Source organism: Balearica regulorum, chromosome 16, assembly GCF_011004875.1.
Source record: "Balearica regulorum gibbericeps isolate bBalReg1 chromosome 16, bBalReg1.pri, whole genome shotgun sequence".
Taxonomy (NCBI): domain Eukaryota; kingdom Metazoa; phylum Chordata; class Aves; order Gruiformes; family Gruidae; genus Balearica; species Balearica regulorum.
The window spans coordinates 1,172,122-1,311,363 of record NC_046199.1 but is presented as its reverse complement, the minus strand read 5'-3'; the positions used below and the strand labels follow the sequence as shown (position 1 = coordinate 1,311,363).

At 55.2% G+C, this 139,242-nt stretch overlaps 2 protein-coding genes across 19 annotated transcripts; both read left to right on the top strand.

Moving 5' to 3' along the window:
• The first annotated feature begins 60,744 nt into the window (after nt 1-60,744).
• Nucleotides 60,745-129,902, top strand: EPB41L1 (erythrocyte membrane protein band 4.1 like 1). 17 transcript variants are annotated; one of them, XM_075768228.1, is made up of 24 exons: nt 60,753-60,925; nt 70,230-70,279; nt 98,668-98,863; nt 99,589-99,753; nt 102,591-102,695; nt 102,773-102,815; nt 103,497-103,572; nt 103,865-104,083; nt 104,189-104,276; nt 104,583-104,735; nt 105,526-105,623; nt 105,757-105,932; nt 106,382-106,530; nt 107,118-107,153; nt 109,114-109,305; nt 110,643-110,741; nt 120,025-120,423; nt 121,816-121,926; nt 122,318-122,398; nt 122,595-122,657; nt 123,602-123,697; nt 124,508-124,588; nt 125,515-125,631; nt 126,841-129,902. In XM_075768228.1, the coding sequence occupies exons 3-24, from the start codon at nt 98,687-98,689 to the stop codon at nt 126,847-126,849; spliced, it is 2,733 nt and encodes a 910-aa protein (XP_075624343.1). In that variant the 5' UTR covers nt 60,753-60,925; nt 70,230-70,279; nt 98,668-98,686; the 3' UTR covers nt 126,850-129,902. The 17 variants fall into 17 exon arrangements, with proteins under 17 accessions (XP_075624341.1, XP_075624340.1, XP_075624339.1 ...); XM_075768231.1 differs by lacking the exon at nt 122,318-122,398; XM_075768230.1 differs by lacking the exon at nt 122,595-122,657.
• Nucleotides 129,903-131,137: 1,235 nt separating this feature from the next.
• AAR2 (AAR2 splicing factor) lies at nt 131,138-138,271 on the top strand. 2 transcript variants are annotated; one of them, XM_075768477.1, is made up of 3 exons: nt 131,138-132,069; nt 133,829-134,076; nt 137,143-138,271. In XM_075768477.1, the coding sequence occupies exons 1-3, from the start codon at nt 131,319-131,321 to the stop codon at nt 137,158-137,160; spliced, it is 1,017 nt and encodes a 338-aa protein (XP_075624592.1). In that variant the 5' UTR covers nt 131,138-131,318; the 3' UTR covers nt 137,161-138,271. The 2 variants fall into 2 exon arrangements, with proteins under 2 accessions (XP_075624592.1, XP_010304393.2); XM_010306091.2 differs by having other exon boundaries at nt 131,142-132,069; nt 133,829-134,058; nt 137,126-138,271.
• The last annotated feature ends 971 nt before the right edge of the window (nt 138,272-139,242 follow it).

The window sequence follows — 139,242 nt, the reverse complement described above, 5'->3', positions numbered from 1 at the left end:
AATGTCTCTGAGCGAGCCGAGGCACAGGAGATCTTAACAGCTCCCAGGAGCTGTTGTTGAAGCAGCTCATTCATCTGCTGTGCCTCAGCAGCTCCTTCGGAGCCACCACGCTAGGTCAGCCCAGCCACGGACTCAGTCAGTCTGGGCTTGGGACCAAAATGGGACGCACGTGTAGGGAACTGCTGAACTGACCGTGAGTGTTTCTGTGCATTAGGGGCCAGGATGTGACTTTTTCAACTGCTTTTTTTGCAATATGTGAGTGGGCATAGTCTTTGCAGCACTCAGTTCGGGAGAGCAGCCAAGCGCAAATGCACATGGGCTTTAGTGGCTCTGTCTCTTGCTCGCTCTTCTGCAAATGGGTTTCGTTCTCCCATGGACCCTCTGTCTGAGCAGGGGCACCCAGCATGAGTCTGAATGGGTGCGTATACAGCTAGGACTTACACAGAGGGAGCAATGGATATCATTGGGCTGTGAAAGCGTTCTTCTCCCCAGTAGCGCTGGCTGATGTTGTGTGGACTGTTGCATCTCCTACATGGTCGTAGACTCCAGCAAAATTCCCTCTCCGCTCTGGGTCGAGGTCCCACCTGCCCCTGAGGGATTCCTCACAGGAGGAACACTATCCATTCTGTGCCCAGACAAAGCACTAATTACACTCAGAACCCAAATTTCTTGTGTTATTCAATTTGGGGCCTGCATATAAAGGCCTGTCATTTCAGCTCATCCTATGTATATTTATACAAGAGCACTTGATCTATCGATATGAAGGGCCTAGATATAGCTGGCACACTGCTGGGTTAATAACATGTTGTGCTGGTTTGGGCTGGGATGGAGTTAATTTTCTTCCCAGTAGCTGGTGTGGGGCTACGTTTTGGATTTGTGCAGAAAACTTCGATACCACAGGGATGTTTTAGTTCCTGCTGAGCAGTGCTTACACAGAGTCGAGGCCTTTCCTGCTCCTCACCCCACCCCACCAGCGAGTACCTGGGGAGCACAAGGAGTTGGAGGGGGGACAGCCAGGACAGCTGACCCCGATGACCAAAGAGATATCCCATATCATATGACGTCATGCTCAGCGCATAAAGCTGGGGGAAGAAGAAGGAAGGTGGGGAGATGTTTGGAGTGATGGCATTTGTCTTCCCAAGTCAACGTTACACCTGACGGAGCCCTGCTTTCCTGGGGATGGCTGAACACCTGCCTGCCATGGGCAGTGCGGAATGAATTCCTTGCTTTGCTTTGCTTGCACGCGCGGTTTTTGCTTTACCTATTAAACTGTCTTTATCTCAACCCACGAGTTTTCTCACTTTTACCTTTCCAATTCTCTCCCCCATCCCACCGCGGGGAGTGAGTGAGCGGCTGCGTGGGGCTTGGTTACCGGCTGGGGTTAAACCATGATGCACGTGTCACAGAAAGCATGTGAAACCCTTGCCTGAGCTTAGACTAAAACCCCTCTGATCTGGGATGCCACCAAGCCTGAATCCCTGACCTGTGCTGCCTTACAAGAATATAAAAGATGAGTGATATTTTTATTTTTTTTATATGCCTCCTATCCAGGGCAAGGATTCCCAGCTTATTTTTCTTTCAGTGATTCTCCTGATGTAAATCTCTGATTTGGTCCTGTCCCCCCAGGCACAACCAGGCCAGGGGATGCTAGCACAAACTCTGGTTTGGCTGGATGTAGCACCCGTGGAGATCTTCCGCATTGGGAAATTTTGATGAAGTTCTTTTTCTTTCACCGGCATTTTGATTTTAAAAACATGTTGGGTTTTTTTTTTTTTTTTTAATCTTTCCAGCCAGTCCACCGCTGCGATTCTCTGCCACATTATTTGGCAATTGTACTGACTGCCCAGCAGAGGGATGTAGAAACCAATATACAGACAATACACAGCTCCCATCTCCCCCATTTTCCCATCCTGCTCTCTGGCAGGCAGCTCCTGCCCTCATCTCAGGGTCATGAGCTGTGGCAGCCTCAGGGCTGAGGACCACGGAGTCGCAGGACCCTGGGGGACTCCACTGAGCCACGGTGCTGGAAAGCGTGGGGGTGGCAGGAAAAGAGAGAAGGCAGGGAAGGGAGGGTGATGGAGAAGATGAGAAGCACCCTACCAAGCCACACAGGAGCTTGTGGCGCTGTGGCCCAGCATCACTGACCTGCTCAGGGCATGGTGCCAGGGATGTGCCTTGCCCATCACACCCATGCCTTGCCCATCGCTCCCATGCCTTGCCCATCACACCCATGCCTTGCCCATCGCTCCTATGCCTTGCCCATCGCTCCCATGCCTTGCCCATCACACCCATGCCTCGACCATCACTCCCATGCCACAGACGGTGCACAGACAAGGCACCAGCCCGGCGTCTGCCAGCACAAGGGTTTCTGGCCAAGAGCATGAGGTGAAGGAAACCCCCGGGCATGCTCTGCTGCTGCCTGGGGTCAAGGCAGGCTGTTTCAGGGGCTGACGGAGGTCCCAGCCTTCCCTGGTGTTATTTGCTCGGAGTGGTGTGGGCTGAATGCCTTCAAGAGCTGACAAAAGCTGCCCTCTCTGTCCACGCCTGGGCAGGCCAGCAAGCTTGAGGCAAGGTGCATGGTATCTCTCAGGAGCTCTGGCTGTCTTTTGACCCCACTGGTGACAGGAACGGGTCGTGACTTGCTCATGAGTGGTAGCAGTGCTTTGCATCCTCTTGCATCCTCTCCTCTCCACCTTTGCATTCATGGCTGGCTGCAGGCTGCTCTGCCGCTCGGACAGCTGTCTGTGATGTGTGTTTTCCTAACGAGACAATTCGGGGCCTTCAAATTATGTCCGAATTTCCTTCTCTCCATCTGCTTTCCAGCCTCTGTCCATCTGCTCTCAGTTTGCGTCAGGCCTGGCTGAAATTTGTCACCGTGGGATGGCTCTTCAGAGGTGCAGCACAAGGAGCCTGCTGGGACGCCCCGATGAGTGCTCGCCTGCCGGTCCCCGACACCGCTGGTGCCGCCTGCCAGATCTGTGCCCAGGATGACCATCGCTGCCTGGCCACCACCGCGCAGGCAGGGTCTGCCCGCACCCAGCCCTGCCTATCCCTGCGGGCAGCCCTGGTGTCCCTGTCCCGGGGGGCGCAGGTAGCACCGCAGCCCGGTGGGATGGCTCCTGCCCTGCTCCCCCGGCCCTCCTCGTCTGTGACAGAGGTAAGGATGCTGGCCGCCGGCATGGAGACAGCTTGGGAAGAGCTCGCTGTAGGCATAGGTTTGCAGGTGGGTGGGGATGGGGCTCCAAAACCTCAAGTCTGGTGTGAGAATGGTGATTTCCTGAGTTCCTTTGCATGCCATCCTGGGGGACCTTGATCCCCTTCTCCAGCTATCCTCCTCCTACCCCTGGGGTTCAGCACTTTTTATTCTGAATAAAAAGCAGAAATTCTCTGGACTCCAGGAGCTGAACAAGTGGAGGGACTTTGCAGCATTGTGGCAGAAGTGTTGACTCATTAAACTGACGTCACAGGAAATGCTCTTTGCATTAAGGAGATTAATCACAGCTCTTTAAAAAAAAAAAAACCCAAACCAAAAAAAACCCGAAAAACCAAAAACCAAAAAAACCCAACACGCTAAAAAAACACCAACTCTTCAACTTCTGTGAATCCTTCCTGTGAATCCTTCTCTATGCTGCCCATGATACTTGGCCTCCTTCTCTCAGGCTGAAACTTATTTAGCATTAAAAATCCCTCTCCCAACAGTATTAATAAAACCTAAACCCTTCTGGTCTGGAAATTCAGAGAGATGATGTCTCTAGGAGAAGCAACCTGTCAGAGCTCCTTCCAAACCACGGGGAAGGAGCAGGGTTTGCAACAGGGGGAGCATGAATAAAAATATTTCCGGAAAGAAGTGGAGGGTTGAGGTTTGACAGCAAAACGCCTGACGTACGAGTGCAGCTGCCGTGGAACTGGTGGCACGTGGCGGTTACGCACATGCCCTTCGGTCTGCTGAGCTGCCCTGGCCTGGTGGGTGGGAGGCTCTCCTTGGCACGCCAGCAGGGATTTCAGCTGGAGCACCATGACGAAGCCAAGGAGAAGAGTGGGATCCTGCTGTCAGAGGCTCTGGAGAAGTACAGAGGAGCCCCAGCTCCAGGAGATCTAGTGAGCAGAGCAGAGGTGTTGGGGAAGAGCAGGCAGGAAACCTGATGGTGGTGGATGAGGTGATGCCACCCCTCCGGGACAGGGCTGGTGGGCAGACGGAGGCATCCTGGCACAGGGGAGCAGCGCTGGGCTTGGCAATGGCTTTTAAGCAATGGCCCTGTACTGTCCAGGGAGGGGAAAAGTAATTCCTTCACTCTGGTAGGACCTCAGAGCGTTTCTCTTGAGTCAAGAGACCAGCAGCCAGTGCTCATCTGCTTATCCTGAAAGCCAAACATCTAATGAATGATAGAAGACTATCACACATGTTGCAAGGATGAACATTATCAAATAATTTATTCTTAGATCTTTATACATGAGCAGAGATAGAGATTTATTCTCAGCAGTGCAAACTACTTTCCATGAAGGTTATATCTTTAGGGTTTGAATTAAGATGTCCTGAGTTTATTTTTCTCTGCCACAGCTTTACGTGATCAGACTTCAGAATTAACATGGTAAATCCAGCAAAATATCTGTGGGCTATGCCATGTGTGTGAGAGGAGAGATATTTAATGCCACACGTAACTAAATGCAAGAATGAATCCGGTGCAGGTACCTGCCTGCACAACTGGGCAGTCTTTTGTGATGTGCTTACAGATCCCGGGGTGGAAGGTGCTATTGAAATGTGAACTTTTTTGTATCTTTTAAGTGACACAGAGCAGAACATCAGTGTGTTTGTGGATTTTTCAAGGGTAACTTCTGTAAGAATAGTTCATTAATTTGCCTCTCCCTAGATTTTGTTGAGTTTTTTAGTTTACTTCCATTTTAAAGGCATTACAGATTTTCATATAAAAAAAAGATTTTCATTCATGGCTTAATTTTTCCCTTTTCCCACAACTTGCTGGTTTGCTGACAAGTGGTTTATAAGAATGGTTTAGTTTTCACCTTGGTAGAAGATTGTTTGGGAGCCATTTAATAAGCTAAATCTTTTTTATTTTTTCATTTCAGTAAAACTTAAAATGCATCCGTTGTTCCAGAAAAATAAAACCTCAGTTATCAACCATGCCTGTAGCATTTGCCACATGGCATGAAGATATTGGGGCTGGCTACACTCCTGGTACTTGACCTGGGTCCATGGGCATTGGCGATCACCACGAGAGCCCCGGGAAAGTCCTGATTACCAGGGGCAGAGACACAACCTTTTTAAAGAAGTTGATATCTTTATCAGGGAATCGACCCACCAACCACTTCTGAAAGCTTCTTGAATGGCTTGTTTTCCTCCTCTGCGTAATAGTCCTTGGGAATGAAGCCTTGAGCAGCTAATAAGAGGTTTAGGTGCAACTTGGCCAGCTGAATCTGAGCCTTCAAGTCCTTACAGCAAATTCAACCTCGCGGGATGCACTTAAAGTTGCCCTGGGCCGGGCCTTAATGCAGTCCTGGCTTATAGTCCCTGTATGAAACATGCTGCAGAGGTGGATACAGCCAGGCAGATACAGGGAGGTAGAATTCCAGAATCCCAGACTGGTTTGGGTTGGAAGGGACCTCCCAGCCCATCCAGTCCCACCCCCTGCCATGGGCAGGGACAACCTCCACTAGCCCAGGTTGCCCAAAGCCAAAGGTAAGGAGAGAAGGAGAGTGTGCAGGGTGAGAAGGGATGGCAGTAGAGCTGAAGACACACTGATCTGTCTGTAGGGACTGCGGGAAAGAAAAGCTGATTTTGTTTGGGCAATACAGGCATCGGAGTGGAGTGGCGGCATTTCAGCCCTGCGCTCCCATGTTTGCATGGGGAGAGCTGTGGGAAGGCACGTCAGAAACTGGCCCGGACCCCGCGTGTCACGTGCGCTCTCCAGGCTGGGCAATCCCTGAGGTGTCTGTAAGGGTAAAGCTCAGCCCGGAGGGTGACACTTCACAAGCGAAATGGCTCACTCGGTGACATGAAAAAGCAATCAGCCTGTCTCACGTGTGATTACCAGTGACCTTCCTTTGCAGCTCCTCTGGTCTTGTTTATCAATCTGGAGCCATCAGCACCTTCTAATAATGCTGGAGCTGCTGGGAGGGGATGGAACATAGACCATTTGATCTGACACTGCCCCATTTGCAACTATTTTGCCTCCTGCCCCGAGTCCTCCTGCAGGCGCAAGGGAACTGGGCCAGCGGTGACCGAAACCTGTGCTGCTCCTGGCACGTTGGGCAAAAGAATTCGCACTTGCAAATCTTGTCTGCACTCCCTCTGGGTTCCCTGGATGCCGGCAGCATGCTGGAAGACCAGGCATGGGCTGGGACTTTGTAGACTGCAGTGCTATAGAACCACAGAACAAAAAAGGTGTTTGCTGTACGAGCTAAGTAGAAGAAACCTGACAGTCAGTTGGCAAACATGAGCGCTCTCCTCCCAGGGATAATATAAGGGCTTTCTTCAAATCCCTTTGCCAGCAAAAAGTTTTCTCTGTCTGGGACTGCGGCCTTTGTATTAGAGGGTTTGGGCTCTTCCCAAACTCTCTTTGGAGTTCTCTTTGGAGTTCTGCTGTCCAAATAATTGTTGGTTGCTGAATTGGCCTCTGACATGGGTTTTTCTCTTTCCGTCCCCACTGCTCTCTCTTGCAATGGGCTTGGAGCAGGAGCCACAGCGTTATCTCTGAAGCAATTTGCATCTCTTAGATTCTCCAAGAGCATCTCCCCAAGGGCACGGTTTGCTGACAGCGAACAGCATTGATTTCCCCAGGTGACTGAAAAAAGCAGCAAGACCAGAGTAGCTCCAGCGCTCACGTCCTCGGTACCAAGCAGATCGGACTGTTAGAAGAGCCTGTGATCCCTCCAGCCACCAGCCAGCTAGTGCTGACCCCACAACATGTCAAAGTCTTTGAAAAGGTAGCAGCACATGCTGACAGAGGCATGTTTCTCACAAGTAAAAAGAAAGCAAGACAGGGTAACAGCCAGAAGAGGTGACGATCTAGAAGGTCTCCTGTTCAGGATTCATGGATCGCCAGGCTTGTGACCTCCTGAGCATCTTTCCTACTTCTTTGCATCCTGAGGTGTGTGCTGTGCAGAGGAGATGTTGGAAAGTCTGCTGGTGAGCATGATGGGCACAGAAGGCCACCGCCATGCAGAGCTTCCCACTCTGTAGCATCCCAAAACCCCATGGGGCTGGAGCTCCAGCAAGGAGAAGGGCTGAGCACCAGACACAAATACAAAGGGCACAAAGGAGGGATTTGCCTTTTCCACAAACCAGGCAGGAGAATGAGAACCAGGGACATAAAAACTTTCCACTTATCCAGGAAAAAGGATAAAACTTGATGCATTTATGCCTGCCATGTGCTTTAGGAACCTTTGATGGCATATCCCCATGAGTGGGGTTTGCTCTTGCTCTGAAGGTCTGCAGGTTGAAGAGAGAAGGAGAGAGTGAGCTGTACGTGGTGGGAGAGAAGGTCGGTGGCATGTGGGCACTGTGTGGCATCTGGTGGGACGGGATCAGCCAAGCACACGCTCCTGATCTCACCCCAGACACTCACTGCCAACTCAACTCCAGGTGATGCAGAAGGTCCTGTTGGGTCTCTGCTGGGGTCACTGAGAGGGAGCCAGAGGGAGAGAGAAGTTCAGACACCACAGCAAGACCCCAGGTTCTCACTTGGGTGTCAGAAAAATCTAGTGCTAATGATCCCTTTGCCTTCCTGCAGCAGAGGTGGACACGGCCCGCTCAGTGCTGGCAGTGGGTGGTGGAGCATGCACCAGAAGGGTCTGAGCACAGCGCCCTGGGTCTTGTGCCTCCATGCACATGTGTGTAAGTGCCTGACCTGCTGCAGAGGGCAGGTCTAGGAACCCTTCTTGTCCTGGATGTGTCAGCCTCCCTCTATGGGCATCCTCAGGATGAGGTTGGTCAGACAGCAGGTGTGGGGTAGGGTAGGGCTCTGATACCCTACCTGGAACTGCTGGTCAGCCATGACTGCTGCAGTCACCACTCTTCTCCTTAGCATTGCACAAAATGCCCAAAACTTCTGTGCTGTTGCCGGCAGGGCTCAGGGACTGGTTCAGGACCAGTTTCCCAGCAGTGGGAATGGAAGCTGTCCTCCTCTCTGAAGTGGCTCCATCCCCAGCAGGTGGAACAAAGCCCGTGGTGTGCTCCAGACACACTTACCCATGCCAGCTGGCTGCCGGAGAGAAGCAAGCAGACTCCCAGGCAATGCAGGGATGGAGATAAGCCCAGTACACCCCGCATGCTCTCAAGGGCTGCAGGGTGTTCCCATTCCCCTGGGAGGCTGCACCCCAGTGCTGCCTGAGCTGTCACTTGCCTTTGCACCCTGGACCAGTCGCAAGCCTGAGTGCTCATGGCTGAATGCAACCCCTCTCCCATTGCAATGGCTCAATAAAGCTCTTCACTGGGGGATGAGCGCCCACGTAACGCTGCTGCCAAGTGCAGTGCTGGGCAGCAGGGAGGTCCCCGTGGGGACTGCACAGGGTGAGAGTCCCCAGGGAAGGAACATCCCCGTGGTGGTGGCCCAGGGTCCTGTGGGTACTGGAAGGAGCAGGCTGCCTTTGCAGCCAAGTGGATGGGCCAAGGAGAGAGGGGTGCTGGGGCAGGAGGTGCTCCCAGGGAAGGTGAAAGGGTGGCGTAGCACTGCTCCTAGCCTTCAGAAATGTCGGTATCAATTCCCTGCTCCAGTGATTGCCAAATAGACAAAGCAGGAAGAATTAATTGCTGTGTTGTTATTTGAGCTGCAGTAAACTTTCACTGTGTAGAGAAAAAGAAGAGAAATAAACCAACAGCCTGTCCCATCCCATTGACACATTCAGTCCTCGCTGTCATAGCCTGCAGATCCAGCCTCACACTGGCTGATCACAATCCAGGAGATTTCCCTGGGTTTATTCTTGTGGATTGATCACTGGAGACGTCAACTTCTTTGGGAGTGATTTGAGATCAGGTTAGTTTTTCCAGTCTGCTTTGTACCTGTTCCTTTCCACACCAAAGAGCTTGTCTGGGTGCTAATATTAGCCTGGCTCTGTATAATCAGCTCTTACCGGAGACCCAGAAGTGCTCATCTGACATCTCCCATTCAGCAACACTTGAGAAGACAGCGAGGCTATCATCTGGGAGCATCCTCAGATGAGCCCCTTCTCGTCACGCAGAGGTACGAGGACATGCCCTGCTCAGGCTCCCCTTTGCCTCTCACCCCCAGATCCATCTAAACCTGCTTCCACAAACCTGGCTATGACTTGATTCAAAGAACGATTTCCACCGAGCTTGCTGTAAAGGGCAGCAGGTCAACCATTTCGCACGTCAGACCCGCAGCCCCAAGTGAGGTGTGGGCGAAGCCGGCAAGAGCCAGGCGGCACGTGGTGCGCGTCGGGTGGCTCGCCTGGTGTCCTGGCACTGCGGGGCCAGCTGCCAGCGTGCCATCAGACATCTTGAGAGAGCCTGATTTGGAAGTTTAATCATATCTCATTAATGCAAAGCCTCAGATAAACGTTGGTATATTGCAAATTATGGTGAATTTTTTGAAGACCAACTGCCCAGGAGTTGCTGAGGCATAGGACATGTCTGGCATGGGATACAGCAGAGTCTGGCCCGGCAGAATCAGAGCTGTCGTTGCTGCAGACGGTAATTGCTAGTTGTGATGCCAAACAGAGAGATGCTCACGGGGCCGCTGCTACACACTTCTTTTGCTCTCACCACATGAGGACTTGTTATTTCGGCGTGTAGCGAGAGGCGATGTTTTCACTTCCTGCCTGGCACAAAAGAGGAGGGTTTCCAGTCTCACTAAGTGAGGGTTGCTCAGCCTGGAGTGCACTAGCTCTGGTGGGTTCCCAAGGAGGTGTCCCCCAAGGAGTCCCCATGTCACTGCACTGGGGTGCTGCCCCCTCCCAGCCCTGGTGCAATGACTTTGTCAGCGCCGTAACGCCGGGACTCTGCTGAGCCTTTCTTTCGGGTTTGCTCAGCGGTTCAGGCACGGATGCTGCGAGTTGCTGGACGCTTCCTGCCTCCAGCTGATGTCCTCTGGTCCTCCTGCAGAGAGGGACTGGATAGCGGTTAGTGCTCCAGCATCTACCTGTTGGGTTTCTGCTTCATGCAAAGTTAGCACGAAATGATCAAAACAGCCAGTCAAAACTCTTTACTTTTCCCTACAGATTATTGGTGGCAGAGATTTTGATCACTTTCAAGGGAAGAGCTAATTAGCAACTAACTGAATTAAGTAGACAGTGCAGCATATGAACTGACTTTTTGCTGCTTTTGTGGCTGTCGTGAAGATTACTCATACCAATGAAATAATTGTTTCCATAGCAACTAATGTACTTAGTAGGGGAAGAATTGGAGACACAAATAACAAAGACAAAGGCCAAATGTATAATGCTAAGAGGCGTACGCAAACAGAATAAACCACAGTGCAGCGCATTGCGATGGCTTCAGCATGTGCCGCATCTGACACTATATGGGATGGCGTGGAATTCCACAGGCAGAGGAGTGTGGGGAAGAAATCGGGCAGGGCACAGGGCTGTGTGGCTTGGTGCAAGGGCCATAATCTCTTCCAGTAGGTTCAGGAGGTTGTTACTGCAGGATTTCTTGCTCAGCAACTACCAGAGCTCCCCTTAAAAGCATGGTGATTTTAAAGCTAGCCCAGTACGTGTAGAAACAGCAGAGCATTTGCAAGATAAGCAGGAATTAAACCTTCCCTTCAGCTCTGCGTGGGATCGTACCCGACTTTATCCAGGTGAGTGATCCACCAGTCTTTTGCTTTATTCTGGCTGCTAATCCTGGTTTTGTAGCCCTGAGATTCAGTGATCCTACACACAAGAGCAAACTGCAGCCACCTGCCAGCACCACCCTCCCTGTTTACTAAATTATAGGGACTGCAGAGGAATCTGCCCATGAGCAGCCTGGCCCCAGCCTGCGGATCCCAGCTCATGACCCTTGGGCATTACTGGAGGTTCACAGACTCATAGAATCCCAGACTGGTTTGGGTGGGAAGGGACCTCCCAGCCCATCCAGTCCCACCCCCTGCCATGGGCAGGGACACCCTCCACTAGCCCAGGTTGCCCAAAGCCCCATCCAACCTGGCCTTGAACACTGCCAGGGAGCCAGGAGCAGCCACAGCTTCTCTGGGCAACCTGTGCCAGGGCCTCAGCACCCTCACAGGGAAGGATTTCTGCCTCACATCTCATCTCCATCTCCCCTCTTTCCATTTAAACCCATTACCCCCTGTCCAGTCTTGCCAAAGGGCCTTCTGGAGTCCATTAAGTACAAGGGTCTGAAGAATAGGTTGAACGAGCAGCCACGAAGGCTGGCTTAGATATATTTATCCTTTGTCAGTGCAGAGGGGGGATGCTCTGACCTCTGAGGCATCCACACTCCTGTAACAACCCATTATGCAGCCACTGCTCAAGGTGAAGTGCTTCTTGCTTTCTGCACTACATTTCTGTCTTTATCTTTGCCAAGAGCAGAGTAAATCTGGCCAGGGAAGAGGATTTACCTGTGCAGCAGTCCAGCACAAGGTCTTATTTAGTTGTCAACATTTGCTTGAAATGCACAAGCACAAGGTCTCAGCTCAGCAGGAGCCCAGTTTGCTGTCATGACTTGGTCTCAGCACCAGAGTGTCACCATGGAAGGAGACAAAGCAAACAAGAGCTAGGGAGGCATCTTTGCAACCCCTCGGTACAAATGCAAAACCAGGTACAGAAGGATTGCAGGTCCAGTTTCCAAAGCTCCCAGCATTGCTCAGTATCTCCCTGGTAAGAGTCCTGGGCCAGCCTGATGCCAAAGTGTCTGAGATTCTTGCTGGTTTGGCTGGAATAAGGTCAGACAAGAGGCCTACACACATGAAACTGAGACTGATCCCAGGTGACCCAAGTGCTGGAACCTATAAACATCCTATAGCCAATCTGGCCAGTCCTATAACCATGAAATACTCCTGCTCCACCACCCCCAGATCTGAAGCCCTAGGACGTACCTAGAGCTTCTTCCAGGCTTTCTGTACCAGAGTCAGCTGAAACATGGCAAAGGTTTTCTACTAGTTGTTTAACAAACCAGACAGGCCAGCAAGCTGTTTTCCTGAAGTCCCACAGCCATAGCTGCAGATGCGTTTGTGGCTAGCACAGACACCACAGGGTTCTTCTTGCTGGGAAGATGCCTCTAACCCAGCAGCCGTGGTGCCTCCTGGAGTGTGTGGGAAGTTTGGTGGCTGGGATGGCTTAGGGAAGGGACGAGGAAGGAGACTTTGTGCTGAATGAGCAAGCAAGAAGAGTTGGTACTGATGATTCCCTTCTGGCTCTGGACCCCAAGTACCACGAGCTGTGGACAAAAGGTCCTGTCAGGTATGGGACGGACCCTGAGGTTTCAGGGCTGTGCCAGCCCTCTGTGCTCCTGTTCGCAGACACTGCCCTCTCAGAGGCAGTCTGTTTAAGTACAAGATGGCAAGGAGAATGCCATCCCTTGTTCTTTGGTCTTTTCTCTGGGGAAAAGGCCCTGAAAGTGCCATCACAGCTCTGGGACTGCAGTGTTCGCTCTTTGCAGCAGCTCCCTTCCTGCACCCCCAGCCTGCCTGCAGGAACATATGCCGTGTTGCAAAACACACCTCCTGCACGCTCAAATGCCTTTGCCTGTTGCAAATATCCCTGAGGTCTCTTACATAAGCCAGCGCTGGTTTGCTGAGGCAGAAGAGCATTTGCAAGAAATATGAGAAATTGCATTGTTCCTTCCCGAGGTAAACCCAAACCTCAGCTTTTTGGGCAGGAGGAAGAAGGAAGGGCAAATTAGGACTGATAAGTCTTAATGATAAGCCCCCCTGCCAGAGCCCTGGTCCAGCTGCTCTATCCTCCCTCTCCTCACCCATACCTGCCTGCTCCCCCAGCCCCCCAAACTCCCTCTACAGCCCCACTCCTGACTGCGCTTGCTGGCCTCGGCGAGCCTGGCTCTCCTGGGTCCCTTTTGCCCAGGAGACAGGACTTGCGGGTGCCCACACCTGGGTCAGGCTGATGCTCCTCAGCCTCCCACCGCACTTCTGCAGGTCGTGCTGGGGCTCATGCGGGAGGAGCTGGTGCCAAGCCGGCTGAGGTGGTGCCAGGGTGGACTCTCTGCGGGTGGTGGTCTCGCAGGAGCGAGAAGCCTGTGGAGCTCCCTGGCTGTCAGCTCTTGTTGAAGAGCAGCTCTGCAGAGATGCCATGCCAAAGCAGCAGGGAAGATGATGCTTTTCCATCAGCCATCTCCCATATCAGAGTACTGCAGCTAACAGCGATCCACCAAGCAAAGTGCTGAGTTGTATCCAGAGCGTTAGAGGGACTCAGAGACTGATGACCACAGCCTGGTTGCTCTTATCCTCACTTCTTTTTTTTAAACTGGATATATCGCTTTCCTCTGTAGAAAAAGCCTTTTCAAGAGAAAAAATACACACTGTTTCTTGTGGGCACCTCTCCTACCCTCCAGCATCCTTCACTTGATACAACCCCAGTGTGTGATTCTCCTGTGTCCAGAGCATACATCAAGCCTGGAGGGCAAGGGGGACATGTGAGCTGGAGCTCAATTACTTCACGTGCTGGTCTTCTCCAGGCTGTTGTGCAGAGCATCTGCCATCTGCTGAGGACTGAGGGCAAATACAGCACAGCACATGATTTTTGAGCAGACAGATGGTTCAGATATGATTCCTCTCAAATCTTCCTTACCTTTGTCCACCTCAGAGGTATCTGGGCACAGCAAGGTAGACCAGGATTTTCAAAAGCAGCCACTGGTGCAAGGTAGCTCAACATTTAAATAATCTCCTACAAGACCTATGAGACTCTGGGATGTAAGGTGAGAGCGGGTGCTCCCAGGCTGTGACCCAGGGTCCCTCAGCTGGAGATGCCAGCCTCCCGCATGCTCCCCATCCCCTCTGCTGGGCATCGCTGCCCTGAAACGGAGTTGGTTCTTTGTGGAGACAAGGGAAGCAGCACCCTTCTACGGAACGTCAGAGTAATTTGGTGTTTACAAATGATACAGGCAGTCATAATGGCATGGTGGGCTGGTGGTGAGGGCTCATGCACAAAGGAGTTTATAAGCTTATTGGACCGGCCAACGGGGCAATTAGTGCTCAGGAGTTTTTGAAGTTAAAAACTTGATGGACTTTTCCTTCAGGAGCCAAACGTGCCTGCTGATGGGACAGGCTCGATGGCTGGGCCCTCCAGCGGTACAACTGGATGAGCCTTTTAGCCCTGCCGTGGAGTGACAGACCAGTATGGGGCCAGGCTGCGACAGCGTGCACGGGGGCCTCCCCAGCCACCCGGCAGGCACAGCAGCCCTGGGGGAGTATCCACTGGTGCACGCTGGCTGTGTTTGCCAGCACGTTGCAAAACAGGGACTTCAAGGATGTGCAATGCCATCGTCCCAGATCTTGTGATGCTGCTTTTACCACTGAAAAGTCTTTAATCACAGGCTAGCAATTTCCCCCTAGGTCTTTCTGGGGACTGGGACATATTCAAGCAATTACTTTCTTTTAGAAACCTGTGGGGATTTGTCTATGAAAGGTGAGATCATTACTGCTGAGAAGAGGCCTCTCCTAGAGCAAAGTGCACTTTGGCAGCACTGCAGCCACATGTCTGGGCTCTCTGCGAGGCTTTTTGTGCTGGAGCTATGGAATGGGTAGGGTATGGCATGGCATGGCATGGTGCGGCATGGCATGGGTATGGGTATGGTATGTGCTGTCCTGCACCGGGACACTTCTCTCTGCCAGACGCTGAGAGCAGCACCGTGGCCCCAGGAGATCAGTATCCAGGCAGTTTAGTCCCCAGCCCTGTACCGTGTTGTTGCCCGAGTTTGGCCCTCCCAACGCAGCCGGCTCCACAGGGGCCTGCTGGATTTGACGTGAAGCAGGATCTGGTCCCCCATAACCACTGTCCATGCCCAAGAGCCACATGTGTGGCCAGGTCCAGCCATTCCTCTGCTGGGTTGGTGGCCTCAGGTTGCGCCTTCAACATGGGGCCAAACCAGAGTGCCCACCCCCTTGGTCAACTGGAACACAAAGCTGTGCTAGCACACCTGGTGACAAAAGGCTTTTGGCTTTCACAGCTCCCAGCACCTCTGAATTTGATAGTGATGTGGCAGTCCCTCGGCACTCTTCATGAAGCGTGAAGAGTGAACAACCTCCAGCTGCTACCACGGGGCTCACTCAGACATCAGCTTGTTGCCATGTCATTTCCATTTTCTTTGATTTCCTCATGTTGATGGTCTCTCCCTCCCCAATCGCCTCTGATAAGAGAAAGAAATGAACTATTGATTCATATGCAGCACTCGGCATTTCAGAGGGCAAGCACTCTCCTGTCCTTACTGCAAGTGGGAATAATCAAGCTTAAATGTTGTGGCTGATTCTGCATCTGGGGCTGGTTTGGACCTGAGCAGGGGATTCAGGCTCTCATCTGGGCTCTCCATCCCTGGGGACCCTTTGCCCAGACAAGAACCTGATCCTTGCCCACCCTGCAGAGAGCCTGTAGCACCCATCCGTGGGGAAGCTCTGCTCTCAGACCTTGCGTGGTCTCTCGCCCTGCAGAGCATGCCAGCTGTGGTTCAGGCAGAAAGAGGACGTGGGAGAAGTGGGTTTTGCCCTGAGTGGGGACTGCACTCAAGGGTTGCTGGCCTCGGTGGGTGAGTGACTCATTCTGCTGCTCGGCAATGCATTTCCCCCGACTGCCAGAGACAGCCCATGATTTTGACCTGTAGGACTTCTCTGGAGTATTGCAGAGCTTCAGTTCACCAGGATGCACAAGGTGCTTGGAGTGCCAGAGGAGGAAGGTACTTGAGGAGCAGCCAATTAGCTCAATATAATGAGTCTTAAATACTTTCCTTGTCATCCCCCTTATAGCTGCCTGCATCTTTGTGCTCAGGCATGCATTCAGGTTTCTATAGGCATTCACACCCATTTCTTTGCTTGTGTGATTACTTATAATTCCTGTTTAAATTCTTCTCATTTTCACAGTGTAATTAGGCAGAGGAGCAGCTTTTGTTCTGCAGTCAAAAAGCAATTAGCTGTGCTTTTTGCTTCATGGTTGTTTTTTAATTAGGACTTTGTTGATGGCTTTTGTCCTCAGCAGAAAATAAGGGACGAGGTTTCTGGGCTGCAGCTGCTACCCAGGGCAAGAGGAGCTGCCCTGCTTGCCTGCCTGGCGAGATGGAGATGGCAGGACCTGGCGTCACTCCTGTCCCCCAGCGACGTTCCCTCTGCTCCCTGCTGCCTTCCCATCCTCTGCCCACTGTGACCAGGGGCCTTTCACTTGGAACTTGCAAAAGTTTTACACAGGTGGGGATTTGCCAACTTTTCCTTCTTTAGGATGCCGGTCTTTGACTGTAAGTGTTGCCCAGTGCTTTCCTATGGGGCTGAGGCATCTGCTCCATCACCAGCAAGTCCTGTCCCTTACTGCCAGCAGTTGTGGCCCTGTTCCCGCTATTGAGTTCCTGTCCCAAGGTGGTTGCACACAGGTTGCGTTGTGCAGTTGGTGCCAGCACGGCCGAGGATGGAGACCTGTGCAGGAACGCATGCTGGTATGAGGCAGCTCCCTAGGACTGAGAAGATATGCTGGGAAATCCAATTGCTTCCAAAGCCGCTTGTTATTCTGTAAGCGATAGCAACATCCACGTGGGAGTGTGAAGGAAATGAGTACGGGTCTGGCACTTAAATCCCCTGGAGCAAGAGATGTGGAGCTGCCTCTGTCCTTTGCAATTCAGGGGAAGCCAGGTCCCCTGCGTCCTGTAAAGAGAAAGCTTCAAGTGAAGGATTCTCATTTCAAATGAGAAATAGTAAAAGGGTCCCCACTCGTGGCTGGGGTAACGTAGCCAGGCTGATACACTGGGGAGGAGAGGAGCAGCTCCACGCAGCGGGCTCAGGCAGCAAGGCACCATGGCAGAGCCGTGCTGAGCACCTGACAGTCTCTTCTCCTCTGTTGAGTTTCCAGGAAGGGATGGATGCAAAGAAGTGGGGCATGTCTCTGGCTGGCTGCTCGGAGAAGCACCTCTCTGGAAGGCACAGCCTGGGTATCTTCCTCAAATGAATCTTTTTATGGAGCACACCAGGACCCTGCTGACAAGGGGACAAACCTGGAGCAGAGAGGCTGAACTCCTGAGCGAGTGGCGGGGCAGAGCTGCGATGACCGCGCTGGGCACAGCACGTGCCTGCAGGTTGCAGGCTGGGGTTGCTCCTGCAGACACTGCTGATGGCAGTTTGCACGATGGTCGTGTGGTGGGGAACGCGTGCTGCTCCACTGCACCTCCTCTCCTCACCTGCCCAGGGTCTCCTGGCCATCTCTCACTCGACATCTGCTGAGTATAAATGTTCCCCAGGAGACCTCGAGAGTTTTCCAGGCTTAAAGCTTCTGTGTCCTGCCAGCACGTTAACTTGTGTTCCTGTGTTTGCTGCTCAGTAGCTCCTGGAGCTGCCCCCAGCCAGTCTCGGGGCTGGACTGCTCCCTGCCAGTAAAAATCACAGGTTTTCGCATGCAAGTTCAGGCCATTCTTGATCTATGCAGAGGAGACCAATATCCTGCCTGTCTCCCTCTGCGGACCTCATTTCTACCCTGTGACCTGCATCTCCTGACCGTAGTTTCCATCCTTTATCTTCTGCGATCGGTTTAATTCCAGCTTCTCTAGGCCTTCTTCATCCTGGAGGCAGGATGTTTGCTCTGTGTTTAGAGCCCTTCCAGCTGGTCAAGGTTTAAAAGTAGCCCAGCGGCTTTCCTTACCGTGGAGGTTGCTTCAAAAAAGAAAACTGGGGCACTCCCCAGTCCCGTCTCTTTGTTTCTGCGGAACGGACAGCCCCTTCTCCTATCAGAGCTCAGAAAGTTGCGAGATGAATGCGAGACAAAGACACTGCATCTCATCTCACCATGTCTTTTGGGATTGCATGTAAATCACAGCAAATATTCCTGTGGACAGATTCCTCACCAGCAACCAGATGTATTTTTAATACATGATACCAACCAATTAATGAGGTTAACCCCACTGCTTTAGGCCCTTTCTTTGTTGCACCCTTCACCTTTCCTTAAACTCTGCCTTCCTAATGGCTTTTAGGAATGGCCCCGTGCCCCCGTGCCCCATCCATCACTGCGTGGCCAGGCAGCCCTGTGCTCCAAGTATTCAGGCGGACCCCGAGGTGACTGTTACGACAGCTTGCTCGATGCTGTGGATCCACACAGCCCCTGGGACTGCCATAGCATCCCTACCCTGGCCCTCCGGTTCCTTCCTGCCAGCTCTGCGGCGTTTTGTTCCTGTGCGCAGGGTGCACCGGAGAGGAGCTCTGCACCCCTGCCCCGCGTCCCTGCCTCCAGCTCCCCGCAGTCCCGCAGAGAGCGGAGAAGAGCTGATGGAGGGGGCAGTGCTGCCTGGGTGGGCTGGCATCGGGCTCGCACAGCGGGACACGGAGGACGGGGTCTGGCGGCTGCTGGCAGCCCTGGGCAGCGGTAAAGGAAGCAGTGGCTGCGGCGGGGGAAATGCTGTTGTGGGAAGCAGGGGGCTCAGCCCACTCCACATCCCAGAGCGGGGTCCTGGGCTGCTCCCAGCACCTGGGGACTGCTTTGTGGGGACACCACACCACGTCCCTCGGAGGAGCTGCCTTGCAGCTGGGCTGCCTGTGCCTGGAGATCAGAGTGGGTTATATATTTAGTGATAGGACAAGAGGGGAGATGGAGATGAGATGTGAGGCAGAAATCCTTCCCTGTGAGGGTGCTGAGGCCCTGGCACAGGGTGCCCAGAGAAGCTGTGGCTGCCCCTGGCTCCCTGGCAGTGTTCAAGGCCAGGCTGGATGGGGCTTTGGGCAACCTGGGCTAGTGGAGGGTGTCCCTGCCCATGGCAGGGGTGGGACTGGATGGGCTGGGAGGTCCCTTCCCACCCAAACCAGTCTGGGATTCTGTGATACCCAGGAGGAGGTTGGCAGCAGGCTGTCCTGGCTGATGGTCGGTTCCCGGGGCACCAGTGCCCAGTCTGCCCCCGCCACCCTCCCTGCACCCGTCCAGAGCCGAGGGTGCCTCAGGGTGCCCAGCAGCAGGAGGGGTACTTGCAGCGTAGGTGTGTGCACCTATACGGTGTTTGGCAGCTGTATCTCAAAGTGTTTGCTGAAGAAAAAATCAAGGGTGCCCAGAGCCCTCGATGGGAAGTGCAGTGTGTGCCAGGGGTGTGTCCCCAGCACGGCACAAGGCCACCCGGTGCACGTGTCCCCTCCTGAGCCCTGGCACGCTCCTCGGGCAGCCCTGGCACACGTGCCCAGCTCTCGCTTCCTCGCTGGTGTGGCTGGTGGTGATGGCCAGCTTTGGCTTTTCACAAGGCAGCTGGACGGTGGGAGCTGCTTCGCCTGTCAACATCAGCACCCCCCCGCTGCTAAACCTGCTCTCCTGGGTGGGGATTAACTCAATAGTTCCCCTTAAGGAGCACTGTCAGCGCTGTTAGGCAAGACAAAAAAATATGAGATGTCATGCCTATAGTGATTTGTTTACTGCACGCTGAATGCTAAGTCAGGCACTTTTGGGGCGGATTCGGTTGAGGATGCAAGAGCATTACATGTCTGAAATCCTTTCTGGGGAGCTTGGCACGAGGCAGCTGTCACGGCGGGTTGGGAGGACGGCCGGAGCAAGCCCGGCTTCTGATGCAGCTCCAAGACGAGGTGCTGACAGTCGCCCTTGCGGCTGGGCGCCGGGGGTCTCGGCCGACCCGCAGGCAGTGCCTCAGCACCTCGTGGTGCTGCCTGCAGCCGCCGAGGCCAGGCAGGGATGCTTCCATGGCAAACCATCCTCCTGCCCTCTGGCTGGTTTTTTGTTGGGTTTTTTTTTTCCTTCTTCTTTTTAAGGTTTGTCAGATGATGGATGCAATTGTTAGTTGAATGTTAGATTCAATGTTATGAGCAGTAGGTACTTTCAGATGATTATTTGCATGTAATAACACAAAGATTCATCTGTAGACTGGCTCTCCTGGTGTATAATGACATCTTTTGCTGTGCAGGGAGCCAGGACAAAGCCCACTCCCTGTTTGTAATCCCCTGGAAGCCACTAAATAGCACTTGAGGAGGGTGTAAGCAGGGCAGGGCTGTGTGCCAGACCTCTCCCTGCAGCGGAGGACGTTATCCCAGATGCATTATTCAACAAAAGGTGTCAGTCCAGCTTTTTGCACTAGCTGAAAGCAAAATCACAGCCATTTGAAGCAGGCTTTTTGGAAACTAAAATTATCTTCACATCATATTTTTTTTCTCCAGTAACGCCAGCATTAAATTTTCTCAAATTCTGAGTCAGACGTCAGGAAAAAAGAGTAAAAATGTAATTGGCTCAAATATCATAAAATTTAGAAAAGGATCACAGTGTCAGGCAGATTTTCTCCTTTCTGCTGTCTCTAAGCCTTTAAGACACTCTGGTGCCGGGGGTTTGGGGGGGGGGGGGGGTGTTTGCAAGGAGCTATAGAAATTTCCTGTTCCTTTCTGTTTTAAAAGGCCAGCGCTTACCTGCTTCTGCACCTACGGTCATTGTCTGGCCAGCAGTGCGCTCGCTGACACTGCTGTGTGGTCAGGCTGGGGGCATGCACGTGAACCCCTTCGTTCCCCATTTCTTAATGAATTTCCTCTAATGACATGTAGGAGCCACAAGCCCTTCGCATTGTAACTAGCAGCTGAATGTAAAATGAGGAGAAACAAGCCTGCCCGTTCCCTGATGCTGGCGCTGGCGAGAGAAGCACCAGCCATTTGTGCAGGGTGGGAGTTTTCCCCTCCTGGGGGCTTTTGCTGGGAGGCAGCCTGTTGTCCTCTCTCCCCTCCGGGTGCTGGAGCGGCGGGTGCGGTTGGTGCTGGCCCCGGTGGGGATGCGGCACAGAGATGCTCCCTTCTCCTGCTCCCCCCCCGCCGCCCATAGCCAGGACCACTTCCACCACCCTGCCCCCAGTTTGCCAGGGGGGCTGGCTCCTCAGGCTCGGAATCTTATGGAAACACCTGACCATCTGCCCCGTGCTGCTCCCACCCGGTCCGGGATCTCCCCGAACCTCTGCCCTCACTCCTGCAGCAAGCCAGCCCCCGCCAGCCCTGACGGACGAGACAGCGTGCATCCACTCTGGGCATCTCCCCTGGCAAGGTGTTCCTGCCAACACACGTGGGAAGGTTCCTCTTTGTCCAACACCCAATTTCCTACCTTTCCTAGGTCAGCTGTCTTCCAAAATGCCACTCTGCTTGGGCACCTAACCCAACCTCTGCCGAAAGCAGTGGGAATGCTGTCGCTCGGAGCCAGTGCACCTGGGGCCAGCGTCCTTCCCTGTGTTTTCATGGTTTCTAGCACAGCAGGGGGTGAGAGGACAAGTGGTCCCACACTGCTGCCTCACCTGGCATCACGAACTCTTTGAGAAGGTGCTGAGGACCTTTCTTCCCAGGCAGTTACGGGGGCTGTGCTGCCGCAGGCTGCTCTCGGGTCAAGCGTAGCCGTGTGTTCAGCACATCCATAAACCAGATTTCCAAATCCGATCCTGGAAAAATAGGTCTGGGAGGGATTTCAAGATGTTGAATCCTCGACTGTTCACCAAAGCGAGAAAAGCCCAGGCACCGTTTCATCCCATCGATCTGTGAGCGGGAGGTGGAGGTTCCCTGCGCCGCAGAGGCTGCACCGATGGGGCTGTTTCCCTCCGGTTGTGCCAGGGCGAGGCAGCAAAATCTATCATCGGACATGCAAACGCAGAGCAGCCGGCACAGCGTCGTGCTGCCAGGGCCCTGCCTGCTGCCCACAGCTCCGAGCAGAGCCTGGGGCACCGTCCTGCACCTGCCTGCAGCTGGGCGGCCCTGCGTTGTGCGAGAAAAACCCCCGACCAATTTGCTTTTCAATCAGCCAAATGTTGGAGCTCACAAAAGATCGAACCTGCTTCTTTATCTGTGTGAAGACACGGCAGAAATTATGTCACTGTCTTTTCCAGAGCTGGTGTGCTGAACGTACCATCAGCTTTGGAAGCTCGCACAGGGTGGTCTCTCGACCCATGTACGCTGCAATAGCAACGCAGGTATGCTATTTATAAGACACATAACACCATTTGATCAGCTCCAGCATATCTGGCTCAGCTTGCAAATGGCAAGTCATGCTAGGGTGTTTTTTTGGGGTTGGTTTTTGGTTTTTTTTTTTTTTCCTGTTAAAAATGAAAAGGAAGATGATGTGATTGGAAATGTCAGGCTTTGTGTGGCGTGGGCGGGATGCCTGTAATTTCTCAGCCAGAGTAAAACTGTGTTATTGAGAAGCTCTCTAAAGGCAGACAAGCTGAAAACATGGGGTTTTTAAACAACACACAAGAGGTTTACAATCTGTCACATGCGTCTAATTGACTTTCATTATATGTGCATGCTGATAGCCTCCAAATATGTGCCCAGTCATTCATCGCCTGCTGCTGTGCCTACTGCGTCACCTCCCGTGGCTGCACTGCCCTGCTGCTGCTGCCGCTGCTGCCGCTGCTGCCGCTGCTGCTGCTGCTGCTGCTGCTGATGATGATGATGATGATGCCACTGCCAGCTGGCCCATGACATCTGGTGTGCCTTTGCCCCAAACTGCCTCCCTGCCCCTTTCACCGCCCCCCCTTTGACACGGAGACCCCTTTTCACTGGTGTTTGTCATATCGCAATAATACTGAAAGGCCCCTTGCGTGCGGTGCAGGAAGAGAAATGGCCGTTTCTGGGAGAACATTGACATTAGGAGAAATGAACGAATGGTCAGAGGAGCGATGTGAAGCCGTCAGCTGCTGATTGTTGGGTACTACACCAAGGGAAGGATCATCTGGGAGGTGCCAGAGAGCACCTCCGAGCCAGCAACACTCAGTGCAACCCCCCCCTGTGGCTGTAACCCCCTTTGCTTACCCACATCTGCATGCCACAGCTGCACAAAGCAAGGTGCAGACCCCCTCCTGCCTAACCTCTCACTCGGGGGCCAGGAGAGCCCCCCCCAAGCCACCTAATGGGCTGAGATAACCCAGGTCGTGAATATTTTCCTCCACGACATTTCTCTGGAAGCTGTTTCCCTGAAATCAGACTTTCTGTATGAATTGTTGATATCAGTGACTTCTGGTTTTGAAAAAAGTTCTTAAAAAAATCCTTCCTTTAAAGCACATTTTATTCCAAGAGCATATTTTATATGGTGAATTATATTATAATCATAGAATCTTTAAGGGTGGAAAAGACTGCTAAGATCATCAAGTCCAACCATCAAATGCAACATTTTAAAGTATCATCTTTGTTGAAATATAACACTTCCAAAATAATTTTTGGCATGAAAATATGAATGTGACTTTTTTCTTTTACCTGCCTGCCTTTGGAAGAATTTCAAAATGTCAGAATTTCCCTGCTTCCATCTCTCCTCTGGCTTCAAGCAGGAAATCTCCAAGCTTCTCCTTGTCTGGGCTCTTCAGGTGTTGAAAGCAGCTGCCACACTTCAGAGGCTGATTATGACATCCCTGTGTACAGGTTGCACGTCATGGTGTCTGTTCTTCGGGGATGACGTAAGATCACTGCCACGGGTGACAATCTGCCTCCTTTGGGTGTTTCAACAAGACTCTTGGCAGATGCTCTCTGTAGCTCACGGTCCTCATAGGCGGATGTACATCAAGTGTCCTCCTGTGGGGACGGAGGCGGTGAGGGCTGAGGAGCACACCCTGGGTGCCAGGGCAGGTTTCTGCCTCTGGGGAAAAGCATCCAAGCATTCCATTCTGCTGAAGAAGAAAGCAGGAGGTATGATACTGGTTGTCCAGCCCTTCCAGTGCCTGGCTGGTTTTCTTCAGCCCCTTTGACTCTGTGTTTGCGTCTCTCATAAGTGGTGACATTATCATATCAAAGGGAGCCCAAGCTCCCTCCACACACCTGGTGCTGCCTAGGGACTCCACATAAGAGAGAGGTGAGTAACTCCTGCTCTCCCTCCCTAGTCATGGCAATTAGATCTTTCATTAGCTGCTTTCCATGCTCCAGGACAAAGAGTGTTTCTCCTTTGATATGAGACATCTGAGCTTGGACATGAAGAACCGTGTTTTGGTATCACAATCCCTGCTCAGCTTGACAAGAGCCCAGAACAAAGAAGGAAAGGGAAGGGGATATGTGCTGCTCCTTGGAGAGGAGTCACCATCCACCCACCAACCAGAGGATTTTGAAACTGGGAGCATCCCACCTATAGCTCCAAGTCCTGAGTAAAGGTTCCTCCGACGAGCAGATGTCACAGGTTCACTTTGCACACTGCTTTTTGCTGTCCCTTAGGGCTGCAGACATGCAGTGTAAACCTTGACTCACGTTCCTAAATCAGAATTATTCACCCTGCTTTTCAGGTGAAATTCAGCTTTTCCTTCCTGGGCAGGGAGAGAAAGCATCCATCCTACAAGGTGTTGCTGCTGGGGCCATTCAGTCCACATGGGTATATTCAGCTGCAAATAACTATCCATCCCATCCCATCTGGTCCCATCCCATCCCATCCCGTCCCATCTCATCCCATCCCATCCCGTCCCATCCCATCCTGTCCTGTCCCATCCCATCCCATCCTGTCTAACCTCCTTTCAGCACTAACCTCCTCTCATAAAGAGCTGACGTGCCGTCTTGTTTTCAGACAAGCTGATCAAAAGTGGAGCAAGTGTGCACACCCAGCTGCACGGCTGTGCACGCTGCCACTGCCGCAGAGGCTGCAGGAATGTAGCAGCCCACAGCAAAGCCAAACTCCGCTGCAGATGAGGCAGCTTCCCAGGCGGCTTCTCCCACTGACACTTGCTTTTAAAATGACAATCTATTGATTTCTTTCCTGCCTGAACCTTCTCTTCAGCCCTCAGCATTTAGTGTGGCCCTTTGATGGCCAGGTCCCTGCTGGGGATGAGCTCTGAACATCTGATTCATGTGGCCACAGCCGCTGCTTTGTTTTGCCCGGGTACAGTTCCACCTGGTGTGTGCCAGCTTTGTCTGACACCGAGCAAGAGGTGGAGACTGCGGCCACGCGTCCATCCCACCCGTGCTGCTGCCGGGTGCTCCAGGTCCAGTGGTGGGAGCAGGTCGGCTGTGTGGGACTAGATGATCTTTGAGGTCCCCTCCAACCCAAACCATTCTGTGATTCTGTGATTCTATGACATGCTATATGTGCCTTGTAGGGTTCCCTGTGGTGTTCCCTGTTGGGACAGCACATGGACTCACAGACTGCTTTGGGTTGGAAGGGACCTTTAAATATCATTTAGTCCAACCCCCCCGCCATGGGCAGGGACATTTTTCAGGTTGCCCAAAGCCGCATCCAACCTGGCCTTGAACACTGCCAGGGAGCCAGGGGCAGCCACAGCTTCTCTGGGCAACCTCTGCCAGGGCCTCACCACCCTCATCGTAAAACATTTCTTACTTTACAAGGAAGGACATAAAATGAGAGAGAGCAGAGGCAGAAAAGGAGTTACCCCCAGCTCCTTGGGGAAGCAGGGAGCAATGTTCCCATTCTCTAAGTGGGGAAACTGAGGCACAGAACATGAAGGAGAGCCATGCAAGGTCAGGCAGAAAGGAGGCTGATGCAGAGCTGGTTGAACAGCAGAGAACCATTGGTGGGTTTTTCCCTGTGAGCGTCCCTGCTTCCCCTGGTTCCGTCCATGCTTTGAGAGCTCCCCGTGGGGACTTGGCTTGCCCTGCAGTGGGTGATGGCTGGACATGCCTCTGTTTTCCTTCCAGTGCCCCTGCTCACGCTGCTGCCTGGTTTTCTGGTGGCTACTGGGTCCTGTGACCGGTGCTTTGCAGAGACGGGATATCCCACATTTTGGGAATGCTGAAAGCTGCGGTGTGCCCCCATGGAGCAGCAGCACACCCTCCTGCTGCCCTTCTGCCGTGGCTGCGCAGCACCGTGCCGCTTGGCTTCAGTCAGGCAAGTGAGATAAAACCGGTCGCTTAAAAGGCAGCGCTGCCTGCTGCTGCCCATCCTGCCTGCCCATGTCTGTCCATCCGTCTGTCCCTGACCCCTCCCTGGCTCGCGTGGCTACATTTGAGTGGGGGGCTGCTGGGGGCAGCCAGGCTGAAATTAAACAAGAGAAGAAGGAGAAAAATAGTGTTTGTGGCTTGTAGTTAACGGAGTAGCAGAAGCCCAGCGCTGTCACGTAAAGGTACCTCTGACCATCCTAAAGGCACCTCTCTTCTGCAGCCAAGGCTCTCCAAACCTTCACTGATCTGTCTCTGCAGAGAGCGTTTGGAGTACTTATTCCTTCAAAATATTCATTAACAAAGAATTTCTTGGCTTTTTGGTAAAGTCTAAAGAAAATATCATCATGGTTTAAATTTCCCTGGTTTGGATGGGAAGACCCTTCTGCAGCAGAAATAAACAAAGCCAGCCGATCCTCAGCACTGGCCTTTCCCATGACCCAGAGCCACGGGCAGCGCTGAAGCACAGCAGATCCTGGGGTGGAGCATGAAGAATTAATACTGCCATCGACGAGGCCGAGGAATCCCCATTCATACCAAGCGGATCCTCACTAGCAAAGGTCTCCAGGCTGGGAGATTTAAGATGGAGAGTCAGGCCAGCCTCTCAAAGAGGTGAAATGGATGTGGAATGTCCATGGCAGAGGCAGGCTAGAAAGGCTGATGAGAGCCCAGAGAGCCAAGGGCAGCATCCCTGGGAAAAGAGCCCCCTTTATTAGCTGAAAACAAAACGTGCATGTTCTGAGAGCCCAAACAGCATGTGCTCAGTGCTCAGGGTCACGTTTCGCTCCATCTCCACATCTGCAGCCCCGGCAGAGCGCGGCTGCCCTGAGCCATCCTGTCCTGCAGGCGCCTGGCTGCGGCACATTGCAGCCCAGGGTGCCTGGGGCAGGGACCACGCTGCGCCCTTCTCTGCTTGGAGAAAGTCTGGCAGACTTTGAAGAGCTGTATAAATATCAACCCGCTGGCAGCGCTCCCAGGTAAGATGGGGACACGGTTGTCAGTGCCCAGCAGCATTGCTGATGGAAAACCACTCTTCATTCAACAAAAGCTTCCAGAGCAGCTTCCTCTCTTACCCTCCTTTTTTTTTTTCTTTTTTTTTTCCTTTTTTTTTTTTTTGGAGGGTGCTGCAGAGATGCTCATGCTTTCAGAAATCATCTTGGCTGGAAGTTAACTTGAGGCCAGGCTGAGCAAGGCTGCTGGAAGTGCCTTGGCAGGTCTTTTATCTGGCTGGTGCTAATCCCTCCAGATTGAGAGAGAAGGCAAATGAAGCAAACCTCACATTTTAATGACCAGGATTTGCTTATCGTGTTTTCTCCTTTCCAGGGCTCCCACTGATTTCGTTCCTCCTCACCTGTTAGGAAAGATAGTGCCAATGCAGTGCTGAAGTGGGCAGAGCAGTGCTTGCCTGCGCTGCCTGCTTTGCTGCAGAGTGAGCGTGGCTAATGCTTAGAGTCGGACATCACGTTTCGGGGGAGCTGTGCCAGAAGGGAAGAAAAAAAAAAATAAATCAAGTGGACAAAACCTGATGTGAGGCTCAAGGCATGTCCTACCTCCTGTCTCACCTTGGGCAACTCAACTTTTGCCTCAGTTTCTCCTCTGGGGTGAGTTCACCCCAGGTGTTTTCCACCTGCCGGTCGAACTGGGGGCTGGAGAGCTCTTAATCCAACGGTGCCTGCAGCCGGCAGCGCTGCCCGGGGTCGCAGCACCCAGCAGGATGCCGGGGAGGGGCAGAGCAGCGGCCGTGGAGCCGTGCTGGGATGGTGAGGGGTGACTCTGGAGCACAGAGCAAACCCTGCGCCCCTGCACCATCACAGCCCTCCCGGGCAGGAGGGAAGGCTGGTGGGTGCCCCTTGACTTTCCCCAGGCAATTGTTCCCTGCGCAGCGCTGGCGGGGCTGTGCAGTGTTAGCAGCTATCTGCCTGTTAATGCATCTGTGGTGAAAATTGCCTGCCAGACGCCCAGGCAGGAGTCACAAAAATGTACTGGAGAGCAGCCTGGGGACGTGAAAACGGAGCGTTGCTTTAACCCTGCTGCCTTTTGCAGAAGACCCTTTTCAAACGGGAGTGCCGGCATCCATCCATCTCTGGCTGATGTGCAGACGAACGCCCTTCTCCCCGGGGAGGTGAGGGGGTGCTGGCACCCGTCGAGGCAGGGCAGGAGGCAGCTGCCTGCACTGCACCACCACCAGCACCGCGCGCCGCTCCCCGGGGCTCTCCATCCCACGGGGGCGAGACTGCCACGGGTTTTGCTGCGAGGAAGAGTACTAATGAAACTCCCCAGTGTCCCAGCGGAAATGTGGCTTCTGGCTCTGGAGAGCCCAGTAACATGACGGGCCATCATCGGGTGCTCCAGAGGAAGCTGTGGGCACCCCAGATTAGCTGATGGGGAAAATCTGCATCCAGCCTTAGGTGTCCTCTTGAGCTGAGAGCATCATAGGAATCAGTTACTAGAGGACAAACACAATTGCAAATGGCAATCTAATTGCCAGGGAAAGCAGAGGGATTAAGAACAACACTTAGCTTTTAAGAGTAATTAATACTTTCAAACACTTTAATGAACACCACCTCATTAATCCAACCCTCTCAACAAGCAGATATGTTCACTGATTCTGTGCACCGCATTCGACATCATAGCAAAATTTACCCCATTTCACTGCAAAATGAACATCCCAATCTTCTAGTGTTTTACTCAGTTTCTGATTTCGGATAGAACTCAACCAAAAAAGGCAAAACAAATCCAGTCCTTCCTCTCCTCTTCATCATCCTACTTAGAACAGAGGGCAGACGGCGTTAGCAGCACCCAGCACTGAGCACATCTGTCAAAACCGAGCGCAGCAAGTGTGCTTTGCACACCGAAATGGCCCCTTTGCAGAGCATCGCCACACTGTGCCCTTTGGGGTCACTGCCCCGTGTGGGACCACTGCCCTCACCGTACAGCGTGGACAGCCCTGGGGGGTCTGACCTGGTGTTAGGAGAAAAGTTTCCCTGCACATGGATTATCGTTCTTAGTGCACCCTGAAGTGTCCAGCCCTCGTACGGGAGGGTCCCTTCCATGTGGAGAGAGGTACCTGTTTCCTCCTGAGCCTGAGAGCTCCAAGGATCCAAACCCCATCAATTCCAGGCTGTCGGTTGTTGATTTTGACATCGGAGCTGTTTCTGTGCACAACACGTTCCTCTTCCACATCAAAACCTACACTTCAACTGGCTGAGTGATTCACAATCATCCTTAATGGAGGCAATTAAGCAAGCAAACTGTAATCCGTTATTTAGATTGATGGTATACTGTCAAAAGGAGTTAGTCTTCCAACTTGACCTGCTTGACTGCGTTGATCAGCTGTCCTCTCTCGGAGCACAGTGCGCAGGGCTCTTGATGGCCCCGGCTCAGCTCCTGGTGGCCTTGTGCAGGACAGGGGGTTTATCACCACGTCACCTCTCAAAACCAGGGCTGGGTGAAGTGGCTTTGGTTGTGAACACAGATGAAACTCCAGGCAAGTGAGAAGCAAGATCCACATTTCCAGCTGATGATGTCTGCTGGTTTTTTTCTCCCCAGGGTTGTGTGGCTGGAATGGAGAACACAACTTCACCTTGAGGGTATTTTCCTTAGAAAATGCCACTCCAGCGCTTGTAGTCATGAACTTTTGAGATAACTGAAAATCGCAGGCTTAGAAAGGAGAAGAGGAATAAAAAAGTCCCCAAACAGCTCAGTTCAAAGTAACTCATGTTTTTGAGGGCCTGGACCCTGACTGGGGAACCCTTGAAACCTGGAAGCAGGTGAGCAGACTGCTCTGGCTGTAAAAGTGGCTGGTTTTGCCAGAATTGGCTGAAGGCTCGGCCTGAGCTCAGGTGAACAGACACACACTCTGCTCAGGGTGCTGGGACATCATCCTCACCTCGAGCGCAGCCAGCCCTGACGGGTGGTGGCTCCTGGGGCATCCCTGGCTGGGACCAGCCCAACCAGCGGCCGGAGGACTTTGCTCAGGACATCACCAAAAGCTGCCTGGGACTGGCAGGTGCCATAACTTCTGAAACATCACCTGGGGCCACACCACCAAAATCCCCAGGCTGCTGTGGAAGTTCCGGCAGCATCCTGGGCTTGCTGGGCTGTCACGGGGGAGGCTGCTGGCCCTGGGTGCTGCCTCACTGTGTCACAGCTGGGGAGCCCTGCAAGCCAACCCGAGTGAGGGCACCTGGGTGCGAGGAGGGCATGGTCCTCCTGGCATGGAATTGGGGTTAGGGCCCGGCCATGTGCATGCTGTGCAACCCCAAAGCCATGCAGCGTGCCTGCAGAGAGGGGCGGCTGGAAGAGCAATAGCCCAGTAAACTCTGTAAGGACGTTAAAAACATGACTGTGTGTTCTGGTTCCTTGCTGTCTGGTGTCACAGCTGAATACTGGTTTTATTTGTGTCTCCAAATCATCGTGCCCTGGGCTATAGGAGCTTGGGATCTCCCCAGTCCTGGGCTGGGAGAAGCTATAGTGTGGTGGCCCTTGTCTGTGCAGGAGGGACCTTGGCAGGGTGCAGGACTCTGCAGAGAAGGATCATCCTAAATCATCCCAAAGAGGTGGGAAGGGATGGGCACCCCTTTCTCCTTCCCTGATGGAGTTGGGTACGGCTGGCAGATTGGTTGTTGTTGGTGCATATTGCCGTTGCGCTCAGGGATGACGGGTAAGCAGATCTCACTTATACATAATGATTAAAACTGTATTAGCAGAAGTGAGATCAAAGCAGGCCAAAGTTCCCTGGTTTTCTCATCAGTATTCCTGTTAATGACTGCAGTTAACCCCCTTTGCCCTCACTTAAGATGGATCTGGCTTTTTGGATGTTCTTTTATAGCCTTTAATTACCTATACATTTCCTCTCTCCCAGCCTGGAGGTCTGGCACATCTGAGCAGGTTTGGCTGTTGCTTTTCTTCACTTCCATCCACGCTGTCTTCGCTGTGTCAGCCAGAGCATGAGTCAGCCCATCTCCCTGCCGAGGGCCGGGGCTGCTCGCCGAACCTCCCCTTGAAGAGCAGAGCAGTTCCCCGGTGCTGACCACAGCTTCAGCCTGGCAGTCCCTGCACTTCAGTGCACATGGAGGCATCTGAGCCCCTTCCCTCCTTGCTAACACTTGCCGCTATTTCTCATCTGACCTGCCTTTCTGAGAGCAAACCCCTCTCCCTTCCACACACCCAGGTGCACTTGTGATTCAGTTCAACGCTTTTGCTGTTCTGATTTAACAAAAGTTGCTTGCATGACATATCTGAGCTGGGCTCCCTCTGCACCCCTTGAACCTCAGTGGGGTGTTTCAGGGGTATCTTCAAACCAGACAAATGGGCCTTGGAGCAGGAAGAGAAAAAGAAAACACTTCCAGAGATGCTCAGCTGACAGCAGCCTAAAACCTTGCAATGAGCCTTTAGAAATGCTGCTGTCGCTTGCACGTGTGCAGAGAGGCAGTCAGAGTGGCATGTCGCAAGGAAGCTCCTCTGCGGCAGGAGGAGCAGGTCTGCTGGAAAGACACAATCTTCTGCATGTGTTCACAACATGGCTGAGCTGTGGGCTGTGCTGGTTGCAGGACGTGTGTGCATCTCTCCAGCGGAGGCTGACTTTGGGATCCCGCCTGCCACAGCTGTGATTCAGCAGAAGGAATGGAGCTGAAAACACCACCAGAGGAGTATGATCTTTTCCTATATTGCAGAAGATCTGACAGCCCTTTCTGTACACATCCGGTGATGTTAAACAAAGATCTACAGAATTGCTGAGGTTGGAAGGCAATGCTGGAGGTGTCTCATTCAACTCCCTGCTCAAAGCATGGTCAAGGGGAGCAGGTTGTTCAGGGCCATGCCCAGTTGGGCTTTGGGTAGCTCCAGTGATGGAGGCTCTACAACCTCTTTGGGCAACCTAGTCCTGTGTTCAACCACCCTCACAGTAAAACAGCTATTTCTTATACTTAAGTAGAGTTTTCTGTATTTCAGTTTGTATCTGTTGCCTTTTGCCCTGGCACTGGGCACCACCGGAAAGAGTCTGGCTCTGTCCTCTTTGCACCCAACTTCAGTTATTTATACTCATTAATAAGATCCCTCATGAGCCTTCTCTTATCCAGGCTGAACAGCTCCAGCTGTCTCAGTCTTTCTTCATAGAAGAGATGCCCCAGTCCCTTTATCACCTTTGTGGCTTTATCACTTGGTCTCTGAAGAGGCCAAGGTTAGCTACCCTGGACTTCAGGAGACCTAACTTTGACCTCTTCAAAGGCCTACTTGGGACAATCCCATGGGTTAGGGCTCTAGAAGGTAGGGGAGTCCAAGAGAGCTGGTTAATATTCAGGCATCACTTCCTCCAAGATCAAGATCAGTGCATCCCTATGAATAAGAAATCAAGCAAAGGAGGCAGGAGACCTGCATGGATGAGCAAGGAGCTCCTGGAGAAACTCCAAGAATGAAGTTTACAGACTGTGGAAAAAGTGACTGGCCACTTGGGATGAATATAGGAATGTAGTCAGAGAATGTTGGAATGCAACAAGGAAGGCTAAGGGCCACTTGGAATTAAACCTAGCAAGGGACATCAAGGACAACAAGAAGGGCTTCTTCAAGTACATCAGCAGCAAAAGGAAGACTAGGGAAATTGTGGGCCCACTGCTGAATGAGGTGGGTGCCCTGGTGATGAAGGATACAGAGAAGGTGGAGTTACCAAATGCCGCCTTTGCTTCAGTCTTTACTACTAAGGTCAGCCCTCAGGAATGCCAGACCCTGGAGGTAGGAGAGAAAGTCTGGAGAAAGAAAGACCTTCCCTTGATCAAGGAGGATTGGGTTAGAGATCATTTAGGCAAATTCGGCACCCACAAATCCATGGGACCTGATGGGATGCACCCACGAGTGCTCAGGGAGCTGGCAGATGTTATTGCTAAGCCACTGTCCATCATCTTTGAAAGGTCATGGAGAACAAGAGAGGTGCCTGAGGACTGGAGGAAAGCCAATGTCACTCTGGTCTTCAAAAAGGATGAGAAGGAGAACCCAGGAAACTACAGGCCAGTCAGTCTCACCTCCGTCCCTGGCAAGGTGATGGAACAGCTCATTCTGGATGTCATCTCTAAGCATAAGGAGGAAAAGAAGGTTATCAGGAATGGTAAACATGGATTCACCAAGGGGAAATCATGCCTGACCAATCTGATAGCCTTCTATGATGGCGTGACTGGCTGGGTGGATGGAGGAACAGCAGCAGATGTTGTCTACCTCAACTTCAGCAAGGCTTTTGACACCGCCTCCCGTACCATCCTCACAGGCAAGCTTAGGCAGTGCGGGTCGGGTGAGCGGACAGTGAGGTGGGTTGAGAACGGGCTGAATGGCAGAGCCCAGAGGGTTGTGATCAGCGGTGCAGAGTCTCGTTGGAGGCCTGTAGCTACTGGTGTGCCCCAAGGGTCAGTGCTGGGTCCGGTCTTGTTCAGCATATTCATCGCTGACCTGGACAGGGGACAGAGTGTGCCCTCAGCAAGTTCACTGACGATACAGAACTGGGAGGAGTGGCCGACACGCTGGAAGGCTGCGCTGACATTCAGTGAGATCTGGACAGGCTGGAGAGTTGGGTGGAGAGGAACCAACTGAAGTTCAAAAAAGGCAAGGGTAGGGTCCTGCACCCAGGGAGGAATAACCCCAGGCACCAGTACAGGGTGGGGGTTCACCTGCTGGGAAGCAGCACTGCGGAGAAGGACCTGGCAGTCCTGGTGGACAACAAGCTCTCCATGACCAGCAGTGTGCCCTCGTGGCCAAGAAGGCCAATGGTGTCCTGGGGTGCATTGAGAAGAGTGTGGCCAGCAGGTCGAGGGAGGTTCTCCTCCCCCTCTGCTCTGCCCTGGTGAGGCCACATCTGGAGTTCTGTGTCCAGTGCTGGGCTCCCCAGTTCAAGACAGACAGGGAACTACTGGGGAGAGTCCATCGGAGGGCTGCAAGGATGATGAGGGGTCTGGAGCATCTCTGGTATGAGGAAAGGCTGAGAGAGCTGGGGCTGGTTAGTCTGGAGAAGAGGAGCCTGAGAGGGGATCTGATCAACACTTATCAATATCTAAAGGGTGGATGTCTAGAGGAAGGGGCCAGACTCTTCTCAGTGGTGCCCAGTGACAGGACAAGGGGCAACGGGCACAAACTGGAACACGGGAAGTTCCATCTGAACACGAGGAAAAACTTCTTCCCTCTGAGGGTGACCGAGCCCTGGGACAGGCTGCCCAGAGAGGTTGTGGAGTCTCCTTCTCTGGAGAGATTCCAAACCCGCCTGGACACCATCCTGTGCAACCTGCTCTGGGTGATCCTGCTCTGGCAGGGGGCTGGACTAGATGATCTCCAGAGGTCCCTTCCAACCCCAACCAGTCTGTGATGCTGTGATTCCCTGCCCCCACCTCTCATTCACTTCATCTTTATGCCTGGGTTTAGTTGGGAGTGCCTTGTTCAAGCCCCCTGTTGCCTTTGCTTGATTCTCTCCTTGTCAGGGTGGAACGGAGGAGCTGATCTTTGAAAATCAATCGTGTTTCCTAGACACCTTTTTCTCTCCAGGACTGCATCCCATGGGACTCTTCCAAGCAGATTCCTCAAGAGGCCAAAGTCTGCCCTCCTGAGCCCAGGTTTGTGATCCTGCTTTTTGCTCTGCTCCCTTCTCTCAGGACTCTGAACTCCACCATGTCATGCTCTCTGCAGCCAAGGTTGCCCTCATCCTTCACATTCCTGACCAGTTCTTCCATGGTTATGGGCATCAGATCCACCAGAGTATCTTCCCTCCTTGGTGTTAGGAAGTTGCTGCCAGAGCACTCCAGAAACCTCCTAGATTGCTTGTGCCCTGCTGTGCTGTCCTTATAGCAGATATCAGAGGGTTAAAGTCTCCCATGAGGACCATGGCCTGCTTGTTCCAGTTGTCTGAAGAAGGACTCATCTTCTTTTGCCTGATCAGGCAGTCTGCAGCAGACATCCACAATTATGTCACCCATTGAGTTTGCCTTCCAACCCAGGTACTCTTGACTGGTTCATCATCCATCCCAGGGCAGAGCTCCATGCGTTCCTCCTGCTCCCTCACACAAAGGGCAATTCCTTCTCCTTGGCTTCTTCTAGGTGAGAAGACACCAGGGGAGTCCTCCCCATCCATGGAATGAGGCAGAGATTTATGGAAAAAAGTTCACGAGCATCATTAAAAATGTGGCAAAGTGCCACGGGCATAAATCGGCACAGCTAACCTTCAGCCTGGCACTTCCCAGTTCCAGCACTGGACCTTGCTGCCTTACTAACAGTCTCCATTTGGGCATGCAATTGCATTTCACACTGCAAAAGAATCAACTCTGACAGCTGACGTCTGGCTCTCAGTTTCTCTAGCATCTCCCTCTGTTTTCTCTCTTTCTCTGGACTCTCATTCATGTCTTATATTTAACTCTTCCCTTGTTTTCTGACAGTTTTGATAGCTGCTCAAATATGGCCGTATTCCAAATGCCATGTCTGCTCGTGCAATGCCTGTATTTTCCTGCCAGATTTTGCTTTCTCTAAGTAGGATGCAGCTTTATGCAGAGGGTGCTGCACAGCTCTGCTCCCAGTGCCACGGCTGGGGCTGTGACCGCTGTCCTGGCTGGACTTCCCCGGGCACGTGCAGCACCTGCTCTGGGTACCTGCCCCGGGAAGAGAAAGGGCCAGACGTTTGTCCTCCTCAGGGTACGGCCAGCGAACATGCAATGTTTACACAGCTCAGACAAGGTGTTTCCCACCAGTATTTTAAAAGGAAGTCAGAGTTCTGTCTCCTGTTTTGTTTTACTGGTGGAGAGACCAGTACACTGGGGGAGCAATTTGGATGAGCCATCCACCAGGCCAGCGGCTTCCATCCCCAACCAGACCCCGTTATACCCTCATTTTACAATCAGTAGATGCTACAGCATTAAGACTCTTGGCTGTAATACAACTATCTTCACACAGCCAGACTCTTCAGAGTGGCTGGGGATCCAAGAACCAATATAATAGATGCGGTATGGGGACAGCTGCTCCTGACTGGAGACCATTCCTCTCTTATCCACCCAGACACAGCTGGTGCAGGGACCTGCCCCTCCCGCTCTGTTCAGCTCTCCCAAGGGTTCTGCTTCCTATCAGCTTTCCGTGGCCAGATTGTGTGTTTTGCTGTTTTCCTCATGCCATCTGCGCTGCTCTCTCTTCCCTCACTCTAATTGTGGCACACACTATGGTGAATGAGTGACGGCTGGGCAGGCTCCGGGCAGGCTCCTGGATTTTCAGGAGGGAGGGACAGTCAGGTACACAGGGGCCCTCGGCTCCTTGGCACACACTTCCCTACAGTGCAGGCAGAAATGCAGTCCTATGGGTCCAGTGGGTTTATGTACCTATGGGTATGGTGTGTTTATGTACTTATGGGTATGGTGGGTTTGCATACCTATGGGTACGGTGGGTTTGCATCCCTCTTGACAGCAATGGAAGGGGAGAAGAAATCATGCCGAGGTACCTTGGGCTGCACAGTGGAGTTTAGAAAGGCGCCCGGGCAGGTATCCCCATTGCATCTGGGACACAGGAGCTGCTGAATCCTGCCTGCATGCTATAAGAACATGGGTTCTGGGAAATGCACGTATATTTTTAAATACAGCCCTATAGGCACGTATAAACTTACCAACCACAGCAAAGCAGGGAGTAATGCCCACTGCTGTTGCTCCAAGTGTCTGGATGAGCTGGGGCTTCTCACCTGGGCTTTGGGAAGGGTTGGAAGGTAGCAGCCAAGTTCCCAAAATTATAAATGTGATGTCGTAGCTATTTAAAGGTCATAGACTAAGCCACACCTTTGAAATGCTCTGCAGAGCAGGAGGCATATGGAATACATGAGGCACAGTCCACAGTCAGGGTGCTTGGTCTGGAGCTCAGGAGCCAGGACTTGGCTCTGCCTGTGCTGCTGATGCGTGAGGTGTTCCTGGGCTTCTTGCTCGGGGTCCCTCTGCCAGATCCCAGTTGTGATGTCATGGCCAGGCACTGCTCATGGATCTGCTGGGCTACATATGAGAAATAACAACTACAGGCCGCTGTTTCCTCAGAGTCATTACAAGCTCTCATTCTGCTGCTACTGTGAGGGTTGGATGGAGAGGGCAGGGTGGCCAGTGGGGCTGTGGCCCTTCTCCATCCTCGCCATTAGCCAGGGGCACTGAGCGCTCCACGCCACGGAGAGTTTCTTGCGTTGAGCTGACAGCTTAGGGTGAGAAATTCAGCCCTGGAGATATAACCAGAATGTCCTTCTGCCATGGGCTGTTGTAATGGAGCAAACGGGAACCAGAGTCAAGGCAGGGAGAGGGTGAGCCATGCTGAGGCCAGTCTGATCTCCCAGGAGCTGCGCTTTGGGCTATCCTTCATGACAAAGGTCACCAGCTGTCAAAATGAGGGATTATGGCCACTTTGTCCCTATTAATGAGCATCCTCCAGGGACAAGGGCATGTTCAAGATGATTCATCTACCAGTTGTGTGCTGCTGCAGCACACCAGGGACCAGAGATCCGAGTCTTTCAATGATGTGCCGTCCACTCTGCAGACTGGGCAGCCCGTGGGCTGCCTGACTCACTGTGTGACCACTGGCACACCCTTGCCTCTCTCCCTGCCCCCTAGAAGTATCTCCGCAGCTTGCAGCAGATGTTTGCAGCTTAATGAGCGCTAATAATGTGCCTCGCAGTGCTTGGGTGGCACCTGCTCTGCACGTGGGGCTGGTGACCCAGACTGGGCACCACTGAACCACTGCTGAGACTGGGGGTGCTCACAGACTGACTGGGGGTGCTCACAGGCTGCAGCTCCTGTTGAGCGGTGAAGGGACCATGGGACACTGCCCGGGGCATCAGATGGCCCCGCTTCAGTCCTCCTTCCCCTGCCTGCCCTCAGCACAAATGAATAACGGAGCATCGTGGTGGCAGAGCTCTGGGGTTTCTGCACAAGCTGTGGTTTTCCATAGCCCACAGAGCTGTCCCACTGCCTTAGTTGCTGTCTTTCTCCTGCCTCAGCCTGATGCTGAGGGTGCAGGGTCCATCCAAGGCACAGCAGAACGAGGTCCCACCCAGAAGGAGAAAGAACTGCATTTCCCATGAAATCTGATGGGGGGTGTCAAGACGAGCTGGTTTTGAGTGTTCCTCATCTGTTACTATCCCAATACTTGCACTTTCTTACTCCTCAGGGTGTCTCAAACAAATTCTTGAGCATGCCAGAGCAATCACACCTTGCAGAACCTGCCTTGCTCCTCAGATCCAGTAGGTGTTTAGCCCAGCTTCTGCTGGACTTCACAAAAGGCTCCTGCACATTTCTACCCTCGTATACCCTGACCTGTGTGTCTCAGGAAAGCTTTAATTTCCTAAAAGCAGGCTCCACTAGTGCTGCTGCAGGGACCAGGGTAAGAAGAGAAGGTGACAGTGAGAAGGAAGAGGTGGTTCCTCCTGATACTTACCTTTTTGTCTCTGACCTCAGCTATCAGCTCAGGCCAGAACTGGTGATAGGAAATCTAGAAAACCAGGGAGGAAAGGGATGAGCAGGAAATGGAGGCAGGAACAAGAGAACAGGCAATGGGGAGAGAGATGCTGGAGGATGGTAAAGAAGGAAAGCAGAATAGGAACTGAGCACGGAAGCCTCCAGCCAAGCCACCCAGTGCTCTTCACAGCCTGTCTTTCATGTATCATAGCGTTTGGATTTTTGTAAACCCAGACAATTCCCACATACAGAATTTTTTATCTTATCATCAAGACTGTTAAGTACAACCCAAACTAAGAGACACTACATAAGAACAAATGCTTAAACATTAAACTCACAGAAATCACAAGCAAATGTTGCATCCGTTATTTCTATATCAACCCCAGGAACTCCGGTCATGATTGGAGGTAGCAGTGGGAGAGGAACTGGCAGAAATCAAGAAGAACCTGGTAAACTTGGGAGGAAGCCAGGAAGGAGAGCACCATGTGGGTACTGGACTCACAAGAAAAGCAGATTCAGGTTCCTATAAGCAGAATCCTACATCACCAAAGAAACGTGCACTTGCCAGCACTCACATAACCTGAATTCTGACTCTGCATCCCATTTACAGTGTTCATTTCAAGCTAGGAATAGCTTTCTGTTTTCTCTAGCCTTAAAAGTTCAGTTGTCATTCAGTTGTTTTGTCATTTGTTGTGTGCTAAGTGGAATCCCCAGTACTTACTGCTTTACTCCACCGCAAGCTCTGCATTTCCTCATGAACTGCATTTAGATACACGTAAAATCTGGGTTTGTACCATGGATTTATTTTGACAAGTGGGGAAGCATTGCTATTTGAAAGATATCTGGGTGACTGTCATCCTGAAGGTTAGAAACCTGTCTGGCAGGCACCGGCTCCTGGGCTGGGCTTTGCAAGGGGCTGTAAGCCGCCTTCTGCAGTCTCAGCCTGGTGGGAGCGGTGCATTCTGGAAAATCTGGTCTCTCTTACAGGCACTGAGCCCTTGGCCATGACATTTTAGAAAGTTTGACCCAAGATGTCTCAACCTGAGCTTTTGAGCTTTGCAGCAGACAATTTTTTGTCCAGATTCTGCCACCTTTACCCATTTTCGTAACACTTCTCAGCCCAGCAGCTGGCACAGCTCCTTGGCAAGGCTCTGGCTGTGGCATATCTCCTGTTGCAGATCCTGCTGAGCCAGATGTGATGTGTACCAGATGATGTATCACCGGCCTGACCAGGCAGTCACATCTACCCACGGGACCTCTCCAGGCTGGGAGGGGGCTGCAGTCTCAGCGTGGGGACACAGCCTCTGCACCCCGGGAGCTGGCAGCAAAGCGGGGAAGGGGTAGAACAAGGGATGACAGCAAAGGGGTGAGCCGGGGAGGTCTGCCGTGCCTCCTTACGTCTGTCATCCCGGCTATACCTGCACTGCCACCTCCCTTGGGATGTCTCAGCTGCCCTGATGCCTGTCCCTGCTCCCTGTGCCCTGGATGTCACAGCTGCCTGCAGTGGATCTGGAGTAGAGCCTGCAGAAGGAATGACTCATCAGACATCCAGCCGCAGAGCTAATTACTTCCTCTCATGACTCACAGCAGGCTGGAGCTGCACAGTTCAGGTGCACACCCAGCCTTGAGTGTCCACAAAGCTCGAGAGCCAAGACCTGAGGCTGTGCAGCCCAGGCTGGACCAGCGAGCAGCTTTCTGGCATCACTAGCCTGGTGCAGCCTTCCTGAGGGCCTGACGGGGTCAGTGCCCTTCCCAGCTTCCCAGGGGAGATCTGTCCAAGTGGAGAATGGTGACGAGTGGTGTTCCTCAGGGGTCAGTACTGGGACCAGCACCGTTCAACACCTTTGTCAGCGACATGGACAGTGAGATCGAGTGCACCCTCAGCAAGTTTGCTGACAACACCAAGCTGGGTGGTGGGTCGACACGCTGGAGGGAAGGGATGCCATCCAGAGGGACCTGGACAGGCTGGAGAGGTGGGCCCGTGTGAACCTCATGAAGTTCAACAAGGCCAAGGTCAAGGTCCTGCACGTGGGTCCTCTGTGCTGAGTTATTCCGGCACAGCCAGGCAGATGAACCAGGACCTGAAGCCATCTGAGCACGCAGATGTGGCAGTGCCAGCCAGCACCAGGACCTGGGCTGTGCAGCCGAGGAGCGGCAAGAAGCAGAGAGAAGGACCAGGAGTGGAAAGAGTTGGAGTAACAATATAGTCATACAATATAGTCCTGGGTGTCCAGGACAAAAGGACCTGTAGGAACCTGTGGTGTGCCCTGGTGCTGGGAGCACAGAGACCATGCGGCCCAGCAAGGGCAGTCGCTGGAGGAACACGGTGCTGCAGGGTTGGGGCTGGCAGGCAGAGTGCAGCGCTTTCAGGGACTCCTCCCAAGCATTATGCTCATCTCTGTGCAGCCTAAACCCATCTGCAATGAGGGGGTGGAGAGCCTTAAGCACAGGCAGGAAGCACTGTCAAAAAAAGCCTCTTCAGTGTTGTTATGTCAGTGCAATCATGTCAAAAAAAAAGAAAAAAAAAACAAAAAGGCATCGCCACCTGCAAAAGAGCAGGCGCTAACTCTAACAGCCTTGGAACTCCCACCCACATCACCAGCCCTCCAAGAGATGGGCACAGAGCTCGTTCCTCAGGTCCCTGCACTGTGCATGACCCAGTTTCAAGCCCTGGGGCCAGCTGGATGTCCCTCAGCCGACAGAGCAGCTCAGGGTCTCCTCCACTCACCCACCCTGCAGCACTGCACCAGCTCCCCAGGACCACCAGCAGCCCAAAGCAGCCTGTGGTCCTGTCACACACACACCCGCCTTGAACCCAGCACGAACCCATTCCCAGCACTGCCAGAGACACAGCCAGGGAGAAGATGTGCCTCCTGCTCCATCAGCTGAGCCATGATGGGAACAGGCACTGACTCAAGCTCAAGTCCTTTCCCATGAGCCCTCCTTGTAGCTTCAAACCAGGGACGAGTGCTGCAGTCCAGGAGCAGGGTTTCTGGATGTGCCAACTGCATCTGAAGACCATCGCTACTTGATGCTACATGCTCTCTGCCTTCCCTGCCTGCTTATCCATACAAGGTCCTGCTGGTGCCTTGGGGAAATGAAGGGCCATACTGAGCAGTCCCATCCCAGTGCCAAGGGGAGGTCTTGACCGAGCCCTGGATGGTCTGGAGGAAGGCAGACTTGCTCCCTGACGCTGCCTTTTTCCTTAGTCCTACCCAGCGACCTGAGCAGATTGCAGGCAGCATGCTGGTGTATGGAGGCTCCAGGATCAGATCCTTCAACCATAATCAGTGCTCCTTCCTCATCCTGCTGGCAAAGCACTGCCTACCAGTCTGAGGCACTGCCCAGCCACCCATACCCTCAGCACGGTGGGTGTCCCAGCAGTCCCCAGCAGTCTGGGGGTCCTGGGGCACCCACGGAGTACAATGGGGTACTCACCTTCCTCTCCGCCAGCTAGACTTCAAAGCACTCCTACATCACTTCAAACCTGGCCTGACAGCAACAGGAGCAATATGTGCTCCATGCACAAATCGAAAGGGATAACAATCCCTGAGGATGAGCAAAACCCTGATGACAGCTGGCATGGCCTGCAGGAGCAATTCCTGACAAACTGCTTATCTCCCCAGAGAGGAGTTTCACTGGTGCTTTCTGGCATCCCTGACCTTGGTGTTACCTGCTGAGGGCTGGTGAGCTGCCTATAGAGCCTGTGCGCTCATCTCTCCACTCTCCCACACCAGTTGTCGCCACATTTCTGATGGCCACAGCTAAGCTCTCTGCCTGGCATCCCTGGCATGCCCCCTCTGCACCATCCAGTGGACCCAGGAGATGCAGCCCAGAAGATGACTTCGGGACTGAGCTGAGGATGCCTGGCTTCCGAACCCCAGCACCGGTGAGGCAGCACAGCACCAGAGAGAAACAGAAGTGTCACATTGAATTAACCCGTATTAAATGTTTTAGATCTGCTCATCAAACTACAACAGTTCTTTCCACCTTGGTAATACTTGCTGACTACACATAAAAAAACCAAACCCAAACACCACTTCCTTTCCTTTTCCAGAAGTGACACTTCTGTTTTGTTCCTTGCAGTGTTCCACTTAATGAAAAAATCTGAGATTTCCCTTTTTGAAATCTGGTTAAACTGAGTATAAGAAGTTTTGTGCAGGAAGGATGACATGGCTGCTGCTCAGCTAAAGCCTTTGCTGGCTTCTGGACACTCCCGGCTGCCCTCCCTTCCCTGCTCCGTGCAGCGGCATATACGCAGTGCTCCAAATGGTTTTGTGCACCGGTGTCTGGCCATCCTCTAGCTCAGGGCACATCCCTGCAGGGGTAAATGCATCGGTTTGTGCAAGTGGTGCGGAAAGGAGGGTTTGGTTCCCTTCACAGCATGGTTGGCCAGAGGTGGACCCTGCTTGATGAAGAATGAAAGAGCATCCAAGGACCCCGAGGTACCTGTCCAGTGAGGAGAGATTTATTTCCTGTTTGAAAGGACTAATGACAAAAACCAAGGAGAAGAAACAAGAAAAATGGATAAAAGCCTCCAGGAAGAGTGAGAAGGTGCAGTAGAGCCTGAACAGGGCTGAAGGAGGTAGCATGGTGCAGACTCCTGAGATCTGAGCAGGGCAGGCAGAAACACCAACAGCATGGTGGACAAAATGGAAGAGCTGGGAACATCTCCCGGGAGCTGAACATCACAGGGACAACACAGGCGGGTACGTCGGTATAGAAGGCAGAACCTGGGAAAAGGGAATAGTGCAGCATTGCTGTACATCAAGGATGTATGTATAAAGATGAATATGGAGGAAAACACAAATATGGAGAGACAAAATCAAGCAGACTAAGGCAGAAAATGAGTTCTGCCTAGATGTGTAAGCCTAGAAAAAAAATCTGTATGTCCAGGAAAGTCTAGATTAACTAAATGGGACAGATAAGCAAATACCAGATGATATGTGAGATGGCTGGATTGTTCGATCTCTTTTGTGCTTTAAATATTTACAGAAGGGTTAACCGTGACCAGGTTACTATTATCAACAAGAGGTTAGGAACAAGAACAAAATAACAAGGTTGAATAATACAGCATGGGAATATTCAAATTGTCATAGCGTGATAAAATTTACCCTGGAGTACATAAGGAACTAGCCACGGTAATCTCTGACCCCATTAGCAATTATCTCAGAAAACTTATGGAGCATGGGTGAGGCCCTTAGGAACTGGAGCGGGACAAAACACAGCACATAGCATTAAAAAGGGAGAAAGGGAAATACACAGGTCAGACTAACTTTGATGCCTGAAAAGATACAGAATGAAATTTTACTACACAATCACATGTTAAGCACCTTAAGGATAATATGTGATAAGGAACAGAAAACAATTATTTGCCAATAATACAACATGTTGAACCAGTCTAATTTCCATCACTGACGGGAAGTAGCCCAGCTGATAACAGGAAGCAGTAGATATGGTATGTCTTGACTTCCATGGGTTTTCAGCGCTGTCCCACAGGACTTGCTCTTCAGGAAACGCAGGCGATGGAGCGCAACTGAAACATCGCTGAGGTGGATGTCCAACTGGTTAAAAACCACTGAGAGTGGGAGCTGCTCAGATGCTATCAGACCAGGAGGATGTGCTAAGTGAGGTCCTGTGAGGTCTGTCCTGGGTCAGGTCAATATTTTCATTAGCCACCAGGTTGATGAAATAGTGATTATGCTTAAAAAATGCTGAAATAATAACAGATAGCAAAGGGCTGCAACTGTTTGACGGACATGATCAGCATTTGAAATAAAACTCAATCACTTAGAAATTACTTGTAATTGATAAAATGCAGTGCAGTAAAGATGAATGCAAAGCAGGCAACCTGCAATGCACAGACACCGTGCAGAAACCCTCCGGCTGGAGAGCAGTACTGCTGCTGGGCACTTTCGGTGGGTGACTGCTGATGAGGCTCAGCACCTGCTGCTGCTGCGAGCGAGGCAAGCGCGTGCTGGGCAGTGCCAGCGAGGTGGCCCGCATAAGGCAGGCACGGCCACAACGCTGCTCGGCTCAGCCCGGAATGGTGGGAATTTCAGCCAGAGATTTGGGCCGGTCGTTGTAAGGAGGAGGTAACAAATAGGAGAAAGTCTAGAGGAGATGTTTACAAGGTTGGTTAGAAGTTTGAAAAAAATATGAGCTGCAAGAAGAGGAAGAGCAAACCGAATCTGTCTAGGTCTGCCTGAGCAGGGAGATGAGAACAGCCTTCCAAAATGCTAAAAATCACTAGAAAGAGATTAGTCATCATTTATTCTCAGGTCTATCAAGGATATTTTGTGCAGTAATTGGCTTAATTTGCATCTAGAGAGATTTAGGGTAGGCATTAGGATTGCAAGGAGATTTTCCTTGGGCCACATCATGATGTATCAAAGGCTGGCTGAGATCTAGCTGCTCCAAAACAGCATGCAGAGGAGCAGCTCCTTGCAGTCCCACCCCGGAGGGACCCTGCTGTGCCAGGCACCCTGGGGAGACTTCCCTGGAAAATCAGGGAAAGGCCAGGCAGAGCCATCTCCAAGCACCCAGCGCTGGGGGCTGAGGGAGAGGCGAGGCAGCGGGGGCTCTTGCTCCCGCTCCTGAGAAGCTGCCTGCCTCCTTGCTGTGGGAGAAGGAGATCTCTGCCCAGTGGCAGAGGGGGGAAACTGTTTTGGCGAGCTGTGCCACTCACTAGGAAAACCAGCTCCATAACTGTATCTCCAGTTCTCCCTCTGCCACACTATCCCTTCCTCTCCCGTCTCTCTGTGCCTGTTTTGCGTCTCCTCCATCATCTTTCTTCCGCTGTACCCCTCCTGCTCTCCATCTTCCCCATCCCTCCAGCTGCACGCCTCCTCCTTTCTAATCTCTCCCACTTTATTCTCATTCCTTCTCACACCAGCTTTTTAATTCAACAGCATGACATTTCCATTTGAATCGTTTTCCTGACTTCATCCAGGACAGGAGCCGAGCCAGAGTTCTGCATCCTGTCCTAGCCCCACATTCATTGGCGTCACGTGGACGGTGCTGGCTGTCACCAGCAAGTCCATTCTGTATGCGTGGCAGCGTGCTCCCGCGCCCTCCTCTCTGTCTGGCGAGCTGAGCTAAGCAGGGATTACGGTGCGTGCAGTGCTCCAGCCGGTGTGCGGAGCGGCAGCGACACTGAATCTCGCCCGGAGACAGACGGAGTGCTCCCCGTTGGCATCCCCAGAGGGGTAAAAGGGCACTCTGCAGCCACCCATTTCCAGGGAATCTGCTGGGTCTGCAGGCTGCTTTTCTGAGGGTACAAGGGACACGCGTCTGCGCCATCTCTGCGCATCAGTCCTTGTGAGCCCCCCTGCCAAATCAGGGAGGATTGTCTGGTGGAGGGTGGATGTCTGTAAGATCTGCTGGCCGGGGGTAGCCACCAGACTGTGTTTCTAGCAGGCACCAGGTTTGCTAGGAGCGAAGGTCTGGTCTCACCAGGATGGTGCAAGCTGGGGAGTTTGCTGTCTGGCTGGGTGGGGGTGTGGGGCTCAGCCCAGCCCCTCTGAAGCACGGTCAGTGCAGGGACCTCCCCAGCTCTACACGGACCCTCAGATTAGCCACTGGGGTCTGGCAAAGCCTAGTCCTTCCCAAGGAACCTGTTCCTGCTCATCTGGGTGCTGAGGGCGGTGTTTTGGTGAGTTTTTTTGCATTTTCTCAAGTCCTTGTGAGCATGATGCTGTGGTCTGTGCAAAGTGTTTGAATTTCTCCTGTTTTTCACAGCTGTTGCCTTGTCCAGACTGAAGCAGATGGCGTGTGCATGTTCCCCAAGGAGCACCTCACCGAGCCCCGTGCGCCCAGAGCCACCCTCTGCCCTCCAGCCCCTCACGGTGGTGGCTATTTTCCCACCAGAGCAGCAGCTCAGCTCAGGGGCTTTGGTGGAGCCGTCCCTGCCGAAACACCTGCCCCGACTGTCCCCATGGCACACGGGCTGGGGTTGCTCCGCTTCACTCAGCTTTGTGCTTGGCTCTCCCCAGGGTGCTGCCTCCCCCAGCCTTCCCAGAGCCAGGGTGTCAGGATGAGAGGTGTCCCCGGGCTCTCAGCTGTCTGTGCACATGTACTCCCCCAAACACCTGCTCACACACACACACACACGCACGCGCGCGTGAATTCACTTCTTGCACATCAGCACATGTGAACGTCTGCCAGGGACCAGACCACATCATGCAGGGACCATTGCATGGGGCCCAGGACCCGCTGTGGCAGCTGTTCTGGCTCCCCGGCCCCCCCGAGGCTGCTGGCTGAGGTTCCCCAGCTCCTTCACCTGGAGGACGGAAAGCCAGGAAATCCCATCCTGCGGGCTACCTCTCCATGGATATAGAGGCCCTGTTGTGGAATCCCCCAAGACCAGGACACAGTTCTGTCCCCAAGTGCGTGTCCCCTGGTCTGGCAGGCAGCGCTGGGGGGGGGAGGCCGGTGGGGCACATGGCTGCCCACCCTCCCCTCCTCCTTCTCTCTTCTCTTGAGGCTCATTTGGGTGCTCAGCCTTGCAGAGCTCAACCTCTCTCCCTTGTAATCTTGCAGTCTGCCCAGGCTAAATAAGATTTATCATCTCCCCAGCACCATGTGGACACACAGGCAAATACCTTCCAGCCTCACAGTGTGTTTCTTTCCTTCTCTATCAGGTGCCAGTTAATGGTTAACTTCCAGTTTTCCTCCTGGCAAACAGGGAGCCCTTCAACATTTTCTTTAACCTCTTGGTTAAAGAAAAACCAAGAGCCAGTTCATATCTGGTGAACTTCATGCCAGATGGAACCAGTGCCCACTTTGCAGATGCCTCCGTGCGGGTGCAACAGCAGAAGGACACGGCAACGTTCTCAGGCCAGTGCAGGCTGCAGGCAGCCAGCCACAGCTGCCGACGGCATGATACAGGAGAGGGTGAGGGGATGGTTCCGTTTCACTTAGAAGATGTGGAAGGTCGGTTTGATGGAGGGCTACTGATGCTGATGAGGATCTGGGGGCTTGCAGCGACCTGGCTGTTTGCCATCAAGAAAAGGACAATGGTCTCCGTTGGGCTGTAAACCAAAATTCCTCCTATCTCCTTCTCCAGGGGCAGAGTGGGAACGGGGGTTGGTGCTCTGGTTTACTCAGGGGACCTCAAGCCCTTTGCCAGTATATGCACAAGACACCCTCAGCGTGCAGGCAGTTGGTGCTACTGCATCAGGTGCTGGGAGCTCCCCGACAGCTGCAGCCATCAGCTCCATCATCATGGAAGAAAACCGGGCGCATAGGTTTCCTCTTCCTGTCTCTGAAAGCAGAACTGTTACCCAGAAGTTCACATATTTGAAAGAGGGTCAAATTCTGCTAGTAACAGCGCAGAGAGGTAGAATATTTTGCAGTCTCATTCGCATTTCACTGATGGCCGTTCACAAACCATCACCACACGGTGACCCTCGGACCGTACGAGCAGAGCGACTGGGGCTGCCCGTCGGTGTCAGCAGCCTCGTCCCTTCATTTCTGACCAGTGTGTTAAAATACCACTTGATTTCCATTCTCTCTGCCATGATGGAAAAAGCAAACAGGCAAAGAGGTTTTGCGCTTGGGTTGTTAAATTTTCATGGCAATTTTGCAAGGCTGGTTGAGAAGTCATTTTCCAGCTAATTTCAGTTCCTTTGCACCGCTCCTGGGCTGCAGGGCCTGGGCTGCAAATGTGACAGCAGGGAGCTGCTCGTTTGCTGCTCAGAGTCTTGTCATGGAAAAAAGCTGATCTGGGAAACGTTGTTATCAGCATTTGATAAGAGATGATAAGGCTAATTTTGGTCCTAAAATCTTTCCTTAATAGAAATCATCAGCTCATATTTATTCCAGCAATTACAGCTGCAAAGAGCTCACACAGTTAGAGAATATCCACCTTCTGTAGCTGAGAGAGAGGAGAGGTTTTCAGGGATCATGCGAACTGATAGTAACGTGACTTTTTAAAGGAAATTCTCCCTTTGGAGTATAAATCAGCACCTACTTGTTAGAAATTAGGCCCTGTTCTCTCATGGGGCAGGCTGTCCCACATCTGCGTGAAGGACGGGTGTCTTGCCTGTCCCTCTGGTGCATCTGGCTTTTGTCCTTGCAGGAACCAGGAGGCAGGACTGGCTCTGCTCCAGTGCCCAGCATGGGCTCGTGCTCAAGGTCTGACATCCTGAGTGGTATTTTTGAGGATGCCTGCAAGGGGTTTTTGCCAGAAAATGTCCCTTCCAGGCATCAAGTCAAGTTGGGCACATGCATCCCAGCCTACGCTTGATCCCCGAATGCTTCTGAAGTGCAGCGGTGTGCAGTGTGACCCGCTGAGGCATCACCATACATGTACCAGGGGGTGATCACTGCTTGCAGATATTGGCAGCCCACGCTTCTCATCTAGCATGTGTGGTCTGAAGGCTCGGCAGGACACAAGGCAGAGCACGTATGGCTCCACAGTGGGGATGCTGGAGCTGCTGCCAGGGAGCTTGTGTTTCAGGTGCACGGGCAGACCCGCAGAGCCTTTGCAGGTCATATTCTTACATTTTGCAGCAACGAGGAGAGAGTTTTCCAGCCTGGTCCAGCCCTTGCAGCACTGCAAAGCGTACTCCTTGACTCAACACGGCTCACCGACTGCTTTCCATAGCACCAAGCGTTAACCTCTCTCCTCTGCCCAAACGAATCAATGTGCCTGCAGGGCCTTTGGAGCTGGCGAGCGATGCCAGGCAGCGCTGGTGGGTGGACAGGGAAAGCGAGGAGCCAGTCAAGGAGTGCGTCACCCTGGTTTGTCGGGGTCTCATCTGGCCGCAGCGTGATTTGTCAGCCATAAGGACCAGCGCACGGCACTGGGGTGGTGTGGCCATCCACAGGGGTGCCCGGACACCCGGTCCTGGTGCACGGGCAGGGCTGGCACTGGCACTTCTGCCATGCGGGTAGACAAAAAGGCAAGGGCTGAAAAATGTGTCTTTTATGTGCAAAGCACCAAAGCCAAGGAGGCAGGATGAATTCCCCAGTGCTCCCACAAGCCAGTCCAACTGGTTTATGCAAAGAGGAAATCCCTAGCATTTCTGTGTTGGTGCTAGTGTCTGGCCAGGTCTCATATATATCAACCTCAATTTTAGCATGTCAGGACTTTCAGAAATTTGACTCTTTGGCTGACTGCAGCGATTTGGACTTGTTGTCCCTGTGAGCACCTTCAGCACAAAGCCTGCCAGCACCACCTGCTCACGAAGGCCATTAACCATCATCTTCCTGCACCCAGTCCTGAAGAAAGGAAGCTGGCACCTGCACTGGTCCCCTCCAGGACAGGGAAAGGAGAGCACACGTGTTGAGGATGATGAGGGCCTAAGTGTGGAACCTGCTCGGCTGTTACTTGCAGGGTACATCCCAAGGGAGGAGGTGGGGACCTGCTGTTTTGCGTGACACCCCTCAAACGCTGGCTTTGCAGGGGAGATGTGCAAGGAGTGGAGTAGGTCCCCCTGAACCCAGCCGGCCACTGGCACTGGGGATGCCCAGCCCTTCTCGTTGTGAAAGACAAGAGCATGTCCCCAAAAGCACCCAGCCATCAGCATTGGATGGGGGTTCCCGTGCCACCCGGGTGCAGCAGCAGCTCTGCCACCCGGCTGGGCTCCTCACCAGGCTCCAGCATCTCAGAACAACGATCAGCCAGGGCCTGCTCCAGACAAGTGCTGAGTACCCACATCCATCGCTCAAACTGGCCAACTGAAGTGTGTCTCTGAGCCCAGGGCCTCTGTGGCTGCCACCAGCACTGGGGTCCCCAGCTTCTTGGCCAGGGCATTTGGGGCAGGAGCAGGGATCAGGAGAGGTTCCTCCTGCACCTCCTTGCCTTGCCCAGCGCACCCCGCACCTTGGCCACGTGGCCCCTTTGCTCCTGCCAGCAGTGGAGGAGGACCAGCCAGCAGTGTGAAGCCTCTGTGGTTCCAGTCCTTCCCCAGCAGCCCCCTGCTTTCCTCCCTGAGCCCCCATCACATCGGGCTGGTGCTGGGGGAGCCTCGGGTAAGCCCCGCACCATCTGCGAGGGGTCGAGCAAGACCACGGCAATTGTGGGACCCCTGGCCAGGGAGCAGAGCTGGCATGGGGGTGAGCTGCACCCACAGGCCCCTTGCCTCCTCCTCACTTCTAGTCACATTAACCAGCATCAGCCGAAGCTGGCAGAGGGCTGGACGTCTCAGCGATGCAAATAAATATCCTGAAAAGAGGACCCCACTTTCAAGCCTGATCCTGCGCTGCTGGGAGAGGCTCCAGCTGAGTCCTGGACACCCCGGCAGGGGCTGGCTGTGCACAGATCTTTATTTTCCAAATATTATTCATGACCCTGTACGTGATGAGCAATAACAAGACTGAGCTCTCATAGTGTGCTACTGCCAGGGTGCCTGGGCCGGGGAAATTGGCTGTGGAGGTGTTTGAAGTGCTTTCACAGCATGGGGGGGGCTGAGCCTGGCAGCCCCACGGCTGCTCGCTGCTCTCTGTGCCCTTGGCCGTGGGGTCGGGGGCAGCTTGTGCCAGAAGCTGCAGTGGAGGTTGCTCGGAGTCCAGGGAGGCAGGAATCTGAGACAAAACAGGGTTTGTTTCCCCAGCCATGACTTCTCTCATCAGCTCAGCTGCAGGCTCGTGTTCCCACGTCTCAGTGGGGTGGCATCCCCCAGGAGGATGCTCCTCTCATCCCATGGCATTTGTGGGGCAGAGGCCAAAGGTCCTGTGTCCTCACTGGAGCCTCGCTGAGGACCTGACGACCCTTCTTGTGCAGCTTGTGGGACTGGGCCCCACGGCTACCACTGGCCATGGCTGCAGAGGACGAGAGCTCAGCAAGACCCTGGGGCATCGATCGCATCCTGCAAGGTGCTGGGGTGGACAGACGCAGGGAGAGGGTGAGCCAGTACCTTTCTGGGGCCACCACTGCTGAGGGGCCACCTCCAGGCCAGGCTCCGGGATGCCCAGGATGGGTACAGCAGCGGGGAGGTGATGGCGCAGCACTGTGCCAGCCCCACGTGTCTGGGACCCCAGGAGGGTGCGGAGCTCCCCGCATCGTCCTGCCCATGGGTGATCTGATGGTCCTGGCTGGGGGACCAAGGTGGTGTGGAGGGAGCAAAGTGCAGACAGTCTCCCTTGCACCGTGGGAGCTGCTCCTCAGGTTTTGACAGTGGTTTGGCCGCAGCTGGGGCTGGGCTCTGGTCCGGTCCCTGTGCTGCCCTCCTGCCCGTGGGCACAGCCACAAGCCTGTCGCTGGGGATTTGGCCGCTAATCCTCCCTGGAAGAAATGGCTGCAATCTAGCAATATTGGCTCAGGCTTTTCTTATTAACTTCTCCCAGGCTGCCAGATGCTTCTGGCCAGCACATCCAGTGGTGAGGGACTGCTCTCTCCACACCTTCCTGGGCATTTGGAGTGGGGAAGTGGGGTGAACTGCACAGCACTGTCAGGTTAGTGGGGCGATGCTGGGGCACAGTTCACAGGAGCCCCTCATCAGGGGGTTGGACCATTTGGGAGCAAGCCCTGGGCAGGACAAGTATGAGACTGAGCTGGTTGGAGAGGGCAGTGAGGAGGCAGGTTCTTCCCCTTTTTGGAAAGCTGGAGAGGGCCACAGCTTCTGACCCTACGCCACCACCCAAACCAGCAATGCTGGCCCAGCTTTTTCCCTGGGTTTCCGTGAAAATTTTCCAGCTGGTGTGGGGGTGCTGATGCCTGGGCAGGACACCTGCCGTGCTGCAACAGGCCAGGGCGGTGGGGCTGCGTGTGGGCACTGTTGGCAGCCGGGACAGGCAGGAGAGCAGGCGTGGGGAGTGCTGCCGGAGCAGACGGGTCTGCAGGGAGCAGGAGCCCTCCCTCACCTTTGGGGGAGCCACCGGTGTGGGTCCAGCCAGCCAGCAGCATCCGCCCTGCCTGCTCTGGCTGGTGCATGGACGGAGGGAGCAGGCAAAGCTCCGGCTTCCAGCACCAGCAATTTCCCACCCAGCAGTGCCATTAAAACTTGTGATCCAGCCTGTGATCGCAGGCTCCTTGGCATCCCTGACTCTCTCTCCCACTGGTTAGCTAGTTGTCAGGGAGAAGCTCTCCTGTCCCAGGAGCTGCAGAGCTCCGGTTTCCCTCAGAGATGGACCAAAGGCTGATATTCCTGAGGATGGGGCAAAGCATAAGAACTCAGTGTCTTGGAGACTGCCTAGGATCCAGTGGGGAGTGAGTTAGGTGCTCACCAGGGAGAGAGAGCCTGCCCTGCCTGCCTGCCTGCCTGCCTGCCCTGCCTGCCCTGCCTGCCACTGAGCCCCTGCCCCGATAACACCTGGGTCATACGCACAAGACTGGGTAAAGCCAGTCTCAATCCAAACTCTTGCCTGCAGAGCAAACTAAGCCCTTTGCGTGCCTTCCACAGATGCCATGCTGGGACAGTGAACAGCACAGGCCGGGAGCTGACAAGTGAGGGAGGCTCCAGCTGCAGCAGCCATCTCTCCATCACAAGCAGATGGGAGAGCAGGCTCTGGTGCTGATCAGACCACCTCTCCTGCCTGATGGAAACTGCCCCAAGCACTCATTCTGCTTCCCTGATGACTAGTAGCATGATGCTGGCTGTTGGGAAAATGTAGGACACTGGTCTTTTTTTATTCAGGGAAGGCTGGAGCACCCTCCAGCTGCACTTGGAGCACTGAGATCTGCTTCTGATCAGTGCAATGGCTCCGGGTGAATTTCTGGCACGTAGTCTGGGATCTTTGGCAGGAGATGGGAACCATGTGAATCCTGCATCCAAATCCGTGAGTACCTTGCCAGACCTCAGTCCAGAGTGTTTAGGACCAAATGTGGCTTTAGCAGAGGTTTTGCTAGCTGTTCAGCCCTCCCCGCATACAGATCCCAGGACTTGAGTCCTTTTGCATTGTCCCTGGCAGGTACTTGCAGCACAGCCCTCACAACAATGTCACTCAGCCCAGGTGGTTTTGTGTCATTATACCCAGGGAAAAGGTTTTCGTGGATTCCCTTCACTCAGAAGACATCCCAGGAAGGCACTGTCAGTAACCATGGGGTGTACTAATTGCTTTGAAGATACTAGAGGGAAGCCTCTGCTCCTCGTGACCCACATACCTACAACAACTTCCCTGCCTCTCTGCATCAGCAGGGAAAGGCTTTGTGTCCACCTCTTACCTAACTTCAGCCCAGGTATGGCGCACGGACTCCTGGGGACCCTTGGTAAAGAAAGTGTTCTTCTTCCTACACCCATTCCGAACCTTCCCGTATGAACCTGAGTCTCAAATGTGTCTTAAAACCACAAACATTCACTGGCATCATGTATGAAGCTGAAAGAGGTCCAAAGAGACCTGCCAGCCCAGCCGGGGTCAGAAGAACCTGCCTGGCAGCAGCAGACCAAAGAACTTCAGCTCATTCGTGAATGCCCAGAGGTGCGTGTGGGAGCCGCAGGCACCAGCGTGGGGAGAGACTCGTGCGTAACAGAGCACTCTGTAACCAGATACGTGCAGTAAGACCTAGTGGCTAGTAATTGGAGATACTTAAATTATGGCTGAGATGCTGCTTATACAGTGGAGGTCATTAACTTCCTTAGGATGGCAGTCAGTTCACCATCACTCTGGTGATGCTCAGCCACCAGTCCTGGGCCTCATGGGAGGCTGTGGGGCCAGTTCTCCAGGCTTTGCTATGGAAGGCACTGCATGATTGCAGTAGTCCTGCATGGCTTGGCGCCTTTTCCACCTAAACAGATGCTTAGATCATTCTTGACCCTCTCTTGGTTTGCTTTCTGCCATTCCAGACTTTAGGTTTCCCATTTTCCTGTCTTTGCTGCACCCAGAAGTGTTAGAAGCTGAGATTTTCACGTAGTCACCTGGCTCCATGAGCTGGGACACTGGGGGTTCTAACTGGTAATCTGAAATCCAGAACAGATGGCTTTTTTTTTTTTGGTGTTCTCTTCATGCACATGATTCTTAATAGAAAAATCCATACAGTCTCAAAATGTTCGCACTGAGAAATAATAGTTTGGGCAGCATGAGAGACTATGCAGTACCAAATCAGGTTCTTGGGCAGAAATACCATTTTCTGCTGGTGCCGTCCCCTAGGTCAGCACTTCTGCTGCAACACTGTAATTAATATTGCACCCTCCCCTGTGGTTCCTCAAAGCAGAGCAATTTGGGACAGTCAGTATTAAGTAGCATCGCAGAATCCCAGACTGGTTTGGGTGGGCAGGGACCTCCCAGCCCATCCAGTCCCACCCCCTGCCATGGGCAGGGACAACCTCCACTAGCCCAGGTTGCCCAAAGCCCCATCCAACCTGGCCTTGAACACTGCCAGGGAGCCAGGGGCAGCCACAGCTTCTCTGGGCAACCTGTGCCAGGGCCTCAGCACCCTCACAGGGAAGGATTTCTGCCTCACATCTCATCTCCATCTCCCCTCCTGCAGCTTCAGGCCATTCCCCTTGGCCTGTCACTCCCTGCCCTTGTCACCAGCCCCTCTCCAGCTTTCCTGGAGCCCCTGCAGGGACTGGAAGGGGCTCTAAGGTCTCCCCGCAGCCTTCTCTTCTCCAGGCTGAACAACCCCAACTCTCTCAGCCTGTCTCCATGGCAGAGGTGCTCCAGCCCTCACATCATCTCCGTGGCCTCCTCTGGCCTCGCTCCAACAGCTCCATGTCCTTCTTGTCCTGGGGACCCCCGAGCTGGACGCAGCACTGCAGGGGGGTCTCACCAGAGCGGAGCAGAGGGGCAGAATCCCCTCCCTCGACCTGCTGGTCACGCTGCTGGACACGCAGCCCAGGACACGGGTGGCTTTCTGGGCTGCCAGCGCACATTGCTGGGCCATGCTGAGCTTCTCGTCCCCCAAGTCCTTCTCCTCAGGGCTGCTCTCAATCTGTTTTTTGCCCAGCCTGTAGCTGTGCATCCTTCTAATGAGGGCAGCTGAGGGATCCAGGAGCCACGTGAAAGGACGAGATGCTTTGTTGGGGGGTGCTGCCATATCAACTCAACCTTCCCTGCCTCAGAGCGGTGATGTTAGCAGAGTGGGTTAAAGGAGCAAACGTGACTCTGTCTGCTCCCCGCTTTGCACCTTGTTCTTCATCTTTCCCTTCTTTCTCTCTCTTTGGTGCCACAGGTTTCTGCTGGGGGTCTCAGCTGTTCTCAGTGGGGCAGGCTGATGTTAGGCTCATCTTCATTCAATCCCTGCCATCCTCAAGCTGGCAGTTAATTAAGCTGTCAGAGTCTTCCCCGTAATCAGAGCATGTCAGACCCGTGCCAGGGGCTCCCCTCAGGAGAACTGTACTTTCCTGGCAGCGACAGGATTGAAAGACACAGGAGATCCCACTGCTCTGCCTGTCCACAGTCTAGGGCAGAACCTGAGACTCACTGCGTTCCTAAACAGGATGGGACCGACGCTCTCCGGGGACTCGCAGCCCAGGATTGCTCTCGCCTGCGTGGGGCAGGACGTGCACAGAGGGCCGGGGCTGCAGCTGGGAGCAGGACCCGGCCGGCCCTTCGTTCTTCTCCTCGCAGCTCACAGGACAGGAGCAATCTGTAGCTGATATTGTCACTCTCTTTGCTGGTGGCTCCTAACCCCATCGCTGACTCACCGAGGACCCCGTCTGCCCCAGAGGTCTGCTGAGACGGCCATAGCACGAGTGCTTTCTGTGGTTACTTTGCGTCTCCTTACAGCCCTGTCGGGTGGCATCAGGCAACCCACATCCTGCACCGGGTCTCAGGTTCCCTGCCTGTAAAGTGGGCAAATATTCCTTCCTCTCTGTCTCCCGGCAGTGCTGCAATCCTTTCCACTGCAACCCTCCAACCCCTGCAAGGTGTCAAGGTGGGATGTCTCCTGTCACATGGGTCGTTAATGTCTATGAGTTAAATTTAAAAAACCATGCATTTCCTGCCTGTTTCATTCCTAGTTCTCTGCCATATGCATGGCTATGTGAAGTTATGCCCAACTGTCTGAAGGTCAGCATGCATTGACAGCATTGGGAAGCAGAGGATGAAGGCAGTGGGAGGCCTGCTCATCCCCCAAATCTTCAGGGATCCAGACATGCAGGGATAATAAGGGCTTGATCTGATGTCTCTGATGACATCTCAGTCCCAGGGACTTCTTTGAGCTTTGGATCCCACTCAAACAGCCTGGAGAAAGATGGCACCAAGAGCTGGAAATGTTTTCTTTGGATGGAAACATTTGCCTGGAGCTCCTGGAGGTGAAGCAGCCCGATTTCACCGTGTTCCCATCATCCAAAACATGTGAAGGGCAGAAAGTGCTCAGGAGCTCCGTGCCAGGAGTGTGCCCCCTCTCCTGCAGAGTGGCTATTTCTGCGAGCCCTCCTCAGCCCGCGGGCACCCCCATGCCTCCCTGCGGGCACAACTTTGCTGAGGGGGATGGAGCTGAGGAGCACATAGGGAGCGTCTCACTAATCCCAGCTGGCAGCCAGCTCCCCGAGCTGCACAAAGGGCCTTTTCATGCCCTGCATAAACAAGTGAGAGGCATGAAAGGTTGTTATCGCAGAGCATCAGCACGAGCAGCAGCTCAGGCGGGGATTCTCAAAATAACCTCCTCCCAAAAACACACAGACATGCACACCCCTTTTTCCGTGCTGCTGGGCTTTATGGAATAGAGGTTTTGGGTGCAGCCAGCTCCTCTGCTGAAACCTGTAGCCTGAGAGCTGGGCCACAGGCAGGACTTGACCCCTGTGCCTGCCAGGAAGGGCAGAGCTGGCGGTGAACCGGCGTGCACGTGCGTGCGCGTTTGCATGCACATGTGTGCATGTTCACCTTGTGTCAGAAGTGAGGAAGGACGCAACCACACTTCCACTTTTGCTGCACCCTTGTGTTTGTAAGTCTGACAAAGAATACTTTGCAATGATTATTACTGCCGGGCGGTGCGCTTCCCTGACACTGCTATTGCAAGGGCTAATTAACAGTTTGTCCTGTGCTTGGAAGGGGGAGCTCCAAGAGCTCCAAGGTGCTCTTCCTTGGAGGAGATTTCCTCTTCACAGCTACACCTATGAAGCTGGAACCATAGTGGCACCCCTATCTCATCTCTCTTCTCCAAGGAAGAGCAGGTAGAAATACACTCAAGGGTCACAACTGGAGGATGCGCTGGTCCTCTTTGCTTTCTATCCCATAAAGCCAGGCCAGAGTCACTGCAGAGTTAAATTGTGAGGAGAAAACTTGCTGGAATAAAAGAGCTTGGAGGCTCTCCAGGATATCTGGCAAGACCCAGGTGACCAAACCTATCCTACCATGGAACCATGAAACATCTGCAAGCCCTTGCAATTTATGCCAGTTTATTTCTATGGGCATTTGTGTTTTCTTACGTTGTTTCAAACTGATTCAATGGGAATCTGGCCAGGAGATCCTCACTTGGGTTGTAAAAGTGACCTGACTCCCAAGAGAGGGTTTCCCGTGGAGCTGCTGGCCAGCAGCAAGCAGGGCTTGCAGGCTCCTCCGTTCACATCGCCGTTGCGGGAAGCTCAAAGGTTTCCCTTGTGCACCACTGGGCAACAAAGGTCTCCAGTGCCCAACGGGCAAACGGACCGGCAGTTCCACCCAGCTGCGTAATGGCTGGGTTTGGTGTTTAAAACAACTAACTTTTCTGGATTTATTTGAATTTGATTGTATTTGATTTATCTGGAAAAGAAAAAAAAAAACCCTGAAAAAATGTCAGCTCCTTTAAATTTCTTTAAATTCTTTACATTTTCAGTTAAGCTCCCAAAAACCTCATAATGTTTCTACTTCCTCAGTGTTTTCTGGGGGTAAAAAAAAAAAAAAAGAAAAAAAAAAGTCTTACTGTCCCCTCCCTGCCACCCCATCTGCAATGTGTGGCCAGAGCAGGTATCTCTATCACTCCCATCATGGCAGCAGGAGTCGGACAGGGATGCAGGAAAGCTCATTTGCCTGTTACTGAATAACCGGAAGCGGGTCCAGCACACAGTGAGGTAATCAATAAGCTCACGGTTGATTATTTTGCAAATTAAGCTCTTTTTCTCTTTTCAGCAAGCAGAGGGCTTTACAGGTATGTGCATAAATTGCATTTTCTATGTCTCCAGGACTGTTAAAGGGTTTCAGGTTGGTGGTCACTGGAAGACAGTTCAGGCTGGGCTGTTTGCACCAGTGCGAGAAGGGGAGTGAAGGATTGGCTGGAGGAATTTCTTCTACATGCTCTTCTTCCGGCTCCTTGGCTTCCCAAGGGAACTGCTCCCTGTGGTGGGGACTGGGGAGCCGTACCAAGGGTATCTGTGCTCATAACTCTGCCAATGTGATCACCCACTGACTTATAATTCACTTGAAAGTGAATTTAACATTTAAATTTCCTACATTTTCTTTTAGAGTATGACAGAACCCGACCCCTTGAGGAGAAATCGCTATTTTTCCTCTGTCCTGAACAATGAAAACAGACAGTAACAGTCCTCAAGACACTGCATGGAGCTACAATTGCAATTATTTTTTGCAACAGTACAGTGCAACTTTTCTCCTCTACAAGTTCCCTACAAATTCAGCACAGCATGACATGCAAATGATGTCACTTGCAGCGCAGCCAACCCGAGGTAAAGCACCTATTCAGCATCGCCCCTTAACGATACACAGCGGTGGAGGGCCGGAGGTGAAAACCGTGCCTGCAAGGGGAATCTGAGCAGCCAGTTGAAATGCCTTTTATTGTAAATGAATGCCTTCCCACAACCTTTTTTTTTTTTTTTTTTGCTTTTTTTTTTTTTCCCCCCAAGATGTTCCTGCTATTTACCCAACTTTCCAGCTGGGCTTCTCCGAGGCACAAAGAGGCAGGACCTGCCTGAGTTTGTACAGTGAGTCAACAGCTCAGCAGGGGATTAGAGCCCACAATCCTGCTGGCATCGCTGCCTTGGCTCGAACCACTGGACCATGCAGCCTCGTTTCGTTCCTGGTACTCTCTGCTGGTATGTGGTTTGTCAGGAAAAAAGCCTCAGTGTGGCTAATAAAGGAGGCACTTTATAAAGCAGTAAATAAAAAAAGCCTGCCTCGTTCCAGCGCTTCATCCCAGCCATGGTGGTGTAGGGGTCAGGCTCCCTGTGTGAGCGGGACCGGCAGGATTCCCGAAGGTTTGTGGAGAGGAAGCTGAGGAGCAGCACCCGGAGGCAGCCGGCGGAGAACCTTGGCACCCACTGCTGCCAGACAGGCGACCGTGTGCTGACACACGGTGACGAGCCGCCCCAGGCCAGCCCTGGCTTGCAGAGGACAAGCAGAGGCAGCCAGGTCAGTCCTCTCCTGCTGGGGAAGGTCCCCAAGCCTCCCCCTGGCCCTGGAGACCTGCCTTTCCTGGGGTCCTGCACAGGGCTGCACCCTTCTAACTTCAGAGGACCCATACAGTAACTGGTGGCAGATGCGTGATCAGGTAACAGAGCAAACCAAAGACCCCGCGGGGAAGTCCAGGGGCACCACGTGCTGATCGGAGCCCTGCATGATGCAGCAAGTGCTGGTGGGTGCTGGGTACCAAGTCGGGACTAGCCACAGGCTCTGGGAACGAGGAAACTAGACCTAGCACTAAGCCGTGGGTGACACATCCCGTCCGTCCGTCACTCCTCAGCATCCGTGAGGCAAAGAGGGGAGTGTGCAGCGCACCTCTGGTCTCATTCCTCCTGTTGATGAGCACTGGTCTGACTTCTCCAAAGGTTTTGGCTATGGCCACAGTGGCCATTGCAGCCACACTGCGTGTTCAGTGCGTCCCTGCACCTGGTGCATCCATGCTGCAGGTGCACACGTGTGTGGTGGAACAACTGGCCCCCCCTTTTCATCTGCATTTCCTGGAGGGGGCTGCTTGCCCTGACACACCCAAAATACTCAAGCCAGGTCACTCGATGGTGCTGGAGATCTCCTGGGACTGGCTTATGGGTGTCCCACGCAAACACCGCATGCAGTGCTCTGGGGCTGTGAGCAGCGGGTGGGCAGCCCCGGATGCGCCAAGAAGGATCAGCCATCCCTTGGGAGAGCTGCAAAACCTGCCGACATGTCCTTCTGAGGCAAAGCTCCTTCCTTGAGGAAGGAAACCTCCATCCGGGGCTGCAGGTCTGGACGGGGAAGTGGCAGGAGGAGGCTCTGCAGGGATGGGAAGTGGTTTTTTGGGTTTTTTTTTTTTTTGGGGGGGGGGGGGAAGCAGCTGGTGCAGCTATGCGAGCTGAGCTGGGCCTGGTAAAAGAGGCAGTGAGGTCCTGGGTGCCTCTGCGGGACACTGCCCGTGGGGGGGGGGGGAGGCGAGGTCCACGCACGACATGCGTGAAAACAACCGCGAATGCCCACCGTGCCCATCGGGAACGAACCAGAACCGAGCAGCCGATCCCCACCCGGGCACTACCCGCAGCTGACGGTGACACGGAGCTCCCGCAACCCACTGCTCTGCCCGTGGGCGGCTCCCACGCAAACGTGGGGCGGGGCGGACCGCGGCGCTGCGGAGGGGGAGCGGCCGCTCCCCCTCCGCAGCGCCGCGGTCCGCCCCGCCCCGCGCTGCGCTGCGCTCCCGCCGCACGGCGGGCAGGCAGGCAGGCAGCAGGCAGGCAGCAGGCAGCAGGCAGGGCAGGCAGCGGCGTCGGCTGCGGCGTGGGGCCGCGCCCGGGAGGCGGCGGCGGTGGTGGAGGAGGAGGAGGAGGAGGAGGAGGAACGGGCTGAGCCGAGGTGAGCGCCCGGGCGAACCGGGGGATGGGGGGTGTTGCGGGGTCGGAGAGCGCCGGCAGCCTGAGATGTGCTGCCTGCAAAGGAAAGGCAGGCAGGGCTGCAGGCAGGGTTGCAGGCAGGCGCAGCTCCGCCGTCTGGAAAGGTTTTTCCGAGCCGGGCCTCTCCTTGTCGGCAGCGGTGGGAGGGAAGGAGGGAAGGGCGGGCAGCGCATCTCTCGTCGTGTCCTGCCTCCCTGCTCGCCGTGCGCGGCGGGATGCTGAGGTCGGGGCGCGGCTCCCCACGGGGGTCCAGCCGGGCACGGGTGGGGGGGGTGTATGTATGTGTGTGTGTGTGTGTGTGTGGACCGCGCTTCCCACCCGCGAAGGAGCAAAGCGGGGTCGGATCCCGCCCTTACGCCGGGATGAGCCAGCCCCAGGGAGCCGTAGCACTGAGCTGTGTGTTGCCGTAATAGCGTTCAACTGCCGGGCTGTGATTTCAGGGAGACGATTTACATTAGAGGGAGAATGTGGAGAGAGCCAGGAACAACTTGGAATGGGTCCTCGCATATTTCTGTGGTTATTTTTGGAGTATCGTCATATGGCGGGAGGTGGGCTCTGGAGGTATCCTTGAGCTCAGCATTTTCTACATAGACTGGTTACTCGGGAGATTGTAGTAGAGGACCTGCACGGCCCTTTTCTCTATCGGTGGTTTCTGTATAAAACACTATTTCTCTTGCTGTTTCCGCAGCGGTATTGTTTCCCTCCGGCATGCCCAGCCTTCATCGTGTTATGGTGGGGACCCTTCTGTGGACAAACAATGGTCTGGGTACGCGTGGTTGAGTATTCACAGTGTGTTGCAGGAGCAGGCGATGGAAAAGCTGTGTTTGATTCAGCTGTAGATGGTGTGAGGTGACTCCTGATCAGCCCTCTCTCCGCTGCCGTGGATGAGGTGTGGCATCCCCGGAGAGACCAGCCCGTGCATCAGCCTCCTTCCCGCACTCCACTGTCACTTCCCCTCCTGCTTTCTCATGCCAGGCTTGTCCAAAGTGATGTTGGTTCCAAACAACTTGAGGCGTAGGAAGGACATCGTTACTGAGGTCTGCTCCTTGGGGCTGCCTTGCAGATCTCCACGTCCTTTGCGGCCCACTGGAGGACTCGGTGTGTGTCAGATGCCTTTGACCGTGGCTGCGCAGGCTGGAGAGCTGTTCTGGTGGCCTTCAGCTGCATGCCCTTGTTGCCGTCGAGCAAGTTTGGAGCTGAGGGAAGGCTGCGTTTGGGCAATGATCCTTGCAAGAAGGGAATTACTCTTTAATTATATTTTTTCGGAGTCTGGTTTGGTAGGCATGGAGCCTGTCTGTGGAGGTCTCCCCAGGGTGCTCAGAGCCATGTTGGTGATTGGGACCCCGGTCTCTACTGTGTGCAGAGATGCAGGGCATGGTCTGGAAGCTGTGGCAGACCCTGGCTGATATAGCATGTGGCAGGTCCTCAAGCACCCTCTTTCTCCCAGAGCATTCCCAGGGGTAACCGCTGTGTCTGGTGTCACAGGACCATGATGTATCAGTCCCTCGGGGGTTGCGAGCCACCTCCCTGCTGGGAGCGGAGTATTCAGTCTCCTCTTCCATCCTTGTGCTGTGTTGATTGCTTTAGCCATGATGTCAGATGGTGATGCGGTCATTAAACCAGACATCGCCGTAAACAGCAGAGCCCTGGGTTGGGCTGCTGGGGTACGGGGGGTCTCGGAGGGTGTGATGCAGCTCTGGGTTAGCTGCAGAGCCCGTGTTTGTGCTGATGGTAGGCTGGCTAAAATGTGTTGTGATGTCCTCTTCCCCTGCTGTTTTGGTTACTTGTTGATCTTGCATCTAGAACTGTCCAGAATTTTTGTTTTTACCAATTTTTGAGAAATCAGCATTTTTCCAAAACTCTCAGGGAAGATGTTTTGTTTTGGAGGAAGCTTCTAAAAAAGGTTTTTGAAGTCCAGTGTTGTATTTCTGGTCAAAAAGTATGAGTGTAGAAGACAGCCTATGTTCCTTGTGTGTGGAGGGTGAAGGTGTTGGTTCCTTTCTTGTCCAGTGCTGTCACGGAGCTTGCTGGGCCCTCCGTTCCTGGGCTGCTGCCGTGGTTGCCGTGTGGTTTGTGGGTGGCCAGGAGGGGTGGCTGGGTCAGCTGAAGAAATCACTGCACTGTATACAGAATGGGGAAAGTCTTAAAAATCAATTTTCTTCCCTTAGGCAGTTGAGCTCCCTGTTAAGCTCTGGGTGATGACCTTGGTCCTGGTGAGGAGCTGGATCTCTCATTGATTTACAGAATAACCTTTCACACTTTCTGTTGGCAGCACCGAGCCCCTGTCCTGTATACAGCTCGTGTCACTCCGTGTTGCCCGCGTTCCTCCTTGCTCTAGTACTGCTGATGACTTCTGCGTTACTAGAGGAGGTTTGCAGAGACAGACCGACCAGTCAGATGCCTGATTAATTTTTTCCCTAAAAAAAAAAAAATAAAATAAATCTTTCCCATAGCTAATTAGGATTTCTAAATTAGGAAGTCACAGAGAATGACCTGTTGGTTAAAGGGCAGGGGGTGGGCTTGGCTGTTCCCAGGCTTGCTCCGGGTTTCCTGCCCAGTCTCGCAGACATCACTTGAGTGTCCTTTGCCTTAATTTTATGCGGCTATGGACTGAGGACATTTCCCTGCCGCCTCGGGCACAACGCTTCCTCAGTGACAGCTGGGATACCGATGGGGAAGCAAGCTTGTGTGAGGAGATGGGCTGAGTACGGGCTTAAGCTTTGTGGCAGATCAGCGTGGGCGTCTGTAAGGCCTGTGTTTAGCTATATAGTAGACTTTCATGCGGTGCCTGTCACTTGGAGGTCTGAGCCGAGTCTGAAGCTCTGTTTTAAGCATAGATGCAAAAGAAGAAATGCGAAACGGCAGAGGTTCCGCAGTCCCTGGTTGCTGGAGGCTCCTGTGCAGGAAGACTTGTGCAGCTACAAATACACGACTCTCATGCGGCGTCTAAAAATGTGCTTGCGCTGAGACTGTGACAGTGACGGCTGCGTGGCTTATTGTCCTCATTAGAGCAGTCGGGTGGCTCTGAGTCAGCAGGTTTGGAATTGTCCCAGGCGGGGCGATTGTGCCAGGGAGACCTGTGAGGTTCTGTGGTGTCGGGTGGGGGGGCTGGCCCTGGCTGTCCCCTTCGGCACGGGGAGCGAGCACGGACTCGCACTCACCGTTGGCTCATGCTGTCACTTAAGCCTGGAAAGAGTTGTATGTTATTTGTGGGAGCTGGGGGACAGTCTCTCTTGGGAGCTCCTTTCCAGCACCTGCCCTGTGCCATTTGGGTCCGCAAAGTTGAGCGTCACTACTGCCAGCTTGCCGAGGGGACCAGCCTTTCTCATGCGCATCACCTTGTCTGGATTGCAGGAGATGGGAAGCGCGGTGGGAGGACATGTTTGTCCTTTGATGGGGACATGTTGCAGTATTTCCTTGTGACTGCGGATCCATTGTTCCTCTCCTCCCAACCCTTGGGTGGAAGCCTGTGGGTTGTCCAGGACCTAAGTGTGCCTTAAAGGGAAGAGGAGGAGATCTGGGCAACCACACCTTCCACTGTGGAAGCACAGTTGCTTTCTGCAGCAGCTCTCCCGTCGCACAGCGTCCTCCTGGTGCAGAACAGGACGTTGAGCCCAGGCTCCCTGGATGTCCCTTGTCTTGGCTGATAGTTGCTTCCTCTGCCCTGCCTTGCTTCAAGGAGGTGAGCTGTTTGGGGGTGCGTGGAGGCATCTGTGCCAAGAGCTGTTGGGCTGAGCTTTTGTACAACTGGGATGGGAGCCAAGGCTTGCTCTCCTTGCGCTAGACGGGGAGCTGTGGGACTGTGTGGAAAGGGGCGGTCATCTCAGAGCCCTTGGTGGGTGATTTGGTACAAATACTCCATGTCTGCTTGTCCCAATACACAGCTGAGGGTGCTCTGAATTGAAGCTGAGAATTAGTGCCCTGCCTAGACTGTGTGTGCATGCCCATGTGCGTGCTCATGCACACTCCCAGATTTGCTGTCTGGGAGGATGGGAGTAGCGAAGAGAGCCTTGAAGTCTGATGATAATGCTCTGGAAGAGGAATTTCTTTGCATCTTCTGCCGATGGTGTGTCTTTTGCCCTCCGGAGGGCAATACTAGCTCCCTGGGGGGCTTAGCAGTGCCCCAGGCTGGGTCTGCCCCGTGCAGCAGCTGCTGTGTGCGGGAGCAGCCGGGTCTGGGTAAGCAGCATCCCAGGTCCGGTGTGACCACAGCACGGAGAGGAGACTGGGCTGACCCTATTGTGCTCAGAACATGAGACAAATGAGGCTGAAGCTGCAAATCTGCAGTTGCCAGCAGGTCAGCAGTTTTACTCGGGCACTTGGCCTCTTTGTGGAGATGAAATGTGGTAGCAGTTTAGTATCTGCTCCATCCCCCTTTCAGAAACCAGCCCTCTGCCCGCCTGCTATAACTGGACCCTGCAGCCATCCCACTGGGCTTTGCTGTCCCTCACCCCTTCTCGGTCCCAAAGACTGATGCTCCTTTGCGAGGTGTTGGCGATGAGGTGGAAACCAGGGCCAGGTGCTGTGCTGGTGTAAAAGGCATCCTGTGTTTGAGGCGATGCTGAATGAGGATTCACAGCGCAGCCCTGCTGCCAGGTTCCACCCACCGGCTCCTTCCTCCCTCTGCTCCTACTAACCCACTGCCGGGGTCCCGCTCGCTGCCTGGCAGCAGAGTGGAGATGTGTGCTGGCTGATATCCTTCCCCAGCATCAGATGGAGAGGAAAACACAGGGTGGAGTCATCTCTCGCACAAAGGAAACGTTGAGGTATCATTTCTGCCTTCCGTGGATTTTTTAGGTGGCTGGGGAGAGATTAAACAGGATCTCAACACATTCACAGCCCCCTTCCCACCTCATTTTCCTGTGAATCTGTTGCTGTCATGGTATCTTTCAGAAGCTATTTTTAGCTTTGCCTTTTTTTTCCCCTCTCCTCGTATCAAGCTTTTGAAGGGAAACACGTTTCTATGGGAGAACAGAATGAGCCATTTCACGAGACATTTTGTTATGGGCAGAAGGGCCGGGAAATCTGATTGTGCGTTTGAAATGACACATTCCCCTTTGTAATCAGCTAATCGTACTTGCTGGGGTGAGTGCCAGCAGAAGGCCATCCTGGCCGGGCAGAGGCAGGCAGGTGCGTACCCTGGCAGGCTGCGGGGCGGAAGGGGGGGGAATGGACCAGCCTTTCGCATCCTCCTCCTGCCCATCCGCATGGGACCATCACCCAGGTGGCCACGCGTGAAGGGCTGCAGTGCTGGAAGCAGTATCCCTGTGCGTGAGAGAAGGAATTAAATGTTCTAATTAGGTGCACTATTGATCTGGCAGTGTTTCTGCTGGCAGGAGTTCCTGCTGGGCATGGGATGGCATGGCACCTGACAGAGCTTTGTGTCTCTGCTTTGCCAGTGATGAGAGGAACGTGGCAAAGGTCTCAAGGTGGGAGAGTGGTGCTGTGTTAAGGCCTAAGGGGTGGTCATGCAGCTGGGTCTGCTGCTTGCTGTGGGAAGGTGTGATTTTTGACAAGAATACAAACCCAACGTTGATGGTGAACTTTGGGGTGGGAAGCTTCCAGCCTGAATTGTCACCAGTGTGGCCTTTCAGGAGATTTCCTGCAAGCCCTGATAGATGAAGGTCCTGCGGAGTGAACGGGCCAGATCAAAGGAAGCCTCCTCTGAGGTCTGATCTGGCTCTGGGTACGTGAGGCAGGGGCCGTTACCTCTGCAAATTCACTGAGGTTCTTCCGCAGGCAACCAAAAAGCGCTTTCTGGTAGTATGGCATGAGTAAATCCCTGTTGGTCACCTTTGTCTCACGTGCGATACACCGGTAAGAAATGCCCCTGGCTCTAGGGTGGCTGTTGGAAGCGCAACGGGACGTAGAGAAAATGCAGCTATCCGTGCTGCGTTTTGGTGGCAACTTGCGCCGTTGCTGTAAGCCCACCTGGCCACTTCTGCTGCAAGAGCTGTGGAGCTCAGGGCCAGCCCGGCACGGTGCTGCTGGCTGCGGCAGCCCGGCGTGTGTAGGCAGGGCAACCTGCAAGGCCCATGGTGGTGTGGTCCATGGTCATCTCCTGCTGAGTGCTGGCTGGGCTCTTCCTTCTTGGCTTGCCAGAGCTGATGTGATCCCAGCGCAGGGTGGAGCCGGGCACAGCGGGACCTCTCTCTAAGGTGCCCTGAGGCTGCCGTGCTGCCCTGCCCTGCCTATGTTCCTGCTCTGGTGGACATGTGAAGGGGACAGTGTGAATCCTTGTCCCCTTCCTTGCCCTTCGTTGGACCCATCAGCGTTTTTGCAACTTGCTGGCCTACATTCAAGTGAGCTGGGCGCAGCATACGGCTCCCTCGTAACTGCAGCCAGCGGTTGAGCCTGCCAGCGGTGCTGGCTGGGATCTGCCGCTTGCACGGCCCGGAGCCTTTGTCTGGCTGCCGTTGGTGTCCCAGCGCCTGCTTCCACAGCCGGCACTTGAGCTCACCCCGTCAGGGTCAGGCTGGATGATTGTGATGATGATGTTGTGACAATGTGGGTCGCTGTGGGATGGTTTCTAGCCCAGGGCACTGTCTGTGGCTGCGATGGTGTATGCACCGGCCGGGTGCTGGGGAGAGCTGCATGGCAGGAGATGGTGATGCAATTTAGCATGGATTTTTGCTAGCAGGAGTGTTACGGGGAGCTGCTTGTTTGCAGGCAGAAGTGAGCAGGGCTGGGGGAGGGTCTAGCTCTCACTGCCTGTATTCTCAGAACACTTCATTAATATTATACTAATTGATGCAGTAACTCAGATCCCAAAATGTCTATAGCTCAGAGCCTGCTGCGGTGCAGACAGCCCCGGTGAATGCTGCTTCATGCAGCAGAAGATGGGAAGGAAGGACAGTCGGTGTCTGATGGAAAGCGCAGGGGCTTTATTTGACAGCACTAACACAGGCAGGTTGGGGAGCATTGAGTGCCACTGCCCTGCCTTTGGTGACTGCATCCTCCATGCTCCCTCGCAGGAGGTGCAGCCCTGGTGAGCCCCAGGTGCCGGGGCTGCTGGCGCAGAACCCCTTCTTCTGGGTCTATTGAAAGCTGGCTGCTCTCCTGCCTGTCTCCCTGCCTGTCTCCCTGCCTGTCTCCCTGCCTGTCTCCCTGCCTGTCTCCCTGCCTGTCTCCCTGCGCATCTCTTGACTCACCCCTGAGCTGGGATGGAAGGAAACTGAGTGTACGAACCCAGGAGCAGCACAGGGCCCCCATAAAAATCACTGGGCTTGGCAGAACCACAGCAGGACCACAGAGGCTGTGCCGAAGAGGGGACAGAGCCCCACAGATCCCCGTGGCTTTGTGTGACCGTCTGTGGGTCGGAGCAGGAGCCACTGGTGTTGGAGTCCGTTCCCTGGACCAGCTTGGCCCGTTGGGGCAGCCATGTGTCCTGCTGCTGGGAGAGGGCAGAGCTCATCTCCTGATGGGGCTCTTTCTCTCCCTTGGGCTTGGCATCTGCACGAGAAGAGGAGGGAGAAGTCTGTCGGGGGCTCCAGGATCGAGGAGTGTGCGTGTGTAGGTAATGGCATGGGCAGCAGCCTCCACATGCCAGTGGCATCCCTTGGTCCGTGGGCAGCGCAGGCTCTGTGCATCATCGCGAGTGGGTCGGGAAAATGCAGTTTCCAGGTCTGGGGGAGCAGTGAGCTGTACACCGGGGTGTGCGTTCAGCTCCCGTGCTGGGCACTGGTGTGGAGGTGTTCAGGCCCTGTGACACGGACCCCAGGGTGCCTGTGGGTGGGGGGACCTGGGCGTGCGGGTGCAGCCAGCATTGGTGCCAGCTGGCCAGGTTCAGGCGTGCCCCATGTTACATCCCAGCCCCGCTCCCCACACAGTGAGGCAGCTGAGTGAGTAAAACCAGTCTATGTGGTGGCTGTGAAGGAATCTGTCCCTGGTGGCAGGGGTGCATGAGAGCGTGCCCGGTGCCAGCGTACGATGAGATCCTGCTTGTGCTTCCCCTCATGCGACAGCACCAGAGAGCTGGGACAGGACCGCACGCACGGTGGTGGCTGTAGCTCCCTCCTCTTTCCATATCTGTCATGCAAATCATTTGAGGGTGCAATTTCTCCCTGTTGAAGGGTGATTTTGTTTCCTTGGAGGTGCCAAAGCTCCCAGCGTTATTGCATCAGGTTTTCTGCCTGGGGGGCAGCAGCAGGTCCTGTCCTTGTCCAGGAGGGAATGGCCGGAGCCCCATGCAGTAGCTGCCCAGCCACGGATCAGTGATTGTGTGTCGCCGTGCTGCTTGGGGACTCTGTCCAAATGGAAAGGGGAACAGCTTTTGTGCCCCAAGCAAGCTCCTGGGGAAGGTGCTGTGGATCGGAGTCGCTCAGGGCAAGCTGTGTTGGGCTACACACAACTGACGTTTGCTTTCAGAGAGTGAAAGGTTTTTGCTGAATCCATGGGAGAGGCGGGTGCTTTGCGCAGGCGGGCCGTCCTGCCTGCTTTGCTTTTGTGCTTTATGGGAGGATGGTCATTGCCTGTTGAAGGTATGTTTGAAAATTAACCCTTGGAAAAGCTGAAGGTATCCTTGCTGTGCTGCGAGACTGGTCTTTCTCCGTGTCACTGTAGTGCCTGCTGGGCAGTCTTTCCTCCCCCGTTAGATGCAGTTGTCATCTAAAAAGCGGCCCTGAAAATGCTGTGGCAGGATTTGGGCTGTTCCTAATAAAACTGCTGATTTTACTCCTGGTGTGCCAGAGCTGCTGGTCACTCCATGGATGAGTGAGCGAGGCTGGCTCTCGTGGGTCCTGCACTGCTGACCTGCATCATTACCCGGGGTAAAAGTCCTGCTGACCAGATGTTGCCCTCAGTGTTACCGTGGAGGCCGCGCCGGTGAGCCGGAGGGACGAGTGACAATGGGGTGGCACAGATGGCCCTGAAAGGAGAACTTGGGTAGCGCCCGGTGGCGCGAGCCAGGAGGGTATCTGTTTTACTTCTTGGAGGTGTGTTGGTTCTGCGGCACTGCCTGTAGTAAATGTTTGCTTTTATCACTCAAACGAGCAGAGCTGGCTCGCAACGCGTGCGGCAGGCAGGCTGACTGCGTGAGAAGATGCTGTTTTCACATCAGTCTTTTTGAGAGTAAAGCGGCATCTAATGTAATCTGGAGCTTACGTTCTCCAGCAAGCAGATTTGTGTGGAGTCTAAACGCAGCGCTCGAGCCGTGCGGGCACCATCTTGTGATGTAGTGCCTGGCTAACGTCCGTGCGCTTGCCATCATCTCTGGGAAGGGCTTTTTTTCCTTCTCTCTTTAACCAAATCTGATTTCTTCTTTGCAGGTTCTGAACTGTGCCCGAGCAGCACGCTGAGAGGAGCCCCTGGAAGCAGAGTGAGTTTATCCTCAAAGCTTTTATTCTCCTTTCCAGATCCCACAAAAGGCTGAGTGGGTTTTGTAGCGTAGAAGGGGTTGCTCAGCACGGAGCCGGTGCTGCAGGGAGGCTCATCTGCCAGAAACCCCAGCAGGACTGGAAATCTGGCCTGCTACCACCAAAGCACAAAACTGCTGGGCTTGGCCTTGTTCTGGCTTTCTTTATGTGTTGGGATTTTTTTCCTGGTTTAGTTAGGAGTTGGGCAACAGAAAGGCTCCTACCGGCTGCTCGAGTCGTTGCCCACTGATGGAGCGACTTTGGGACGTCACGCTTAACGCTGAATTTCCATGCTCTTTTTTGTGTGGAGGATTTGAAGGCAGCGGCGTGTTTGCAAACCAGCCGTTGTGTTTTGTCGGGTGTGGATCTGAGCCTGGGGGGGTGTGTAAGGGGGCACGGCCGGCCTGAGACGCATCCTGGGGAGGCTGGCATCCCTGGGCACCCGGGAGCAGAGGATGGCAGAGGACAACGATAGGTCTGAGCTGCAGAATTAAATTGCTGGGATGCCCAAAAGAGTCGAAGGCTTGTGGCGCAAATCTTCTCGGAGACCCCTGGGGTCCCTCCAGCTGGGTGGACTGCTCCGCTCCAGGGCCCCGGTGCACAGTGGGTTTGAACGGTGCTGTCAGTGTGACACCGGGGGTGAACCACTGCCGCGTGTCCTGCGGATGGTGTGAGGCCGGGGATAGCTGGGGGGACAAGGTCTCGCTTCTGCTTTCGCCCCCTGACGTGCAGGGTGAGCCTGGGAGGAGAGCAAGGCCGCAGCGCTCCCCTCGCTCTGGGCCTAAGACGGGGGGAAGGTGTCGTCATCTGAAAACTGGGGACAAGGAGCTCCGTGGCTGCACGCCGCTGTCCTGGCCCTTTCCCAGGTGACAGGCGCACCGTGGGCCTCACTGCATCCACGGAACCCCGCTGCCCGCAGGAGGCAAAGGGTGCAGAGCCGGGCAGCGCCCTGGGTGCGTGGGGGGTCTGCGTCCTTGCCGAGGGCCGTGGTGGGCTGCTGCGATGTGGTCCTCAGGGCTAGGGGTGTCCCTGGCTCTGAACAGGGCAGCTCGTTGCTTTTTATGAGTGGTTTCTCACCCGTGGTGCTACAAAGACCGTCCCTCCAGGAGGGCTCTTTGTGTGTCCGGCAAGACGCCAGCTCTGCCCATGTCCGGGGCCACACATCTGTAGGGAAAGCAAGGAGAATGACGGGGATTCTTGTCCCGTGTCTGTACGCTGAAGAGTTTGGGTGCTGGAAGACCAGTTTTGGAATTGGGGGCAGAGGTGCGGGCCCAACTTTGGTGGTGGATTGCCTGTGATCCTACATCGCTGCGTGCCTCAGTTTCCCTCTGGCACGGGGCAGGGTGCCTGTGTGCTTCCGCTCTGGGGCTCTGCACGAGGAAGGCTGGGCACCAGCCGCCGCCAGCGTGGGAGCATTCGGCTCCTGGGCCATGCCTGGCGGGAAGCTCTGCCCCGGCGTGGGGTGAGTCCCTGCTGGGGGTCTCTGCATAGGGGTGGCCTGGGGAGCAGGAGGTCGTACAGCATCTCCACGGTCACCCGTGGTACCCAGCCACCCCTCACTTTCACTGGTGGCCTCAGTGTCCCAGGTGTAGCTGGGGGTCGGTGGCACGGGTCTGGGTGTCTTTGGTTTTGTGTTTCCGTCTTTCAGTTGCGTCTCGTGAGCCAGCACCAGGGACTCGGGGAAGCACTTGCACAGCAGAACTGCGGCGTGGCTGCGCACTCTGGGCATGCTCACAGAGCCATGTGCCGGTCACCTGTGGGTCCCAGCTCTTTGGCAAGTCCCAGGTCAGCTCCCGCTTTGTGCCGAGGGAGGTGTCACCCCACTTCTGGAAGGGTTGGTGGTGCTCCCATCATGGCACAGCGATTGTGCTGGTGATAAGCTGTTCATTGCTCTGTATTTCTACAGCTCCCTCACAGCTGATGTAATATCCTACCTCCTGGATGTCATGAAGGGCTTGCTGCTGAGATTTGGTAGGCAGGAGTGAAAGGAAAGGACTATCTCCTTGGGAGTTTGCTTGAAGGAGATGCTCATCCATCAGTTGGACTAGATAATTGTTGTAGATCCCTTCCAACTGAGCTACTCCATCCTCCTCAGAAGTGGTGCACGAGATGTGACCGTTACCTTGGGGAAAATGGCACTTTGTAGTCACTGCTTTAAACCCTGAACAGGGCTCTTCTGGGGCTGCAAACCAGAAGATGACGACTGTAGTCAGAGAGCTTGGGCCTTCCTTTGGAAGGAAAGAGAAGGCAGAAGAAGGCAGGGCTGAGCATGTGCCTGAGCTGGGCTCCCTTCGGTGGCTCCCCTTGTTCTAGGTGCTCTTCACCTACTCAAGCTCCTCTCCTCTTCCAACACGCTGCTTACAGGCTGGCCTTGTGGTTTCCAGGGTGTCTGGTCCTGTGTTCTTGCAGATGAAGCAGCTGATCTCCCCCGACTGCTCTATTGCAGTGCAAGACAGCTGAACCCGTGGTCTCTACCTTCCTCTGCTTGCTTCTGTCCGCGAGCGGTGATTGCCATAGGGGCAGCGATGACCTCGAGACAGGAGCTGCTCTCTGCTGTCGCTGATGGAGGAAGGGTGTTCGCTGGTGATGGGTGGCCCACGTGGTTTGCAACACCCCTGCCTGCTTCTGGTGTGTATCAGAGGTGCCTTGCTGGTGCTCTGCAGTGGTCACCCATGGAGTGCAGCTGGGTGAGTTGGGTTCAGAGAGCACTGGTTGTTACCATAACAGCCTTTGGTTCAGTCTCCCTCTCCGCTGCACTGGAACAGCCCTGTGCTCCGCTCTGGTGCCATCCCTGTGTAAGGGTTGGAGTAGGAGGGGAGGGATGGCTGCAGAGCTGGTGGTCCTGGTGCCTACCTGGAGAGCCTGGTCCCTACCTGGGATCTGATGGCTCCATTTGACCATGGCACCTCTTGGACAGCCCCCTCCCCATCCAGAAAAGCTGATGGGGGCCAGCGGGGCATGGCCAGCTCTGCAGCCCTGTCCCCCAGGCAGAGCCCCCCGCGCTGTCCAGATGCGGCACTGAGATGATTTAAGCCCATAACTCTGCTCGCAGGAGGTTCCTAATGGCTGCAAAGTGCAGATGAGCACAGAGCAGTTCCTGAGGTCCCTCCCCAGCACCCCGGGCAGGATTAGCTCCTCATTACAAGAAATGGCCCAGGAGGCTGCAAGGATCACTTTTTGCCTGACAAATGCTGTTGGTCAGTTTTACAGAGTAGTTAGGAAGATGAAGCTGTTTTCCCCCCCACACCCTGCACCCTGTCCAGTGGCAGGACCCTGGCTGGGCAGGCGGCACTGCGGGACCCTGGCACAGCCATCCGGAGCTGGCAGCGTTGTGTCGGTGGCAGTGCTGTGCCTCCTTCCCCCACCCTGGCTTGGGGCTGCCTGCGCACTTTCCTCTTGATTTCGGGCCCATCCTCGCTTCGAGACATGCCTTGGTCAATGAAGCTTGCTCTGTGCCACCCCAGCTGCTTTGGCCTGGGCTGAACAAACAGGTTTGCGGTATGTGGCAATGTGTGCCCCGAAGGCTGGTGAGAGCTGCCAGCTCCCTCAAACTCAGCCTGGGAAAGGCTGGCTTCTGGCCAAACACCCTGCTTGCTTTGGCTGGTACTTTTAACCTCTTCTGCATCACGTCAGTTAGGAGCTGTGTGGGATGAGCTGGGATGCCCACTCGTCTCTGACTCCTGCCTCGTTGTTGAAGGCTTCTCTGCCTGGGAGCTGTGCTGGGATCTTTGACATGCGGCACTTTCTGCTCGGGCATCAGAGGATGGGGCTTGCTTTGGAAGATGCAGCTTTGCTGCTCCACTGGCTGTGCGGTCGCTCAAGTGCTCGGCAGGTCTCAGCATGGCAGAGAGCTCTGTTCCCACGTGATGTACCACCCTCACCACTGGTTTTGGCCAAGGGTGTGAAGGGCTGAGCCGGAGTCCCACCTTGCTAAGCTGGTGATCCTACTGGGGCTGGGTGGAAAGGAAGAGCTGTCTGTTCTCAGATCCCTGCGGGGGAGGACTCGTCACCTGGGACTGGCGTTTCAGCAGCTTTTTCTGCACAGCAGGACCCAAAGGATGCGAAGCTGCAGGCAGTGTCTGACCAGGCACGGTGTGGGGTGGGGATCTGCAGGACTGGCTCCCAAGGGTGGGTGCGAAGGCTGGACCACGTGCAGGAGAGCACCCGGCCCTGGTGTGGCGATGCTGCAGGGCATCATCTTCCAACTGATGTGTGTTGGTGATGGCACCTCTCCAGGCTTCTTCCAGCCCAGCACCCCCACAGCCCCTGCTGCTCTCCCCTTTATTGTGGGACAGAGGCTTAGAGGCTTTTGATTTTCCTTTCTTGGTTTTCCTCCCTTTTGCTGAAGAAGTTAAACAGTGTTTGGACCACTTCCCATCCTCAGCAGCTACAAGAGCAGGTGCTGAGAGCTGCTTGGTGGGAGGCCAACAGGTTGTATGGGTCATGATCGGCTCCCCTCATTGCAGCTTGCTGCGAGAGTCCTCAGCATGACTGGTATTTTCTCTACTGTGGCATTGTTGAGGGACCTCTGGAAAGGGCCAGCTCTTCATGGAGCCATATGCTGCCCCAAGACTCAGGTCTTGGCTTGTGTCCTTCCCCACCTGCATTGGTAGGGCAATGCGGAAGCTGGCGGGGCACCAGATGGAGCTTTTTGCTGCAGTGAGGAGCTTTTGGAGCCTCTAAGGCCACCAAACGTGCTGGATGGAGAGTGAGGTTGGGTCTCTTTGGCAGTGGTGTTACCTGGAGGATGCTCATCCTTCTCCCATGTCCAAGCGATGGCCCAAGCCATTTGAGGCAGCTGGCACTGAGACGGCGTACGGTGCTCTGCATGTAGCTGCTGCGCAGGTTCCGCTTTCCTCCAGCCGAAAGCCCAGCGGTGCCCAGTAAGTCCCATGGCGGTAGTGGTTGGCGGTGTGAGCAGGATTGCTGCTGCTCCTTATGATGCTTCTTGTTCCTCACCACAAGGTTATGTTTTAATGATGAATTTTGGATGGAGAGGGCAGGAGGGCGAGGGAAGGAGAGGGCTGCTGCAATCCTGCTGCAGATTCAGCGTGGCTTTTGCTGCACATGACCGCTCAGCTGCAAGTAAGAAGGCGCTGGTACCCGTGTTGCCGGGGAGACGGAGACATTCAGCCGCTGGGGAGACTTGGGGGATGCTGCGGCCGTGCCAGGTGCATTGCCATCCTACCCCTTTGCTGCCACCTGTGACAGCCCCAGTGGCTGTCCCTGATGCTGTTGCAGGGGACACAGTGCTGAGTGGTGCGCGTGCTGCCTCGCACCAAGAGACATTGGTGATGGGGCCCATATGCCAGTGGCTCCTGGTGGCTGTGGCTGCACCGGTGCCCTGGAGAGATGCCCCGAAGTTGGGGCAGGCTGGGGAGAGCTGGACAAACGTGGGTGCTTCTGGCATGGATCAGGGACCCACGCCCCAGAGCCATCCTCAAGTGTGTCCCTTGTGCTGGCCCCGGTGGGGTGATGCTGGTGGGGGCTGAGAGGCTGTCTGGGGTGGCAGGTGGCCTTGCCACCTCTCAGCTCATCCACCTGATGTCTGAGATAGGCAGCTCCATCTCTTGGAAAGTCTAGACTTCTCTGTTCTTCTAGAAGGCACTCATCATGGGCCACCTTCAGGTCCCTGATGAGTGACCAGAGACCGACAAGCAGAGGCATGTGGTGCCATGCCAGCTCGGGGGTGAGCACAGCGTGCTGGTGCTCTGCCAGGGCTACAGCCCTGCCTGCGTCCCCACATGGCCGTCACCCATCCAACGCCTGGTCCAGGCAAGACCACTGTGCTTTCCGCCTGCATGCCCAGCCCTGGGCAGCTGCCTGCGCTGTTCCCCCCATGCACCTTCCTCCCAGCTGTGGGACGGGTGTCCTGCCTACTGTCTGGAGCAGGAAGCAGCAAACCCATCGGGGTCGGCTGCCAGGCATTTCCCTCTTGTTCCCCTAATGCTGTGGTGAGAGCGCTGGAGCCTCGTGCTTGTGGCAGCCGTGGCGTCGCTGCTCCGTGCCCGGCAGCCCTGGAGCCACGCTGGGCTCTGTGGGACGGAGGGGTCAGCCTGGGCTGGACCTCGCTGAGCCCAGATCTGCCTGGGAGCCGCCACTGGCTTTGTGTCCCCAGTGCTGGCTGAGGCTGCCCGGTTTAGCTGGGAGGGAGGGCAGGAGGTCCGGGACACAAATTTCTCCCTTGGGTTGTGCCGTGGCAGGGCCAGCTCAGCTGCGGCAATGGGGTCCTGCTCCCTGTGTCCCATCTGTGCTGGGAGCAGGGATTTGTGCCCTATGGATTGGGACCTTCCTCTCTGAGCACGAGAGCAGGAGGCACTGGTGATCACCACGGGCTCTGCCCACCGTGGGGATCTGCCCTTGGGCGTGGTAGGGAGGAGAGGCTTTGTTCAGGTTTGCTTTTTTTCCCCCCTTTATTTACTTTCTTTCTTTTTTTTTTTTTTAAAACTTCTCCTCCAGCCCTTCCTTCTGTCATCATTTAATTGTCCAAGTTCCCTGAATACACGTCACCTGCCTGGGGGTAGAATTTGAGACACATCAAAGCTAGATGAGCTTCTGCAGGCACTAAGCGTACATCCTCTGGGAGCTAGAGAGAGATTAAACAGCCGAGAAAAACAACTGCTCAGGATTGTCCGAGAGGTAAAATGGAAGGGTTGGGGGAGAGCGAGGGAAAACCAGCAATATTTGCTTACCAGAAAATGTCTGCCTCATGCTGGCTGGCGTGGTGAGTCCCCCCTGGGGTGAGGCCTGGAGGATGCTGGATGGGGGAACACCAGGCTGGAGCAGTCCTGCAGTGGGAGCGGGGGGGTGTCCGTGCATCTCTCCCAGTTTTGAGCCTGGCATGGGTTTGTACAGCTGTTTCTCAGGATTATATCTGTGCAGCACCTAAATGACTCTGATTCCTGCCGCGCCCCTGGCAGGGTTGGCATCTGGTTGTGTGGAAGCGGAGGAGCGGTGCCAGGGATGGAAGAGGTTAAAATTAAGTGGCAAACTTGGTGTCATACCTGGGATGGAGTCCTCCATGGGGTCTGCGGGCACAGCGTGGGCTGGTGTGGGTCCGGGCAGTGGGAGCAGACCTGCACCCAGCCAGCTGCCTGCGTGCAGTGAAGCGCTGCTGCCTGCGACTGGCAGAGACCTGCCTGCACCTGAGGGGTAGATCAGACTTCAACTGTCAGTTGAGGGGGGGGCGGGGGAGCAATTTTAAGCTTTGCATTTGGGAATAATACAAAGCAAATGGAATAAATCCCAAGCGGTGGCATTGTTTGTGGGCTCAGGGCCAGATCGAGCCGGTGCTTGAGGAGGTGTCAGCAGCTTGGTCTCTAGCAGAAGCTGGTTGCCTGCTGCACGAAGGAGCACGGCGTGCGCCTTAGCAGAGCAGCCTGCCCTGGCCCTGATGGTGCCTTTGACCAGTCCTCTGTGCCTTATTAAACCTGTATTCAAAGAAGAATGGGGTTTTTTTGGAGTTTTGTTTGTTTGCTTTAAAAAAACCTATAGTAGTAGGAATTTTGTTGTATAAATATCTGCTTCCCATATCTTAAAGAAAACCCCAACGCACCTAAGATACTCTACTCCGCTTCGCTGAAGAACCTTTGTTTTTGATGATGCCAGTGAGCGAGCTGGGCATCGGATGCTGGGCCACGCCAGCCAGGAGCATCTCTCCTGCCATTCGGCATGGCCCTGGGTGCGGGTCCAGGGGAAGGTGGGGACCTTTGGGAGACCCAGCTGCAGGTACCTTGGGCTACTTTAAGGCACAAGGCTTGGCCTCCTGCGGTGCTGGCACCCAGTGCCGGGCTGCAACGAGGCTGTTATGGCAGGGTTGAAAGGTTGTGGAAGTCCCCCAGTTTTTTTAATGAGACTTTGGGGCGATGTGCTGGTGACCGCAGTGATTTCTTGCAGCACCGATGATTAATCAGATTTCCAGGTGGCAAAGTGAGGGAAAAGCTTGGTTTGCTCTATAGCTCTGACCCACGAGAGGTTGGACCTCTGGTAGAGACACCAATGCTGGGGATAGCTTAAGGAGGCCCCAGAAGGTCTATTTTCTGGTCTTGATTTTCCATGGTTAATATAGCAATTTCCTGCTCCTCTTTCCAGCCAGCTAATCTGTCTTCACTCAGAAGTGAGATGAACAGCAGCATAAATTGCAGGCGGTGTCCAAAAAGACGTTTGCAAGAACAATTCTCTTCCTCAAGTTCCAGCTCCTGCCTGTTTTACTTACTGATCTGCTGCTTTTCTTCCCACGAACTTGTAGCATTTTCTTCCGTGCAAAGCAATTTTGAGATGTTTGGAGGGATTTTCCCAAGTACGCTGGCCTGTATCAGTTGGGAAGCAGCAGTGATGCTGAGGCTTGTGACTTGCCCTTTGCAGCTTGGGGACTTGCTAGGAGGGAGCCAAGCTGTGAGGGATGATGCTGACTAGAGCACAGGGTGGGGTGGCTCAAAGGCATCGGTGTCCCTGGGAAAGCAGGTTGTGTGGTGTTACAGGAGATGCTCATTCCTGGTCAGCCAGGCTGGCTGCTTGAGATGGGCTCAGATGGCGTGAAGCGGTTTCCACTTGTCCTTTTCCTTTCCCTTTCCAGCATTTATCAGCTTCTGGAGGCAGCAACTGGACTTGGGGTGGGAGGTCTGTCTCGTTGAAAAGTGTTGCTCCCTTTCCTGTAGGCCTTGGGTCTGAGGCAAGGCTAGGGGCTGGCGGGGGGGCTGACGGGGCGCAGGGACAGAGCGCAGCGTGTCCCCAGCACAGCCAGGCCCCGGGGGAAGGGGGAAGCTGGAGGGTACCAGGTGGAGGTTTCTGCTCTCACCTCCGCTGCCAGAGCCATTGCGGCAGAGCTAGTGCTGCCAGCAGGGACGTGCAGGCGAGGTGGCTCCTGCGGGATGCTGGTCGCCAAGCAACCGGCAGAGGTGGAGCTTGCTGGGTACCATCCCCAGCGCAGCTGCATCCACCGCTGCCTGTCTGCTCCGGCATTGCCCACATCGTCCCCAGGCAGCGCAGTGGGGGGTTTTACTGGCTGCGCCACACTGTCCTGGGGCAGAAGGGCATCCCAGGGTGTCTCTGGGCATCATTGAACCCTAATTTGGGGTTCCTCTGCTCAAGATCACTGACACCCTCACCTTGGGGAAGGAAGTGTTCTTGAAGCTCTGTTGACCCTTTTGTTTGGGGCTTCCAGCTCAGTGCTGCTTCCCTCCTGGTTCTGCCATTTGGCACCAGAGCAGGGCAAAAAGTGGGGAGCCCCAAGGCTCCTGCACCCTGTGGCTCACGTGCAGCCCCTTGGCTGGACCGGGGGCTGTGGATGCAGGGTGGGCTGGCTGTGAAATGCTGGGGGGGGAGCGTGTTTCCCCTCTGGGACAGACGTGGCAATGGAGCTTGGGTGCCTTTGGTCCTCCTTAGGTGGTGGTTGTGTTGAGATGGGGGAAGGCTGGGTGGTACAGAAGGGTTTGGGGAGGTGTCAGTGGCTGCGCTGCTTGGGTGTCCCTGCTCAGGGTGGGTCCCTGCCTGCGTAAGTTGTGGCCGTGGGTGCCTTTTCTTTATGACCTTCCCATGCCGGGTACTTTCAAGGCACTTGGAAAGTCTTTGGATCAAATGACATCCTGCAGCATGGGAAGGAGCTGTGCCGATGACTGCTCGGGGGCTGGAGGAGGGGAGGTTGCTCTGGGTGGTGACTGAAACCCTTCAGTGCATCCACAGGGCTGGTTCACCATGTGCCATCACGTTAGAGGATGTTCTGCGCCGAACGTTAAGCAACCTGCTTTCTCCCCTGCCCTCTCCTGTAATATTACTGCCCACAGCCTGTGCTTCTTGTTGAACCTTTGCTGGAAGAGCTGAATGGCCCGTGTGCACCCTTGTATCATAAATCTCATGCCTTATTGCTCCTAGTGTGCTCCAAACTCTGCTGACAGTGCAAGCGTGCCTTTTAAAAGGTATGTGTTTGCCTGGAAGAGGCACATTCCTGGCTTTACAGGGCTGCCTGACGTGAAGGAGGGAGCAAGCTGTGCAACCTTTGGTTTTGCACGAAGCCTTAAAGAACTTCCACATCCCCCCCCCAGGCTCCTTCCTGGAGGAGTGGGCAGAATGCGGGCAGCCAGTGGAGGGTGATGTGGCAGGGGGGTTGGTGGCTGTACGGTTTCTTGCGCAGGGGCTGCCTGGTTTCCCGCCGGATCCGGGTATGAGGACCTGTCCTCGCTGCGCCTGTTGCTCCCGAGCGGCCGCGCTGCTGGTGGGAGCAGTGCTCTGGGTTGGGCTTGGGCTGAGCTTTGGGGTCCCCGTCAGCCCGCGGGCTGGTGCGACCGTACTGGTGTACGGTGCTGTATGGCGGTGTGGCTGTCCCTGCTCGGGGGGGGACTGGCAAGCCGTTCCCTGTGGGGACATGCCCCTGTCCCTGAGAGTCAGCGATGGTGCTGGTGCGGTGCAGCCTTGCCGCCAGGCTCTCTTCCCGAGGAGGCAGCGAGGCCGTCCTCGTCGCCTGCCTGCATCTGCCTGCTGAGCTGGTTTGGAGATGCTTTGGGGTGGGTGTCTGGTGGGCAGCAGGGATGGCTCTCGGGACGTGCGGCAGCGGCTCTGCCTGGGAGCAGGGGATGGTTTGCAGCCGGCTGGTGACAGGCAGGCATTTCTGCTTGTGCTACCGAGGGGCTGTTGTCAGGGGCAGGTTGCTGAAGTGGGAGGGCATCGGGCTGGGAGCTCCGGAATAGCGTTGGCCCTTTGGCACCTCCAAAGTGTGCTGGTGCCCAGGGCTGGGCTGGGCGGGTGCAGGCAGGGCCCTGGCACGGCCAAGAGCATCGATCGGCCTTGGCTTTTGGAGGTGAAAAGGGGTGAGACTGGAGGGACCTGGGGTTGCTGAGGAAAGCAAAGACATCCCCAGAGCACTAAGCAGGTGAGTCGTGGTCTGCTGAGAAGACGATGCTGCAGCATCCGGGCTTGGTGATGGCATGTGGCATGCTGTGGCTGGTGCTGCTGGTCCCAACCCACGTGCTCACGTGGCCCTCCGGGAGCAGGGCGAGCAAACCAGGGGACGGGGGGTGGCTAGGGGTTGCATTCTGCACCGGCTCTTTCATCTCACTGATGGGTGGTGTCTGGGCTGCACTTTCATCTGGAGAAATCCGGGGTGGTTTTGCAAGGGCTGAATCACCGCTCTCCTGACCCACCAGTCGAGAGATCTAAGTTTGCGTATTAATGACGCTGTCTGGAAGGTGTTTCTTGGCTTCCCAAGCTGTCTGCTGCGAGGGGTCACAGCACTTTATTCCTGAACTTATTTATTCAGCTGGGAGGCCTCACTCGAAAGGGTAGGAGTGAAACCTTGTTTAAAATGGCCAAACAGTGACCAGGTCTTGCAAAATGACTGTGCGCCGCCGTGCGTGGCGGGAGCAGGGCAGCAGGGAGGAGGATGTGCAGCTTTTGCATCCTGGCAGGCTCGGAGGAGGAGGTGCCTCCACCCCATTCTGTCCCCCCTCCCCAGGACGTAGCAGAGGTCACGTTCCTCTTCCCTGTTTTTTTTCTGATGCCAGAAGGGCTGGGGCCAAAGTGTGGCGTGAGCAAGCTGGACGGAGGGTTTGGTCTCTCGAGATGGACTCTGCCCTGGCTGCTCTCGACGCTGGCAGCTGAGCTGGGGAGGCGGTGAGCTGCCATTGCTGCCTAACTCAAACTCAAGGCTGACTTGGGGGACAGCCCTACCCTCTCCCTGCGAGCTCCGTGGCTTCTTAACTTTGCTTTATTTCCCCCGCCCCCGCCAAACTTTCTCATGATTCATTTTTGACCCATGGCATGATGCCTTGGGAGCTGCAGGGAAGCTGAACCCAGCTTCTGGAGTGTAATTTGGTGAAATAAGCTCAGGCTGCTTTATTACCCCAGGAGCAGGGGATGCCACCACGGGCAGCAGGTCACTGTCCATCTCCTGAAGGTGATGCCACCAGAGGACAGTGTGGTTTGTGGCGGGGGAGGCACTTTTCTGCCTGTCAGCTATGTTTGCACAAGCCCAGCATCCTGCTCCGGGGTCAAATGTCTCTGTGCTGCCTGGCTCGCACATGATGAGCAAGCAGATGTCCGGGCTCTTGGCAACTGCTGACATAATATGAAAACATAATTGCCCAAACACAGATTCAACACGTGTCAATTAAGTCTGAGCTTGCTGCAGGAGAGCAGATTTGCCAGCCCCATTCAGAGAGGTGGGAGAGCCCTGTGCCGTGGGCTCCTTCCACGTGGTGGATCCCAAAGCTTGTGGAGGTGTTACACAGGATCACTGCCCTCGCAGGACTGTGTTGCTGCAGGGTCGTCTCATCCTTGCTGCCCTTACACTTATATTTTTCCCCACTTGATCCAATTCATCACGTGGCAGCTCCAGCCTGACCGTCGTGTCACTGAAGAGCCACTGTCTGCTTCTCATCATGGCGCTCAGCAGCTGCTTCAGCCCTGGGTTTGACTCCCTTTCCCCAGCTCAGCATCCCTCAGGACCGTCAGGTCAGTGGTTGCAGAGCACTCCAACTGAAGAGCCCAAGCTTGCCAGGCTTGCTCAGGGCTGGAAAGCAACCACCTCTCCGGGCAAAGGTGTCTGTAGTAGCCATCAAAGCCCTACATTGATTTAAGGCCTGCTTGTAGGGCAGGCTTGGGCCTGTCTTCAGAAAGGGACTGGTCCAGCCAGCCTTGATGAGACCTTCCTGCCCTCCATCTCCAGCCAGGCTCTGGGCTAGACGTCTGTGCTGGGGGGAGAGGAGCTGACGTGTCCCTGCAGTTTCACTGGGAGCAGCCTCTTGTGGTTAGTTGGTGGTGATCTCCTCCGCCAGCGGGCTCAAACCTCATTGCTCTTCCTCACCTGAAGGCAGGAGCTGTGGTAGGACCGGGTCCTCCTGATGCTGTGCTGTCATGTGGTGGGCCGGCCTTGGTCTGGTTGGGAGGACAAGGCAACAGCTCACTCGGGGCAGCGTGAGGTCTGCTCACAGGCTGGTGAGAAGGTATCTGAGGTGAAGAGGGAATGCTCGCGCTATCCTTCATGTTCTTAGTGTGACCTACTTGAGCTCTCACCGTCCTGCTGGGTAGGAGAACATCATGCTATGTTGGTCTGACATCTTTCCAAATGCTCCTGGCAAAGCAGGTGGGAGGGAGCAGGCTTGGGGGAGATGGGAAAAGGGTGAGTTCCGGGCAGCGTGGCCGTGAGACTCCACGTGTATGCAGTGACGTGGATGGACATGCGGTGCAAGACTCATGGGTGGATGGGGGGATGCAAGCACCTTACAGTGGCACGGAGGACTGGATGAGGTGAATGGTAGTGACAGGGGATGGGTGAGCACAAAAGCTTCTCCTGGCACCCAAGTGCCCTGCTGCTTCTGCAGCAATTGAGTCTTGCTTAGGGGATGTGGTGCCTGTGGTCTTGTGCTTTCGTCCTGCCCATTGTGCGCACATCTATGCGCTTGCTGGGCAGAGGAGCCAGGTCGTCGGGAACCGAAGGATGCCTTTGGTGTGAGGTGAGGGGGAAACTGCTTTACTGGAAATGGAGAGCATCAGGAGAGGTTGTGATTGTCTGGAGGAAGACTTGGATGCTAAAACATCCATCTGTGTGACTGATCTGAATAACACAGAGAAAGTAGTGGGACGTGAAGAGGGAATGTAGAGAGAGGGCTTGAGACAGGAGTGCGGGCATGAGGGGTCTTAGAAAGCTGTGGTTACGTACCGGAAAGCTGTGGTTACGTACCAGATGGCGAATCTCAGCACTGCGATCACAAAGCCTTTCTGTCCCAGCTAACAGGGATCTGCAGGAGCCAGGCAGAGGCGAGAGGTGAACCCCACGGTCCATCCAGCTGTGGCACATGGACCAGACCCTCATGGCACAGCCGAGGCCCTGATGGCTGGAGGAGGAATCGAATGCTTTCGGTTTGGATCCAGCAGTGCTCTGTGCCCAGCTGTTTTCTGCTCTTCCAGGGTTAAGCAGAGAGGAGCTCCTGGGGCTGGTCCTGCAGGACCTCCCTGGGCAGCTGTCTTTGCCTTGGTTCAGAGACTCTGTAGACCTGCTGCTCTCGGAGGACCTTCAGATCACCTCTGGGTGACCAAGGCTGGAACCTGATGGACCTGGGAAGGCACTGTCCTGTCAAGGAGGCCAAAGGTCCTGCTGGTTGAGTGGTGGCCACAGGGGGTTGCTGTCCCTGGGCTGAGTGAGCTACTATGGCTGTTGCCTTCTCCTCCACGCAGGGCTGAGCTGGCACCAGCTCTCTGCAGGGCTGCTCCCGTGGAGGGGTCATGGTGGCCTGGGGACGGTGGGGAGCTGCAGAGCTCGAAATAGTGGAAAGGCAGAAGGAGCTCTGCCCTCGCTCCTCGGGACAGGGACCAGCCACAGCCCGGAGCTACAGGGAAGGAGGTTTGGTGAGATGCTGGAGAATACCTCTCTACTGTGGTGAGGATAAAGCCCTGGTGCAGGCGGTGATGCAGGGAGAGGAGTTTCCATCACAGGGAACTATGAAAGGCTTCTCGGGCTGGTATGGATGGAGCTGCTCCCTGTGTCGAGCGGAGGGGGATTAAATGACCTCTGGAAGCATCACCTCCCCGCCGCAGTGGAGGGCTGCCACGGCCTCCCTGGGGCTCGCAGAGGCGGTGCGGGGACCTGCAGGAGCGTTGTCAGGGGCGAGCGCATTGGAGGCTGCGGGGACCAGGGCTCCCGCGTCAGCCGCATCCGGAGCCTCACCTCTGTGAGTCAGCATTTCGCTGCCGATGATTCACAGCGGCGCCGCAAGACAGCCACAGGCTGGTGCAGGGTTGAAATTAATTGTCTGGAAGGAGGGCAGTGCAAGAGTGGGGAGAGAAGATGTTTTCCCTCATCTTATCGCTGTTTCCCAAGCCTGGCTGCGAGGTACGCTAGCACCGAGCTGGAGAGAGATGTGCATTGCCTGCAAAGGGAGCTCCACCTCTCCGGCAACAGCCAGGGCACAGGGTTTGGTGCCCTGTCACCTTGGTGAGCTGGTGGCTGCATCCAGTCATCATTGTCCTAACCTGGGAACACAATCCCCTGCTTGGCCGGAGCTCCTGCTGTGCTGCTTCTGGCACGGGCAGCCCCTGCGACCTGGCGGGGAGTTTGAGACGACCTCCCTCCTCCTGTGCGTGTGTGGGGAGACATCTCTGGTGCTGCAAACCCTGCTGCAGGGCTCCTGGCTGAGCACGTGTTTCTGTAATTCGGTTTAAAAGTGGGGGTCACCTGCCTCCCTTTTCCTGGTGGCAGGCAGGTGACTGCCAGCACATCTGGCACAACTGTAAATCCACTGAGCTATCGTGAACCGACTCGAGGACGAGGGACACGTACCATTGTTATACTTCAAGAATATTATTTGGGCATCTTTCCGTGTCCTTTTTGGGCTCAGATTCCCTTACCCTGAGATGTAAATTGTCAGAACTGCCCACAGGTGTAACCCTCTGGAGGGGCTTGGCCCTGTCCTCGATGCTGTAGCTCACAGCCAGGTCGGAGGCTGAAGTATTGCGTCCTCAGCACAGGCGTGTCCGGGTCGGTGCTTTCCAGCCTCTGATTTCCTTCTCCCGATGGATTTTTGCAGAGCAGGCTGAAGCCTGATGTTGGTGGTGGTGGGGGGTTTTGGTTACATTTTGCAAGTCGTTGAGGGTTTTTCCGTTTGTCCCCAGTTTGGGTGTCCGTAGTGTCTGGGCACTCAGATGTCAAAGGACAGGTTCTCCCCAGCTCTGCGAGGAGACAAATGCAGTTGCTTGAAAATATGTATTGAAGCCAGACTAGTGAACTATTTTCTTAGCAAAGTAGAGTCTGAGGCAGGTGAGAGAGGTTGTTCAAGGCTGTGGACCTCTTGCCATCCATCTCCAACAACCATTTGAAGGTTGTTTTCTGCTCTGGGGCAGCCTGATGGGAAAGTGTCTGGCCGCCCACACCGCGGTCCTTCCAGCATGCGTTGCCCAGGCTCCTGGTTGCTATTTCTGGCTCCTGCTCAGCCCTGTGACTTGTTCAAGCTCCTATGACACCTTGTTGGTCCTTTTGCGTATCTGTGAAATGCTTCAGAGCGTGGAAATTTCCAAGTTACAGTTTTTTCCCGCAGCAGCTGGAATCCAGCTCTGCCACATGTATATTTTAGGACTTGGGTGTAGGAACGGGCACTGCAGTGCCAGTCGCTGCAGGCACCGCTGGGGACCGGCGTCACAGTGGCTTTGGGACTCAGACCTTCTGAAGTGGTGGTGCACGGCATGTTTGACTGTGCGGTGATGATGCTGCGTTAATGTATGTAATATATACATTATATATGCATCCTGAATATAAAACAGGCAGGGAAAGCAGCCCAGCAGAGCTAATTGCTGCTGAAAGACAAACAGGGGAAGGATAAAGGATATAAAGTGGAAGGGAATTGGAGTGACTCTGTTCCCAAGAATTGGTTTTCTGCTGCGCGGGCACTTCTCGCGTTGTGTCGCGGCAAAGCTGGGACGAGGCTGGGGGGAGATGGCGTCCCAGCTTCTAGGGGCCACGACCTGGCGCGGAGCTGATGGGAGAGGAGAGGGGGGCTGGGAGCACGTGGAACTTTTGAAGGTGGGCACAGGGCAGCGCAGGGGCTGGGGCAGCTCTGCTCCTGCTCCTCCAGGCTTGTGGGCATGGCCTGTCCCCTCCCTGCCTCCTCTGTGGCGGGTGGGGAGGGCTGGGGGCCCCTTTCCTCCTTGCCCTCGAGGTCTGGTGAAGCGGGGTGTTCCCGCAATGGGTGCCTGCCAGAGCCCCGGATCTGGCCAGCACGTCTCCCAGTGAGCTTTGCACCGGGTCTGGGCATGCCCGGGGGGTCGTTGGGGATCCCAGGCACCGGGGCACCATCCCAGACAAACTGGAAAATGCGAGTGAGCCTGGCCGGTGTAGGAAGCCCCCGGAGGCTTCCCCGACAAGCGGGGCACCGCACCGTCCCGCGGGACCCAGGGACATGGCGCAGCGTGTCCTGCCCTCTGCGGTGGTGGGAGGCGGCAGGACCCCGGTGTGGGCAGCATGGGGGGGGGGGGGGGGCAGCTGGGGGGGGTTGGGCTGCATCCCGCAGCGCCGTTGCGCTCCTGGGGCAGGACCGAGGTACCTTCTCCTCGGCACTATTTTTTTTTCTCCACGGCAGCCCCAGATGTGCCCACGTGGTCTGAGTCCCCACAGCGTCCCATGGTGTCCTCTCTGCGGAAGGTCGGAGCTGATGAAGGAAGCCTTTTGTGCTGCTTCCCACCCCATGGTGGTTTCAAGCCGACTTGCTTTTTCTTCTCCCCACTCTCTGTTATCGCTCTTTGGTCCCATCTGGCCTTTAGAACATTTGTCTCTGATAATCACCTGCAAGGCTTGAACATCTCCCAGGCCTCAGAGCTGTCCTTGCCTTGGAAAAAGCTAAAAACCTCTTTTCTGCCGTGGCTGGGCACCCACAGAGGGTGCGTGTCCGTCTCTGTGCCAGCCTGGGAAGCCGCTGCACCGCGGGGAGGGGGGGCGATATTTCCGTGCACAGGACAGGGTTCCTCCTCTTCTGCCCACCCGCTCCTCGCTGGAGCTGCGGGTCTTCACCAGCAGACAGGCTGGTTTGCTCCTTCCCGGGGGAGCTGGCCTTGTCCCGTGGGTCAGTACCCCCGACCCGGCTCGTTAGCGGGATGTCAAACCCTGAGATGGGCAGGGAGGCCATGCTGTGCGTGCTCTTGTTATTTAATCTTATTTGGTGACGCTCTGGGGTTTCTTAGGGTCCTGATCCTGCTTCAATCAGTTGTCACTGGCGGGGATGTGGTTCACGGCTGCGCAGCCGCGAGGCTGCCGTTGCTCCGCTCTCCTGGCCATGCGTTCCCCCTCGTGGTTGGGAGAGGGTCGGACGGGGAGAAGGCAGAGCGAAGCCTGCGTTGGTGTCTTTAGGCGTTCAGAAAGCATGAGCCAGGCATCCCAAAAGCGGGGGAATTGGGTTAAAACCCAGAAATATTCTAACAACAGCCCCTCCAGTGCTTGTGCGAACCTCTGAGGTAGGTGCCGAGCTCTTTTTTGCTAGTGTGAGGACAGAGCTGAACAGATGGTGATGTGGACGAGTGGGGTGTTTCTGGAAAAGACCGCTTTGGGCATGGAACCGGCATAGCGTGCCGCAGCCCCTGGCTCCTGCTTGGGCTGTGGAGGGAGGGCAGCAGGGGCACGGTGTCCCTGCGCAGGGTGACCAGCTGCGGGGTACCGCTGGTGCCAGGAGGTGAAAAGTAAAGATCAACCCTTGCTTGGATCTGAAGCACTCTGAGGATTAATATCGTGTTTCCTCCTTTGCCCACCCCTCCCTGCCCCTCCGGCGGGGGTGACAGGTCTGAGTTGGAGCTGGGTGCAGGCTATGGGCAGGGGAATGGTTGTAGGATGAGGCCCATCCCAAAAGCCTCCATCCCCACCAGGGTGGGAGGCAGTGAGCGAACATCACCATGGCTGCTGTGTGACCATCCCCACGTGCCTCAGTTTCCCCCACCAGGAGCTGGGCGAGCTTCCAGCCTGTGGAGGGTGCCGGCGGTGCGTACAGGAAGCCCAGCAGCAAGGTGATGGCGGCGCAGCTCTGCCACCCTCCCCTGCTTGCCCAAGCCTCCTGGGGTGACGGGCGCCACGATCCCCCACTCCTGCGGTGCGGGTTTGGGGCAGGGGGGCACAAACCCCACGTTGGGGCAGCCCTGGGGGGGGACAGCAGAGGGAGGAAGGTGCTTTCTCTCCAGCATGAGGCAAAGCGCTGACGCTACAGAAGCGCTTGGTGGGTCTGGATCCCTGCAGCCCCTCGGCCCCGCCATCCTCTTCCCGAGCGGGAAAAGCCATTGTGGCCCTGTGGGCCAGAGCGCCAGCCACGAGCACGGGTACGGTGCAGCGCGGGGCCCAGCACCATGCTCCCACTGCTCTGGACAGCCCTTCATGCCGGCCCCGAGCTATGCCGGCCCTTCAACTCTAGGGCTGCACGGTGGAGGGGCAGCTGGTTCCTGGGCAGGCTGGCTGTGCAGCAGCCCCGGGCACCCCGCCGCACCCCAGCGCTCCCCTCCGTCCCTGCAGGCAGGCACGTGTATGCCGGAATACGGGCAGGGTTGTCCTCTGCAAGCCTTCCTTACGTGAGGGATGTGCCCAGTGCTAGTGGTCATCAAAAGGTACTTTTTAAAAAAAAAAATGCAAGTTTGGGTAAAGTTTTTCAATGGATTTTCCAGCATTTCCAGGGCAGGGATTGGCTTTGCCAGCCCTTCTTCCCCCCCCCCCCCCCCCAAGTTTAATTCCTACCAAATTAATCAGAAACACCTCTGTGCCTGTTAGTGGGCAGCGAGTGCAGTGGGTCCCTTCCAGCCCAGCACCCTGGGGCCCAAGCGCCTCCAGCTTGGTGCATCATTGCTTCCTGCCAGGGATGGAGGGAAGATTCTTTCTGCTCTTGTTTTCCCTGAGCTGCTTTATGGAGCCAACACAGGGATATTTCATGGGGTTCAGCACTGATCGCAGAGGTGGGGACATCCCATGGTCATCGCCTGCTCCCCCCAGGCTAGCTTGCTCGCTTCTCCGGGCGGGGGACAGCAGCAGGTCCTGCTCCTTCTTGCTCTGGGCAGCGCTCCCCAGGGCTGGGAAGTTTGGCTGAGCCAGGGCTGGGGGGTTGCTCCTGACATGATAAATTAGGTGTTTCCTATCGCGTGGCAGGTCCAATCTGAGGCATGGCTCGGGTCTCGGGGTCTTTGTTGCCGTCTTTCCCTTTCCCCCTCCTTTTCCTGTCTGTGTTTCATCTCTTCTCTCAGCTCTGGGCTGACTCTTCCTTCTGCTTTCTGGGTCTCCTCCTCCTTGTTCATGGGGCAGCTCTGGACAAGGACGTTTTAGAGTTGTGGGTGCTTGGAAATTGGTGACGCCAGCCCTGACCACAGTGGGAGAGGTACAGAGCAGCCAAGAACTGGTGGTTCCCAGCCCTACACCCCCACGGCTGCACCCCCCACAGTGGGGTTCAAGGCTGGAAATGTCGTTGAGGCTGCCCAGGCTGAAACCCCCTCGCGTGTGGGGCTGCCTGAGTGCTGCTCCCGCGGGAGCTCAGCTCCCTGGCCGAGCGGTGCCCAGCTCTGTGGGGGGCTCCTGGGGAGGGGTGTCAGGGCTGCGACCTGGTCCCTGTGCTGCCGGTTCCCCCAGGGCTGATGTTCATGGGTGTGGGGATGATCCGTGAGCATCCCAACCTGTGGATACCATTTGAGAAGTCATACTGGTGAGCAGCTGGGCACTTGGGGCTGAGTGGGGTTTTTTTTCTCTCTGCATCCAGCACGGTCAGGCTCTGTGTGGCTGGACCACATGGGTGGGTGCCTGCACCCTGACAGCAGGAGCCTGCTGGGAGTCTGCCAGCACGTTGCCAGACTTTGTCTGGCTTGTGCTTCTTCCCCTGGGGCTTCTGATGGCTTGGTGTGTTCTGGAGTTTTCATCAGCATATGTCCAAACTGGTTGGTGGTACCTGAGTGCTGCTCTTCTGCCAGTATGGCCGCACCTAGTAAATATTGCTGAGTCCCTGCCTGCAGCTGCCTGCCTGACCTGCAGCCAGCCCTGCCTGCCCACCCCGGGGCTGCCCCGGTATGAGGTGCTGGGCAGCACCCGCTGCCATCTTGCGGCTGTTCTGCCGGTGCCCCTGCCTGTGCTCTGGGGTTTTCCACCACCTCACTGAAGGCAGGATCCGTCCCTGCGGTGTCAGCACTTGGTGCTGTTGCGTTACAGGGTACAGGGCACCTCTGCGGTGCAGTACCCAGCCCCAGTGGTGGCTCTGTGGTGTTGTCCCTCCCAGGGGACAAGGGGGGGACAAGGACCCACGTGCCCTGTGGGCAGGGATGTGCTGGGTATCGTGCTCTGCACCTCGCTGTGGACAGGGGCAATGAAAGAGCTTCTGTTCAGCTCTCGCTGCTGGCACATCTCCAAGCTGACGTGGGCGAGTGGGGTGCTTGGGTACGTGTTTTGGAGGCAGCGCAGTGTTTGCTGCCCTAGGACCCACGCAAGAGGTGGGAGGGGGCGATGCAGGAAAGTGCCGGATTAACTCGGGATGAAGATGTACAGCGGGGCCATCTCCTTGCTGAGCAGCCAGTGCAGGAGCCGAGTTCTCCTTCCCTGCCGGTACATGCACGGGGAAGGATCCTGGCAGGATCACAGCCTGCACCGGCTCTCCAGTGCCTGGCCCGGGATGACTCAGGTGTTTGCAGGCAAGGGGGGGCGGATGGGGCTGGCACCAGCATCCACACGGGATCCTCCCACCGCTCCGAGGGCCTGCGGTGTGGGCACGGAGCTCCCGGTGAGGGGGGAGCCCAGCGGTGGGGTGGGAAGGCAGCCCAGTTCCCAGCTCGGCTGCGGTACACATCAATCACTGCGCGGGGGTGTTGGGGTTGAGGAAGAGGCAGCTCTGCAGAAAGCGCTGCCTCGGACGCGACGGCAGCCTGGCAGCGACGAGCTGCGCTGGAGGCATGGGGAGCTGGCACCAAGGTAGGGCTGGCCCCACTGCTGAGGAGACAACTACGCAGGATGCTCTGCGGTGCTGCTGGCTGCCTGCGGGATGCTCTGGGCTTTAGCTGGCAGCGGGTGCCCAACATGGGGAGCAGCCTGGGTGGGATGCAGGTCCTGGAGCCCGGTGGGGGAGATGGGATACTGTTCCAGCTGGGGAAAGGTTGGGGCAGGGCAGATCCCTGCCCCTGCCAGCCCTGTGTGAGGAGGAGTGGTGTGCAGTCTCCAGAAGCTGGGGACACCCTGTGTTTCTGATCCCCCCCACCCCCCCACCATAACCAGGGCAGCTCATGGGGGGTTTTGGCCTTGCTGCGGAGCAGTGCAGGAGAGCTCTTTGCGCTGCCCGTCGCACTGCGGAGCGGTTTGGGGATTTGCACATCCCCCAGTGCCCGGGGCTGAGGGCTGGGTGACAGCAGGGCTCAGGGGTGCGCGTGCTGCCGGGGCTTCAGGGACCGCTTTCCGTGTCGGCTTTCTACGTGTCCCTGGACGATACCCAGGACTCCCTGCCCGGGCTCCTCTCTGGTTTCCAGGATGGCTGCATGACACTGCCTGTGCTCTCATCCTGCCTGTCCCCTGCCAGCTCAGGCCCTTCCCCGTGGCAGGGCGCTGGATGCTGCAGCCCTGGTGAGCTTCTCTGTTGTTGTTGGGAGGTGGCAAGTACCTGGACCCCCTGCCTGGTGTCATGCAGCTGCTGCCACCCCCGTGGGCTGCTCCCTGTGCCCAGCTTGCTCCCTGTCCCCAACTGTCTCTGCAGCAGCCGTCTGTCCTGCAGCGTTGCGGTGGGCTTTGCTGCCAGGATCAGCCCCACAAGGCCCTCGGCAGCTGCCAAACGCAGCGGCAAGGGAGGAGGGTGCTTGGTTGTTACCCAGCTCTGTGCATCCCAGTTGCACTGGAGCCTGGGGAGATGTGTTTGGGCACTCAGCACAGAGCTTTGCACAGAGACTTGTGCCTGAAGTGATGCTTCACTGCTGAAGCATCGTGGATGGGCAGTGTCCTCAGCAGGGAGCGATGGGGGGAAGCAGAGCCCTGAAGCAAAGGAGGGTGCTCAGCCTTGAAAATCAGCTCAGCAGTAGGGAGTGAATGGGAAGGGGGAAGCGGGCTTGGGTGAAACCCCGTCTGAAGGGAAGGAGAGGCTCTGGGAGGGGAGCACTGCGGAGGCTGGAGCCAGGATGTGCTGGTGAAGTGCGGAGGCAGAGCGTCTGGGAAAGCCGTGAATCCACACTCCAGCTTGAAGGGAGAGAAGAGGAAAACACTAAGGGAAGGAGGAGCAGGCAGGAAGATGATGGGAGGAGATTATAGGCATGACAAGCAGGTCCACCTCTGATCCTGCTGAGGCTTTCTTTGCAGTCACCACTCCCATGTGCCTGTTTCAGTAGCCTGGAGGTCTGACCAGCTCCAGCCATTTCACCTGATGTTTGCCCTGAGGAGAACATCCCCCAGCCCACTTTGGGTCCATCTGCAGCAGAAATGAGGAAGCCCTTGCTGAAAACTGGGGTAGCGCTTGACACGTGGCACCAGGGACCGTGGGTGCAGAGGAATCCCTCAGCCAGCACCCTGCACGGAGGAAGGGTCTGGGGAGATGGCGCCTGCTGCCTCCGACCTCTGCCAGCTGCTGCCCAGGCAGCTGCCAGCCTCAGCACGGGAGCTGCTCTGGCCCTGGCTTCGCTCCCGAGGGAATATGCATAAGCGAGGCTAGTGCTGGGAAGGGTTGGGACAGCCTGGGAAGGCTGCCTGCCCTGCAGGATTGGGTCCTGCTCCTGCTGAGGGTAATATTTAGAAATAAATTAAATTGTTTAAGCTGAAGGAAAGGAGATTTACATGAGGTATTAGGAAGAAATCCTTCCCTGTGAGGGTGCTGAGGCCCTGGCACAGGGTGCCCAGAGAAGCTGTGGCTGCCCCTGGCTCCCTGGCAGTGTTCAAGGCCAGGTTGGATGGGGCTTTGGGCAACCTGGGCTAGTGGAGGGTGTGGGGAGGTGGAACCAGATGGGCTTTGAGGTCCCCTCCCATCCAAACCAGTCTGGGATTCCGGGATTCTATGATTTGGGACAGCATTTCCACTGGTCTCAGTGAAGTTCACTGCAGTTGTGGCAGCATGCTGAGACCCGTGTCCGTTCTTGACCTGTGGCCCCTCACATTCAGATCTCATGGGGGGCTGTCCTGTGAGATGGGGCACCAGGAGCTGAGTTTTGCATCCAGAAAGTGCTGTGTAATGGCAAGTGCTCCGCACAACTGGCTTCTCCCTGTCTGGAAGTGTGCTTTCTGCATTTAATTCAGGGGTAGTTCCTGCTTAAGGCACAGAGATGCTCCCATAATAAACATCTTCTGGCTCTGTTTAGCCTGGAGAAGAGAAGCCTGGGAGGGGATCTGATCAACGCTTATCAATATCTAAAGGGTGGGTGTCTAGAGGAGGGGGCCAGACTCTTCTCAGTGGTGCCCAGTGACAGGACAAGGGGCAACGGGCACAAACTGGAACATGGGAAGTTCCACCTGAACACGAGGAAAAACTTCTTCCCTCTGAGGGTGACCGAGCCCTGGGACAGGCTGCCCAGAGAGGTTGTGGAGTCTCCTTCTCTGGAGAGATTCCAAACCCGCCTGGACACCATCCTGTGCAACCTGCTCTGGGTGATCCTGCTCTGGCAGGGGGCTGGACTAGATGATCTCCGCAGGTCCCTTCCAACCCCAACCAGTCTGGGATTCTGGGATTCTGCTTTTGGAGCTCTTGAGTGCTGTAGGAAGGTCCACAGGAAGAAATCTAGCTTGCTAAGAGGCAGAAGGGGCTGGGACAGGTCGTACTGGCTGCTCAGGTCCCTACGGAGTCCTGCAGGTGCCTGCAGGGTGCTAAGCACCCCCAGCCTGGCAGAGGGAACGGTCAGGGTGCTGGTGGTCATGCCAGCCTCGGTGGCCTTCTCCCACGGCTGGGTCTCCAGCAGCCCCCAGTGCTGGTGACCAGGCTGTGGTGGAGGATGGCAGCATCGTGCTGCTGGCCCGAGCCCTGGGGCTTGGTGCTGCCAGGCTGAGGCTGACCCTCGGTGCCCAGCCAGCCCCGAGCCCCCCAGCCCCACTGCCCACGCTGCTGCGGGCAGTGTTGGGATAAGTGGCAGTGCTGCAGGCAGCCCCCGCTCCGTGCTCCCAACCTCTGCTCAGCTCCGCCATGGGCAGGAAGAGGGTGGGCAGAGAATCCCAGGCAGCAGCACTGCCCGCGTGGACGTGGCACCAACTCCCCACAGGTTCCCAAATGCTGCCATTGTGGCTGTGCCCGGGAGTGTGACGGTGCCAGCATGTCCCCCCTCCCCTGCCTGCGCTGCCTGCGCTGGGACTGTGCACATCTGCAGGGCTCAGCCGCAGCGGTGCTGTGCCCCGGGGTCCCTGGCTTCCCTGCCAGCCCCGTCTCCCTCGGGGCATCTCCCTGACCCTTTTATCCCAGCAGCGAGGAGTTTGCAGCCTCATGCTGCGGACTGGAGCTTTCCCAGCTCGGCTGCAAGCTGAGAGACCGTGTGGCTCCCTGCTCCTCCCCCGGGAGCACGGAGAGGCTCCTTCCTCTCTCCTCCATGCTGCTGGGGCAGGAGTGATGCCACAGGGATGGGCTCAGCAGACCCTTGCTGAGCCTTATCTCCCTACTGAGGCGTGGGGACGGGTGGTGCTGGGGAGCCCAGTGGGGGCACTGGGTGGGATCCCAAAGCAGGGTGGCAGGAGAAGCCAGGCCACCCTGGGAGCAGGGAGATGGTCCCTGGGGGCTTGCCAGAGCCCTTTGCTGGGGCTCTTCTACTCTGGCACTCCTCGGTCATGCTCTCACCTGCTTCAGCTGAAAGTTAGGGTCCCTGGGTCAGGCTGCTTCACATCGTCAGAAAGTTTGTGTCGGAGCTTAATATGCAACAGTAGGGCTGGCTGGGAGAGGTGGGATGAATTCCCAGCCTGCCACCCATAATTGAACAACCCCATAATTTCCTCGAGGATCAGTGCTTTCTAGTGCGGGGAAAAAATAGTTTGGAAGAAAGTTTAGAAAGTTTGAGGGAAAAACTCAGCAAGTTTTTGGCCAAAAGTGATGGTTATCATTTTAGAGATTTCACATTGATTAGAAGTTCACACACTGCAATCCAAACGGAAGTGCTTGGGAATGATCCACACAGGGATTGGAGCTGGGAGCATGCAGCTGCTTGAATTTGCTGTGGAAAAACAGCAACCCTGTTTCCTCTGCGGAAAAAATAAACCGCTGGTGACCTTTGAAATCTTCTCGTGCCCTGGCCGAGCAGTGGGGTCTGTTAGAAGCTGAGCTGATGTTTCTGAGGGGCCGGTGGCAGATTGTCCTGTCTGTTCTGGCCTGGAGAGCGTGGGGCAGGGGGGTGAAATCCTGACTCTTTTGGTGTGAACCAAGTCCCTCTGCGGTGACCGCACAGCGCTTGCACGGCCAGCAGCAGTGTTACTGCCCGCTGGGTCGTGGGAGAGGGCTGCTCTGGGGCAGGCTGAGCCCGGCTGCGGGAGGCGCAGGATGACTTGCTCTGTCTTCTCTGTCCGTCCCTTCCCTTGTCTCCTGTCTGTCCCCTCCCACGCCCGGGAGCCAGTTTTAGCAGTTTTTCTGGGTAAGGTTTCACATCTCCCCATTGTGCTGAGGACACCTGAACGTCAGAGGTGGGACACGAGCTGTGGTGTGAGATGTGTTTTCTCTGTAAAGGACAGTAAGTCAGCAAGTTTGTGAAGGACACCGACCTGAGTGGTGCAGTTGATTTGCCAGAGGGAAGGGATGCTGTCCAGAGGGACCTTGGCAAGCCAGAGGAGTGGGCTCATGTGAACCTCATGAAGTTCAGCAAGGCCAAGTGTAAGGTCCTGCACCTGAGTTGGGGCAACCCCCAGTAGCAGCACTGACTGGGGGATGGATGGGTTGAGAGCAGCCCTGCGGAGAAGATCTTGGGGACACTGGTGTGTGACAAATTAGACATGAGCCAGCAATGTGCGCTGGCAGCCCAGAAAGCCACCCGTGTCCTGGGCTGCATCCCCATCAGCGTGACCAGCAGGTCGAGGGAGGGGATTCTGCCCCTCTGCTCCGCTCTGGTGAGACCCCCCCTGCAGTGCTGCGTCCAGCTCGGGGGTCCCCAGGACAAGAAGGACACGGAGCTGTTGGAGCGAGTCCAGAGGAGGCCACGGAGATGGTCAGAGGGCTGGAGCACCTCTGCCATGGAGACAGGCTGAGAGAGTTGGGGTTGTTCAGCCTGGAGAAGAGAAGGCTCCGAGGAGACCTTATTGTGGCCTTTCAATGCTTAAAGGGGCTTATGAGAATGACAGAGAGAGACTTTTTACCAGGGCCTGCGATGACAGGACAAGAGGCAACAATTTTAGACTAAAAGAGAGTAGGGTTAGACTGGATGTAAGGAAGAAATATTTTACAATGAGGGTGCTGAGGCCCTGGCACAGGTTGCCCAGAGGAGCGGTGGATGCCCATCCCTGGAAGTGTTCAAGCTCAGGTTGGACCTTTGAGCAAGCTGATCTAGTGAAAGATGTCCCTGCCCACAGCAGAGGGGTTGGACTAGGTGGTCTTTGAAGATCCTTTCCAACCCAAACAATTCTGTGAGTCTAAAAGTGGTCTTTCCTTGCCAGCCTTAGATCATGGTCCTGACTGGGGTGTTGCTCTCCCATACCTGCTAGAACAGTGTTTAGACAGCTGGGACTTAAAGGAGGCGGATGGTGGTGGGATGTCATGTCGCCAAGCAACTCCTCCAGCCCCAGGGTGGCCGAGTCTGTGGCCTGGAGCTGCACTGGGACCTCATCCCTGCATCAGTGCTGCCGGGGCTGGGGCAACGCCTGGGCTTTGGCAGCTAGGGAGAAGCCGGCTCTCTGCCCATGCCGTGTGGGCTGTCATTCCAGAAACAGGGACCAGCTATATCCCATATGGGCTTCCACACTCCAAAAAAGTGCAGTTTTTCTGGTGCTTGCAGGCATTCCTCAGGGCTGCTTGCGTGGCTGCTCTGTGGGCAAGGTGAGTGATGCATCTGTGGGCAGATGCTGCCGACTGAGCCGGCTCGTCCAGGCACAGCCCCAGCCCTCGGGCACTCTGCTGAGGGAGATCCCAGCTGGTCCTGTGCGGCTGGACACAGCCTGGGAGCCCAGCGATGGGGGACCTGAGCAGCTCGTGTGAGGATGGGTGACGTTCACAAAGGGTGCTCGATGACCTGGGAGGGGGGTGCTGTCCCAAAAGCCCCCACCAGCCTCATGCTGCATTTGCATAAAGGTTTCAAAAACATAAAGGCTACAAAAACATGTTACTGAGCTCCCCAGCACAGAAAGTGCCTTCCTCTCCCCTCTTCCTAGCCCCGGGTTTGTTTTTGTGTATTCCGTGGGACAGGCAGCTGGAGCTGGAGGCAGGTTTCATCCTGCTGCCGCGTAGGGTTCAGCCGTGCCAGCCGTGGGAACCCAGCATGCTGCTGCTGCTGCTGGGAAGTCCAGAGGGGAAAAACCCAGCCATCCCGGATGCGATACGTGGAGTTGTCCGTGTTTGCAATTTCCTGTGTCAGTGCAGCCTTTAACCTGACTCACAGCTTGGTTTTTCCTCCCAGAAGGAACCCTTCCCCTTATAAAACGTGCTAGGGAAGGGACTGAAGGCCCCAGGGTTCCTGGCCAGCCCCGCTCCCTGCTGTGAGCATGGGGATGGGGTGTGAGGCCCGTGCTCTGACCGCAGTGGGTCCCTGCCACCAGCATCCCTCCCCATGCCCCTGGCTCTTCCTCTCCAGCTCACCTGGGTGTGAAATCCTGACGTGCTGCTGCTGCCACCGGCCCTTTGGGAAGCCATCTCCCAGCACGGGCAGGGAGCCGGGTGTCTGGCAGCGCGTCTGTGCGTGCAGGCAGCAGGGCAGAGATGCCCGTGTGTCCGGGGCATCCTGGGCCGCTGGCTGGCATCCTCCATCCCCGTGCGCCCGGGTGACACCTCCTGTCTCTCCCTGTGGGCGGTGGTGGCAGGGCAGGCTGACCAGCGGTCATGACGACAGAGACGGGCCCTGGTTCGGAGGTAAAGAACGCGCAGGAGGAGGCTCCGCAGCAGCAGCTGGAGGCGGCCGCGCACGGTCCCACCGCCGCAGCCACCAACCCTGCCGGCCGGGACGCTGAGGCCAATGAGAAGCCCAGGGCACAGCCTGATGCCCGAAACATGGAGCCGGTGAGTGGGTGACAGCCGGGTGCCATGAGATGCGGCAGAGAGGAAGGCGCAGTGGAGGAAGGGGATGTGCCGCCGCTCTCTGCTGCCCATCAGCGTGTCCTCGCTGCAGCGTGGGGGCTGCAGGGACCCTGGTGAGGTGGGCACCTCCCCTGTGCTCAGCCCCGGGGGAACATCCCGGAGGGAGCCCCCTGCAACCAGGGCAGTGGGTGGGCTCCGTGGGCTGCCTCCCAGCTGCCTGCACGGGTCCCTGCGGCCAGGACAGGCAGAAGGAGCAGTACGGCAGCCCCAAGTGCTGACTGTCCTGGAAATGGCACCGCCACGGCTGCCGGCCAGGGAGGGGGAGGAAGCGGGTGGCCCCGTGTCCCAGCACTGAGCTGCCCCTGGCAGGGCTGGGAATGGTGGCTGCACCCTGGCACCAGCCTCGGGAGCTGTGCTGCTGCCAGCAGGCACGGTGCTGCCCTGGCCCTGCCTGCTGCACCGGGCAGTTGGGCAGCGAGGTTTCAGGCGCTGAACTGACCTCGGGCTCATGAGTGTCCATTTTCCAGGGACCCTGGTTGTGCCAGCAGTGTGGGGTGGAGCAAGTGGGCTTGGCTGTGGGCTTCCAAGAGCTTCATCACCCTCCCCCCCCCAGTTAGCTGCCCTCTTCTGTCTGCTGTTGGAGGGCTTTCCCCATCTGCCTGTCCTGGCAGCGGTGCCAGGTAACCCTGTGCATCTCCCTGCTCCAGGGCGCAGACATGGAGGAGAAGGACTACAGCGAGACGGACGGGCTGTCTGACAAAACAACCCCCAGCAAGACCCAGAAGTCGCCCCAGAAAACCACCAAGAAAGTGAAGAGTGCCCTCTGCAGAGTGACCCTGCTCGATGCCTCCGAGTACGAATGCGAGGTGGAGGTGAGTCCCAGCTTCAGGGGGCTGCACTGGCACCAAGGAGGGGACACGTCTCAGCATGGGGACCCTGCCCAGCCCAGCGAGTCCCCGATGTCAGGGCTCTTTCCAAGGACAGCATTGTAGTATCTCTCTCCTAGTGAAAAGGATCCACAGAAATAGCCATTTAAGTTAAAATTTCAAATTTTCAAAATCAGGGAAAAATCTGGAAAGACAGACGCTAGCAGGGAATTTCAGCCCAGTGAATCCAAATTTGGCAGCTGCTCACAATAGAAAACAGCGTCTAAAAAGCAGAAGCTTAATAGATGGGGGATAGAGTTCTGCCTGACAATATGTGCACGACACATCCATGCGACGGCCTGTCTGCCGACACCTCAAGAGCACAACAAGTTGACTGTGCCACACACTAAAGCGAAGGATGTGTGTGCACGTGTTGACGTGAAGGGGCTGACACGCTTGGACGGTCACGGCTGCCCCAGGCGGGTTTGCGTCCATCCTCGCTGTGTTCATCTTCTCATCTCTTGCTGCCCTCCCAATAAGGACAGGGACTGCACAGGGAGGTGTGTCAGAGCCTGGCAGCGTTGCACGTGCGTGTGTGCATGTGTATGTAAGGGTGATACATGTAGTTGCATCCTGGTGTGTGTAGCAGGGCGGTGTGCCCGGGCAGGCAGTCCAGCACCCTGCTCTGGGTGTGGGGGTCACCTGCTATTTGTGTAGCATCACAAGCGTGTGGCACGGGCGTGCACGCAGGTGTGTGCCAGGGACAGCATTTCCCTGGTAGTGGCTGTCACCGCAGGGAGGGACAGAGGGGACTGATGCCTGCCGGTGGCTGCCTTGGTGTTGGGAGATGCTGCAGGGCTGCTGTCAGCATGGGGACCGCTCCCTTCTGGGACAGGCTGGGGACACCCAGGATTAAATCAGGAGCTGAGGCTGGGTTTTGTGGAAGGGTCCTGTGGCCCTGCCGCAGGGACAGAGGCAGCTGGGAGGAGAAGCAGTTGTGGGCAGTGCCTGTTTCTGTCCCCAGCGCTCACTGCCGTCTCCTCCCTGCAGGTTGGGGAAGGCAGCGCTGCTCTGATCTGTGCCATCATCCTGGTGGGAGGGACTGGCGACTTTGCTTAAAAATGCAAAAGCTGAGGTCGTTCAGGAGCAGAAATCCCAGAGCCTTTGCCAGGGAGACCTCTGCACTTGCTGCTGGTGTGCAGGAAGACGCGGTTGTGTTGGCAGCGGCTCAGAGCTGGCTGCGCAGAGCAGACCCACATCTGTATGCAGGTCCTGCCTCCCCGGGTCTCAGCCCTGCGGGATTGATGGGCGTGAGGAGCGTGGCTGCCTGCTTGCTGTGGCTGCCTGGGATGAGCGAGCACCCTGAGGCAGCTGGCAGCAGGGGGGTCTGCCCCCCTGCCCGCTGCACAGGCAGCAGGGCCTTTGATCTCCGCGCTCCAGCAGCCCTGACTGTCGCTTTAGTGGTCAAATTTGTCACAAAGCCATGGAGAGATGGGCTGTCATGAAGATGAAAGCCCTCCTGAAGAAGAAAAGGAGTGGAGCACCCCAGGGATCACGGGGGGCTGCCGGGGCACAGGCGCAGCTTGCACGAGCCCCGGTGCGGTCATCCTCCCCCCTGGCTCCCCCCATAGCACTGGCCAAGCAGAACTGGCGTGCAGGCGGAACCCCGGGTTGCGGGTTTGCTGGCAGCTTCGTGAGCAGAGCAGTGTCCCTCGCTGGACGTGGGGAAGGACGAGCTGTCTGCTGTTGCGGTGTAGAGGATGGGGTGGACTTTTAGAGAGATGCTGCTCTCTAGAAAAGCCACCTGGGGCACAGGGGAGAGGGTTTAACATAGAAAGGCTGGTGCTGCATTTCTGCTTGCTTTCTCGCAGGGCCTGTGGGAATCATCGTGCCTTGCCCATGTACTTAATTAAGGCTTAATTCAGTAAAAATAAAAAAGGGGAGTCAAACTCTTCAGTGTGACACCCCAGCACATGCCACGGGTGAGCCTCTGCCTTCAAAACTCGGGTCAGCAGGAGGGAGGAGACCCAGGAAGGGTGACTGCAGCTGCTGGAAAAGCTTTGCAGGGCAGCAGGAGCCCGGGGTCGCAGCGACTGCCGGGGCTGTGCCGCTTGGTGCCCTGGGCTGCGTGGTGAAGGTGCTCTGGTAAATGGTTGCCTTGGGGAGGGGAGATGGGAGCTGCCAGGCTGGAAGGTTGTAAATAGGGGAGAAACACACATAGCAGGGGTTGTTCTTCCATCTCCATGAGCGAGCCTGGGCCTCGCTGCCACCGGTAATGAAGGGAAATTCAGGGGAACTCAAAGGACCGGAAAAAGAGGGAGCCCTCCATCCCTGCATGTGGCTTGGGCTTTTTGTGGCTCTCATTTGTCATGACGTGCTTTGGGACCCAGCCACAAGTCCCACCAGCAGGAAGGGTGTTGGGAAGGAGCTTGTCCCACCAGCAGCACCCACCGCCACAACACATTTGTCCCAGCTTGCTGGTCTGGGGCAGAGGTGCCTGGGCTGGCTGGACCCCTCTCTGGTTTGGCATTGCTGTCTCCTGGTGTGATGGGGGATGAGCCGGGTGGGCAACAGGTTCCCCTGGCCCGTGGGACCTCCTGCCCACACTGGCTGGACTTGACCGTGCCCTGTCCCTGCAGCCCCAAGACGGACTGGGTGTCCCCACGGGGGTGCTGCCAGGTGAGAGGGCTGCTCGCAAAGGCAGCCCAGCACGTTTTTGGTGGTCACGTGGAGGGCCAGGGCTGCCCTGACCCTCCCCAGTGCTCCCTGCCTGCACCCAGCGGTCGGGTCTCTGGCAGCACGAAGGAACCGTCTCGCCATCAGCCTCTCCATGTCTCTGACAGAAGCACGCCCGAGGCCAGGTCCTCTTCGACATGGTGTGTGAGCACCTCAACCTCCTGGAGAAGGACTACTTTGGCCTCACCTTCTGCGACTCAGACAGTCAGAAGGTGAGCACGGGGATCCCCTCGGCAGCCACCCCCTCTGTGGTGCGGGGCCTCCCTGACCTGCTGTCTCCTCGTTGCAGAACTGGCTGGACCCCTCCAAGGAGATCAAGAAGCAGATCCGCAGTAAGTGCCCAGGGAGGATCCATCCTCCCCAGCCCTGGGGCGTGCTGCAGAGCTCCTGGGTGGCTCAGCCGTGGCTGTCCTCCATCAGGTCCCCTCCCCACCCACCCTGGAGGGGACTTTGGCAGCTGGCCTGGGGACAGGGATGCTGTTGCTGGTTCGGCTGCCTGTTACCCACCTCTCCTCTTACTCATGACAGGTGTGAGGGGCAAAGGACTCTGTCTATGCCACTGGAGAGCTGGCTGAGACCTGGTCCCTCTTTGGGCACCATCCCCACCTGCCCTGAGCAGGGAGGACAGGGATGGGGGAAGAGTGGGAGGCTTGCTGGGACAGGTCCTGGGGTGCCTTTGTCCCCAGTGTTGCCTTGCTGCGGTGGAAGAACGGCTGTTGCCCAAGGTGTCACCTTCTAGGACATGTGAGGCTTTTGCTGTGACATTGGTAGTCGCACTGAGCTGATGGCTCCTGAAGTTGTGATGCTTTTCTTTCCCCAGCTGTTTGGGGAGGATTAACCAAGTCGTGCTGGTGTCCCAGTGGCTGTTCACCTGGCAGCTTCTGGAGCCCCCTTGTCCTTGCCCTATGCCAGGCTTGGAGGGAGTCGTGGGACCCTTAGTAGATGCCCGGATGCTCCTGCACGCCTGCGTGCAGCCAGCGTGGGTGCTGCCCTTCCTGCTCTATCCCCCCTAGGTGGGCCCTGGAACTTTGCCTTCACCGTGAAGTTTTACCCTCCAGACCCTGCCCAGCTCACAGAGGACATCACAAGGTGAGGACCACCCCTCCATGGGCACAGCTGCCGCTGCAGCTCCCAAGGGACCAGCTGGGAGCATGTGGAGGGGCAGGGGTCAGGCAGGATATGGGCAGCCAGGGGATGTCTGGGGGCTTGCTGCCCTCCCGCTGCGTGTGGCATGTCTAAATCATGCAGAGTCATGGGAGGTGGCAGTCCCCACGGAGAGCAGTGCAAGGTGGGGTGCACACTGCTGCTCCCCGGAGAGCCCCAGCCTGCTCTGGAGGGCCTGTTCCTCCACCCCGCTCTCACCCTCTGCCCCCTCCTGCAGATACTACTTGTGCCTGCAGCTCCGTGCGGACATCATCACGGGGCGCCTGCCCTGCTCCTTCGTCACGCATGCCCTGCTGGGTTCCTACGCTGTGCAGGCCGAGCTGGGCGACTATGATGCTGAGGAGCACGTGGGCAACTACGTCAGCGAGCTCCGCTTCGCCCCCAACCAGACGCGGGAGCTGGAGGAGCGCATCATGGAGCTGCACAAGACCTACCGGTGAGCCCCAGGAGAAGATGGGCTGGTGGTGAGGAAGGCATCAGGCAGCTGGCCCACACTTGGTGGGGCACCTGGCCACATGTCCCCCTCTCTGTCTCCTTGCAGGGGAATGACCCCCGGGGAAGCGGAGATCCACTTTCTGGAGAACGCCAAGAAGCTCTCCATGTACGGGGTGGACCTTCACCATGCCAAGGTATGGGGCTGTGGGGCTGCCAGAGCAATGGCCAGTGCCACCCCATCCTGCCCTGCTGCCTGCACACACCTCCCTGCCCAGCCCCTTCCTCCCACAAGGAAGGTTCAACAAGGTCCTGGGTGTGGGTGGCCCTGGCTGGACCAGAGGTCCTCCAGAAGTCCAACCTTAACCATTCTGTGAATCAGTGACCTCTGTGTCAGCCGGTTCCCTGTAGGGAAAATGCTCCCAAGGGAGTGTGGCACTGCTGGCCAGACTGGTTCTTACTGGGCAGCTGAGCAGTCCCCCTCGTGTCCCTCTTTCCTCCAGGACTCAGAGGGCATCGACATCATGCTGGGTGTCTGCGCCAATGGCCTCCTCATCTACAGGGACCGGCTGAGGATCAACCGCTTCGCCTGGCCCAAGATCCTCAAAATTTCCTATAAGAGGAGCAACTTCTACATCAAGATCCGCCCGGGTGAGGTGGGTGGCACGGGCCAGCACAGTCCCAGGGCACAGCAGAGTGCCTGCTCTGCTGGACTGGGGCTGCCTGGCCAGGAGGTCCTCGCCTGGCTCCAGCCTCTGCCCCAAGGCTCCCAAGTTAATGACCATGCTGACCAAGAGAGCACATCTCCTGTGGCATATGGAGGCTTTCAGCAAGGGCTTGCATGATCGTGCTCTCATTTTTTCACTGGCAAAGTGACCTCAGCAGGCTGAGGGCACCCCAGGCCCCTTTCCCCACCAGCCATATGCTGTGACCCTGCTGGCATAGGGAGGTCACCCAGGAAGGGGGGTTGAGGGCCATTTTTGATGTGTCTTCCATGCTTCACAAAAAAAACATCAGGAGACTTTTTCATTTGTTTTCCAGCTTTATTTTCACTCTCTTCACTTTTACGTGCGCTTATGGGAGAATGCATTTCCACCCACATTTTCCAGCAGGCAGGAGGGCAAGGACTATCTATCTAAAATGGAGAGTGATGGCCTTTCACCAAAACGTGCTGTAAAAGGTTTTTGTTTCTTGAGGGAATTTTTCTTGCACTGAAAAGCCATTTACAGTTGAGGAAGGTGCTTAGGCCAAAAGTGTGAGGAGCGTGATTCCATCACCCAGTGGGGCTGGGCATGGACCTTTCCAGTGCTGCATTGAAAAAGACATTTTTGGCATGGCCGTGGCCCCCGTCAGGGGAACCTGAGGGCCTTGGCAAGGCGGGTCCCATCCCATCACATCCTCTAGGGCAGGATCTCCCTGTAACGGCATGTCTCTGTCTCCCCCAAGTACGAACAGTTTGAAAGCACCATTGGCTTCAAGCTGCCCAACCACCGCTCTGCCAAGCGTCTCTGGAAGGTCTGCATAGAGCATCACACCTTCTTCAGGTGAGGAGACCGTCTCCAGACCTTCTTGGAGGCAGACACACTTCTGCCTCTTCTGCAGTGGGTAGATGTGGGGGGCAATGCCAGGAGGCACGGCTGGGGCTCACTGACAGCCCTCCACCGCTCTCACTCCCAGGCTGGTGTCCCCAGAGCCACCCCCCAAAGGCTTCCTGGTGATGGGCTCCAAGTTTCGCTACAGTGGGCGGACACAGGCGCAGACACGGCAGGCCAGCGCCCTCATCGACCGCCCGGCTCCCTTCTTCGAGCGCTCCTCCAGCAAACGGTACACCATGTCTCGCAGCCTTGACGGAGGTATGCCCCAAATTGGGGAGGGGGAGGGAGATTGGTCCGCTGGCGGGAGCGAGGGGGATGCTGTTCAGCTTGTCTCTGTGAGCTGGTCAGCTCATTTGGCAGGGTTACAGCAGCCATCAGGCTTCCTTCCAGAGGCTGTCCCCACCGCATCCCCATGGCAGAGGGTCTGTCCCCACCCCAAGTGATAGCTCGTGATGGGCAGGGGGATGTGGCAGGACTGGGGCTGGGCAGCTTGAGGACGGGGCTCTGCCCAGCTCCCTCTGCCCTGGGACCCCTGGAGCCACCAGGAAGCTCTGGGACCCCTGGGACAAGCCGTCCCTGCTGCAGGGCATTCAGGGCTCCTCAACCCCCCAGTCGGAGCTGTCAGGGTGGGGGGCAGGGGATGGTGGGCTGCAGTGGGGGTTGGGGGCCGCAGGGCTGGGGTGACCCGGGCTCTCCCCCACGGGCAGAGTTCTCGCGCCCAGCCTCCGTCAGCGAGAACCATGACGCTGGGGCAGAGGGTGAGAAGCGGGATGAGGACGGTGAGTTTGGCAGCAGGAGACGGTCCGAGACGGAGGATGAGGAGGTGACCACCCCAACGAAAATCAAGGAGCTGAAGGTACCGATGAGGCGGGCAGAAGAGGGTAGAGGTGGAGGGGTAGTCTGGCTCACACCTGGAGAGGGCAGGCAGGGAACCGGGCACAGGCAGCAGGGCTGGGCTGCAGGCAGGAAGGGTCACCCTGGGGCACGGTCCCCTGCAACCCTTTCTCCGCCAGCTGTGCCGCAGGCTGGTGGGACCCTTCAGACATGGCTCTTGGCCTCACCAGTGGCAATGGGGCTGTCACAGGGGCTCAGCTCGACTCTGATTCCCCAGCACCCTCCAGGCGGTCTCAAGGCTTGTCCCCAGGCAGGGCTGGACCTGGGAGCAGACCCGCTCTGGGACAGGGGTGGGGATGGGAATGGGGACAGGCCAGGCACACCAGTGTCCACTCGTGCCCACCACTGCCTGGGCACAGCCCACCCATTCCCTGCCCTGGCCCCTGGGCTGGCCCAGGGACACCCCAGCCCATTTCAGCCCCACGCTGCGAGGGGAGGGGGGGGTCCGTCCTTCTGTGCCCTACCAGCCCATCAACTTAACTGTGATGTTTGTGACAAGTTCCCTCAACTGACCCTGCTGGTTACTTTTAACCCTCTCTTTGCTGCCAGCCGGAGCACGAAACAACCCCCAGGCACAAGCAGGAGGTATTCTCTCTCTGGAGTATCTTAGTCCTCATCGGTGCATCATATTGTCCATCCTTTCCAAAACAACACTATGTGTCACCCTATTTACTGGAATACAAGATGCACTGGGGCAGGGGGTTGGATGCTAGAGAAGCCCCATGAGCAGACAGCTGGGGATGTGCCCCAGCACGCACACGGCATCTTCTATCCCACTAAGTAAGGTAGTCCTAATTGTACGTGTGAGCAGGGGCCCTCCCAAGGCGCAACGGCCAGGCCCCCGTGCCGAGTCCTTGGCCTGTTGGGAAGACCCGGCTTCTGCTCGTGTTACTGACTCCTCCATGTCCTTGCCTCGTGTCTCCTCTCCGCCCAGCCCTGCAGCCCTAGCTCTCCCATGGAGGCTGGTCCCATCGCTCCCGCTGGCGCCCAGACCCACGCTCTGCTTTTGTCAGACCTGAACTGCCTCCATCCTTGCCCTCCCGCAGCCCCCCACTCCCGCAGCCCCCCCTCCTGTGGCGAGGCTCCCCTGCAGAGAGCCGGGCTCCTTGCAGCGCCGTGGCTGACATCCCGCCCTGCCCAGGGCAAACGAGTCTCTGAGCTGCCTTCAGCGCCTGTTCGGCTGCCTGGGGGGCAGGCATGGGCACCTACCCCCTGTGCCAGCGGGCAGCTGCCTGTGTCTGCCCGGCCCGAGAGCAGGCTGCCGCAAAGAAGAGGGAGGCCGTGCCGTCCCCTGCACAAACTCCCGTGTCCGCGGCGGCCCCCCATCAGGATCGATTCATCCCAGCCTAAAGTCCACGGGTGCTCCCTGGGGGTTTCCCCCATGGGACATCCGGTGGGATGTAGATCCTCGCTGGAGCTGTTGACAGGGGGCAAACGTGGCCAGGCGATGGGTTTCGCTGCGCTGGCACCACACAGCCCTCACCGTCCTTGCAGACCCCGCCGGGGTGGTGGGCACTGGTCCCGGTCCTGCCCCTGCCCGCCTCATTGCTTACCCCACTGCATGTGCATGTGCTGCTCCCCCGGCGCACCCCGAACCCAGAGGTGGGCAAACCATGAGGCACTTCTCCGCGGCTCAGACACACGGGTCCACACGGGGAGTTTTTTCATGAGTTGCGCTGAGCCCTCAGGGTCTGGGAAGTTTGGTAGGGTTTTTCATGGGCCTCTCTTGGGTCTCTGGGCTGTTGCTGAGGAGAAATACCAGGGAGGTATTTTAGGTGACTCCTTTCGAACCTCAAAAGAGGTTTGAGTTTGAAGCAGAAGCCGGGGTTCTTGCTCTTTCTGGTTCTTGCTCTGAGCCAGTTTGCCCACCTCTGCGGCAGGACGAGGGGAGCCACCCTGGTGCCTGTACCGTCACAAAACCACGCTCTAACGCCTGAACCCCACCTTGCGCTTGAGCGCTCTGAGCTGTCCTCTCTCCACAGCAGGCCAGACCCCACCCCACTCCAGGCTGCCGCTGGGCCCAGGCTGGTCCGTGCTGATCCAGACTTGGATCCATGCTGGACATCTCTGACCAGCCCTTGACCTCCTGCCCTTTGGCAGAAGGACCTCCATTGGAAATGGCGGGTTCCTGCCCTGCTCGGACAGAGGCTCGGGCTCCCTTTGTGCCTGGCATAGGAGAGCAGCAGAGGAGGCTGCTGGTATTTCCAGGAGGGCCCTTGCTGATCCCCAGGGAGAGCCCACTCTCTTTCTCCAGGTGGATTAGCTTGTCTTCAGCAGGCCGTGCTGGAGATGCCGAAGGGGCGTGCTGTGCCCTTCATGGAGGGAACCCTGCCGCGCACGTTTGGCCCGTAATGCCTTTTTGCTGTGCCGTGCAACGGCCTTAGTGAGAACCTGCAGACCAGGGTGCTCTGACGCGCTGTTCATTTGGCTCTTGAGACCCTAAATTCAAGCCCAGTGTGAAGCAAACCCTTCCAGTGCCCCTGCTCATCTCTTTTGCCTTGGCTGGTGCTTTAATCATAGTTACCTTCCTCTCTCCTTCCCCAAGTTTTTAGACAAGCCAGAAGATGTTTTGCTAAAGCATCAGGCCAGCATCAATGAGCTGAAACGGACCCTGAAGGAGCCCAACAGCAAGCTGGTTCACAGGGACCGGGACAGGAGGCTGCCTTCCTCACCAGCCTCTTCCTCACCCAAGCATGAGGATGAAACACCAAAGGGAACCCCAGAAAAGGCCAGCGAGGTTTGTTCTGCTGCTTCTCTTATGGAGGGGATCAGGTTGGTTGCAGGGAAGTATTCCTCCGCTTTTGGGCTCTGGGTCTCTGACTCCTGTGCTACCCTGGGGGAACATGGTGGAAAATACATCGTGTGGACACGGTGTGGAGGGAGGAGACCTCTGGCCAGACCATTGTGTCTAAGTTTTGTAACGAGTGTTTTCACACTGCTGGTAGTGATCTCCCCTTGTGCGCAGGCTCTGTGTGGGGTAGTGTTTTGGGCGTACCTGGGAGTTGGGCTGTGGCTTTGTTGGCCCATGAGATGTGGCTTTCCTCACCCCTCGTATCAGCAGGGCTGCTGCGTGGCAGCGCCTGGTGCAGCTCTTGCCCGAGGGGTGTCCTCAGCAGAGCAGGATCAGGTGCCTGCACAGAGGTGCCCCATGGTGCTCTCGCCAGCCAGGACCTGGGTGGTGGGAGTAGGCGGAAGGGTGAGCAGTTTCGCACCGCACCCTGCACCCACGTCCTCTCCTCCTGGTGTTTTGCCTGCTGGCTTTGCGGTGGGACCATGAGTGTGAAAGGAAGGCACCCGGGGAGCTGGAATTGGGGGTGCTGGGACATGCAGAGCCCCCCGGTGCTGTGTGAGGGGTGTGGATGCGGCGTGGCTGCGTGCTCTGCGGTGCTGGGTTCCTGGCTGGCTCAGGAGAGGCAGCGTGAGGCAAGGGCATCCCTGCTGCCAGCATGGATGTTCTCCCTGCCAGGGACCCTCCCTGCTTGCTCTCCCCTCTGCAGTGTTCTCTCCTCCCACGGGGACTCTGAAGCCGGTCCTGTGCCCACACCACCAGGCCTGGCTCCAGGCAGGGTGGACACCACATACGGTGCCTGCTTGGCCCTGGCTCCCTCATGGGAGAGTCTTGCAGAGCAACTGAAGGCCTGGGTCTGTGCTGCGAGGAGGGCATGGGCACTGCGGGGCAGCTGGGCCAGGGGCTCTCTGTGGGGACATCGTGATGTGCACATGTACCTGCTGGTCCCCAGCATTGACCGGAGACCCGGGGCTGCAGGTGACCTGGGCAGGGGTGAGCTCACAGCCCCTCATCAGAGCACTGAGCTGGGAAGAGGAAGAGGAACTTCACCCCACATCTCCTTTACAAGCAAATATACAAAGATGTAAATGGAGCATCCAGAGCTGGCATAGCTGTGACCTCTGTTCATCCAGCCATCCAGCCATCCATTGATCCATCTGCCCACCTACCCACCATTTATTCCTTCTCATGTGCTCTCTCTCTCTCTCTCTCTCTCTCTCTCTCTGTCTCTCTTGTCTGTCTCTCTCTCTTTCCCCATGGGTGCTGGGGTTTCCGTGCTGGCACAGACGATGGAAGAGGACACCCTAGACGATTTTGCATCTGAGCACGGAGCTTCCCTAAGCATGGAGTCTTTCACGCAGAAAAGCCTTGTCTCCTCTCCTGAGGTTGTCACCATCCTCCTTCTCTCCCCACCCCTTGCTCTCACAGTTTGCCCCCCACGGGGTCCTCCAGCCTGCCAAGGTGGCTCCTGCCCTCTGAGCAGAGCTTGAGCCATTTTCTGGCCCCACTGGGTGGGTCCCCTCTCCAGCAATGGGCAGGATCCCTCGCCAGGACAGAGCTGTTGGTGAAATCTGCTCCCCTGACTGTTTCTTCTGGGCTGTGAGGATCCTGGGAGGGACCTTCCAGTGGAGCCCTGCTGTGAATCCCCAGGGCTGGCTGTGCTCTGGGTGAGGGGGTCATGCTGGAGGCCAGTGCTGGAGGTCCCAAGGCAGTGCTGACCCTATGGCAAAGGCGTTCTGTGGGTGTCTGCTCCAGGTGCAGGTAGGCAGCCAGCTACAAGGTGTCTTTAGCAATCCCTTGTGCTTTCCTTTCACTTTGGCTACAGTTACAGTTCCCCAGGCCCAGGCAGCCTGAAATAGGGCATCTCTGGAGGCATCAGAAATGTTGGTCTTAATGCCTGTGCAAAGCAGGGTGATGCTGCCTTGGACGTCCTCGCGCAATGCCCATGGTGAGGAGTGTGGGCTCTCGGCACTGCTTGCATGCAGGGTTTATCTCACATGATGGTGGCTGTTTCTTGGCAGGACAGCCAAGAAAAAATACCATAGAGCAGAAGAAAACTGGTCTTTGAGATTGGTTCTGGTGTGGTTGGACACAGCCACACTGCAGCGCGGTGCTGGGTTGCCCGTCCTGCCCGAGTGCCCCCAGGGAAGGCAGCAGAGCAGGAGCAGGGGGACGGACAAGGCAGGGGCAGGGGCAGGGGCGAGGCTGGCCCCATCACCTCCCTTAGTGGGGGCCGGCGTTGGCAAGCTGTGCCCTACCAGCACAGCACCACTGGAGCCAGAACCCGGGCTGGCTGGAGCACGCAGCCGCAGGAGTGAGTATGTGTGTGAACGAGGGCTTGGGCACAGCCCCAGGCTTCAACAAGGATACAGGCACCTTCGGTGAAGCTTGGGCTCTGCATCAGCATCTCCTGCTCCACTCTGGGACCCTCTATGTGACAGTATTTAGGAGCTTGTGGACAGAAACAGCAACAGTGAGGTGCGCACACATGTCTTGATTCAGAGAGTCATCTCCACCACCCTCTGGAGGCCCTCGTGGTGCCAAGGTTGTGCTGGGGTGCAGGTGCCAAGGTGGCCTCACCAGTGATTTCTCTCCAGGCGTTAGTGGCTGAGACTCAGCAGTTGATACGTGGGAACTTGTCCTCTCCTGGCCTGTGGCTGCCACGAGGAATTCGTGGCCCTGAGAGGGTGATGACACGAGGACAGCATATCTGCAGAGCCTGGAGCTCACATCACACTCAGCCAGAAGGTCCCTCGGTGCCTGTAGGCTTCAGGCCTGCTGAGGCCGCATTATCTGTCACCCCCAGCTACAGGATGGAGGTGTCTCCACCCTCCCCTCCATCCCTCAGTCCTCACTCCTGCTGGAGGACCAGAATGCTGAGCTGGGAGGTGCCGGGAGTCTCTTCAGCCTTGGGTGACAAAGCAACCCTATGTTGTCTCAATATCTCAGATTCTCTCGTTCTCCCCTCCTTGTTGTGAGGCTCGCGCTTTCCTCTCAGGTGAGCTGGGTCTCCCGTAGGAGCAAAGAGGGATGGCAGGGACATTGAAGGATGCCGAAGGGAGAAGCCTCCTGCCTACCCTGGGCACTGCCGAGGTTATGGGCCTTGCTGCAGGGGCAGAAGCTTGTCTCTGCTCCATGCCATCGTTTTTTTCCTTTCTGCCAGTTTGCTCTGTCTTGTGATGTGTAGGCCACTGTGAGCATGGCCTTCCCAATGCTCCTGTTCCTAGAGCAGATCAGGGCAGGAGGGAGGAGGGGGAAGTGGGAAAGCAAATTATCCCTTGGGAAGTCAAAGTTGCACACCACAGAGTAGGTGGCTGTTCCCTTGGAGTGGGCTGTGCTCATCCCAACAGAGTCTGAGGAGAAGGAAGCTGGTTCGGAAATAAATCTGGAGTTGTGTTTTCCTTACTGGTTAAGAGGTGCTGCACATTGTTCCAAGCTTCATAGGACTAGTGTTAAGGCTTTTTGATCTACAACATATATCTGAAGCCTTAACTCAGAGAAGGAGCCTGAAGAAATTCATCATCTTTGTCCAGGGGAGGTCTCCTCCAAAGGACCCTGGTTTGCATTCAGAGAAGGAGGATGTGAGGGCTTCACTGAAGAGATTTGTACATGTGCTCACAACCTGTCCATCCTTGCCTTGGCTGCAGAAAGGGTTCAGCAATGAGACCACAGTGCAGGAACAGAAGAGAAGCTGCTGTACCCTCAGGAAAGTAAGCAGTCTTCTGGTTGAATTGCCCATGAGCATCGATACTGATTGGGAAGATTGGTGTTGAGGGAATGCCAGAGACCAACCTGGGCTTCCCGGCAGGCCCAACACAGCCGTTCAGTTAGTGATAATGTTGCTTTCATGGGTCAAACCCAACTGTGAAAGACCTCCATCCATCTTGGTGCTCCAGGCAGTCACCAACTGCCTCTGTTGCGATTTCCATGGACTAGGAAGAATAACAAAACCTGCACTGGAGGCAGGTGTGGAGGAAGGGACCTGGAGAGCAGATGGTGCTTGGGAGCGCAGGGTAAAGGGATATCTGAGAGTGTGCGTGATGCCTTAGGGAGCTGGCGCAGGACAGGTGTCCTGAAGAGCTGGCTCCTCCAGCACAAGTGTGCAGGGCTGCCTGGCTGTGGCAGGGTCCAGGTGCCATGGCAGAGTCCCTGGCAAGGATCCATCTTCCACATGTGGAGGAGGGTGCCCTTACAGTGCACATGTGCCATCCATGACTGTCCTGGCAGCGCTAGGAGCCTGCACCTCGGCGGGGGCAGCTTGGCGTTCTCGCAGGGGGCCAGCAGCGGGCTGTACCCACGTGCAGCCCCCGCGGTGCCTCCCACCCAGGCACAGCCTTGCTGGTACTTGTGGGGGATTTTCAGGGGGCAGCCACACTCCTGACATAGCCCAGGGCAGGGGGGCAGGCGTCCGGTCTGCTGCTTGCCCAGGTGCTGCTGGGGCAAGGTTGGGGCACTGCGCCTACGGAGCTGTGCTTTCTTTGGCACCTGGTAAAGAAGGCAGGAGCTGGGAGGTGGCATTTTTCTGCTGGAAGCTTTCACCAATTTCTGATTCCCCTTCTTGTGGAAGCCTTTCCACTAGTAATTGGTTTTCCTCCTTTCTCTGTCTCCTCTAATCTCATCTTCTTTTCCTTTCCCTCTCTGCTTCTCTGTGCTCCCCTGTTTCCCCTAGGTTTCCATTTCGGGTGAAACTGCTCCAAACATTCACCCTGACGCTCCTGCCTGGGGCATGGCTCACGTTTTCATGGATTATTTTTCCCAGTTTGAGTGGGGAGCAGGCAACCATCCCCCCCACTCACCGGGACAGGAGCGTACGGTGGTGCTGCGGAGGGTCAGCCTTGCCCAGCCCGCAGAGGTGATGCTGGCTTTGCCCACAGGCTGGTGCCCAGGCAGCCTGTGCCAGGGCAGAGTCAGCCCCATAGTGAACCCTGCAGGACCATGCCCACAGCATTGCCCTTTGCATGTCTGCTGCCTACAGTAGGATTGCTGGGGAGGGTGCTGGGCTTCCTCACTGGTGCAAATGTTTTCCTGCTGCTGTCTTCTCGTGGGTTGTTTTCTATCTTCTGTTCCAGAAGTGGTCGAATTTTAGCAGTGCTCTGTTCTTGGCACTTGTGAAGTCTTTAGCTGTCTTGCGGGACAAGCATGTGAATGTACAAAGTCTATGAAGTAACAGTAATCTAGCATCCTCCCCCATGCAGCAGCACAGATACACTGTGTGGTATATCACATACCCACCGTGTCCTTGCTGCAGGATGCTCCACAACCTTTGCTTGGCCATTGCTGCAGTACCTGTAGCTGTCTCAGCTGCCAAGCCCATGGTCGTCTTCTGCATTTCACAGGTAACCTGTACAGGTTACATTCTCTGAACCACTGCTAAATAATTGCTTCTGATGAGATTTCCCTGGAGAGCTGGAAAGGAAGGATGGACTTTGGAGTGAATCTGGGCTGTAGCATCTAGTAGGAAGGGGAGAGGGCGGTTCTGTGCCTAAAGGTGGTTTCGTTCCTTGCTCATGCTCCTGGCAGTCTGACATAGTCTTAGGGCACGCGGATGAAGCTGAGAGTGAAGCTACTCAAAACAGGCCATTGCCTACAGTGAAATCTCACCCTTTGCTCATGGAGATTGGTTAGATCCAGCTGAAAAAAAGGAGTCCTAGTTGGGTTTAACCAGCCTTGTTCCCCTGCTTCATGAGAGGTGACCCGATGGATGTTAATGTGTCTGCTGGGAGCATTGCTCCTGCTTCATACTTCCAACAAAGCTGCAGATACTGCAGGTATGTCAGTGAGCCACCGCCCAGAGCAAAACATGGTCCCTGGAGAGGACAGAGGGGCTCAGACCCCGTCACAGCATCAGCCCCCTTATTCTCAGTCCCTTCTCTCCATCAGCGAGTTGCCAGGCTCTTTGAATAGACCCTGCCTCAACTCTTGCATGAATAATAATAATTTAGTCAGCCCTGTCGAAGGCAGATCAGCTTTCTGTTACTTATGACAGCAGTCATCAGCAGTCAGGTAAAGTATGTTTGATGCTAACTCTTCTTGCTCCAATTGCAATGCAGGGCTCGGAGCATTGGGTATTTATAGAGAGAGAAACTCCTAGGCTGGAAGTGGTAGCTCTAAAGAAAGCTCTGGGAGTCAAGAAAGAAGAAGCACATGCAGGTACTTCAGAGGTGAAAATGAGCGTGAGCGTATCGAAAGTGGAGATGGCAGTAGGGAAAGCCATGGAAGTGGCTGGCCAGGAAGAGCCAGCAGATGCAGCTCTGGATACCCGGACGAGAGCAAAAATGATCGCTAGTCCAGAGGATTTTGAGTCTGTCTGGGAGGATGAGATCTATGAGAAGGAAGCCAGCGGGGAGCCCAGCCAGGAGGCCGAGCGCCTGCCAACTGAGAGCACACAGGAGGAGCTGCAAGAGCAGGGCGACGAAGCAACCACCAGTGAGCCAGGTCTGCCCAAGCCATGTCAGCAGCCTGAAGATAGGCAAAAGGCCAAGATTTTGGGGCCACATCCTCCCCAGGGGGAAAGCGAGGTGATCTCCAAGGAACGTGCTTCTGCAGCCTCCAGGAAGCAGGAGGCCAGAGCGCCGGCTGCAGCCACAGAGCTCATGAAAATTAAAGTGAAGGCTAGTGACGACAGCTCGGAGACTTCTGCAACCCAGAGGATCATCTACTTAGGAGATCCAGAGGGAGAGGAGAAGGATAGTAAAACACACCTGCTCTCAGCGACTGGTAGACAGCTTGACTTGGAGGACAGACCAGAAGCCACTGTGAACACGTCTGGGGAGGGATCCGGGCATACGGCACCTGCGGCAGAAGGGTTCCAACCCCCTTCCTCAGCAAGTCAGCAACACAGGGCAGTGTCTGGAAAACCTGCAGAAGCACTGGAGGAGCCCAGGACAGGCTGTGATGGGACCAGCCTGGTGGAACATCCCACCTCAGGGCAGGAGGAAGGGCTGCCCCTACAGCAAGAGAAAGCGTCTGCTGGGCTGACAGGCTACAAAGCACCTGAGGGACATGAAGCCCTACCATGTTCCCAAGAGGCGGGACCAGAGGAGACGGATCTGCAAAGCCCACTGGGAGGCTTGAAGCCGTGCAGCCTGGCAGGGGATGACCATGGGGCTGAGAAGTACAGAGGGAGCCCAGTACGGAGCCCGGACATCTGCATGGCAATGGAGGGGCTCTCAGGAAGGATTGGAGTAGACAGTGACAAGGAGGAAAGTGCCAGAGTGGTTCTTCAGATGGAAGATATAGAGACCAAGTCACCTCCATCAGCTGTGCCTTGGCAGGGCCACCCTCGCACCACCACGGGGTCAGAGGGGGATAAACCCAGCACTGCTGCCCCTACGCCCTTTCCCCAGCAATCCAGCCCTGTCCCTGCAGAGCCAGCCACAGGCACTGGGCCTGAGGGCAGAGACCTGTCCCAGGGCACCAGCCCTGTAAGAGGTGTGGGCATACCCAGGGACGTGAACCCCTCAGCAGAGGTGACATGCCAGGAGGCAAGCCCTGTAGTAGGCAAAGGAGCACCCAAGGACGTGAGCCCTGTGGCAGAGGTGGCAATAGCCAGGGGCGCCAATCCTGAATCTGAAGAACAACCCCAAGACATGGGCTTTGCTATGTGGAAACCACACCAAGGTGCAAGTCCTGTTGCAGAAGGACCACCTGAAAACACAGACGCTGCGGCAGAGCTGATGCAGGTCAGAGACCCAGCCACAGGGGAGGTAGTCCAGGACATCGACCCTGTCACAGCGAGGGCAACCCAGAGCAAAGTCCCTGCCAGAGAAGAGCTGCTCCAGCAGGAGAAGCCCATGATAAAAGAGCTTTCCCAGGACACAGGGCCAACATCAAGGAAGCTGACCAGAGATGAAGGCTGTGGGATGGATGAATTGTCCCATGACAGAAGCCCTTGCATGGAAGAGCTGCCTCCCAAGGCAGAAGAACCAGAACAACAGACTGAGGCCATAATAAGACACCTGCCCCAAGAGGGTCCCATGGCTGGAGGGCTACTCCACATTGCAGGTCCCAAAGTGCAAGAGCCACCCTGGGACTTGGAGTTTAATGTGGGACAAGATCTGCAGGGCAGGAGCTCTACAGTAGGAGAAACTGCGAGGGACAGTGACCTTGCTCTGGGGCAGCCACCGCAGGATGAATCTTCTCCAAAAGAAGCTGCTGATGTCCCGCACTCCCAATCCTCCACAGGATTGTGTCAAGGAACCAAGACGTACCGGCTCTCTACCTTGATCTGTGAAGGTGGGGGAGAACTGCAAGCGAGCAGTGGGACACATCAAATAGAGTCTGGGTCATTGGTACGCGTGGCCGGGTGGGCAGGAGCTGTGTCCCAGGAGCATGGAGATGTCACAGTGGCCCCAGGTAGCTGGCAGGACAGCGAGAGCTACAGGAAAACCTCAGTGGCCTCTAAGATTAAGATGTTTGAGCAAAGCGAAGTGGAGCGAAGGGCAGCCCAGGAAGGACAAGAGCATGTGCCTGAAGCTGAGACATCAGCCAAAGCAAAGGGGAAGACAGGTCTGGCACAGGACATGCTTTTGAACACAGGCCTCGCCTCACCGCTGGTGGTGCCGGTCACTCCAGTGGGACCTGCATCCAATGTGGGCTCCTTGGCCCTCAGGCAGGGGGCTGGTTCAGGAGACACCTCCCAGCCTCTCTCTCTAAAGGAAGAAGTTTCTGTTGACCTGGAGCTTGAAGGAGAAGACAGTGCTGACCTGGCCTCCCCCGACTCCGGCTGTGAACTCACACTGGCAGAAGCCGTGGTAACTCTTCCAATGAACTGTCCGGACGGAAAGTTCATGCGCATGTTGTGTGGCTCTTTATTACCATGTTCAGTGGCTCCTCACACATCCATTGACTGACAGCAGTTGCTTTGCATCCCCTGTCCTTTATGTATGTGTGTGTGGTCAGGCTCATTTGCTGAATGCAGACCCGCTGGCCAGTTGGTTCATCAGCTTTTGTTTTGTGACCTTCCCCGACATTTTGGCTCCCTGGAGAATGCCGCTCGTTAAACCCAAGAGTGGGCACCCAAGCTTCATGTCCAGGAGCAAGAAAGGGAGACGGGGGGGGTGGCTGAAGGAGCTGCGACTCTGTCACGGACATGCACACACACCTAGCAGCAGCGTTCCCACGCTTCCAGCTTCACCCTTGCATTTCTTATGTTGATATCCCTTCTTGCTTAGCTCGCCGGCCTCACCCACCCTCCCTTGTCTTCAGCAAGCTGGTGGCTGGATGATGAAATAGCTTTCTTTGCTCTTGTAAGCGCTAGATCCTCTCCTGTAGAGTTCATTTCCTTACGACTAACCATTTTCTCTAATCCAGAGCAAATCTCAGGAACCAAGTGGGGAAGAAAAGGATTTATCTGACCCGTCAGTAAAATCCAGCCTGAAAGAAGAGAATTTAAAGACTGCTGTTCCAGTGGTCTTCCAGGTCTCAGTGCTGTTTTACTAACTGCTTCTTACCGTAGTATGAAAGCTCACCTTAACCGGCTGAGGGCTGTGTGCTTCCAGCTCCTCTCCCCATCGCAGACCTGTTATGTATATATTTATACATACACACACACACGAAAACATGTATGCAGGTGTGTTCCTCCTGAGTTTGTTTGACACCCTGTTTCTCATACCTCTCAACCTCCCAGCAGTGCCAAGGGGAGGTTGTTCCGGCACAGCCCAGCCCATTGGGGGGATAGCTCTGGCTGCAAATGCTTGGACCAGAGTCCAGGAGCGGGGTTTCCTCTGGCATCAGTGGGCTTAGAGCTGTTCCTAAGGGCCAACTGCCTAGAGCGAGCTGCAAAGTCCAGCAATGGGCCTAGATTTCCCAAAGTCCAGCATGGGTCTAGATTTCCCATGGCTTCACAGCAAAGCATGGTGAGAGGAGATGTACCCTCTGATGGCAGAGTTGAGAGGTATGTCCATGTCTGAAGAAGAGCTAGCAGAGGGAGGTCATCCCTTGGCTCTGATCGTGCTGTCAATTACACTGACCAAACACTCCACCGGATCACCCCTAAGCCTCACCACCGGCTCCATGAGGCCTCTCATGCAGGGGAGCGTTCTGTTGGTGGGGCACATTCACGCCCCCGGCACAGGCGGCTGCCCCAGAGTGCAGGGCTGGTCCTCCTCGCCCCGGGGCGATGCTCTGCAGGGCCCACGCGGATGCTCAGTGGAATTGGCACACTCCTTTGCTTCTCCTTCACCGTGCGTGGCTCATGGGGCCCTTTTCTTTCAACCTCTTCTCTCTTTCTTTCCCTTTGTTTGTTTTTTGGTTGGTTTTTTTTGAGTGCCCAACCTTACTGACATATGATAGCACTGGCGTCTGAGCTGTTTCTGAATGTCTCTTAACAGACCTGTTGTTTTGCATACATCTGCTTCCACCAGGTGCACTGACGTGCCTCCGGGCTGGCCAAGCTTTTCTGTGTGACTGACCCTTTCTTGAGATGATTAATTACCTGTAGAGTTTTGGCAAAATCAGATTGAATAACCCTTCTCCCCCCACCCCTGCAAAGTCGCTGCTGTCAGAAAGGTTTCAGTCTCCGTGCTTGAGTTGTGTTTGACTCTACTCTGTGATGTTTGCTGCAGCCTTCTTTCTCCTCCTCCCCTCTCCCCCACCAGCGCTGCCAGCGCTGCCGCGCCATGCGGTGCTCACCATCTGCGTCTCTCTCCGCCATTGTGTCTCATTCAGAGAGCGGGCTTGAGGGAGGGTGCCGAGGAGAAAGCTAAGCCACCTCGGCACAGGGCTCCTGAGAGCGACACCGGTGACGAGGAGCAGGACCAGGAGAAGGACTCGGTCTTTCTGAAGGACAACCACCTGGCCATCGAGCGCAAGTGCTCCAGCATCACAGTCAGTTCAACCTCCAGCCTGGAAGCAGAGGTGGACTTCACAGTGATTGGTGACTTCCACGGCACGGCCTTTGAGGACATCTCCCGGAGCCTGCCTGAGCTGGACAAGGACAAGAGTGAAACGGAAGACGAAGGCCTGGTTTCCTTCCAGCACACTGACAAAGTAGTTCCCAGACTGGAAGAGGATGTCAAAGGCGAGGAGAAGGTCTCCCAGCCCAGCCCAGATGTCTCCCAGCTAGAGGTACACAGGGACGCCATTCCACCAAGACTGTCTCAGTGCCATCACACGTCCATGTTCCTTGTCCTGGTGTCCCGTATTGCCTCGCTGGTGTGCACTCCCACGTTGGTTTAGAAGAGCATGCTAGCTTTCAGACCCCAGGTTCCTGTCTGGTGTAGCTGTTTTCCCCTGATGCACGCTGTCTGTGTTGCATGGCTCTGTCGTGTATTTGTGCATCTGCTAACCAGGAGAAGGCATCGTTATCTCTTAATCCCCCACATATGGCTGCCTACCCTGTCCCTCACACCACTACAGCATGTCAGCAGCTGGGAAGGGCACGTGTCACTAACCAACGGCTCTGTCCTTGTGTTTTGCATGAAGTCAGTGACCAGTTTGTGTAGCGAATAGAAGCGTGCTGCCGACTAACCTCTCCGGTCATGTCAGGGCAGGGAGGGATTTACAGCGTAGCTTGTGGGAGCCACTCCAAAGCTTGTGGAGGGTCGTTCCCATGCTGGGACTGATGATAACGGGGCTGAGGAAAATGCATGCAGCATGCATGTGGAAGCTGAGTGTGTGCCACAGGGAGAGGATGGTAGAGCCAGCCCCAGCTCGGACTAAACGTAGCCTTGCCTCTGCACCAGGCCAGGGCCACCTCCCTGCCCAGTCAGCAGTCCTCCAGCCCTGGCAGGTAAGTCCCCAGTGCTGCCTGGAGCTGCCGGGGTGAGGCCAGACCTGGAGCCAGGCAAAAGCTGCAGAATTAGAGGGAGCTTTCTCTGAGCCAGCCTGGAGCATCCAATGCCATGGGCTCCATGGTCATGGCGGGGCTGTGGGCATGGGTGATCAGGTCCACAGTGCCCCATGGCTGGCACTGGGCAGGGGAGGCCATTGGCTCCGGAGTAGAGCGCTGGGTGAGCATCCCCTGTGCAGGAAGAGCCCTTGGCAGCTCCAGTTTCCTGCAGCAGGGGAGTGCTGGAAACCTGTCTCCATTCCCCCGAGGTTCTGACACCCCGGGTGTAACCACAGCCACCGGGAGCTGGTGCAGACCATGAACCTGCTGCGGGGTGTGAGTGAAATGGATTTGGTGGGTCCCACCCACCTTTTGAAGACCAGTTTGACCTAACCCATGGTGTCTATAAATTTATCCCAAAAATCCCTGAAAACCCCAGGGACAGAGCATGAGGTCTGATTTGGGGTATGTCAGTCTCACAGGACACTTTGTATGGTGGCTGTCTGCCCAGGGCAGCAGCCTGGCCTCTGCTCTTTGGCCCAGCGTGACACTTGTGGGACATCACACATGTGTGGCCCTTGCAGAGGAGCGGGGCAGGGATGCTGTGCTCGCGGGGGCCGGTGCACAAGGAGCACTCAGGGCTGTTGGCATTGTGTCTCAGCGCCTGACTTGCTCCATTTCTTCTGCAGCCATCAGCCCCGAAAATGGATGCTGTGACCGCCAGCCTGGGGCCAGGCGTGAAGAAGGCCGAAGCGGATGGCTCCACTCCCCACCGGGTCGGCACCACGGACGCAGCCCAGGTGACATGGTGGCTCCGTCCTCCTGTGGCCCTGCCGAGCCTCAGTCCAGCAAAACCTGTCTGCAGGCAGCAGCGCTGGGGGGGCAGGTGGCTGAGTGGGGCAGTTGGGGGCCTCTGCTCACCCTTGTCTTGCTGGAGTCCCCAAAACATCAAACCAAAGCCCACCCAGAGATATTCTGTGTGTGTCCCCGGCCCCATCTGCCACGCCATTGGGCAGCGCTGGCACATGGGGACATCTGCAGAGGGTGACAGCCACCATACGCACTGCACTGTGCGTGTCCGTGGCTCCATGGCCCTCCCCGGCTTCCTCTGGCAGCAAGGATGGCCACACCATCCCTGCGAGTGTCACCCCCTCCCTGGCACCTCCAGGCTCACCCGGTTTCCTTTGGCAGGTGGACGGCGGCACCCCGGGCAGCAGGGACGCCGCAGCCACTGCTCGCGCTGGCACTGCAGAGACAGCACTGGCAACCTCAGTAAGCAGGGCTGGCCCCTCGAGAGGTGGGGGAGCTGCTGTCCCCTGCGGTCCCTCTGCTCCGGGGAGGGTGACCAGAGCCGGCGGTGCTGGGGGGGACACGACCCTGCCCCACCAGGGATGTCTGCGGAGGGCGACCTGCCGCGTTTGCCCCTGGGTTGCATCCAAGCCAACGCACCCATCTGCTCTTCTTTCAGGATCACAGCACCAAGGCTGGGAAGGGGGCTGTTCCCATGACAGACCTTCGCTCCCTCTCACCGGTGAGGGGGGGGGGATGTGGCACCACCAGCCAGGCCAAGTAGTGGGGAGGGAGGGACAGAGTCCTGCGGGGCTGGGGGCAGGCCGGGGTTGGTCCCAAGGACCTCCTCCCGTGTTCCCAGCACTGGCACCCTTGGCTGGTGCGTTGGTACTGGGAAGAGCAGAAGGATGCTGAGAAGGTTGGGGAGCAAGATGGCAGGGGACCCGCTGGCCGTAGCCTTCCTCCTGTGCCAGATGCACCTTGAGCATCTGCTGGAGGAGGGTAATTCCTAAAAAAAAAAGCTTATCCCCTGGTGAAGTCTCATAGCGGGCTGAGATATCTTTAGTTCTGAGTGTCCTGCCTGGCCACCCAAGGCCACACTTAAAGTGTCCTGACATCCAGAGGAGGGGATGGCCATCAACAACCCTGCCCAGCAGCAGGTCTTCCTGTGTAAAGTGTTTTCTTACTTGATTGCCTCGTTTCAATGGAGTCAAGCCCAGCCAAACACCTCGTGCTGCCCCAGGCTCCGTCACTTTGTGCAGCAGGGAGGACGTGCGTGGCGCTGTGCGGCTGGGCCAGTGGTGCAGCCTCCCCAGCCCTCGCCATGCGCAGCGGGACGGCAAACCTAGAGGTGGCCTGAGAGCTCTGCACTTAGGGTGACGCTGAGGATGGGTGGGGAAGAGCGGAATGCAGCCACGAAATCATCTCCCCAGGGCAGAGGCCTTCTCCTGCAGCTTTGGGCTTGGGGTAGCTGTGGAAACCTCTCCCTGCCCCACCCCACCCCAAAAAAACCTAGGTCCAGTTGGAAGCACAGCGCAGTGTCTTTTTTTTTCCCTTGCCACGCTCTCCCCTTCTGTGCTTGGCTGAGTAGGTGCATCCCAGTGGGAAGGTCCCAGCTCTTCGGGAGCCAGCTCTGGGGGCTCCCCTGTGCCAGCCCCGCTGACACCGCTGCTCTCTGTCCCGCAGATCTCCAGCGGCTCTGCTGGGAAGGAAGTGCTCACCAGCATATTCAGTGCCACTGCGGAAACCCTCTCCACTTCCACCACTACCCACGTTACCAAGGTAAGAGCGGCTCCGAACGGGGCAGCTGGGGGGTTCCTGATGCAAGCCACTGGAATTTAAGGATGGGTGGATTTATGCTGTGGTTGGTACAACGCCCCTCTCCTTACAAGCTGAAAACGTGTACGCTGTCCCGCGGGGAAAGGCGAGCCGGCACAGCGCACCGTGCCCCACTCCGAGCGTTCTGTGCCCCGTTCAGCCCTGCTGTGCTGCCCGTCCCATCCGGCCAGGTGTGACCGCGGGGGACCGCAGGCAAGGACGGCCAGGCATCGGGTGTTCATCACCCACATACCACCCAGAGGGACTGGGAACACACGCTGCGCCCACCTCTAGTTAGATTGGGAAGGCAGGGAGTGGTCGGGGTGAGAAGGAAGAGCAGCGTGCAGTGTCGCTGAGCTCCTGCGGCCAGCTGCAGGGGTGGGGGGGCTCTGGGGTAGGCTGCCAGCAGCGTGCATGCGAGATCCTGCCCGTGCAACTGGGGGGCGTGTTCCCAGACGCACCCAGAGCCAGACCCCCCGTCGCCCTGGCCCAGGAAGCGCACAGCACCAGTGCTGGAGCATCTCGCCTTGCCTCAGCTGTGGGAGCTGTGTTTGTGTGGGGCGTACTGGGTTTATTAGAGCCGGAGTGGCGCAGGCAAGGGGGGGTGATGTTAGGAAATGAAGGAGATGAGGCTGCATCAGAGGACCTCACCCGTGGCCATTTCATTCCCAAATTAAGCGCACATAAATGAAAGCAGAAGTTAGCAGAGCTCTGACTGCCAGGAGCTGGCTTGTCGGCCGGCTGTGGGTGAGTGCTTTCCTTCTTGTTGTGCAGACTGTGAAAGGAGGGTTTTCAGAGACCCGAATAGAGAAGCGCATCATCATCACAGGAGACGAAGACGTGGACCAGGACCAGGTAGGAGCAGGACACCCTGGCTTTGCCTGGCTCTGGCTGCCCCCGGCTGCAGCACCGCATGCTTCTGGTGCTGGCTCCTACCTGTTTACTCCTTCTTTCCAAAAACTGACCCCTGAGGCCCCAAACCTACGAGCTGTGCCCAGCAGCGCAGGTCCCCATGGGGGGCACTGGCCCCCACCTGAAGCCCCAGCCCAGCTCCCATCAGCGAAGCAGTGGTAAAGGGTACATCCCAGCACAGAGCCCAGGGGTGGGATCAGCTGTTTATTTTCTTAAAACACGTTTCCAGTTGCCCTTTCTCTGTTGAAATGCTCCGGTGACCCGGGTTCTTCCTCTCTTTCCAGCCCAGTTTCACTCCCAGTGATGGTGTTTTGCATCTGCCTCCGTGACAGAGGAACAAAAAGTGATAAACTTTTATGATGAAATAACAGCGATTGATACAAACCTCTAGGGCCGCAGGGTCATTTTCCTGTGGCCTAACCCTTTGGGATTTGTTGCTTAAAAATTAAAGAGCTAAAGTATTTTAAAGGCTCTAAAATAATTTTTATGGGGTTTTTTTAGAATTATAAAAATAAATTTAATTAGATTATTATTCTAGATTTTTCTAGGGTTTTGCTGCATAGAGAATTGCTGCTGTTCCTTTGTTTGGGTTTCAGTAGGGAGCCTGGGACATAGCACATCTCTACAGAAAAAAACAGCAAGAGAAGGGCAGTGCATGTGGCATCCCAATGGTGTTTGAATCCCCAGTGGGTGGTGGGCTCCAGCCTCTTCTGCCGGGCTACTGTGGGTTCAGCTTTGAACCTCTGCATCCGTGTCCTCCTGGCATCCCACTCGGCTCCAGCTGCTTTCAGCCCGCTGGTTCTGTCCGAGAGAAACGTGCCAGATTCCAGGGAGGTGATGATAAATGCTTTCGTCCTTCTGGTTTCTAGGCACTGGCTTTAGCAATCAAAGAGGCAAAACTACAGCATCCTGACATGCTGGTAACCAAAGCTGTGGTATACAGAGAAACAGAACCTTCTCCAGAGGAAAGGGACAAGAAACCTCAGGTAGGCGGAGAAGTGACTGGGATGATTTATTCCTGCTGCGTAAGGGGTGGATGTAACTGGGCAAGTGTCTCTGATCCCCGCCAGCTGCCGGTGCTGGCAGGTGCTGCTGCTGCTCGGCACTAAGAGCGGCAGCTCTCGGCCAGCGGTTCCAGTGTGATGGTGGCTCCGGGCATGGGCACCTGGTTGTGGTTAGGAAGCCGATGCCATGCCACCAAAAGTAATTCTGCTGATGTCAGCTTGCTGTCCTGCTCAGCAGAGGGGTCAGAGTCATTTGGATGTAAAGAAGAAAGGATCCACTTGTCCCCCTGGGGCAGGGAAGGAAAAAGGTGCTACCAGTTTTGTGGATGGGCTGAGAAATTTGGCTACAGGTTCTGCAAAGCCAGTCCAAAGTATCAGACCAGTGTGTGCAAAAAAAAAAGAGGTTTCTTTAGTCCAGTTCAGGTCCCCAGGTTGTCATTTTGTAGACGTGCAGGCAGCAGCACACAAGGTTTGCACCTCCTTGCAGCTTCCCCAAAGCAGTCACAGCCCCAGACATTTTTCTTCAGGGCCAAGCTGGCTTGCGGAGTCCTGCCCCACCCTAAGCCCCCTCCAGTGACCCCCTTGCTCCCCCATCAGCCGGGTTGCTGCGGCTCTTCGGCGGCGGCACAGCCCGGCAGACCTCTGTGCCAGAGCAGCTGAGGGGCGGAGGAGACCGGGAGCTTCTGAAAGCAGCTTCGCTGATGAAAAATGTATGAGGGGCTCTGTCGCCAGCCAGGCTGCAGGTGCATCTCGAGAGGCCTCTCTGGAAATGTGATTTTGTGTTTCTTTATCATACGAAGATTTTGATTGACAGCTTTTAAGCTTGGAAAAGCGACCGGCTCCGTTGCAGCTTAGAAGGTCAGAAGAGGCTCTTGCATCTGCCTGATCTTACCTCCTGTCGCACAGTACAAACAAGCAAGCCCTTCTGCCTCATTTAGGGAGCCACCCAATTTTAATTGAATGGCTTAAAGTAAGGGAGCACCGACTCACCGTTATCTCCCCCATACACCAACACCAGCCCAGTGAATTAAGAGTTCCTGCTAATTAACAGAGATCCTGGTAACTAGGTGCAAACCGTGGCCCCAAGTGTTTGCAAATTTACTGTCCAGTGCCCCTCATACAAAGCGGAGCTCTTTTATAGCCGAAGAAATCAGCACTCCATGACCGGTCATTTCCATCTGCCTTGTACAGGAATCTTGACCAACATGTTCATGGAGGTCGGCATCTGTATTCAAACCCGGAGAACAGCGGAGAAAGAGCCTTCATGCTGGATTTGTCAGCAAGACATAGACATCCTGGCTGCAATGTTCATGGCGAGAGACAAAAATTTTTAAAAAAAAAATAGCAAATCTATTATATATATATATACATACATACATATATATATATATATAAAAACAGGAAACAAAATGCATCCTTGCACTGCTGCTATATGCTGGAAATGAATAGCAAACAGCACCACCAACAAACAAAGCCAACCCTCTGCAGATAAATTGAAGAATTTACTGGATTGGTGATAAAATAAGATTTAAAAAAATCATAATAATAACAATAATATTGTTAACAATACAATAAGCCACCATCTTGCATGTTACATTAAAGGATACACAATCATGAGTTCATTTGTTGCACACTGAATGGAAAGGAAAACTGCTTTGCAACAAAGCAAGAAATAAGCAAACTGAAATAAAAAAAAACCCCACAAGCAGAAGCAAAACCATTCCCCACCTATGGGAAGAAGAGAGAAAAACATTGAATTTATTACGTTATTTTCCAATTCACAAGTGTCGTTTCACCCTTCTCATTCCATGCTGGTTTTTTTGCATCTTTTGGGGTTCTGTTAACTCTTCCCCTTCCATTCCTTATCTTCTTCTCTGTGCACTTGTCCAGCCTCTTGTTCTCTGAAGGTATTTAAGAATGGATTTCATTTCAAACAAAACAAATGATATGTATATGGTTTCTCATTTATAAAAAAGCAGCCTGTAGGGGTTTCATATGGATGTGCATTTAAGTTATGTATATTATTATATATAACGAGGGGGGAGGGAGGGAACAATACTGAAATAATTCAACAGTGCTGGTAAATATGATGACAATGTTTTTAAATTATTAACTCTTTGATTGACTGTGGTTGGTGTATTTTGAGACTCTTTTAGATCACACGTGGGACTCTCAGTCCTGCAAGAAGAGAATGGGGAAGGTTTCAGCCCACCGGCTGACCTGCAGTGTATGTGGTGGTTGGATTTGGAGGGTCAGCGGTGACTCGGAGGGGCAGGGAAGGAGGTGGAGGCTGCGGCTCTGGCAGCTGTAGGCAGGATCGTCTCCCTGGCCCCCACCCAGAGCCACGAGAGTCAGCTGGGAGCAGGGTGGCAGCCGCCGGACTGCGCTCATCGCCGCTCTCCAGCCCACTGAGCCGTGCCGGTCGTTGGGGTGGTTTTGCTTTGTTTCTGGATCCCAGTAATGAAGTTACTTGAGCTTTGTAGCAGGGTCGAAGGCAGAGGGGTTGTTTCTGCCCTGCCTCCCCCGCTGCCCCGGGGTGTGATGGCAAGGGCTGCCCGAGGCGCTGCGATGAGATGACAGCCATGGCGGGGTGATGGCAGTCCTTCCCCTGACCTGCCTAGGGATGGGCAGGGGAGAGACTGCGCTGTCTCCATCCCTGCAGAGCGTCCCCAGCATCCCAGGCTGGACGAGAGAGCCCAGGTCCTCTGCATAAGAAGGCGCGTGTCGAGGAGATGTCAGTGGAGCTGCCTTCCCCCAACTCATCCCAGCTCAGCCTTTAACCACAGGCTTCATCTATGGCTGCCTTTGGAAGGGGATCATGGGCCAAGCGCGGGGCCTCGTACACTGTGAACCAGGCAGTTAGGGTGGACGTGGAACCAAAATCAGAAAGGAAAGAGGATAAACAGGTTTCCTTCCTGGAGTCAGCTCTAGCTCCTGTGGAAACAGAAGGGCCCATGATTCTGCACCATTTTGCCTTTAGTCTCCCACCCCTCACGCAGACTGTGCCCAGAAGTAGGTGCATTTTGCCAGGTCCTGCAATGGCTTGGAGGATGACAGCTAGCAGGAGAGCCTGTGCTGTGAGGACATTATGGGCAGACTCCGCTCACCGCCTGTGCTGCCCTAGGAGAGAGCCTGCTCTCTGGCAGCCACACTTCACCAGTTGCTCACTGGTATGTCCCTGCGAAGTCTGTTCTCCTTCTGGCAGAGAGGTTTCTCCTGCAGGCACGAGAAGCGTGAGCCCAGGCTGCTTGAGAAGCAGACAGAGCTGCTGGCCGGTGCCGGTGCTGCCAGGTCGTGAGGGTCTCCCCAGCTCCCATCTGAGCACCTTCAGCTACCTTTAAAGAGCAGACCCCGAACTAAAAAAAAAAGAGTTAAGGCAGTTGCGAAGAGGCTACTTTTCTCTCTTTTCTTTTTTCAAACACCCAAACCAGCTGTAATCAGCTGTGGCACTTTCAGAGAGAGAAGCGGGGTGGCGGAGGACCTGTGGTCCGTACACGGCGCTGGTCTTCATCAACACACTGCATGTTTCCTGCTCAGAGGAGCCCACCTGGCTTTGACACCTTTACACCTACCAGAGGTAACTGTGAAACTAGAGACTTGCTTTTGACATTGTGTACAGTTATAAAATCGAAGGTTACTGTTAAAATGAGTGGCCTTACAGAGTTAGACTTGATGTGCGCTTGGACTGAGATGAGTTACGTTTGGAGTGAGCAGATCCAGTCCGTGGCTTCCACAGCGTGTTTAATGGGTGACAGTGTTTAAAAAATTAAAAAAAAAAAAAAAAAAGAAAAAGAAAAAAAGGAGAGAAAAAAGCTCACTGCTTGTTTGCCTGGCGAGGTGTGGGTTTCTGCTGCCCAGCAACAACTGAGGCCCCCACGGGCGCCCATCACCTGGCTCCATTTCAGATAGCTGATCACCGCTTGTTTTCTTCCAGGGGCCTTTCTGTTGAAAGGGGTGGGAGACACGAGTGCCTGTTTTTACCTGATCCCACAAATTCATTCCAAACCTGGCCTGTGATTGCATGAGTAATAATAACAGTAACAATAATAACAATATTTATTTTTATTTGAGAAGCACCTTACCAACCAACTGCAACGCTCTGTTGTTCCTTCACTAACTCTCCTTTCTCTTCCCTTGTTCTCCTTCTCCCCCCTTCGGTCATACTCATTTTCAGTGCTCGGTGGTGTATGCGTGTGTGCTCACTGTTCTTGTATTCAATAAAAGTGAAATAAATGTGTTTGATGCTAAACCAGCGTGGGGCATCAGTGGACTCTTTCCTACCAAGGCGATGGAGAACTGGAGAACTTGCAGCTGGGGTCGGTACGTGGAAATACTGGACTCCGCTCTCTAAAGATTGCGGCTGGTGGAGCTGGGAATGGCCTCACACAGTGGCTGCCGACCCTCATGTGCACGCGTGGGGCAGTGAAGGTGGTTGTGAGGATGCTCAGAACACTGAGAGAGGTGGTGGCAGCTGTCCCTGAGGAGTGTGCCTGTGGCTGTGGTCCTGGGAGGGAGGACGTGGTGCTGCGAGGACATCTGTCCTGCTGCGGGGTCTGGGACAGCAAAGGCCTCTGCGTGTGTCCCACTGTGCGGGTCTCCAGGTGTCTGTCCTGGTGCAGGGCTCTCGGTCCATGTGTCCCGCTGCAGGGGTTTGTCCGTCTGTCCCGCTGTCACCAAAATTTGGGAATAAAGAAAACTCCTTAACACCAATTCAGCATGAAGAAGCAGGCATTTCCTTTTATTGCAGCGCTGGGTGTCAGGAGGAGAGTTCCTCACATCGGGCACCCCTAACGCTGGTTCTCTTGTCATATTTATCCACAAGTGTTACAAAGATGCCAAGGCGGTACACTCCCCGTTCCAAGAATTGGTTCCTATTTCTTTGCCTAGTCTGCAAACTAGAAGGCCTGCTCAGTTGCTTTCTCCGCCTCTGTCTTTGGCGTAGGTGCTATAATTTGGGTAGGGGGCTTATGGGTGGGTGGTGGTGGGGACCCTGGCCCAAATTCCCTTTCCCCTACTTTCTCCATACTTCCGTGTTGGTAATTGTTCGCTCTGTGTCTCAGGAAGATCAGGATGCTCCTGGAGGCAAGGAGTGTCCTCCCTTTCTGCAAGGTATGTACATAAGGACCTTGAAGTGTCTTGTAGCTCCTCCTTTTTCTCATGATGTGTAGCAGGTGCTCATTCTAAGAATCCTTCGCCTTCTACCTAAAGTAACAATGAATGGTTTCTTAACACATTTAAGTTGGCCTTCGTTACCGGCCTATCTGTTTGGCTACACGGCTGCAGGGCTCTGTCCCCGGCCGGGAGGGATCGGCTTTGGGGGACGGCGGGCCTGAGCGGAGCAGCCGCCAGCCAGGGAGGGCGCGGCGAGGGCAAAGGGGAACAACGGCCGGGTTTGGGGCCTTGGGAGCCGGGGAGCATGAGCGGGGGGGGGGGCCGGCCGGCCGCACTACGGGCCGGGGGACCCCCCCCACCTCGGGCCGGGCACTGCCGGCCGCTCCCCCAGCCGGCCGCGCCCGGAACTGCCACCGCCGGAACCGCCGCCCCGGAGCCGCCGCACCGCCCGGGCGTTTTTCGGTGAGGACCGGGCGGGCTCGGCGGTTCCGGGCGGTGAGGACTGGGCCGCGAGTGTCGGCTGTGCCGGTAGCGGCCTGCCCTGCCCTGCCCTGCCCATGGCGGCTCCGCGGCTGGACCCCGAGCTGGCCAGGCAGCTCTTCTTCGAGGGCGCCGCGGTCGTGGTGCTGGGCGTTCCCGAGGGCACCGAGTTCGGCATCGACTACAGCACCTGGGCCGTGGGCCCCCAGTTCCGCGGCGTTAAGATGATCCCGCCGGGCGTCCATTTCCTGCACTGCAGCGCGGGGCGGGCGGGCGGCGGCCGGGAGACGGGCCCGCGCACCGGCTTCTTCCTCAGCCTGCAGCGGCGGGAGGTGCGGGTGCTGCGGTGGGACGCGGCCAGCGAGGCGGTGGGCCTGGCGCCCCCGGGGGAGGCCGAGGCCTTCAGGGAGAACCTGCAGGAGATGGACCGGTTCCTCGGGCCCTATCCCTACGAGACCCTGAAGAAGTGGGTCTCCCTCAGCAGCTTTATCAGCGAAGCGGCGATGAAGAAGCTGCAGCCGGAGAGCGGGCAGATCTGCGCCTTCTCCGAGGTGCTGCCGGTCGCGGCCGGGCGGCACACCAGGGACCGGGCGGAGCAGCGCTTGCCGCCCTTCGGCGCCGAGTGCCGGAGCTACGCGGAGGGCATGGCCCGGCTGCCCCGCATGAAGCCGAAAGCCGGCACCGAGATCAGGTTCACGGAGCTGCCGAAGCAGATGTACCCCAGCGGTGCTACTCCGGAGGAGATAACCAGGCACAGCATGGACCTCAGCTACGCTCTGGAGAAGGTGATCAGCCAGCGATACGCCAGTCAGCCTCTGGATCTGCTTGGTGAGTGCCGCACGTCGCCCGGGAGAGTCCTCGGGTGCTTTGGGAAGATGCAGCCGTTTCTCTGTGAAACGAGAGCCCCGGGATGAAAGCTGTGCCTGTTCGTGGGCCCTGTCCCCTGGCGTCCTGAGGCATCTCTCCTAATTGTGTGACTATTTATCGGGGGTGTACTGACAGGACAAGGGTTAACGGGCTTAAACTAAAAGAGGGGAGATGGAGATGAGATGTGAGGCAGAAATCCTTCCCTGTGAGGGTGCTGAGGCCCTGGCACAGGGTGCCCAGAGAAGCTGTGGCTGCCCCTGGCTCCCTGGCAGTGTTCAAGGCCAGGTTGGATGGGGCTTTGGGCAACCTGGGCTAGTGGAGGGTGTCCCTGCCCATGGCAGAGGGTGGGCTGTGGGGTCCCTTCCAGCCCAAACCAGTCTGGGATTCTGGGATTCTATGACTCAACAGGACAGAAGTTTCTGGAGGTTTTATCAGCTGTAGGGCCTGTTCCAGTTGCACTGGTGTGAGAACGCGGTGCTTGGTTCTGGAGCTGCCAGCCCAGATTGCTGCAAATTTAAGTCAAAAGCAGCCAATCGCAGGCAGCTGCGAGGTGCATCCCATGCAAAGGGGACCTGACGTTTGGCACCAGCCTGGCAATTTTCCTGTTAAGTGAACCTCTGAGGACGGAGCTAACAGAGTCCTGGGAGCATTGAATGGGATTGAACATCGTAATTTTCAGATTCTTGTTCCTGTTTCAGTGGTGAGGTGGTGTCAGGTCTCCCAGCAGTAGCCGGTCTCCTCCCTGGCTGGAGCGGTGGCACCTCTGCTGTGTGCTGCTGGCGACTCTCTGCGGCAGCGTTTGAGGTTTGCCAGCCCTGCTGCAGGAGACATCCACAGTGAGGGCTGCAACTCCCCGTCACAGGGTCTTAATTACTTGCCAGCCTTTTTTTAACATCTTGTGATAGGAAGAAATATCAAATCTGTGGAGGTCCTGAAGTGTGGGTTTTGTATGGTGGCAGTGTGGAGGGAGGGCTTGGGAACCCAGCCGAGCTGGAGCCTTGAGGCTCCTGAGGTTTGGAATAAGCTTTTGGTTTTCTCTTCTTCCATCTTTTTCTATATTAACGTTATACAATTTATTCTCTATCAAAATTATCAAAGATAATTAGGCTGTAGGATATACAAAGGATGAATTACCTTAGGAAACAGTGACACCACCATTCTGGCAAAATAGCCGATACTAAGTGTCCGGTGAGATGCATCCTGGCTCTTAATTCCACGAGGAAAAATCATCTGTTAACGTACCGCTCATCTCTCCCAGTGTTTCTACAGCCTTTACATTCAAGGGCAGTAGAATTTGCACTCCTGTGTGGCTCTGGAAACCCATGCTCCGCACAAGGCGGAATGAATGCTTGCAGAATAACAGCAATGTCTGACTACTTATTTGAGTGTCATTTTGAGAACATGGATGATACTGGAAGTCCTTAGGTGGCTGTATATTCTGATTGCCAGGAAAGTCACTCTCCAAAAGTGATAATTACAGTTACAGGTGGACCTGCCTGATTATGCTTTGGGTTTTTTCCAGCTGACCATTAGGAAATAGTCAGTGTTTGGAGTATTGATTGCTATTAGCAGAATCGCTGGAAGGGCAGAATGCATGTGCAAAAGGCAAACCCAGAGTTTTATGCAATCATTGACAGAGCTTTTGAGAGAACATGTACCTTGGATTTGTTTCTCGTCTTATGTGTGTTTTGTTTTGTTTTCCTTTGCTGAATATGCGCAGCTGAGTTGCAGTTTGCTTTCATCTGCTTCCTGATCGGGAACGTCTATGATGCATTTGAGCACTGGAAAAGACTCTTAAACATCCTGTGCCGATCCGAAGATGCCATCGGGAAGTATCAAGACCTTTATATCAATCTCATTTCTGTGCTGTATCACCAGCTCAGTGAAATCCCAGCTGATTTTTTCGTGGACATTGTCTCCCAGGACAACTTTTTAACCAGCACCCTACAGGTACGTTTGTGGCTATTTCTTGAAAAAGAGGAGTGGGAGGAGAGGGCAGGCAGGATGTCAGAGCAAATGCAGGGAGAGGATGCAAAAGGAATTAAGCTACTGTTGAGCTGCGTGGGAGATAGTGAGCCTATCTAAGCACGCACGTATTTTCTGTTACTTTTTCCCTGTGTTATTTACAAAGAAATGCCATTTGCTTGTCAGCTCAGAGTTTGATCTCCTCAAGCTACGCCTAGAAGAGTCTAATGCAGTACAAAATTGAGTTAATCTGCATGCAGAGAGGCCAGCAAAGTGAGGCGATGAGAGGCTAATGACAATGGCTGCAACAGAGAGTGGGGACTGCGTCTTTGTTAGTATGTTTTCCTTGCAAATAGTGCTGAAAGTAGCCTGCTACACAGCATGGTTTGAGAGTTCTGGAGTGCCGCATCTAGTGCGACTGGACTGTAGCAGCATACTTTTTCTAAAAATTTTTAAGGCCTTTGACTACACTAGGCTGAACAGCTGTGACAGAGGCTGAGCTAGTGCAAGATGATGTCTGTTTGATTTTTTTTTTTCCCCCCAAATGCCATTCATTCTTTTAAAAAAACCCACAAAACTTTGGCATAAAAGACTGACGATAGTGATTTTTGTTCAACTTGAATGTTATGCTTAGTATGCAGAGACACTGCAGTAAAACCTTATTGAGCACTGACAGTATTTAAGAAGCTTTTCCATTCCTGTTAGCCTTAAGCAAAGCTGAAGATTTCCTATAATCAAGTTCTTATCCAGAGGGAATTTGTGGTTAGTCCAAAATGCAGAAAGCACTGCTTCTACGGAGACAGACATGGGCAACTGTGTGATTCAGCACTACTAAACCCTGTTACTCCCACTGATTGTAACCATGTTAACAGCTCAGCAAACAAACTAAACAAAACTTGGTTTAAAAAAATAAAAAAAGCCAAAACCAGATACACTGGTGAAGCTCAGCAATGGAAACATAACTTAGAACTGGTTTTGCTGGGATTAAGTTGCAGGTGCTTGATGCAAATTGGTGATGCCTTCCCCTCTCTCAGGGAGTAGTTGCATTTCTGGACTTGTAACTCCAAGTTCTTGCTGTAGATTTGGGGAGAGTGGAGGTGTTTGGTTTTAATTTGCTGGGTGAAACATATGGGCAGCGTTGTTTTAGTCAAGTGACTTTCTTCACTTTTTGGAATTTGGATTCATAAAAGTCTTGATATTTTTGTTGTTATTTTATTTTTGTTGGTGGGTTTTTTTCCATACCATCACAGGACTGGAAAAATCGAGCTCTATTTGCAGCACGCTTGCAGAGCAACACTTTGCACAGCAGTGCAAAGAATGTGTCAGCCAGCCATTCTTTCCATCTGATGGGAGTTTTGGAAGCACCCTGGTTGTCTTTCCTTTTTGGATACCTGAGTCTTGTATGCCCTTGGATTCCATCAGTCTACTTTTTTTTTTTACTTAAGCAGTAGAAACTGATGCCTTTAGGTGGCTGTGCTGGCTTCAGCGATCATTTTTAAGCCCTAGCAGGATTCACCACGTTCCTAGTAACAAAGAAGAAATTTGCCTTATGGTTGAACTAAGCCTCTCCTCGCTGAAAGTTCTCCGTTTCTCTGCTCCTGTGGGATTTCTCTGATGCGCTGAAATAGTGCCAGGGAACCTCTGGGACTTGCCTTACCCAGTTGCTTTATGTACACAGCCATCAGAGTTAACAATCTTAACTGGATGTGGGCAGGTGGATCGGAAGAAGTGCAAAATGGTGTGTGCGGGGGTAATATATTATCTCTGTTAGCTTTTGCTCGGCTTTGAATACAGCAACTTTATTTTTGGAGTTTTATCTGAGGCAAGAAGAGTACAGCATAACCTCCACTCAATATGCAGCCCTAACAATGTTTAAAGAAAAAAATATTGATGAAATAACTCCTTTAATATGCAGTTCATTGAGGAGAAGTGGGAAGTATAATCTTTTAATCTTTTTTTTTTTTTTTTTTTTAATAGCAGCCTTGCTGTGGAAGAGAGTTCTGTTATAAAGAGGCAGTTTCACGGTAGAATGAACAAGGAAAAGGCAAACGATCATAACAAAGCAATGAACTTTGCTGCTCATCGTCAGTGTTTTATCCAGCTGTCAGTAGGTCTCTCCCAAATAAGAGCCTGCTTTTTCCTCAGAGGGCTTTCCCTTCACTTCCATCGTCCAATGATTTTCTTTCTTTGGCTTTGAAATATGTTTCTTTCTATGGAAATGAATTCTGGATCATGAGCTCAGAAGAGGAGCAGAAGCAGGCTGATGAGAGATGGGCTCTGAGGCTAAATGCCCTGTTTAATCATACACAGCTGCTGTAACTCTCACAGTGCTAACAGAAGCTGTGAATTTGTGAAAATAGATTTGTGTGTGTTTGGATGATGGAAGGGAGCTCACCTTTAGAGGTTAGTCCAGATTTCAGTGCCCTGGGCTCAAGGGAATGGCTGCGCTGGGGATAACTGGACTTTGTCCAGAGAGCTCCCCTTCCTCTCTTTCCTCCAAGCTCATTTTATTAAGTTTCCTCTGTATCCTAAGGTGTTGGTGACACCATACTACAAAAATACTTAGGGGGATCTCCTGGTCCATCCACCCATGAAAAAGATGGATATAATTATGTGTTGGTCTTTTTGATACATGCTGTAAAATTGACTGTGTGGCAAATGAAAACTGATAGTCCTCTTTTTTTCTTTTTTTTTCCTTTGGCTCAGACATTTTTCTTTGCTCACACCTAAGAGTATTTCAGAATTCCATAATACATATTTAATTGCGTATATACTCCTCCTTGAAACAAAGTTACTACCTTCATGCAAGTATTTCTATCCCTGACTCAGTGGAGTGAAGGCAGGATATCTGTCTTGGCTGTGGGATGAGAGAAGTGTAGGCTTTGTTTAGGTAGCCCCAAATCTGGAGTGGGTTCCAGGGGGGTAGGTCCATTACCAGTGGCCTAACCTGAAACTTTTCCTGGTGCACCCTGTTGATGACGTCTTTGTAGGAAAGAGATGCACACCTTGTGCCATGGCTGAGTTCTTACTGACCCGTGCTTTGTTCTTTTAGGTGTTTTTTTCCTGCACATGCAATGCTGCTGTTGATGGGACCCTAAGGAAAAAGGCTGAAAAATTCAAGGCTCACCTAACGAAGAAATTTAAATGGGACTTTGAGGCAGAGCCTGATGACTGCGCTCCTGTAGTGGTAGAACTTCCTGAGGGTGTGCAGGTGGACTAAACAAAATGCTCGCTTAGAAACTAACAGCTTTTTAAAAGAACTCTTTCACCACATCTCCACCCTTGCCAGCTTCCTAAAGTCTGTTTCTGAAGCTTACTCCTCTTTCTGCCTTAGAAGCAGATGTGGAAAACCCAGGAGGATTCCTAACTTCAAGAGGAGACCAGAATCATTGGAGGAGTTTGAGTATTGTCACACAGCTACTTTGGGCACCTTGTGGTTTTATTCCCTAGCTCTTCTGCAGCATCTTCTCATCCTGTACCCCGCTGACCTCTAGATCCCTGGTCCCCTCCGTCCTTCTGAGCGAGGAGTGTTAAGCCCACACAACTGGTTATTGCAGCTTTTGATAGCTGGAACCCAGAGTGTGAACTGAGTTGTTCTGCTCTTCCTAGGCTTGTGTTACAGGGGTGTAACCACAACGGTTTCAAAACTCTGTTGGATGCTTATGCCACTTACTGTGACTTACTGCCATGATCTGTTGTGGAGGAGGACTCAGAGCCACAGCAAAATTCCTCCCATTTCATACCCCTAATACTGAGGTATCTTATTCCTCTCATTCTGTTAAAGCCTTTTGTATTTACTGCTGACACTCTGTTAAGCCTGATGTTACCAAACTGATAACTTTTTTTTACGAGAAATAGAGTTATTGGACAGTAGTCACCTGGGTCTTGAAGAAGAGAGCCAGCACATGATAAAGTCAAACTTCCACATGAACTGGATCCTCTGTTTTGTTATAATTGAGAACCTTACATATTTTCACTGGTGCCAGTCTCTTCTTTCTCCCCATTTCCCACAGGCAGGCCATAAGAAAACTTGTGGTGCTTGTTCAGAGCTGCACAGGGATGTAGTCCTACCACTCTTTACTTTCTTGGCTGTTCGACTCCTCCAGCAATTTCTCTCTGTGCATGTCTAACAAGATAACGCTGTTTGTTAGTCTTTTCTAGTTCAAAATAAATCTCAAGAGAGCCTTGCCTACAGAAAGCCTCTGTATGAATAGTTCTGAGTTATTTAGCCAAATGTTATGGTACGGTGACACTGCCTTCTCTTTCTGATCGGGATGTCCAGCGTCCCCAGAAGTAACATCACAGTGGTATCTGTGACATCCAAGGACAACTCGTAGTAAAATGGTGTATGGCATGTTCTGGGAAGAAGGTATGTGGTGAGATGTTTCCAGATAATCAGGAACTTACAACAGGAATCGGCTTCAGAAGCCCTTGTCTACCGCTCGGTGCTGTTTCTTCCCTTTCCTCAAAGGCTCTGCACTCCGTTACTCTGGTGTCTCGGTTTTTCCATTTTAAACATGCTCCGTATTGACTACAGGCCCTTAGGGGACGTTACTCCGATTTGGCAAGTGTTTTGTTCTTAAATCCTTCTTTCCATGCTTTCTTGTCCTTAATACCCTTGAGATGTTCGGTACCGTACCTTGACTGTGCTCCCCTCACGCCTTCTTGCTCTTTGTACCCACAGGCAGTGCTGGCTTTGCAGTTGCCAGCCGGACAAATAATTTGTAGTGAATGGTCCCGGCTTTGACGAAAGATGTCTTTTTCAGTTTCTTGGCTATTTGCACCAACCTGATGACCAGTTCTGTTGCTTTGAAGCAGAACACTAATCATTGATGTAAGTAGCAAAGGTAGCGTGGAGCCTGGGGACCTGTCTGTCTGGCGGGGGAGAGGAGCCATGCTCTGTGGCTGCAGAGCAGGCTGCCCAGGCAACGCTCCCACTTGTTTGATGTATAGGTTAATTTGAGTGTGTCTTTGTTAATTTTCAGTTGTTGTTTTTGAGATTTAACTTCCAAAGTGTTGCTATAAAAGTGTAGTTCATTATGGGAACCTGACTGTTACACAGAGAAAAGAGAATATAATTGTACTTCACTTGTGGTTTGTTGTTTTGGTTTTTTTTTTTTTCTTTTTGCAAGGTTGTAACAGGGAGAAGTAATATCTCTCATTAGACCC

Excerpts from the sequence above, each read along its gene's own strand:
- EPB41L1 (XM_075768225.1), top strand. The coding sequence starts at position 98,687 with ATGACGACAGAGACGGGCCCTGGTTCGGAGGTAAAGAACGCGCAGGAG. Across the intron at positions 99,754-102,590 it reads AGTACGAATGCGAGGTGGAG|AAGCACGCCCGAGGCCAGGT; the intron begins GTGAGTCCCAGC and ends TGTCTCTGACAG. Across the intron at positions 102,696-102,772 it reads GCGACTCAGACAGTCAGAAG|AACTGGCTGGACCCCTCCAA; the intron begins GTGAGCACGGGG and ends TCCTCGTTGCAG.
- AAR2 (XM_010306091.2), top strand. The coding sequence starts at position 131,319 with ATGGCGGCTCCGCGGCTGGACCCCGAGCTGGCCAGGCAGCTCTTCTTC. Across the intron at positions 132,070-133,828 it reads TCAGCCTCTGGATCTGCTTG|CTGAGTTGCAGTTTGCTTTC; the intron begins GTGAGTGCCGCA and ends GAATATGCGCAG. Across the intron at positions 134,059-137,125 it reads TTTTAACCAGCACCCTACAG|GTGTTTTTTTCCTGCACATG; the intron begins GTACGTTTGTGG and ends TTGTTCTTTTAG.